Raw genomic sequence first — 144179 nt, 5'->3', positions numbered from 1 at the left:
TATCTGGACATTTGGGTTTCCAATGGTAAAAAAATTGAAAATTTGAAGGTTCTACCACGTGGCACAACATGGGGTGTCTGATTTCCAAAGAGAAAGGAAATCAACAACAACAACAACAACAACAACAAAGCTTTTTCCCACTAAGTGGGGTCGGCTAAAAAGGTCGTACCCAGTGCACAAGGCTCCCGCTTTACGCAGGGTCTGGGAGAGGTGAATGTCGGCTAGCCTTACCCCCATTTATGGAGAGGCTGCTCCCAAGTCTCGAACCCGAGACCTACCGCTCATAGGCGAAGTGCACCGGCTGTAGAAGCCTTTCCTCGTGGGGTGCTCTTGGTCGAGTGAATATCGCTTATTCTGGTGTTTATCAGTGGTGGTATACAATCGGTTTACATACTACTGAGGATCTTTATATTGGAGCTCTTTTTTTATTATTTCTTTTTGCCATATCCTTAATAGCGGGTTGGTTACACCTACAACCGAAATGGAAACCGAGCATTTCATGGATTAGTACAATTATTTTATTATTAGCATCAAATTCAAGATTTCACGGGAAACCGTACTGTACTGGGTTTTACTTTTTCAATTACTCCCGATCTTTGAAATATGAAATAGAGTAGAGTATTGTATGTTTCCTGGGAGTACATACATAAATGGAATTTCCAAATAAATGCCTAACCATCTTCTTCATACTCCACACCACAACTCAATATTTATTTTACCACAATCTCCTTATTTGTTTTTCACTTTCAAAATCCATTTGTTACAAAAAAAAATTGATTAAGAAGACAAATTGGTCAATCAGGGAAGACGTTACTTTGCTTGAGGCTTGGGTGCATGTTACTAATGGGCCAGTCATGTGGGAAGAAGATGCATGCACAAATTGTCGAGCAAATTCAAGGCACATTTCAAACCAAACTATCTATGCCGAGTAGGTAAAAAAAATCCACATAAAGATTTGAAATCTTGGCAAGAAGCCTTCACAAAAGCAGAAGCAATTTATCGAAGTGGCAATAATCTATCCAATGAAGTAATAACATTTTATTATTAATAAATTTCAAATGTAATTAACATTTATTTATGTAATTTATTATGTTGTTTCACAATTTTTTTCAGCAACTAAAAGCACAAATGTAGTTCAACTTTATAACAACAACATATCATTCACATAGCACGAGTGGTGGACCATTGTATAGCATACTCCGTAATATAAATTGTGCCATATGTTGGATGCCCTACTGCCGTGCATTGGATGCTCTAAGTATAAGTCAAGCAAGTTCTTATTATTCCTCGTCTACAAATATCCAAATTTTGATGCCTAATACCCCATAGATAGTTCGAACTGCATAGGAACAATAATCAATTTTAGCTTGAATGGTTTGTAGAGGAACTCTACCTTCTCGGATCCATTCAACACGTGCAATTTCTTTTCCGTCGATATGCCCTGCAATTTGTACTTGAATCCCTTTTGTACCTGTCTGTTCAGTTAATTCAATAGATTTTTTCATTGCTTTGCGAAATGAAACTCTATTCTTTAATTGTCCGGCTATAAATTCTGCAAGAATATTGGGGTGCCTGTAAGGATTTGCAATTCTTGTAATAGCAATGTTGAGTTTTCGGTTTACACAATTGAGTTTAAAAAATATACTTTGTGTTTAAAAAAAATATACTTTGTGTTTAAAAAAATATACTTATATTCTAACATAAGCACAACAATAACCATTCTTTATCATGAATGTGAACCACAAAACCAGTTGGGCGCAACAACATACAGTGATACAGATACAGGCCCATGTCTTTCACAAAACTTGTATTGTGAAACATAATAAACCAAAGTTATGCCAAAATCAAGAGGCTCTAATAAAAAGAAAAAAATAATAATTAATTTATAGTCATTTTTGGGTATCATTAATATTTATGGGTACCCTTAATTTATTATAAAGATTAATTTTTTTAGCTTTTTATATTGATGGCTGATTCTAAACCCAAAGCATTCTTTATGTTTTTTATTCTTTTTTCCCTTTCTCTTCCCCATCTTTTGCAGGTGAGTCATAGTTTCTCTTCGTTTTTTTTTTTTTTTTCAGTTTCCAAAATTTAAGATCTAATTCTAGGCATGAGTTACGAGTCATCGTTTGATGTTGGGTGTGTGGGTACGGGTTGTGAAGGTATGGGCTATGGGTGGCGGGCAGCGGATCGTGTGTGTTCGTGGCTAGAATTTCCGTCAGGGATGTCTCTTAGCCGACGAGCACACAGCTCCCCGAAAGGTTGGCGCCGGTTGATGCTTTCTGTTGGGCCTCTGCTTCACTGGCGGGCTTGTTAGGCAAAACTTGTTGGGCAAGGTTTGTTGGGCAAGGCTGAAAGAGAATGACAGAGTTAACTTTGAAAGGTGTCTTTGTGGGGCCTTGGGTATAGATCTTGAGGCTCACAATCAAGATTAACTTTTAAGTGCTCAAGCGTGCCACTGCCATCTTTAGCATGGCAAATGTAAAATGGATGTTGAGTTTTAGTTGTACATATACTCGAGAGGTCATGTTAATTATGACAGGTGCCTTTGTATGGCCTTAGGTGTAGGCCTTGAAGCTTCCGATCAAGAACTAACCCAGTACTCGAATATATGAGTCTGTTTTATTGTTTGCAGAAGTGTTATAACCATTATACTTCTGATTATCCGAGCCCGCATAGCAGAATGAACCCAAATAGGTGCCTTTGTAGGGCCTTAGTTATAGGCCTTAAGGCTTCCCATCAGAATTCCTTCTATACTTAAACATTTTACTACAATCATAATATAATAGAAATAAAACTAAGAGATAAATTGATTACTTGCGCCCCAAGTAACTTCGGACTTGTTGTTATCAAAGCTTGTCGTGGATGGGTTAAGTCCACATAAGGTTCTTTTTTATGCCTTGAGGCCAAGGACTTTTGAATGATCAATCTTACATGCCCGAAAGCTTAGAACTTAGATCTGGTTTGAACTGTGAAGACATATTCAAATCGGATTCAAGAACTGAGAGAATCTTTTAATCATCATCTTACTAGAAATAACTTGAATACAACTGGAAGTATATAACAAATTGCTAGGCTAATGAATGAAAAGACAAAAACAAAGAGGGTCGGGCAAGGCTGATCGTCTTGCAACTTCCTATCTTTGTGGTTTATCAAGGGGTTTGAGAGCTTTAGAAAATGAGGTAGGGAGTTGAGTTTACAGAAAGAAATCGATACTACAGCGAGCTTAGGACAAGGTATCAGAGCTATTACAAAGGCTTTTGGTGAGGGTTTATCTTGAAAGGGATGAAGGCTTGGTCTGACTACAGCTTCGTTTGAAGGTAAATATGGCTTTGAGCAGAGTTTATGCTTGTATTTGTTTATTTGTTTGAGTGTCTTTATCTCTGATTTCTCTTTCTTCTTTTATAGACACTTCGGTTTGGCCTCATGTAGCAATAATCTTGCCCGAATGCAGCTTGAAGGGTAATGACTCATCAGCTATTTACTTTTACTACCACTGTAAAGTACTTTTGGGCTGATTAGCTGGCTGGTCTATACCACTTGGTCTCTAGGCAGGTGAGCAAGTGGTGCAAATGATCTGCACCTAGTCGGGAAAGGCTTTTTCTGCCTTCTGGGCTTGGGCTGGGCTTCGGGCTTCTCTCCTCCTTTTGGGCCAACTCCCTTTTGAGCCCAAAGTTTTAGTTTTAACCCAAACAGTGCCCCCTTCAATTGATATTCATCCTGGAATTTCAAGCGCCAATATTGATTGAAAAGTTCCCCATTAAAACCCACGTCTCTCTCTGGGGATTTGCACACATTCTAAAGATAATCATCACTTTCTTGCGATCACTTCACTAACCCACGAATCCTCTGCATTCTTTAGCACGAAATCCCTCTGCAATTGAAAATTTCTTAACCTCCCAGACATTTTGCTTCTCTAAATCTTTCAGATTCTCTATTGCTCTTTACCCGATATCTTTTACCCTTGTTGTCTTCTTTGCCATTCCCCTTCCAAACCTCATCAAATGGCTTCAGGACCCAGCCAAATCCAACTATCCTATGAGTCTGGCAAAGGCATCGCCATTTTACGCCGTCTACTCAACGGGCTGCATCGCCCTCGGGCAGGTTTGTATTCTGAGCTTTTCTTTGAAGCGCATGGGGCATAATCGTTGGGTCCCGCATGGATTTCTAAGGTCCTTTCCGTGATAGAGAACAATATGCCCAGGGATAACTGGTTTTCCACAAATCCCTTTTTGGCTAAGTCGGGCATTTCTTCATCCAAGTGGTCGTCATATCGTCGAGGCTTTCCTTAGATGAACGATCCGGCTTGGGCTCAGTGGATCGATGAACTAGAGCCAACTTTTAAGAAGAAATGGATGAATAATGGTATTTATGAATTGATCATGCTTTCGAAAACTACCATTATTCCCAAGCCTGAATTGCTTGCTTCTTCTCTTCTCTTCTGGAATTCGGGCACAAACACTTTTGACTTCCGTATGGGTCCCATGTCTCTGACTATTCTTAATATGGCCCAGGTCTTCGGGCTAAGGCCATCGGGCAGGATAATGGATGTTACTCAAGACTGGGCTCCCCCCTCAATTGCTGAAAGCTCAAGGTCATCTGCCTCTTTCCTTTCCTTGGAATATAATTTTGTAACCTTCAAGAGTTACGGGACCTCCTTCAAGAGCTTCATCCCTTTTGTAAAGGAAAATTTTGGAGCAGGTTCTTCTCATGTTGATAAAGATCAAGAGCACATGTATTTCCTCCTATACTGGCTCAACAAACATGTCTTCCCCAATAAGTCTAAAGGAGTGAAGGTTGAATGGATCCCTTTGGTGGAAACTCTTCATAACTTTGATGATGTAGCTACGGGTTCGTTCATTCTTTCTCATATTTATCATCTTCTTTTTTAAATGACTCAAGGTGAGCCATTTGAGACTAACCTGAATGGGCCCATATGGATGATACAAACATGGCTTCAATGGTACTTTCCAGAGTTTCGGGCTGCCAACTTAGAGTTCCCAGAAGGTGTGGCCCCTGCTCGAATCCTAGTTGAAGCTGCTCCTACCGATCACTCCACCTTCGCCTGCTTTTACTTCTTCAAAGTTTGTAGGACTCGATCAGACTTGGAATGGGGCGCGTCGGTCTTGAGGAGATATCCTTGGTTTTCTGACCAAGCCTTTCAAGATGCTTCTGGGGAAGAGTCCACCTCATTTTGCAAGGAGAAATTTATTAGTTGTATTCAACCGAGAGACATGGCCTGGGGAGTTCGGGGCAATCGATATGATCGAGGGTTGGAGGTGTATCACCTTAACTTTTGCAGCAGGCAGTTAGGTTTTAGGCAAGCCATTCCCATCCCGTTCTTTGACTCTGTCCATTGTGGCACTTCCTTTTGATTGTCATCTCCTTCCGAGGTGACCTTTCGAGCCGCCCAACATAGTCTTGAAGTCATGGGTCAGGCTGCCCGAAAGTTCATCATCCTCAATTTTGAATGCACCTCACTCTTCTCTTCTTGGTGGGAAAATAAATGGACCAAGAAATATGGAAGGGACTTGAGAGAGACTCATGATTGCCTTTTCAGTCAACTTTCTCTCAAATCATACCCTAGTTCAGGCGAACTTGAAATTGGAAGGAGATGATCCAGGAAAAGAATCGGTTACTTCTAATAGGTAATTTTTCTTCTTATCTTGATTCTACATCCCTTCTGAAGCCTCCTAAATTTTTACCTTGCTTGATCTTGCAGCCCAAGTGGATGTTGAATCGATACCTATTGAGTCCGATGATGACTCAGCTAATGCAGCAGTTCTTCATGGAGCTGCGGCGAAGGCTGAAAGACGAGAAGCTGGAGAAGGTGGGGATGTTTCAGAAGATTCAGGGGCTGAAGAAGAAGCGTCTGAAGTCATCACCCAAGTGTCTAAGCGAAGGAAAACAGTTGTGATTGAGACCTCAGATTCTGATCCTGCATCCCCACCCAAGACTAAACGACCAATTCCTACTAGAAAGAGTAAGAGACCAAGAACCGTCCAAACTTACAAGTCTTCAGCCTCATTTGCTCCAGTTTCTAAGGCAGGTAGAAAGAAGCAAAAGTCTTCAAGTGAGTCTTGTTCTTTTTTATCAGATCGCCACCCTTCCTCTTTATCTAATTACCCTTGCTTTCCTTGAAAACAGGACCTCAAACATCTAAGAAACCAACCATTGCTTCTAAGGAGGAACCATTAGGAGTTGAAATGCACAAAAAGGTTGAAGAATTACGAAATATTACCCTTAAAGAACTTGAGGTATAGTTTATGTTTATGTCTGCATAATCTTTCCTGCTTCCACAAAAACATGAGCATGATTTACTTGAATCAGGCTGCAAGAGAGGAAAAGCTCCATCCACCCGAGGTATCTTCGCCACTTGCCCGAGAAACAAGCCTCTCTCCTCCTCGAGTTAATCCTTCAGAGGTGCATTCCCTTCTTTCTCGATCCTTGGGCAATTTTATAGTCTCTGGAGCTAATGCCTGAACCTTTCTCTTTTTCTATCTTTCTCCAGGTCGGGGTATCTGTCCCTTTGCCTAGTCAAGGTTCTCCTTTGAAGTCTTTGATTTCTCCTTCTGCCATGGAGGTAACTCCATCTTCTCAATTTGATTCATCTACCGGAGTTATGTTGCACTTTGTGGATGAGGACAGTAATTTGGTGAGTAACTATCCTTACATTGACTTTCTGTGCATTGCTTCCATATTAACTTCTATTCATATTTCTTGCAGCCTTCTTCATTATATGAAGCACCCCAACCATCAGTGGTAATATGTGATGAACCCATAGTCCCTGAGATTCCTGTGACCTCAAGGGTAGCGGTATTGCAGGTGTTTGCTTGCCCAACGGTTACCATCGATGAACCTCATTCTTCTCGGGGTCAAACTCAGGTATGGAGGTATTTTCTTCCTGTTTTCCTTTTTCAATATGCTTACTAATAATTGTTGCTATCCTTGGATATTTCTAGGGCATTGGCGAAGGTTCAGGCGCAGCTTTTTCTTCCCCTGTCAGTGGTAAAGAGTCGTCCCCTCAACCAGGAATTGGTACTCTTCCTTGTGAAGCCTCAGGGCTCAGTCAGGTATATTTCTTCTTCCCAAGGCTTCCCTTTGCTTCAAACTATATTTTTGTCTTAATCTGGTCTTCTTTGGTCTTTGCAGCAAGTTCTGGAAGAAGCCTCTCCTCATCGTTTGGTTCGTAAATCAAAGCTTCCCCGACCTCATTTAACTATTGGAAGTGCCGAGATTTCCCATCCTGGAATTGAGAAGACCGGGAAGACAGAAACTGCCCCATCAGTAATAACTACTTCATTAGAGGAAACTGGAGTGCGAAATCCTCCTCATGCTTCTTCATTTTCAAAAATTGCTAAGTTGCCCGAACTTTTTGAAGAATTCGGGCAACTCGAGACAAGGCTGAAATCTTCAAAGCATTCTGTCGTATCTTCTGGTCTTCAAAAGCAGCAAGGAGCTTTCCAAGAATGGGCTAGGAAGGACTTCTCAGCTTCGTTCAGCCTCAAGGCTCTTCATGATATAGAGAAGGTTACAATGAAGCTGCTCAAAACCGGTCAGTTATCCAAAACTCAACATGATTCATTTCTCTTTTTCTTTGAGAACCTGAGGCTCTCCGGGATTAACATAAGAGAGCTGAAAGACAAGCTAATCGTGTAAGATGTTTCCAGGAGAAAGAATCAAGTACTTCTGCTCAGGTTGAAAGGTTGATGGATGATGGTTTGCTGACAAAAGAAAGGATCGGAGTGGTGACTTCTGAAATCCAGAAGCTAGAGGAACAATTGGTTGTTCTAAAAGCTGAGCAAGCAACTCTTCTTGACACCCTCAAAAACCAAATCGAAGAAGTGAAGAAGTCAGACTCGGAATTAGAGCATACTAGGTCTCAACTTGCAAATAGCCATACTGTTTTGGCCGAACCTAGTAGGATCTTTGCCATCATGCAGACATATCATTCTCGAATATCATGCAGACATATCATTCTCGAATAATCACTATGAGTAAAGATGTAAAATTATTAGACTAGAATTTATTTGTAACCCTTCTTTTAGCATAATGAACATGTAATTTTGCTTGCTTTGCTTCTGGCTTTTGTCTGAACTTATTTCGCGCAACTCTTTGCCCCCTTATCTATTTTCTTCTTTCTTCTACTTCCCTTACTAATACCAATTTTAGGACATGACCATGATCCTTTGGTCCCCCCTCTGGTACTTTTATTTGAGCGAGGGTGCTGGGGCAACTTGGGATCCATTTTTCTCCTCTGTCGTAACAACTGATGATCCTGTCTTCCCCACCCAAATTAGATTGATCCTGTTGATAGGGGCTTCCGGGAAAGGATTGGTATCAACCATCATACTAGCTTGGGGCTTGTCAAGCAACAACTTTCCCTTCACTATAAGGTCTTGTATCCAATCTTTGAACTAGACACAATTGGTTATAGAATGGTTGAAGGTATAGTGTAACTTACAATACTTCTTCCCCCTCAGCTCTTCTAGTTTGGGCATATTTTTAGTACTGTCGGGCAAAATTACTCTTGCCCGCACCAGTTTTTCATAAATCTCGGGTGCCTTGGCCAAATCGAACGAATCACTCTGGTATTTGGAAGGTTTCATAGGGACGAAGCCTCCATCGTTCATCATAATTTTCTGGTCTTTGATGGGTTGAACTAATCCTTTCACCATCAATGGTTTGAAAGGCGTGGTCATCTCAGCAGCACACACCTCAACTTTCTCTCTGTCATGGCCATCCTCCTGTTCTGGCCCGATTTCTCCTACCTCCACACGATGAATTGCAGCTTTATTTTTGTAGAAGGGATGAGTTTTGGAAGTATGCTTCACTTGTTGCTCTTCTAGCAACAGCCTCTCATACCTTGTGGCAGCAATTACCAACTCATGTAGCTCGTTAAATTGTGTATCATAAAATCTTTTCCTCAAAGGTAATCTCAGAGCCCTTTGAGCAATTGATATGAGCTGAGCTTGGTTAACAGGGAATTGGCATCTCATCCTTGTCTTCCTGAACCTCATCATGAAGTCCTCTGTGGATTCATGTTCGTATTGTTTGACTTCAACCAGATCATTAATAGTCATTTTTTGTTCTATTCTATAAAATTGTTCGTGGAAGGCCATCTCCATCTGCCCCCAGTTGGCAATAGAGTTAGGGGGTAATAGAGAATACCACTGAGATGCTAATCCTGCCAATGAATTCCCAAACAACCTTAACTTGTAGTTTGGGTTGTCTTCATATGCCACACAATGATTGGAGAATTTGAAAATGTGGTCTTCACACTACTATCTTCACCTGTGAACGTTGGGAATGCAGACATCTTGAAGTTGAGAGGAAATGGATTTTGCTCATCAATGTATTCAGGATAAGGCTTTTGATAAGTAACCCTGAACACTGGGCGAGCCCGTGGTTAAGCATTTTGAGCTACTGTCCTCCTTAGTTCAGCCAACTCATCCCTCAGTTGTTGAGTAGCTGTATTATTATTTTGGAGGAGAAAGGCAGATTCGTTCTTCGGGCTTCGGTCATTGCCCGCGCCTGCTTCTTACTTTGACTCAGGTTTTCTCCAGTTGGTTCCTTCTCCTTTATAAGCCAATGGGGTGGCCTATAAGGAAGAGGTTTATCCGAAGCTGCAGAGCTTTCTTTTTTGCTAGAATCTCCTGTTGTTATGGGCATCCCATACTTCATCCTTTCTTGCTCGCTTTGCTTCATATTATTAAATGATAATAATGGGAAGCTAGGAAATTCCTTCTCCAGAATTGGTTCTATCACGGGTTGACTTCCTTCAGGAACTACTTTCTTTTTTCCCCTATCCTTTTCTTCTTCTAACAATGGAAATAGGGGAATAACTGGTTTACTTCTTATGGTAACCTAGCTCATCCCACTTCCCTGAGCGCCTTTTGGAGTGGAAAACTCCAGATCTAACCTTCTCTATAAATTCTCTGTTAAGGTACACAGTCTACTGACTTCCCCCTTGGTTTCCAAAGAGATTTTTTCCATACTCCTTAATATTTGTATCATAATAGCCTGTAATTCCTCATTAGTTCCTCTCCCTTCCGACTTTCCGGATGAAAATGGGCTTTCCGGGACCACATGTCTTGATGGGGAAGAAGGATTTCTTGATTGATCTGCCATTTGTAGCAAAGTTTGAGAAGAACCGTCCTTCGTATTCTTTCTGCAAAGTTTATGGCAGTCATTCTTTCTATAAATGAAATCCTACCGGGCGTGCCAAAACTATGTTCGTGGCTAGAATTTCTGTCGGGGATGTCTCTTAGCCGACGAGCACACAGCTCCCCGAAAGGTTGGCGCCGGTTGATGCTTTCTGTCGGGCTTGTCGCGCAAAGCTTGTCGGGCAAGGTTTGTCGGGCAAGGCTGAAAGAGAATGACAGAGTTAACTTTGAAAGGTGCCTTTGTGGAGCCTTAGGTATAGGCCTTGAGGCTCACAATCAAGATTAAAGTGCTCAGGCGTGCCACTGCCATCTTTAGCATGGCAGATGTAAAATGGATGTTAAGTTTTAGTTGTACATATACCCGAGAGGACATGTTAGTTACGACATGTGCCTTTGTAGGGCCTTAGGTGTAGGCCTTGAGGCTTCCGATCAAGAACTAACCCAGTACTCGAATATATGATGTCTGTTTTATTGTTTGCAGAAGTGTTATAACCATTATACTTCTGATTATCCGAGCCCGCAGAAAAGAATGAACTTAAATAGGTGCCTTTGTAGAGTCTTAGATATAGGCATTGAGGCTTCCCATCAGAATTCCTTCTATACTCAAACGTTCTACTACAATCATAATATAATAGAAATAAAACTAAGAGATAAATTGATTACTTGCGCCCCAAGTAACTTTGGACTTCTTGTTATCAAGGCTTGTCGTGGATGGGTTAAGTCCACATAAGGTTCTTTTTTATGCCTTGAGGCCAAGGACTTTTGAATGATCAATCTTACATGCCCGAAAGCTTAGAACTTAGATCTGGTTTGAACTGTGAAGACATATTCAAATCAGATTCAAGAACTGAGAGAATCTTTTAATCATCATCTTACTAGAAATAACTTGAATACAACTGGAAATATATAACATATTGCTAGGCTAATGAATGAAAAGACAAAAACAAAGAGGGTCGGGCAAGGTTTAACCTTGTTGGGCAAGGCTGATCGTCTTGCAACTTCCTATCTTTGTGGTTTATCAAGGGGTTTGAGAGCTTTAGAAAATGAGGTAGGGAGTTGAGTTTACAGAAAGAAATCAATACTACAGCGAGCTTAGGACAAGGTAGCAGAGCTATTACAAAGGCTTTTGGTGAGGGTTTATCCCGAAAGAGATGAAGGCTTGGGCTGACTACATATTCGTTTGAAGGCAAATCTGGCTTTGAGCAGAGTTTGTGCTTGTACTTGTTTGTTTGTTTGAGTGTCTTTATCTCTGATTTCTCTTTCTTCTTTGATAGACACTTCGGTTTGGCCTCCTGTAGCAATAATCTTGCCCGAATACAGCTTGAAGGGTAATGACTCATCAGCTATTTACTTGTACTGCCACTGTAAAGTACTTTTGGGTTGATTAGCTGGCTGGTCTATACCACTTGGTCTCTAGGCAGGTGAGCAAGTGGTGCAAATGATCTGCACCTAGCCGGGAAAGGCCTTTTCTGCCTTCTGGGCTTGGGCTGGGCTTCGGGCTTCTCTCCTCCTTTTGGGCCAACTCCCTTTTGAGCCCAAAGTTTAAGTTTTAACCCAAACAGTGTGGCCTCGACGGTTGCTTGCCTCATTGCCTTCTTTTGGGTGGTGGTGGTTTGACTCCTGAGCTGTCTAGGCTCCGTCACGATCGCCTACACTGCCCAACGGCTGCCTAACATCTGCCTTAGTTCCGCCTAATTGTTTGCCGATTTTCTCTCCGATTTTGACCTCCTCGGAAAGGCTGACCATCGTCCAGCGCCTAGGCGCCACCTAGGCAGCCGCATAGAGCGCAAAACATTGCTAGGTTGTAGTCCACTGAGAATTGTATTGTTTTAATATTGTACAAGGTTGTAATGTTATGCTTTACTTTGCATTTGAAAGTAAATTATTGGCGTTAAATATGGAGTTTTATTTTCAAAGAGCAAATTTGCAAAGTTTACACTTAAACACAATTATAAGGAATAAAAAAGAGAACCTATGTGATCAGTAATCGTTAGTAATCGTCATTGTTCAATGAATAAGTAAGACAAAGACAATTAATGTTTAGAGTGAATAATAAAGAACATTCAATTGTTTTACCCCTGCCACTACTGTTGCATTTTCCAAAAGAATGAACTTGCACTAAGTATAAAGTTTAGACTTCATTGACCCTAAGTAGCTTAAGGTCATGTCCAACCGATGGCTGGCCAGAAAGCTTGTTTTAGTCCTCTGGCCCTCTAAGATCCTCCAAGATATTAATATTTTAATGAACAGTACATGGTCATATTTGCCTCCGTCTCCAACCGAGGGCCAGAGGGCTTGTTTTAGCCCTGTCACAAAAAATCGTTTACAACCGAAGGCTAAAGGCCCATAAGGCCAAACATAATTTGTTATTTACAAATTACAATTTAAATTTAAATCCAATGGCTAAGTAAAATGAAACAAATTTTGTGAAATAGAAGTTATAGAAAAAAAAATTTAAATAAAATGAAACAAATTTTGTAAAATAGAAGTTATAGGAAAAAATAAAATTTAAAAAAAAATATGAAACAAATTTTGTAGAATAAAAGTTATAGGAAAAAATATAAGTTATATGAAAAATTTTGTAAATAAAAAATAATAATAAAACTGTAAAAAAAAAAATCAAATGCAACGGATAGTCAGCTAGCCGTTGCATTTGAATTTTTTCTTAAGAATTCCTGTCGGTTATAACCGATAGGAATACATTTATATTATTTAGTATAAATGTATTACTGTCGATTATAACCGACAGTGATACATTTATATTAAGTAATAGAATGTATTCCTGTTGGTTATAACCGACAGGAAATCCGACACATTTAAAAAAATTCTGGCCAGCTCGGGGCTGGCTGGCTGGCTGGAAGTGGCCAGCCCTCTAGCCCTTTGGCCCTTTCTGATTCCGAAGGGCCCTCTAAGATTTCACAGCCCTCTGGCCTTGCCTTCGGTTGAAGACAATTTTCGGGCTATTTTCGGCCCTCTAGACCCTTCGGTTGGAGATGGCCTGAAGTCTTAATCATTAAAGTATTCTTGTAGGGCTTATAGACCTTCCATTTCTCTCTTCTGTGAGAGCTCTTCCCTCTGTATGTAAGGGTATCTCTCTCATTTTGTGAGAGAATTTTAACAGTTGCAATTTCTCACCATCCCTCCCGTTTCTTCAATTTCCCCATCCGATTGCCATTTTAAGAGTTGGAGGCTTGAATTTTTTCTTTTTACTTTCTGTGTTCTTTTCATACCTTAGTCCTCATCTTGCAACCCCTTTTCCTCAACTTCATCCCTTCTATATTTCCATCACCAATATGCACATTAGTCCATTTCAACCATGTTTTTCCCCACCATTTTCCTTCTCCCTTACCCAAAAATTAGATATTAAAGTTTTAGACCCGGTCGATCTGGAATTTCGATTTCTATACTTTAAGATTTGATTTTTGCTTTAGGTATGCTTGCCATTTTTGGGTTGATTTTGCTGTGCCTTGGTCTTTGCAGACCTGCTCTAGTTTTGGATCCTTCATGGTGGTTATTCTGGTGGTTGCTGGCCAGAGACAAAAGGCGTGGGACTGTTTCTATTTGTTGGGGATAAGGTTTTTTCAGATGTTTTTACTTTTGGGGTTATTGCATTTGATGTCTTCTTGTTTTCATTTGCTGCTGGTGCCCTTCTTAGTCATTCTCACATTTGTGGATTTCACGTATGTGGTGGTGGGTCGGGCTTTTTGAGAGTTATGTTTGACTCATCTTTTGATCGCTTGAAGATGACACATGTTGCTAGTTTAGGTTGGATGCTACAATACCATCTTTTACAGATCTCCCATTGAGGCTTCAATTTCTTTTTTGGTTCATCGGTTTCCTATAGCAACAGTTGCAGGAAGATTGAAAAAGTTCTTTGTCTTTTGTTTTTTCTTGTTATGGGTTCCAATTTTTGCTTTGGCCCAGACTTCTATTTGTTCATAAGGTCTTTTCTTTTCTCCTGTGCTTGTTTTGGGGCTTCCTCTCATGTAATCTTACTTATCTAGCAAACTCCTTAAATATTGGAAAGAAGATTATCTCTCCTCTTAATACCTCTTTCCTTTTCTTCCTTCTTACTTGAACGGTTACGATTAAGTTATGCCAACATCTTATATTGATTTTTTATATAAATAATAAAACAATGAACAAATTGTTAAAAAATAGGAGTAATGGGATAAAAATAGGAGGCAAGAGAATTCCACTCCTAAATATAGGCCTTTAAAGCATCTCCAATGGGGGTTTTATCCTTCATGATGCTACCATATTTCCAGCCTTAGCGTGAAATTTCATCCCAATGAGTCAAAAAATAAGGCTAGATCCACTACTTGGACTGACAACTTCCTTTCTTAGGTAGCATAAAATCGGACTACATCTAGCCCAAAAAAAAAGTGGATCCTACAAAAAAAAAAAGGTAGCAACCTATGTGAGCAAAATTCTATCACTCTTACTCCACTTGCGAATACACTTATAATCTTCTTTTATTATTTTTTGAATTCTTTTTTCTTACTTATTTTTCTTGCAATTTGGCTAATTAATAACTGTTTTAAATTCCATAAGAATTAAAATTTTAAATTGATTTAACGTTCATGTGCATTAATGGGTGAAATTTTCAATTTTTTTTTTTCCAAAATTGTATGGTACTAATTTACCAATTGGTGCTAGGTAAATTATTTGCTAGGTAAATTATTGTGTTATACGTGAAAATCAAATTATTTCAGAGGACGAAGTGAGGATTTGTTTTTTTCAACGAATGAGTTTGAGATAACATAATCTAATCTAACAAACGATTTATAAGTAATAAAATATAACTTTATCACAATTTGAACTTTTTAGGTTGAAGGGTTTATAAAAAAAAATTTAAGATAGCACATCTAACAAACGATTTATAAGTAATGAAATCTAATTTTATCACAATTTGAACTTTTTAGGTTAAAGAGTTCATAAAAAAAATTTAAGATTAACACATCTAAAAATTAACTTAAAAAACTAACATAAAAGTTAAAAAACCATAATCGTTTAATTAAATTATTATATAAATAAATATATAAAACCCGATATAAATAGCCAGAAGAAATAACTCTCAGGAAGAGATTCTTTATTTACCACCGACATCACAACACAATAAATCATGACCCCACCTTGAATGAACCGTCTCAATCGGACCTGCAATAAAAAAATAGAAAGTATGTCCTTTTGACACTATTAGATTTGGGTCGTCTGTCCTCATCCTCCGGCACGTGTGACCGACCTCGATTAAACTACAGAAAACCCACAAAACACCAATACGTGGCTTGTGTCTGGAGCAAAGCACAAAGCCATTGTGTCGTTTGAGGTAATGGCAGAGCCCAAGGGCCTCCAGCCACTCACGCACCTGACTAACCCGACCGCACCGCTGGACTGGGCGATGTTAATCCACCTTGACACGCTTGAGGCAGAATCCGATACTTGCTTTTCTCCTGCCACGTGTCCCCTTCTTGCCATTCTATAAATGCAGCACCAACGCTCTTCAATCTAGCTCTGAAATTCTGAACTAAAACCCTTATGACTGACTACTTTTTGCAACCAACCCGATTTTTCCATCCGAGTTTTTTTTCTTCAGTTTTCAAGTTCTAGGTGTTTTTGTTGGAACCCACAAAGAAAGAAATGGGAAAAGCTTGGACCTTTCTTACCCAACTTCACACAGTTGCTGGGTACAACTTCATTTTCTTGCTTTTTTAATATTTAATTTTTGGTTCGATTTTCCTTCCAATTTGTGTGTGTGTGTGTTTTTTTTTTTTTTTTTTGTCTGGGTTGATCAGTTATCTGACCCAAAAGTTTCTTGGCAATTTATGCAGGCCAGTGCTGATGTTGCTTTACCCTTTGTAAGCATCTCTCTGTCTCTATCTCTCTTCAAGTTTATTTCTTTTGATTAATTTTATGAAACCCAATAAGGAGATGAAGTTGTACTAATTTTTGGTTTTTGTTGCAATGGGCATTTATGTTTATATGATTTGAGTGTAGATATGCATCAGTGGTAGCCATAGAGAGCACATCCAAACTAGATGATCAGCAGTGGCTTGCCTATTGGATTATTTACTCTTTCCTCACTCTCATGGAGATGGTGCTCCAACCAGCCCTTGAGTTGTAAGAACAAATTAAGAAATTTATCCATTTCATTTTCAATTTTCAATTTTTTCGTTTTCAATTTTCAATTTTGTTTTTCACTTTCTTTAAAAACTGAAATGGTTATCGAACGGGCTTTTGTTTAAGTTTATCATAATTTAAGTTTGCTAGTTTGTGATTAAGTTTGTTGGTGGTGGAATATTTGTAGGTTACCAATTTGGTACAATGTGAAGCTTGTGTTTGTGGCATGGTTGGTTCTGCCACAGTTCAAGGGGGCAGCTTTCTTGTATGAGAGATATGTGAGAGATCAAGTCAGAAAGTATGCAGGGTTTAATAACCATCCCCAATCCAGCAAAACATCATCCCCCACTGGCAAAGCAAAGAACAAGTTTGTGCAGTTCATGAACCCCAAGCATGTGAGTTGTTCTTAATTTCAAGCTTTGATAATATTTCATTTTCCAAATTCCGTTCGTTCTGCATTCATTTGTTTCTCATGCTCGATTCTCCTTTGATTTATTCAATTTAAAAGCTTATGATTCTCATTTGATTTATTCAATTTAAAAGCTCGTAAAAAAATATGGAGTGCGAAAATCGAGTTCTTATTTTAGTTCTCAAATGGGCCTTTTCTTTTCTTCTTTTACACCTTTTGAGATTGATGTTTACGATTAATTATTTTAATTAATCCTTGGTTTGGTGAATGGCAAGGAGGAGCAGGAGGCCTATTGAAAAAGGCAGAGAAAGCAATCTAATTTCCCTAGCTGACTGGTGTGGATGGGTGCACTGATTGGAAGTTCTTGAACCTTTCCTTTCTTGTCTTACACTTTCGGCCTTTCACTTTACTTGTTTTCCATGTACAACTTCTAAAGTAGATGACTTTGATGCTCCTGTGTTCCTTCATCTGTAGTGCATATGATCTCCACTGTACTCGGTGATCATTTCATTTGTGTGTAATGTTTGACTTTTATTCAGCTCTTTGTACGCTACTTGGTCGATAATAATCCACCACCGAATTTACTTTAGTCATGTGTCTCTTCCGGACCCATTCACACAAATAATTATGAAACAAGAGAAACTCATTTTCTGGGACCATGTTTCAACCGTCTACGTCAGATCCAAATCCAACTTTCAACTCGCAGATAATTATGAAACAGAAATAGTTATGAAAAGAGAAACTTATCACGATAAAAGTATTTACCGTGTTGGTGTTTCAAATTAATATTTAGTATGATACGTTGTATTTTGTCACATAACAATGTGTTTAAGTTGAAGTATCGTACTAAATGATATTTCACTGCATGAAAGTCTTGTGACACAGTAGGAAGGGATTGGAAAATTTTAAGTTTAACTTTAATACTTTGAAAATTGATATTGACACTTTAAAATAGTAATATTTTCATATATATATATATATATATATATAAAGAAATTGCAAAAAGATATTCATCGTTTTTCTGATTTTTTTTAAACACCAAATTATGTTGCTGAGAAGGGGGTGAGAAACATTTATTGGATAAGTTTTTTAGTCAAAATAATTATTGAGATTTAAAAATAATAAAATTGATTTCTGAGTTTGTCTATTATTAATTATTTTGATCATTTCATGAAAAAATTCTATTAAATAAGAATAAAATGATCAAAATACTTTTTAATTTTTGTCAAATCATTTTAGGCTATTGTTTATTAAATTAAGAGTATATTTGTCATTTAAATCATTGTTTAACATGATTTTGCATAGAAGTATCAAAATAATTGATGGTGGACAATCTCATAACCCACTTTTATTGATTTCAAATCTCCAGGACCAAAATGATGTATGCAAATCTCTATGATTATTTTAGCTAAAATGTCTATTGGATATACCAAAGTGCTAAATGGCCCAATGAACCTGCATTGGATTGTTGCATTTATGAAAGAAACAGTCTTCAAAGCTCGGGTTCTATAACGAAGAAGATATCCTTCATATAGAGGTGGCCATGATAAAGTTGGCCTATATAGGCTGATAAAGTGTTAAAATAGAATCCTTTAACTTCAATTTTTTTTTAGGGAACTTTAACGAAAATCATCCGGTATTGTTTACTTTAACAAAAAATCATATTTTTACACTAAAAAAATCAATCTTGGTACTATTTATTTTACTCTTTATTTTGTCATTATCATTAAAACTCAAAATTTTCAAACATTTTTCATTAGTTTTTTTTTTACTCCGTAAACAGTTTCTTGACGTGGTATCAGCCTAAATTAGTTCAAGGATTCGTAATTCTCTGGTATCAGCCTAAATTAGGTCTTGGGGTTTTGCAAATTTTTTGGTTTCTCTCCTCCTTGTCGTCTCCTCTCTTAGCTTTCTAGGGTTGTCTTGTCTCTTCCTGGTTTTCCACAGCTTCTCCTCTCTCTCTGGCCTCAGTACCACCTACTTCGTCAAACTTGTTGAAATCAACAATCTGGCTTTGCCAGATCAAGCATTTTCTCATTGGTCACGATCTTTCGAAATTTGAGGAGGCCTCCTAATCTCTTCCACCCTCCACCATTGATGATCCCATACACAAGGTCAAAGACAACGAACCTATCTAAGTTCACCCCAATTTCTTTCTACTACCCATTAAAAAGTTAATTTGAACTTTAATTTTTTTTTTCTATGAACACCACTTTTGTCACCAAATTGCCCTTAAGCACACCCACCAACCCACTTATTTGCAAACAGACTGATATCTCGCTAGACGAACTGTCACGCCCGATCCTAACATACGCCTAGGATCGACACGTGATGTCACTAAAACTCGTATCTCAAACTTGTTCCACCTCTGGAATATGGCAAATTACAACTCCATAGTCAAATTTCATAGTGATTTTTCGTATATCTTATGGCTGCATCTAACCTTCTCGTTAGACTGCCTACGTATCCTCAATAGGGATCAATTCATTCGTAGTTCATCATACATTACACTCGAACAATTATCACATCATTCACTTTATCTTCAACGTGATACATCATAGCATGTAACATATCAAATAACCAACGAAGCATAGTATTAATCTCAAGCTACCTTGATCAACTAAAATAATCATAATAATAACAATCATATTCAACGTCATTCCACAATCCCGTCAATTAAACAATTCATGAATTAAAGATGCATGATCTTAGCATTTAATTACGTTAATCAAACAATGTGATAACATATCATTTTATGAATCTAATTAAAGAACTCTATATAATTCCCAAATTGGATTATAAGTAATAAACATGATAAATCTAATTTATATTCACAAGGTCTAGTGCGGGTAATTCCCATTCGCTCGAATCTAGGATTCTAGACTAACCTTGTGGAAATGAGCAAGAGCAAGGATTCTGGATCACTCAACGGAATCAAAAATATCAAGCGGTTTCTCATAATCTACCCAGATCTGTCACATGTAAAGTCAATGCCTACATCATGGAAATGGTACATTGGGCCAATCAGACACTTGCATAAATTGCAAGGCTTGGGTGAGTGACAATAATACAAGTATGTGATATTTAGTAAAAACAGACCATCGATCACAATTTATAAACATTGAGCATATAATCATGCTTTATGAAATCATAATCAAGTCGTTGCAAACTCTGAAGAAGTCACCCAGACATCCAACGACTTTTCTAATTCAAACCTCAAGATTCTCAAAACCATCATTCATATGTACATAAAAAAAACTAGGGCTAGAGGGACGCAGTTCGGCCGAAGCCTACATAAATAACCAAACAAGAAGTGGCCCCCTAAAGCGGTTTAACCAAGCAAAGCCACCATGAAAAAGTAACCAAGTAGGCAGTGACCCCCCAACGTGGATTAACCAAGCAAAGTCACTCCTACAGCTGTTAGGAAGTGATCACCTAACACGGATTAACCAAGCATGATCACTCCTAAGCATACATGGCCATAAGGATCGCCCAACGGGGATTAACCAAGCGCGATCCATATATAGTATGGTCCCCCAATGCAGATTAACGAAGTAGGACCATTAGTGACCCCCCAATGCAGATTAACCAAGTAGGGTTAAGATAATCAGGTAGGTAGTGACCCCCCAACGCGAATTAACCAAGCAAAGTCACACCTATAGAACTGTTAAGTAGTGATCACCCAACACAGATTAACCAAGAGTGATCACCCAACGCATACATGGCCATAAGGATCACCTAATGCGGATTAACCAAACATGATTCATAAATAGTATTTTCCCCCAACATGGATTAACCAAGCAGGACCATCCATGTACCACTGCTACATGGTGCAGTTAGATCAACACACAAACCACTTACCCTTATCTCATCCACTATGATTTACATCGTAATCACTTGCACTATCAACTTGTCATGACCACTAACTATCTTATCATACAAGCATAAAAGTTCTACATAATACTTCTCATAAGATTCTGGGTTCACATCGTCATAAAAACAATCATACACATCATACTAATCATACATATCTAACCACATTTCATAAACATTTCCAAGCTACAGTTGAATCACAATTAATAAACATAGATCGATGCTAAAAATAAAAATACAATTCAATAGAAAGCACAATTAATAAACAAGTATAACTCAATATGGTGGCACTAATACATATATCAAGACACACGTCAATTGGAAACGACACATCATCGTGATGAGCCAACTAAGCTCCAGCAAGCCTCAACAACAAACTAGAGATAAACGACACTCTAGAATAGAGCACGTTGACTAGAAAGTCAATCATCGATAAGGTATGTCCATTAAGGTCAACAATATAAGATTATTCAATCCAGAAGATGCACACATCGGATTTCCGATCCATAAGTTCTCAAAGGTCTAACAATTGATAACTAGGGTGCTCACAAAATTGTACGACGATCCAACGATTGGATTATCATCAATCACACAAACAAGTGGTGGTCCAATTTGATCACCACACCAAACAATTGAATTTCGGGAAACCGAGCTAGATATAGGATCATTAGAAGGTATTTGGTACCTAGACAACACTCGTGGACAGTCCCACGCACCACCACATGTGGTAGTAGCCTAGGTGGAGGGTTTAGAAAACCTGAATTTTTCACATTAACTAAATGAGCTCAAATTTACGTGGTAGTTAGAGCTCATCAAGGGAAACACTTTTCACAACTAGGATGATGATAAATTCTAACCGGAAACCGTCCAAATTCATCGAAGAAAACTGGATTTTTTAGGGTTCTAAACACCCAACTCTAAAATGAATATGAAAGCACAAACCAATTATACCAACTTGAAGATTATGAAGAGTAGATGAAGTTTCATATCTCACTCGAAGGAAATGGTTGCCGGAATCACCGGAAAAGTCGTGGCTTTGTGGCTTTGAACAGCCAAGATGGAAAAGAAAATGGGAAATCTAACACTACAGAGATGTAGGCCTCGTCAAAAGCTTTCTATGGACACCAAGATCACCCAAAATAGTGCTCAGACGGAGGAGATACAAGTGGGTCAAGTTGGTGGGTTAATGGGTCCAATCTCCCCCCAAAACGGGTTAGAATTAGACCCTTCCCCTCTCTTCTTTTTTTGTTTTGTTTTTTGAAACCTTCCCCCTTTAATTTGATTGGTTTTTCTCCTTCTAACTGATTGGTCCTCTTATTTTTGCTTAAATTTGATTAGGCTTCTTCCTTGTGGAAATTTAATTGATTTAAACTCTATAATTTAGTAAAACAACTTCAAATGTCCGTAACTATACCGTTATAATCCGGACTCATAAACGGCTTTCGCCTTTATGTTCGTGGTTTCAAGATCTATTCGAAAATATAAATTGTGACCTCGAAAGGTCTATGGATTTTTAATTTCCAAACGTCAAACTTCGTAACTAGTTTAATTAAAATCTAAATTCAAACAAATTAAAATAAATTCTTGAGAAATAATATAAAATCTCAATAATACAAATACGTAAATTATAACAGTGAAATCCAGAAACGAGATTTCACACGAACAACACAACCACCACCTACGACCAACAGGGGGCAGCCGGCCGCTGGGACACATCATGCATATGCCCTCCTCTCTCGCGTACAGAGGTCTTGATTTTTACACAGTTACCTTTTAGGTTGAAATGGAAAACGTACAGTTAGTCTTTGGCTATCGAATAATTAAGTTCTTTTAGTTTTCGTGGCAGTTACTTCCCAGTCAATACGTGGTTTGCCATTTTCTGCCTTTTGATTTCCATGTTTAACAGGTTTGCTTGGAAAAACTTTCCGTTACTAAGGTGATATTTTACCACATTGTAATTGTATCTTGTTTTGCAAATTTTGTTTAGGTATCATTAGTTGCACAAAAAAGATGGCGAACTAGTGGGCATGTACGAGAGAATGTTGCTAAAAATATCGTGAATTTATATTAAACAAAAGCTTATTTGGTTTGGTTTGTAGAAGTTTTGGTTGTGAAGCACATCCCCTAGTTGCTAAACAGCTTTTGTTAGTCCAGTAATACTTCTCTTCTAGATAGATGTCTAAGATTAAATTGATCCTCCTTTAATTTTATTTCAAAACCTATGTGTTCTATCTTTTTTCTGTCGAACAATTCATTTCCATTCGGCCTTTTATTGTCCAATGCGGTGCGATTTCAATAAAACAGCAGGAATTTTATTTAAAAATTCGAAAAAAAAGAGAAAAGTTTCGTACCTATGATTTTGAGTGTGTTCTTTGTTTGAGAAGAAGATGAACACAAAAGCTTTTCTGTTTTGATTTTTTTTTTGGTCAAAGGAGATTATTATTATTATAAAAAAAACACCTTACAACGAAGGCCCAACACACACGTTAATTACAACAAAAAAAGGCCTAAAACAAAAGTAAAACAGATAAAAGGCCCAACAATAGTAAGGCCTAGAAACCAAACAGCTTCCGCCAGAAGTTTCCATAACCATCTCCACCCTCTGAAACAGGTCCATTGGCCAATTCCCATCCTTCATGCAGTAGCGCCTCCACAGATGCCACCTCCAAACCCGACTTGCTACTAGAGCACAACCATAAACAATGAATAATTGAACGGAGCCGACTATCAGTATGAAGTTCGTGGATACCACGAATGACAATGCCAGAATAATCGACAAACAACAAGGAGATAGTAGTAATGGTTGTAACAACCCAGCCGGTGTAAACATCAAAACTCTGCACACAATCTCCTCAGAAAACATGGCTAAAGATCAGATCAAAGATGAACAGGGAAGAGGTATACCTTTAGGAGTAGAGGAAATGGGGAGACCAAAGTGAAAATTGGGAAAATATAGCAGTAGAGGCATGGAGAGAAGAAGGAAAAGAGAAAAGAAAAGACACGGCAACCGACCCTGGCCGAAGCTAGGGTCGATGCCATCGGAAAATGTTAGAATGAAATTCATAAACACCAAGACTGAAACATGAACTACAACCTCAAGTGAATCAACCAATTCATGTGTGTAAGAAAACTAGGAAGAAAACATACCTGCAGCAGTGCCAGAACTCAAAGCCATATCAGCAAACTTCCAATGGTTTTCTCTTGCAGATTATCAAGGCCTCAACTTACAAATAGGTTTTAGTCCAAAAATAAGCATTACATCTATGAGAAAAGAGACCATTATATATATACATATAATCCTCACCAAAATGGATTAGGATTCCCTATCAAAATCCACATAGGAACCAAGCACTTGTTGATTCTGTGTCCTATAAAGACTGATCTAAATGCTATACAAAATTCTTTTCTGTCAAAGATCAGCATTCCTTTCACCAACAAGACTTTCTATCAAATTGAATACCTATAACAAGTCTTAAAACCTCTCCATCTCATACTCATATTCATATTCTTACATTCTTCCACTTGAGTATGAGAACAACTTTAGGTACTCGGCTTATTCAATCATACCTAGATAGAAGTGATCACTTAGTCTGTTAACAAAAGTTTTTTCAATCACAACCAATCGTATATACATTTCAAAATGTAGAACTCTGAAACTTTATCCTAATCATGATGGAAAACAGTTTTCAAGAGTTACATACATTCAATTTGTATCTTTATCATTGTGAACTCGATCAACATCATTAACCAAGCAAAGCAATTTGCTTCCACTATTTCACACCATTGACAACAAGAATTTAAGATAATTGCTCCAATCAATGCATGAATTGATAATTCAATAACAATTGCTTTAAACAGACAAACTGTTTATTCAAGCATCAAACGAACTATCTCAAATTTTATTTCTCAAAACAAAAGACCATCATAACATATCCCAATTCGAAAAACAAAACAAACTGAAAACAAGACTAGCTAAACTGATACTAGCTTTAATCAACCATAACTTTAAAATTTAAACATAAAACTTGTCTATATTGCTGCACCAACTTTCTGAACTTCACTGCAGCAATTGAACAATCACTTTGTAACAAGTCACTCCTACTGAACAAATGATTCAATAATTCCCGTGCGAGAGAGCTTTAAACACTCCAATTGGTAATGCCTTGGTCAAAGGATCTACAATCATTGCATCAGTACTCAAATGTTCTACCTGAATTACTCATTCTTTAACCTTTTCTCAAACCTTAAGAAACTTTGCATCCATCAATCTTGAAGCTGAAGTTCTCCTATTGTTCTTAGCAAAGAATACTGCAGAATTGTTATCACAATACATTTTAACAGGCATTTGCACAAAATTAACAACCTTCAAATCAGTCACAAAATTCTTTAACCATGTAGCTTGTTTCATTCATTCAAAGCAAGCTATAAACTCTGCCTCCATTGTAGATGTTGCTATTATAGTTTGTTTGGCACTTTTCCATGAAATTGCACCACCCTCAAGCATAAACACATAGCTACCTATGGATTTTCTGTCATCTACATCACCAGCTAAATCTGAATCAGTATAGCCAACTAGCTCTAGATTCTCTTCTCTGCCATAAACCAACATATACCCATTGGTTCTTTGCAAGTACCTCAGAACCTTCTTTGCAGCTACCCAATGATACTCTCATGGATTTTCTTGAAACCTACCTAACATTCCTACTATGAATGCTATATCAGGTCTTATGCAAATGTTAGTATACATCAAACTACACACCAATGAGGCATAAGGCTTGTTCTTCATTTTATCCACCTTAATTGATGTCTTGGGACACTAAGCTTTAGAGAATTTGTCTCCCTTATTCACAGGCACTTCACCATTATTACAGTTTTCCATGTTAAATCTCAGCAATATTCTTTCTATATAACCTTTTTGTGATAGTCCAAGTAGCCTTTTGGACTTGTCTCGAATGATCTCAATGCCAAACACATAGTATGCCTCTCCAAGGTCCTTCATCTCAAAATTCTTACTGAGTATGGCCTTGGTGTCATTAAGGAGCTTCATATTAGAACTTGCAAGGAGAATATCATCAACATATAGTACTAAAATGATGAAGCTTGAACCTGACCATTTGATGCATACGCAATCATCTAATTTGTTTTCCACAAAGCCATGTCTTGTAACAACTTGATCAAATTTCAAAAACCATTGCTCGATGCTTGCTTTAGTCTATAAATAGACTTATTTAGCTTGCAGACCATATATTCTTCCCCCCTTTCAACAAATCCAGGAGGCTACTTCATGTAAATGTTTTCCTGCAGTTCACTATTAAGAAAAGTAGTCTTCACATCCATTTGATGCAATTCTAAGTCAAAATGTGCAACAAGTGCCATTATGATTCTCATAGAATCCTTGGAAGAGATAGGGGAAAACGTGTCATTGTAGTCAACTTCTTCTCTTTGAGTGAAACCTTTAGCAACCAATCTGGCCTTGTACCTTTCAATCTTGCCCTAAGCATAGAGATAGGGGAAAACGTGTCATTGTAGTCAACTTCTTCTCTTTGAGTGAAACCTTTAGCAACCAATCTAGCCTTGTACCTTTCAATCTTGCCCTGAGCATCTTCTTGGTCTTATAGACCTATTTGCATCTTATAACCTTGATATGAGGATTAGAAGCCATTAATGTCCATACTTTATTCTGTGACATCAATTCTAACTCCTCTTTCATTGCAATGTTCTATAAAGCTTGTTAAGGACTGTTTATGGCCTGTGAATAGGTGAGAGGGTCATTTATATCACCGAAATCAAATTCACTTTCCTGCAATACACATAGTCATTTGACATGGTGGTCTTCCTGATTCGAGTTGACTGTCTCAACGTGACTGCTGGTTCATTAAGAACTTAAGTGCTAGGATTTAATTGTACTCCAGAATTTGAAGTTTGATCCCCTTGTGGCTATAATTGAGACCCAAAATCAACTTCCATTCTATCTACATTAGGATGAATTTCCATTTGATTTTCCTCCAAGTCAATTGCAGGTGAAAGAGTTATTAAAATCTCTTTGTAAGCATCACTGCAAGAAGGATTCTCAATTTGATCAGGTTATTCAGAAAGGAATCTGCCTTGTGACAATTTTGCAACATATTGATCTTCAAAGAATTTGGCATTGTGAGTTTCTTAAATCCTGGTGTGAGCTTGAGGACAATAAAACTTGAAACCTTTAGATTTCTCTGAGTAGCCAATGAAGTAGCATGATTCAGTCATTGAATCCAGTTTCTTCTCATTTGGATTGTAAATTTGAGTCTCAGCTTTACATCCCCAAACATGGAAATGATCAAAACTAGGCTGCCTACCATTCCAAATTTCGAAAGGTGTAGATGAAACTGCTTTGCTTGGGACTTTATTCAGTATATAAGTTGTTGTTTTCAGTGCTTCTCCCCATAGAAACCCTGGTAACTTTGATCTTGTCATCATACTCCTTACCATTCCAATCAAAGTTCTATTCCTCATCTCTGAAACCTCATTTTGTTGTCGCGTTCCAAGTGCGGTGTATTGAGCTACAATGCCTTGTTGTTCAAGATAAAGAGCAAAATGACCCTTGTGTTGTCCAGCCTCAGTGTACCTGCCAAAGTACTCTCATCCTCTATCTGATCTAACAATCTTTAGTCTTTCCCAATTGTTTTTCTACCTTAATTTTAAAAAAACTTTGAAACAATCAAGGACATATGACTTCTCACTAATTAAATAAGTGTATTTCATCAATGAAGTTGACAAAATAAGAGTTACCACAAATGGTTTTTGTTGGAAAATGACCACATATGTCAGAGATGGTTTTGCTTTTCTAGCAAATTATGAGTTCTCTTAGCATCCAATTTCCTAAAATTAGTCATTTTGCCCTTGACACAATCAACACACTCAGTTGCAGTAGCAAAATTCAATTCAGGAATCAACTTAGCTTTCGACAGCTTTAAAACTCTTTCTTTGGATATGTGTCCTAACCTTTTGTGCCAAAGAATGAAAGAATCATCAATGTAGTGCATCCTCTTAGTGATTGTGTTTAAAACATGCTAATTATTAGACTCCAGAGTATAATTCAGGCACCACAGGTTGTCACGCAAATATGCAGTTCCCAAAACACAATCTAAATGGTTCTTTTAAAAAAAATTCAAACTTTCATCATCACCTAGAAAAGCAAAACCATCTTTGACAATCCTAAAAGCAGGGATCAAATTTCTCCTCATCTTTGGCACATAAAGTACATATTTTAATTTTAATATAAAACCAGAAGATAGTCTCAAATTTACAATTCCAATTGCTTCTACTGCAACCTTGGTTAGTTATGTGTGAATTGTGAACCCTATATTTGAAGGGCACGTTGTAAGATGTACATTACATCCCCAAAAGATAAAAAAGGAGGAGAGATTTTTCTAAGTTCTGGGTATTCAAGTGGCATTCCAATATCATAATACAAGTGGAGGAAATGATATACTTTTCGTATCCCTCCACTTGTATTATTACATGTAGAGTACCATCTTGAATGCTAAACACTTTAAAAAATTAAAAAAAAAAACAAAAAAGAGAAGAAAGAAAAGGATCTTGTCAAATATTGAAGAGAAGCTCACATGTATCTAGGATATTATGGTGGCGCTTATTTCAAACTGCTTGCACACTCACATATGTTAAGTTTTCTCCTATGACAATGCTTGTGTGGTTGAGTGAAATACCACCAGTGGTATCGCCAAGCATGAACTTCTCGAAATCGACAGCGGTGAGCCAATAAAGATTTTTGACCAGCGCTTGTTGGGGTTTGTTCTATTTTTCTTAAGAAATTGGTGAAAATGATCATTTTTCAAATTTCAATTGTTGAAATGTTTAATTTTTCGGTATCATTAATAATTAATCACTATGTTCTCAACCTTTGAATATTAAGCTTCCAATATGATATATATATATATATATATATATATATATATATATATATATATATTATTGATTATTTAATTTAATCAGCTATTCAATTGAGATTTAATTTTCAATCATCTTAGCTAATTCCCAATTTTTCTTTCTTATCAATCGATGTGTTTGAAAATGTGTGTGAAAGGAATTGGCATATTAAATAAATCTGCATTTTCCCGTCATGCTAATATCGAAAGGTATTTTGGTGCGTGCTTGTACTATTCTGTACTGAATAGACGTACATATATACGTACATATGCGATGCATGTGGGCAGCCAAGAAGTAGAAAGAAACACACCCAAAAGTTCATAAAAGCTTTCGGTTCTTTAGGCACCAAAAAGTAAGAAATCCCCATCTTCATGTGTTTTTTAAGATATAAGAAAGCATTATAGCATAACTTTAAGACACCAAGGTTGGCTGTTAAAAAAATCTGAAAATTTGATATTACCCCTTGAAACTATATTTTTATTTACTAAAATCCATCACCTTTTGGTTTCTTAAGCCCATTGACTAGCCTCCAACTAAACAAATTCTATAATTAAGTTTTACTTTTCAAATTGTGTATTTTCTGAATGCCTAAACTACCCCTATTAATACTTGGATGATTTTTGGATCAGTTACTTGTTATATCCATTTAATTAATTTTATGTATTTTAAAAAATTATTCATGCCATTAATTGTATATTCAATGTATTAACTTTCAAATTGTTATATAACGTGCCGATTAAAAATAATAATACTAATTTCATAATTTTGTGCATTAAATATATAAGTTAATTTACCTACCAACACAACAATAAACCTAAAACAGCTTCAGCTAATACTCCAATCCCTAATACACAAGACAAAAATTATATGTTCCGCGCAATTTTCAAAATAGTCTAATTTACCTATTCCATCAAACCAAAATTTAAAAGGTCTAATTTACTTCCAAAATTGTCTAATTCACCTACATGATTTATGTGCATTAGATTAAAAGTTTATTTAATTACCTACAAGACATCATTCGAACATTATCTAATATCACTTTTTTTTTGGAATAGGTAAATTAATTTAAATGTAGGTAAATTAGCATAATATTTTACAAGTAGGTAAAATAATTTAATATTTTACAAGTAGGTAAATTAGTATAATATTTGTATGTAGGTAATTACTTGATTCAAAATGCAGGTAAATTAGTATAATATTTTATAAGTAGGTAAATTAATTTGTATGTAGGTAATTACATGATTCAAACAATATTATTTTTTCTGTACAAGATATGTCTTTTTTTTTTAATTTGGTAAATTAATTTATATATGTTGCTAATATTTATGATACAAGAAAGGTAAAATATTCATATGGATTTAATTGCTCATCATAATTAGGATGAGTAATAACATTTATTGACCAAATTAGGATCTTGTGGCATAAGTTGTAAATGTATTGTAATAGTTGGTCATATATTTGTCTACATGGCAGTTTATTTGAAATTTGGGTTTTATTTGAATGTTTAAATTTAGGTGGGTTTTTATTTGGAAAATAGGAGTTTCAATGGCCTATATCTAAAAAACCCCTAAAAAATGTAATCCACACATATATTTTTACTTCTCACACTCTTTTTAATTTTCGCGCGTCAAATTGAATGAATTGAAGAAAATCAATGAACAAAAATTAACAAAGGTGTGTGAAAAGTAAAAATATATGTGTGAATAAACCTATCTTAAATAAAAAACTAATGCATGTATGTTTACTCTTTTATATCATGTTGTTTGATTATTTATAATATTGAGAGAAATGGAAAAGTGGAAGGAAAGAGACGAGCTAGGGTGTTGTTTTGGATCCTCAAAGGGTTCATATCATTTATCCACCAATGTAAAACGAGATATGTGCTCAATTAACTACCCAGATTTCATATAAAATGAAACAAGATCTTCCACATACATATCTAATAAGCAGCCCTGGCGCTTTCATTACCTAAGAAAGCTATTTTCAATGACTAATTACTTGCAAAGAAAGCCATTAGTGTTGTAAAAATGCATGGTAAATATGGATGTCCACTATGTAGTGGGAGTAATATGTAAAGGTTTAATGGGTGTAGTAGGTGAAGGCATTAAGTGAGTATGTTAGGTATGGATTTAACATCTTGCCTATTCATTTTCCTATATAAGGAAGGCCAAGGTGTAAGAAGAGGAGACAACATCAAAGAGAGGAATAAGAGAGGAAGAGATGAGAGAATAAAGAAAGTTATTTTTGTACTCCTATTATTCTAGATAATGAATGAAAGCACCATTGCTACCCCGATGACGTACTCCAGTCACACTGACTGCAGAGGAACATCATAAATATTGTGTCTTATTTCATTTATTCCACTACACACATACCACCGATTTTACAACAATTAGACTTAATTAACATTTCTCACATCTCTCCACTAGAATTTTTATATTTAACCGACTACATACAATTATGTTTCTAAATATCTCATGCGTGTAGTCATCGGAGAGATGTAAGATACGTTATTGAGCAAAACTTGTGACATGGCATATTTTCTCCTCTGATGGGTTCCCTTTTTTGTTCCACTCAACAATGTCCCATCTAGTTGAGGAATTATGAGAGGGAAAAGCCAAAAAAGATCGAGGAAAAGAAGGAAATGATACAAGTATGCTTATGCTTTTTACGTGGACTACTAGTAATCCCCCTTTAATAATGTTGATGAACAAAGGGAATCTATTCCCCAAACGCCCACCCAACATGAAGTCCCGAAACTCATCCATTTGCATAATGTATGAAGCTGATTCAAGGGCCTTGTAAGTTAAACATGCAGACTCATTGCACAAATAAAACCTTAATTAAACAAGTTTTTAGCTCTTAATTTTCTTCTCGTGCGGTCAAGGTTTATTAAAAGTAAAAACCCAATAATTTGGCTGCTATTGATGTCTTTTGAATTGCATGAATTTGAGCTGACTGACTGTCTCTGATGAACCCAGAATTAGATTTCTTCAGTCCCTGGTTTTTGTGTACTGGGAGCATGTTAATCCTTATAGTTTCTATTAAAAATTTGCAAGCAAGGGAAAAGCAAAGTTAGCTTAGCCTGATAAATAAGAGTAACCAATAAACACTAATCAATCTCCCCATAACTTTTTAAAAGTCACCTTCTCCCATTTAAAGTAAAATATAAAGAGTATGATGAATCTTAATTACCAAATTAACCCCATTTCACCCACTATATAAACCAGTGTTTGCAAATGCCCTATGGTCAAGCAGATGAAAACCTCCCTCATTTTTTCTGAGATTGGCTATTGAGCTAGCTCTTCCTCATTAGACTTACCTCTTACTCCACCCTTTTTTAAGGCTGAATTTATAACCTCCAAATGGATCCAATCAAGTTACTGAAGTTCCAAGCAGTCCACAAACACAAGAAACACCATCATCCTTTGAGCAATTTCTTCCTTTATTTTTTTACTGCATTAACTTGCAGTTTATTTTGTTTTAGCCCTTTGTGGCTTCCCTCTGTATCTTCTTCCATGAAGTTCTTTGTCCTCGTTACCATCCCGAAAATCAGTTCAGTATTCTTGAGCTCCAAGTTTGTGTTCATTCTAGGGAATCTCATTGTTGTTGCCCTTATAGGAGAATCGAAAATCTTTTCGACAGGGACTTCGCCATCTAATATTGTTGACCAATACGAAAGTATGAAAAGGGTCCAAAGCCAGCAGAGCTATTCAGTCTACCAAGAGAGGGAACTCAAGACCTTGAATACTCTTTTGGATGAAGAAAGGGTAGTGCTGAAGAGGACTTGTGGAGATTTATTAGAAGCTGTAGAAGAGAAAGGACTGGTTGGAGAAAGTGAGGAAGTAATGGAGGAGGTGAAAGAGGATTTAGATGAAGATGAAGATGATGATGAGCTCAATTTACCTGATGAAGATCAGAAATTAAACCAAAGAGCTGATGATTTCATTGCAAGGGTCAATGAGAGGAGGAGGTTTGAACTGCTATTTGTAACTGATGGCCTTTAGTAGCAAAGAATAGTTGTTGGTTTTATAGTAAAGTAGATGTGCGTAGGCCAGTGGTCCGGCAGTGTGTGCTACGTCTTGCACTTGAAATATAATTTTGTTCTAGATGCGTATATTAGAGTTGTTTACATAATGTTTTGCATAAAAGAGCTGAAGAAGTACTCTTATTGTTATGCATCTGTGATCAATAAAATTGGTATGTTAAAAGTGCTGTTCTTTTGAGGCAAAGACTTTTGCCTTTTCTTCTTCTTTAATGGATATCCCTCTATTTTTCCCTCAGTAAGGTTTTACGTGAGAAGAGGCTTAATTCATCTTGTAGTTTTAATTCTATTGCAAACATTATAATGTTGTATGCAAGATCTAACCTTCATATGTCTCACTCAGTGGTACGAGTTTTTGTTAAGCTACATATTGTGAAGAAAATCAATGGCGGTTTCTATGTAATCTAGAGAGAGAAGTACAACTGAATTATCTTCTTGTATTGAATGAATAATTGTTACAACTCACAGTACAAGTATATATATGAATAAGTTTCCTTGCACACTAAGTAAACTACTATTAACCGACTTAACAAACTCATTCATATATTTGTTGACACTTGTCACCATTTGGTGGCTCTATATCTTTACATCTCCCCTCAATCATATGCTTGGAGGAGCCAAGCATAAGATTGAAGCAATGATGTTGAAACAAAGGTGCAGAAAGACCCTTGGTCAAAATATCTGCAAACTGATCTTTTGAAGACACATGAGAGACATGAAGATCTCCTCTAATGACTCTCTCCCTTGCAAAATGGTAATCGATTTCAATATGTTTCACCCTTGAGTGAAAAACAGGATTAGATGATAAAGCAATCGTAGAAATGTTGTCATAATAAATGGCTGGAGCCACTAGAATAGGTACACATATATCACATAACAACTGCCTTATCCATGCTAACTTAGCAGCGGCAATGGCTAAAGCTCGATATTTAGCCTATGTAGAGGACCAAGAGACAGTGTGTTGCTTCTTAGTGGCCCAAGATATCAGATTGGAACCAAGATAAACAATGTGACCAGAAGTAGATCATCGATCATTGGGGTCTCCTGCCTAATCCGCATCATTATAAGCCTACAATTGTAAGGATCCTGATTGAAATTGAAGCCCATAGTCCATAGTGCCACGCAGGTATCGCAAAATCTTCTTAACAGCCATAACATGAGTATCCATGGGACTATGCATGAACTGACAACACTGATTCACAGAAAAAGCAATATCAGGCTGAGTTAGGTCAAGTATTGCAAAGCTCCCACAATGCTGTGATATTGTTGTGGACTGTGATAAGGAGTGCCCTCAGTTTTAGACAACCTGTGATATGGCAAACATGGTGTTGCACAAGGCTTGGAATCTTGCAGATCAACCTTTTCAAGTAAATCTCTGATGTACTTTGACTGTGAAACAAAAAGACCATCATTCTGATATGTTATTTGTAACCCCAAGAAATAATGTAATTGCCCCAAGTCTTTCATTTCAAACTCCTGAGTTAAAGCTTGAACTACCTTGTCAATCAATTGGGATAATTACTAGTAAGGATGACATCATCCACATAAAGAAGTAATACAACAGTGCCAAGACTAGTGTGTTGCACAAAGAGAGATGGATTTGCAAGAGAAGATTTAAAACCTAAACTTTGTAAAAAAAAACTTGTAAATTTTTCATTCCAAGCTCGAGGAGCTTGTTTTAAGCCATAAAGAGACTTATGCAGCTTGCAAACATAGTGAGAAGGATGTTCTGTACTTTCAAAGCCTTGTGGTTGAGACATATACACTTCTTCATGTAAATCACCATGAAGAAATGCATTCTTCACATCCATTTGTCGTAATGACCATTTGAACTGAGCTGCTAATGCCAAAATCAATCTAACTGTTATAGGTTTCAGTACAGAACTAAAGGTCTCAGTGTAATCAATACCATCTTCTTGATTATACCCTTTAGCAACTAAGTGAACCTTATATCTTGCCACTGAACCATCAAGATTGGTTTTGACTCTATACACCCACTTGCAACCTACCAGGTTCTTATAAGGTGGTAGTGGCACTAAAGACCAAGTTTGATATGACTCAAGGCTGTGATTTCTTCTTCCATTGCAGCAATCCATTCAGGCATGTTATTGGTAGACTTAAAGGTTGTAGTTTCTGAAACCGTTGCAAGAACCTGAACTGTGGTTTAGAACACTTTCTTCTTCAATATGCCACTTTTGGATTGTGTTTGTATAGGATGCAAACTTACTGATTGTATGGGAAGGACAATGGACAGATTTTCAGTTGAAAATCCGGATCAACAGGGATTGGGGACTGTGTAGCTTATGTAATTGATTCCACAGATGTTGTAGGTGTAATAGGACTTGAATTTAAACATTCTGAAGCTCTAGTGGAATGAGATGTTGAACACTCTGAGGCACCAGGGGTAGTAGAGACTAAAAACTCTGAGGCTCGAGAGGGTATATGTGGTAGGACAGTGTTTTGGGAATCAACTAGTGAAAGGTGAACTGGTTTATGCATTGATGTTGATGTGGATGCAGAACTGGACAATGTGATGTTGGATGCAACTATAGATGAATAAGGAAAACTTGTCTCATCAAACAAAACATGTCTCAAGACAAAGATTTTGTTTGTAAGTGGATTAAGACAAAGATAAACTTTGTATTGACCTGCATACCGTATGAAAATACACTGTGAAGTCTTAGGTTGCAACTTACTAGAATTATACTGTTTTAAGAGAGGAAAGCAAGCACATCCAAACACTTTAAGATGAGATATAGAAGGAAAAGTGCCAAATAAATAGGTAAAAGGAGATGACATGTGAAGTGTTGGACATGTCATCCTATTAATAAGGTAAATAGAAATGGCACAAGCATGGAACCAAAATGTATGGGGTAATCTGGCAGTTTGCAATAAGGTAATGGTAGTTTGAAGAATGTGTCTATGATTCCTTTCAGCTAGACCATTATGTTGGGGAGTATAAGGACATGACATTCGATGAATGATTCCTTTATCTAGTAAGTAGTTTTTGAATTTGTGACTGGTGTATTGACCACCACCATCACTTTGGAAAACTTTCACAGTTGCAGAGAATTGAGTAACCAAGAAGCTGTGAAAATGTACAAAAACACCAAAAACTTCACTTTTATTCATTAAAGGGAAAATCTAGGTGAACCTAGCACATTCATCCACAAAGTTTACATAGAATTTGTAACCTTCAATTGAAATAGTAGATGAAGGACCCCAAACATCACTGTGTATTACCTCTAAGGGTTTTACAATTTTATTTGCAGGAAAGGTAAATGGAAGTTTGGCAAACTTGCCTTCCAAACAGGATTTACAAATAGAAAACACATGATCTAAAGATGTAGGAATTTTTTATTGTTTTAACATTGCAGAAGTGACAATGTTAGAATGGTGTCCTAATCTTTGGCGCCACATGTTTATTTTGACTTGACAACCAAGATAGCAGCTTTGCTGCTGAAAAGTTGCATTGTATTTATATGTTTGTGAAATGAGACGTTGTGGAATATGAAAGGGTATGGGATAGAGGCCATCTCTACACTGTCCCTGAAGAAGGATGGTCTACGTGATCTTGTCCTGGATCCAAAAATAGAATTCACCACAAATGAATCTGCATTTGTTATCTTTACACAATTTATATATAGATAACAGATGTTGTGATAACTGAGGCACATGTAAAATTTTCTTTAATTCAAAAGCATATTGAGGTGTATGCAGAGTAGAAGAGCCTATATGAGATATTGGCAAACCTGAGCCACTTGCAGTTGCGACTGAATCATTACCAAAAAATGGTGCAGCCAGATTGAGATTAGAGAGATCTAAAGTCATATGGGAAGTTGCTCCAGTATCAGCAACCCAGAATTGCTCCTGTGGTGCAGATGGTTGAAATATAGTATGCATTGTAGAAAGATTGGAAGATTGAGGCTTGCCTTGAAAATTAAAGTTGCCTTTGTGATAACACTGAGCTGCAATATGCTCAAATTTCCAGCAAATTTGGCATTGAACTTTGAATGTGGTAGAAGTTGAAGAAGAGTGTCTTTGGAAACAATATGTAGCAATATGTCCTCTTTTATTGCATATTTGACAGATAGGAACTTCATAGCCATGTTCTGGACAAGTTGAAATGTGAGGCTTAGCAGGGCTAAGAATTCCAACACTTGGATTTGGAGATCATGGATTGTACCTCGAATCGAAGTTGTTCCTGCCCCTACCACGTCCTCGAAAACTATTTGTAGTATAGGCTCCATTATAATTTGGGGAACCATCATGATACACACCACCAGGAGAACCACCATTTGTAATTGGTAGACTATGAAAAGCCACTAGAAGACCCTTCTCCGAGCATGAGAGCTTTGCCTTTGCCTTGTTTGTCTTGTGCAACCATTGCAGTAACAAAAGGCTCAGAAGTAAAATTATGCTTAACAGTTGCTTCTTCTTCCAGTAACTGGGATCGAAACTCTTTAAGAGAGATAACATTCTCCCTACCCTTTATAACTGTCTTGAAAGTATTTTACTTAGAAGTGATCCCTTTCAATGCCAAAATTACAATATCATCATCTTCAAATGTAACACCAGCTACAGAAAGATGATCTCTAACATCTTTAATTCTTTGCAGATATGTAGAGACAGAATCTGACCCTTTCTTGATGTTTTGTAACTCAGTTTTCAACTGAAAAATACTGAATTTTGTAACAGTAGAGAACCTATCCTTAAGATTAATCCACATATCATGCGAGCTCAAACATCCAATAACACACGACATAGCAGTCAGAGACAAAGTAGCAATGATAAGCTGCATTAATGCACGATCATGCATTTTCCAAATCTAATAGTCATCAGTTTTAGCACCTTCAGTATTAGCATCATCATTAAATCGTTTAGGACAGCGCCTAGTACCATCCACAAAACCTAAAATGCCATGGCTTTCAAGAAGAAATCGAATTTGATATTGTCAAACAAGATAGTTTGTGTCATCAAGCTTTACAGTAACAGAAGTAGACACATTTTTAATAAGAGTTGTGATCGGTGACAGAACTATGTGCAATTGTGCAGCCGTCACCATATTTTCTTGAAGGAATTGAGAAAATTAGGGTTTCAAAGAAAGATTTCAAGAGATTTCAGAAAAACAGATCGTAATCAACGAGAAGATTCAAATGGAGGACATAGAGACAAAGAGAAAGCTCCTATCAAACATTTCTTCAAGCAAGTAGTGAATATGCTTACAATCGATTGTGCATATCGATATCGATGTTGAAGGTAGAGCTCAAATCTAAGAAAAACAGCAGCAATATGCAACACAACACACCAAAACTTCAAGAATTGAGAGCGAAAGCAGTGAAATCCTCAAGATCGAAGAACGACCGTCGAAGATACCATGTTAAGCTAAGAACATCAATGGCGGTTTCTATGTAATCTAGAGAAAGAAGTACAACTGAATTATCTTCTTGTAGCTCACGGTACAAGTATATATATGAACAAGTTTCCTTGCACACTAATAAACTACCACTAACCGACTTAACAAACTCATTCATCTATATGTTGACACTTGTCACCATCTGGTGGCTCTATATCTTTACAGTTTTATGCAAGATCTAGCAGTTTCAAAGATCCATTATATCTCTTTATACAAAATCTAACTATGAATTTTCTGAATCACTCAATGGTACGTATCATGCAAGAAAAATTGCAAACATTTGCCTAGTTTCGATTGCTCGTAGACTTCTCAAGAACAAGTCAAGCCCATCGGATTCTCTACTTAAAGGGTGCCGAAATAAGCTCAAGTTATTTTCGAGGGAGCTTGAGCAATAATAATATGACAAAGGATTTAAATGCGATTAAAATGATAGATTAGTTAAGTTTTTTACATGTAAAAATGAGCAAAATTCTAATAATTCTAAAAGAGGACAAAGATCTTTTAACAGATACCAAAATGTCAAAAAATATTACAATATCAAAATTGCCACAATTAGCAGACACCAAAATGAAAATTAAATAGCTCTAAAAAAATGAATCAAATTCTAGGTCTCGATATAAATTTGCTATAGTTTTTACATGTTTAACTCCGGGGGTTAAAAGATTAACCATATATGGAACATTGATAGCAGTATACATGTTTTACTTTTTATTTATGAAAGTGAATTATTCACTTGTGTTAGCCCATATATTTATTGCCCTTCAAGATAATTTGCTACCCACCTGTTAGGGAGACGATTTTGCAACATATCAGAAAATTGGCATGAATGGAGGAGCCTGACGGAAGAGATGATGCCCCAAATCAGATGTTGGAGTCGAAATAATACAAGTAAAATAAAAATAAATTTTTGTGGTAACATACTCACTCTAAGGCCCCATTTGGTATTACCTTTTGCATCAGTTTAAAGTTAAGTAATAAAAAAATGTTTAGTAAAACTAAAATTTCCTTCTTATTCTAAAAAACAATGACATTCAGACAACAACTTTTATAAAAAGCAAAGTTGAGCATTTAATGAATATTTTTAATTCATGTAATACACTCGTTTGTTTTTAATAAAATGAAATTATTTATCCGTCTACCCACATTTTTTTTTCTTGGAGAACAAGGTGATCGTCACTAATTAACACTAAAGCTAGTAACCTTACACCACCATCGCTGCTAGCACAATCGTCACCACCAATGCCACCACCACCACCACAACCGCCACTATTGCCACCACAAACGCAATAACAACCACCACTACCACCATCGTCACCACCATCGTTGCCGCCACTATAACCATAATTGTCACTACCACCACCACAACTGTGCCACCACAACCACCATCATCGTTGTCACGTCCCCACCACCATTATTACATATGCACTTCAACTACCACACCATACTATTGGCACCATCACCATACAACCACCATTGTTGTTGCCATCCCCACTGCCGCCTCCACTATTATCGTCACCGCCGCCACCTACAACTGCAATCACCAACCTTACACCACTGCCACCACCACCATAATTGCCATCATTTCCGATGCCACCATTACTACCTCTACACCTCAATTGTCGTGGTCATCACCACGACAAATGCTGTACCATGGCTCTAAAAAACACTAGGCGCTAGTTGGGTGGTTGACTGGGGTCTAGCGCCTAGGCGGATGCCTAGGCAGTTTAGGAGGATTTGTAATTTTTATTTATTTAAATAAATTTATTATAACAAAAACTAGGTCTACTTAATAAGATGGGTTGTTTTCTTAACCCTTTGAAAAGTGAAAAGGATGATAAGAATATAAATGGCCCACCCCACCCCACTCTTTCTTTATTGCAACTCTTCCTATTTTATTATAAGAATGCCTCGTTTCAATCAAATCATCTAGATACCTCTCTCACTTTTATTAAAACCAGCCTCGTTTCCATCTCCCAATGCCTCGTTTCCATCGCCTTCACTCTTTTTTCAACAAAGAGAAGTTGCTTTGCTCTCCTCTCTGTTTTAGAATCAAGATGTGTCTCCCATCATCAGACCTATTCCCCCCTTCCACAAGTTACTCCAAACCCTCAACTTTCATCCCAAAATCTCGAATGATCAAACAATATCGACATGGCCCGCTGGTCAAGCAGCAGTTTGTGAAGAAATCTGAGGTGGATTCTTTGAACGATCAATGGGGTTTATATGTATCGTCGAAATTTCTAGTGCCCCTTCTCTCGTCTTGTCAGATCGCAGTGAGATGGAAAACCGCCGAGGTTCTTACGAGGCTGACTAGACCGCCGCCTACCACCGCCTAGACCGCCTAGATAACGCCTAGGCGGCCGACTAATTCCCACCTGATTTGATGAACGCTTTGGCATAAATCCCAACGGCCCTCTAGTGCTTAGCGCCTAGGCTGATTTTTAGAACACTGCTCATTACCATATCTATTTTTATCATTATATACAATTAATTATGTCACTTACATTAAATTTTACCAATACTTTTACACTATTTTTCATTCTCATAACACTTGTAAAAATACAATTTATCAAATATTCAACTGCTATATGTTACAAATATTTTTAAAGCATAACATAATCAGTTCCAATGTTTCCTATTTTCCTAGGTTTTTGGTCTAGGTATGTATAAATTTATCTAATCCATCTCTCCCAATTAAGGACGGGCAAATACCCATTGATTATGGGTAATCGCGGTTATCCGCCCATTTAAATTTCACGATTACGGTTATGGGTAACCCTTTAGATAAATAAACGGTTATGGATATACCCATTTACCCTCGAAATTTAAATGGACGGTTATGGGTATTAACCGCAGTTATAAACGGATAACCGTTTATCCATTTATTTTATATATGTAAAATTAATACAAACCATGTTCCCTATCGAACAAAACTTTGATCAATGCTATTGACTATAGTGCATGATTTCTGTAGCTAATATAATATAGTTTTCCTTAACCACTTTAAATTCCATGGTCCATTATATATATTATGTTAATACTTTACATTCCGAGTTAAATAACCCAAGAATACTGTCTTTTAACAATTTTCGTAACCAGCCACCCCTTATCAACAAGTAGGAAGTGGAAGCCAGATCCAACCAAATGAGAAGACCTCAACCATCCAAACGGCAGCGGTGCCTTCTCATGCCTTACTTAATGCTTCGCCAAGTCAACAGACATATCAATCTCAGGGAAAAATGAAAGATTTCCATCCTCACCAATCTCATTTTAGTAAAAGAAGTAAGGGACACTATCGCGATAACCAAGGGTATCGCCACGATAATGCCCGCCCCCAGGCAGTTAACACTAGACTTGGCATTCGTGTCGTGTTTTCCGTGTTCGTGTCGTTTTCGTGTCATACCCGATATCTTAACGGGTCGTGTCGTGTAACACCCGTTAAAATAAACGGGTAAAATGACCCGACCCAAAATCGACCCGATAATATTAACAGGTAATATGACCCGACCCGTTACCCGTTAAGGAAAATATATTTTAAACCAATAAATAATCAAATGAAAAACATAATACTAAATAAGTATATACATTTCATATTATCACATCCAAAACATAAAAACGCAATTTTGTTTTAAGTATATTTTCGCTTACCTAAAGTCTTTAATAGTTTTTTAATTAATGTAGAAGTGTAAAAAAATATAAAAAAAAATATATAAACACTCGTAATGACAAGCTTTATAACTTTCATGAAGAGCTTAACTTCGAAATTCGCCACTATAATCATATAAATCATAGATCAAAATTTAACCGTTGATTGTTGTTTACATTTATGCTTCATTGTTCTCATCAAATTTCGTTTTTTTAGATTTTCTTTTTTGAAAACATGATCTATTAGAGGGTGCAGGTAGATGAACGGTTTGGATCGTTGGATCGTTGATATTATATTTAGAGTTCTACGGTTAGTGAAAATATTGCTTGATGTTTATAAAGTTTCTACAAATTATATGACATTGACTCATATTTCAGTTAATCGTAAATATCGAAACGTGATATCATCTTCTTACATCCACCAGATGATCATGTTTTCAAAAAATAAAATTTTAAAAATGAAATTCAGTCAGAAGAATAAAGTGTAAATAACAATTAACGGTTAAATAATTTTAAGGTTTCACTACTACAAAATTATCTATTGCTGGCGGTCCAAAAACTTTTTTCAACGATCCAACCGTCAAACTTATTTGTACACATTCCAAGATTGCATACGTAAAAAATCTTTAAAAAACAAACATTCAGAGATTACGTAACGGAACAAAAGTTTTCGACGGTTATAAACGAAAAATCACAATTTAACGGTTATTTTAGCTCCGATCTTGATGATTTTTTACAAATACACTCCTCGACCCTATAAGAATGTAATGAATAAATTTGATCTTTAATTTAAAGTATTTACACTAGTGGATACCACAAAAACTTATTTTATACTTAATAGAAGTATAATATTAACTCCAAGTGTTTGTTTAATCTACCGTTTTGACGCAATATGCATTCTACGAACCTTTTTTCAACGATCCAACCGTCAAAATTATTTGTACACATTTCGAGATCGCATACGTAAAAAATCGTAAAAAACAAACATTTAGAGATTACGTAACGGAACAAAAGTTTTCAACGGTTATAAACGAAAAATCACAATTTAACGGTAATTTGAGCTCCGATTTTGATGATTTTTTACAAAAACACTCCTCGACCCTATAAGAATGTAATGAATAAATTTGATCTTTAATTTAAAGTATTTACACTAGTGGATACCACAAAAACTTATTTTATACTTAATAGAAGTATAATATTAACTCTAAGTGTTTGTTTAATGTACTGTTTTGACGCAATATGCATTATACAAAACTTTTTTCAACAATCCAACCGTCAAACTTATTTGTACACATTCCGAGATCGCATACGTAAAAAATCATAAAAAACAAACATTCAGAGATTAAGTAACAGAACAAAAGGTTTCGACGGTTATAAACGAAAAATCACAATTTAACGGTTATTTTAGCTCTGATTTTGATGATTTTTTACAGATACACTCCTCGACCCTATAAGAATGTAATGAATAAATTTGATCTTTAATTTAAAGTATTTACACTAGTGGATACCACAAAAACGTATTTTATACTTAATAGAAGTATAATATTAACTCTAAGTGTTTGTTTAATGTACTGTTTTGACGCAATATGCATTCTACAAAACTTTTTTCAACAATCCAACCGTCAAACTTATTTGTACACATTCCGAGATCGCATACGTAAAAAATCGTAAAAAACAAACATTCAGAGATTGCGTAATGGAACAAAAGTTTTTGACGGTTATAAACGAAAAATCACAATTTAACGGTTATTTTATCTCTGATTTTGATGATTTTTTACAGATACACTCCTCGACCCTATAAGAATATAATGAATAAATTTGATCTTTAATTTAAAGTATTTACACTAGTGGATACCACAAAAACTTATTTTATACTTAATAGAAGTATAATATTAACTCTAAGTGTTTGTTTAATGTACTGTTTTGACGCAATATGCATTCTACAAAACTTTTTTCAACGATCCAACCGTCAAACTTATTTGTACACATTCCAAGATCGCATACGTAAAAAATCATAAAAAACAAACATTCAGAGATTACGTAACGGAACAAAAGTTTTCGACGGTTATAAACGAAAAATCACAATTTAACGGTTATTTTAGCTCTGATTTTGATGATTTTTTACAAAAACACTCCTCGACCCTATAAGAATGTAATGAATAAATTTGATCTTTAATTTAAAGTATTTACACTAGTGGATACCACAAAAACTTATTTTATACTTAATAGAAGTATAATATTAACTCTAAGTGTTTGCTTAATCTACCATTTTGACGCAATATGCATTCTATGAAACTTTTTTTAACGATCCAACCGTCAAACTTATTTGTACACATTCCGAGATCGCATACGTAAAAAATCGTAAAAAACAAACATTCAGAGATTACGTAATGGAACAAAAGTTTTCGGCGGTTATAAACGAAAAATCATAATTTAACGGTTATTTTATCTCTGATTTTGATGATTTTTTACAGATACACTCCTCGACCCTATAAGAATGTAATGAATAAAATTGATCTTTAATTTAAAGTATTTACACTAGTGGATACCACAAAAACTTATTTTATACTTAATAGAAGTATAATATTAACTCTAAGTGTTTGTTTAATCTACCATTTTGATGCAATATGCATTCTACGAAGCTTTTTTCAACGATCCAACCGTCAAAATTATTTGTACACGTTCCAAGATCGCATACGTAAAAAATCGTAAAAAACAAACATTCAGAGATTACGTAATGGAACGAAAGTTTTCGACGGTTATAAATGAAAAATCACAATTTAACGGTTATTTTATCTCTGATTTTGATGATTTTTTTACAGATACACTCCTCGACCCTATAAGAATGTAATGAATAAATTTGATCTTTAATTTAAAGTATTTACACTAGTGGATACCACAAAAACTTGTTTTATACTTAATAGAAGTATAATATTAACTCTAAGTGTTTGTTTAATGTACTGTTTTGACGCAATATGCATTCTACAAAACTTTTTTCAACGATCCAACCGTCAAACTTATTTTTACACATTCCGAGATCGCATACGTAAAAAATCATAAAAAACAAACATTCAGAGATTAAGTAACGGAACAAAAGGTTTCGACGGTTATAAACGAAAAATCACAATTTAACGGTTATTTTAGCTCCGATTTTGATGATTTTTTACACTCCTCGACCCTATAAGAATGTAATGAATAAATTTGATCTTTAATTTAAAGTATTTACACTAGTGGATACCACAAAAACCTATTTTATACTTAATAGAAGTATAATATTAACTCTAAGTGTTTGCTTAATCTACCGTTTTGACGCAATATGCATTCTATGAAACTTTTTTTAACGATCCAACCGTCAAACTTATTTGTACACATTCCGAGATCACATATGTAAAAAATCGTAAAAAACAAACATTTAGAGATTACGTAATGGAACAAAAGTTTTCGGCGGTTATAAACGAAAAATCATAATTTAACGGTTATTTTATCTCTGATTTTGATGATTTTTTACAGATACACTCCTCGACCCTATAAGAATGTAATGAATAAATTTGATCTTTAATTTAAAGCATTTACATTTTTTTATATATGAGTGATTTTATATATATATTTTTACATTTTTTACACTTCTACAATAATTATTATTAATTTTATTAATTTTGCCCTCAAATAAAAAACATTATTCATGAGGGTTTGAAGGATTTAAAAAATCTAAACGATAATATAAGTGTAACAATTATCTATTCGTGGAGGAATAATGATAAATCACGAGTGTTTATATATTCTTTCACATTTTTCATACTTGTATGTATGTCTTCTTAGTTCTTGCATATACAAATACTATACCAGTATATTTTAATTTTGGACAAGAATATGTTATGTAAAATTTATCCTAGTAATGATAATAAGGAACTCTCATAATAAAAATAAATAATGACTAAATTTTTTTTTTAATTTTTTTATAATTTATATAGAACAATAATACAAAACTATATATTTAATATAGAATATATTGTATATATTAATATGACTATTGTATTTTATAATAAATCTTTTAGTAATTAAACTTTAAAATTATTAAAATAATTTTTTTCTTAACGGGTCGAAACGGGTTACCCACGTGTTACCCGCGTGTATACCTGTTAAGAACCCGTTATTAACGGGTTCTTAACGGGTCACCCGATAGTGACCCGATAAGTTATCGTGTTGACCCGAAACCCGTTATTTTCGTGTCGTTTTCGTGTCGTGTCATCGTGTCGTGTCAAAAACTGCCAAGTCTAGTTAACACAGTGGGCCAAGGACGTGTTAGGACAGGCCCTACCCCGAGGTATGAGACATACATACCTTTAAACGCCACATGTTTGGCCATTTACCCCAGCATAACACACCTGATACCGAAGCATATGCCGAGGCAGTCGGATTACAAGCCCACGAAGAACACGGGCACATTTTCCTGCTACCACTAGCATAACGGCCATGACGGCGAGAAGTGTATCATCTTTTGTGATCATATTGAAGCTTTGGCACGTGAAGGAAAAATTGATCAATTCCTCCTTCACCCTCCAAGGGGTAACCGTAACCAACGCCAGGTGAATGTGATATATTCCATAAGTGGTGGCACACCCATATCTAAATCTTCCAACAGAGCCATGAAAAATAATGAACGAGCTTTAAGGTCTGGCTACTAAGTGTTTCACGTGGAAGACATCAGGGATGGCAAGTATCAAAAGCCTAACTGGGATCCAATATGTTTCTACCCTGAGGAAGAAAGAGGTATCATCTACCCTCACAACGACTCACTGATCATGGAAGCTCACATAGCCAACTTTGAAGTACGACGAATCCTGGTAGACACGGGGGCTTCGGTCAATATCATGTTTGCTGAAGCTTTCAGGGCACTTAATGTAGCTGAACACTTGCTCAATCGCTCGATTTCTCCTTTGATAAGCTTCTCCGGTGATATCGTGCAACCTTTGCGGAGAATACACTTACCTTTCACCATTGGTACAGGCCCTTACACAGCTACCATTACCGCTAACTTCCTGGTGGTTCATTGTCCAATGGCATACAATGTCATCTTCGGACGCACATGCATTAATGATCTCAAAGCCATGGTATCTACACATATGTTGTTGATGAAATTTCCAACCCCCTATGGCAATGGTTACATCAGAGAACATCAACTTAGTGCACGATCATGTTACAACACTTCAGTCAAGCAACATCACCTGCATGTGCCCAAGAAAACCCTTTCTATACACGACCAAGTCATAAAGACCAGCCTAGACGAAGCCAACTTGGATCTTCACTATGGCAACAGTCAACCCGACGATCCTCGAGATGACTCTTTCACCTAGCAAGCACAACCCGCTGAAGAGTTGGAGAAAGTCTCTATCTCAAAAGATTATCCGGATCGCATGGTGAAGATTGGCACCACCTTGTCACCACCCATTCGGTTGGCATTGATCTTTTTTTTGTAAGAGAACACTGAGGTCTTCGCCTGGTCATACGAGGACATGCCAGGCATCTCTCCCGATATCATCTGTCATCGCTTAAGTATTGACCCCAAAACTAAGTGAGTGAGACAGAAGCGAAGATTCTATGACGCTGAACGGTACGAGGCAATGAAGGCAGAAGTTGAAAAACTCAAAAGCATAGGCTTTATCCGCGAAGTCAATTATCCAACGTGGGTAGCAAATGTTGTCCTTGTTAAGAAGAATCCGACCAAGGAAAGTCTCCTGCTCCAAAAGGTCTTGTGGAGAATGTGTATCAATTACACCGACCTAAACAAATGATGCCCAAAGGATAGCTTTCCTTTTCCTCTCATAGACAGACTTATAGACTATACAATAGGGTGTGAACTCCTGAGCTTCATGGATGCTTACTCAGAATACAACCAAATCCTCATGAACCCTCTGGACCAAAAACACATAGCCTTCACTACTGACAGGGGACTATATTGCTATAAAGTCATGCCCTTTGGCCTAAAGAATGCAGGATCAACTTATCAGAGACTGGTCAATTCAATGTTCACCGAACAGATTGGGAAGAGCATGGAAGTTTACGTTAATGATATGCTAGTCAAGAGCAAACATGCAGACCAACACATCACCAACCTATCTGAAACTTTCACCATTCTAAAGAGGTATCGAATGAGGTTGAACCCCAAAAAATGTGCCTTCGGCGTAGGCTCTGGCAAATTTTTAGGCTTTATGATAAGCCAATGAGGCATTGAGGCTAATCCCGAGAAGATCAAAGCAATCCTCGACATGAAGGAACCAGTAACTTCAAAAGACATTCAAAGCCTTACTGGCAAGGTGGCAGCCTTAACTAGGTTCATCTTTAAGGCCACAGACAGATGTGCTCATTTCTTCAAAGCACTTAAGGGAAGTAAGAAGTACGTTACATGGACTGATAAATGTGCTAAGGCATTCAAGAACGTTAAGGACTACATGAGTAAAGCCCCTTTTCTCTCCAAACCTGAGGTTGGTGACACTCTCATTATCTATATGTCGGTATCGGCTTCAACAGTAAGTTCCATTCTCATTCGAAATGATGGTAATGTCGAAAGGCCTGTCTACTACGCTAGCAAGGCCTTACAAGATGTGGAGACACGATACTCCAACATTGAGAAATTGGCTCTAGCATTGGTCATGTCTGCTCGAAAACTTCACCCTTACTTCCAAGCAGACTCCATCATCGTGCTTACCAATCATCATCTTCGACAGATACTTCAAAATCCTGACACTTCCGGGTGAATGATCAAATGGGTGATAGCATTGGGTGAGTTTGACATCTCCTACCAACCAAAGCCAGCTGAGAATGGCCAAGCAGTGGCAGACTTCATCACCGACTTCACATATCCTGATGACATTGTTTCTACGCCTAAAGAAGTGGTTTCATTACCCTCGGAAGCTTAGAAAATAGAACCAACAGCCCCAACATGGAGTTTATATGTTGATGGCTCGTCCAACCAACAGGGTTGTGGAGCAGGACTAGTCTTTACAACCCCTGACAAAGTGGCGATGGAGTATGCTCTTCGTTTCAAATTCAAAGTGTCGAACAATGAGGTCGAATATGAAGCCTTCCTAGCAGGCTTACGTTTGGCCAAACACCTTGGGGTTAAACAAATTGATATCTTCAGTGACTCCCAATTGGTGGTTAACCAGGTTACCAACAACTTTGACGCTAATGATATCTCCATGGCAGCATATCTGGCACAAACACAATTGTTTCTCAAGGACTTCCACTACCAGATCACCCAAATTCCTTGAGCGGTAAACAGTCATGTAGATGCTTTGGCTCGCCTCGCCTCAGTGGTGGAATACAAGACTGGGAGAAAAATTCAGGTCGAATTGTTTGCAGCACCAAGCACCATGGCTACGGAAGTGTGCAACTTACAACAGAGGGATAGTTGGATTACCCCGATTTATAGATTCCTTGCTCATGGCACCCTTCCAAATGACAAAGTCCAAGCTAAGCAGATTCGATACAAGGCTACCCGTTACTTGACCATTAATGATCAACTCTACAAGCGGGGTTTTAACCTACCATTCCTAAGATGCCTTACGCCTGCAGAGGTGAAAACTGTCCTTGGGGAAATACATGAAGGAGTCTGAGGGGATCATACTGGATCTCGATCCCTAGCACACAAGGCTTTTCGCCAAGGATATTATTGGCCAACACTCCACCAAGATGCCATCAGAATATCCCGCTCATGTGATAAGTGTCAAAGCTATGCAACTACTCCTTACTCCCCTTCTGAGCCACTCACTCCTATGATCAGCCATTGGCCCTTAGCCCAATAAGGACTTGATTTGATCGGCCTAATGCTTGCAGGGAAGGGCAAGGTTCGCTATGCAATCGTTGCAGTTGACTACTTTATAAAGTGGGCCGAAGTAGAACCCTTGGCAACCATTACTGAGGCAAAAATAGAAGACTTTGTATGGAAGAACATCCTTTACAGATTTGGCATTCCCAATGCAATAGTCACTGACAACAGGCGACAGTTCGACAACAATAAGTTCAGGATGTTCTGTTATAAGTTCAACATCAACTTATGTTTTGCCTCCCCAGCTCATCCCCAGTCTAATGGACAAGTTGAAGCCATTAACAAAATACTCAAGCGAACTTTGAAAACCAGCTAAGATAAGGCTAAAGGTTGTTAGCCAGGATTTGTACCCCAAGTTCTTTGTTCATATCGCACTTCGTATTGGACATCAACAGGAGAAACCCCATTATCACTTGCCTTTGGTACAGAGGCCGTTGTCCCAGTTGAGCTTGAGCAAGCAACGTTTCAAGTCCAGAACTACGTGCAAAGCGAAAATGACAAACAACTTACCCTCAACTTAGATCTAGTCGAGGAATATAGAAACCAGGCTCACTTGAGGAATGTCGCCTACAAGCAGCGTATCTCCAACTACTATGACTCAAGGGTCAAACCTCGTTCTTTCAAAGTTGGGGACTGGGTACTGAAGAAAAGATTACGCTGCGACAGAGTCTCGAGTAAAGGAACACTTAGTCCAAACTGGGATTGACCGTTTGAAGTTGTTGGCATTAGAAGCTCCAATGGCAAGACCTTTGGCCATCCATGGAACGCTAATCACTTAAAGTACTATTACAAGTAAACTCACATTATACAAGTGTTAAGCTTCAGCCGTTCAGCATCGTATGTAACGAAGACTATTTAGCATGAATTCAATAAATAGGTGATTTAGACAACTCGATCCTAATCCTCTTACATTCCTAGCAATGAAACACTCGGGTTTAAAGCTTCAACATGAATGCTTCCAACATGAAACAAAGTCTAAGTATATGTCAACAAGACTATACAAATAAACGAACAGCTTCACAATATATTCGTTCAATCATACATTCCAGCACATTCATACATAAGTCAACTGTGCTTCGAAAGGGTTCAACATACTTTGTGTCATTCAACACTTGCTACAATGTGCCTCGACATCTTGCCCTTATTCTCACCAACCAGGTGATGAAGTGTGAAGAAGGAACTCATCTTCATGCCACCAACCAGGTGGTGAAATGTACAACCTATACTCTCCTTCATGCCACCAACTAGGTGATGAAATGTACAACCCGTACTCTCCTTCATGCCACCAACCAGGTGATGAACTGTACAACCCGTACTCTAATATCATTTGGCAACTTGCCACTCACGCCACCAACCAGGTGAAGAAAGAACTCATCTTCATGCCACCAACCAGGTGATGAAATGTACAACTCGTACTCTCCTTCATGCCACTAACCAGGTGATGAAATGTACAACCCATACTCTAATATCATTTGGCAACTTGCCATTCATGCCACCAACCAGGTGATGAAATGTACAACCCGTACTCTAATATCATTTGGCAACTTGCCACTCATGCCACCAACCAAGTGAAGAAGGAACTCATCTTCATGCCACCAACCAGGTGATGAAATGTACAACCTGTACTCTCCTTCATGCCACCAACCGGGTGATGAAATGTACAACCCGTACTTTAATATCATTTAGCAACTTGCTATTCATGCCACCAACCAGGTGAAAAAGGAACTCATCCTCGTGCCACCAACCAGGTGATGAAATGTTATGAAACGTGATGAAGGAACTCATCTTCATACCACCAATCAAGTGATAAAAGCAACTCACCATTCATTTCACCTACCAGAAGACGAGTGGTACAACTTGTACATGTGAACTCTTAGCATTCACAAATAATCAAAAACCCTCAAGCTTAACAACTCAACTAAGGGAACACTTACGCCCAACAAGAGTTATAGTCAACAACAAAGTCTTATTGCAAGCCAACAACAACTTCAATGCATGGTATACGAAGATCAAACTATTCAACCCTCTTGCATCTACTTCAAACATTTCCCTTATGTAACAATGCAAACACTACAACTCGTAGAAAGCTTCACACACTCTTGATCAAGACAGTGTGAAGCAAAACCAATTTATGGTGCCAACAAGAGCTTCATCAAATGAGTTCAACCATAATTCTCAAAAGCTTCACACATTCTTAATCAAGATAGTGTGAAGCAAAACCAATTTATGGTACCAACAAGAGCTTCATCAATGGAGGGCAACCACAATTCTCAAAAGCTTCACACACTCTTGATCAAGACAGTGTGAAGCAAAACCAATTTATGGTGCCAACAAGAGCTTCATCAATGGAGGGCAACCACAATTCTCAAAAGCTTCACACACTCTTGATCAAGACAATGTGAAGCAAAACCAATTTATGGTGCTAACAAGAGCTTCATCAAAGGAGTTCAACCACAATTCTCAAAAGCTTCACACACTCTTGATCAAGATAGTGTGAAGCAAAACCAATTTATGGTGCCAACAAAAGCTTCATCAATGGAGGGCAACCATAATTCTCAAAAGGTTCACACACTCTTGATCAAGACAGTGTGAATCAAAACCAATTTATGATGCCAACAAGAGCTTCATCAATGGAGGGCAACCATAATTCTCAAAAGGTTCACACACTCTTGATCAAGACAGTGTGAAGCAAAACTAATTTATGGTGCCAACAAGATCTTCATCAAAGGAGGGCAACCACAATTCTCAAAAGCTTCACACACTCTTGATCAAGATAGTGTGAAGCAAAACCAATTTATGGTGCCAACAAAAGCTTCATCAATGAAGGGCAACTACAACTCGTAGAAAGCTTCACACACTCTTGATCAAGACTGTTCGAAGCAAATTCAATTTATGTGGTTCATTCAAACCTTCGACTACTACAAGGTGTGGCTTGCATCACAATCTCTTGCTTTAACAGTGTGGAAGCAAAATTAGTATATGTTGTCTCTCCCACATTTTCAAATTTCTAGTTTCCCAAAAAAAAAAAAAAAAAAAAAAAAAAAAGGGAAATTGGGAAATTCAACAAATTTCTAGTTTTCCCAAAAACAAAAAAAAAAGGAAATTCAACAAAGCTTCATCAATGGAGGACAACTACAAATTCTCAAAAGCTTCACACTATCTTAATCAAGATAGTGTGAAGCAAAATCAATTCATGGTACCCAACAAAAGCTTCAACTCCAAAGCTTCACCTACAAAAGTTTCAACACAAAAGCTTCACCTACAAAGCTTCAACACAAAAGTTTCACCTACAAAGCTTCACCCACAAAAGCTTCACCTACAAAAGCTTCACCCACAATAGCTTCACCCACAAAAGCTTCACCCACAAAAGCTTCACCCACAATAGCTTAACCTACAAAAGCTTCACCCACAATAGCTTCACCCACAAAAGCTTCACCCACAAAAGCTTCACCCACAAAAGCTTCACCCACAATAGCTTCACCCACAAAAGCTTCACCCACAAAAGCTTCACCCACAATAGCTTAACCTACAAAAGCTTCACCCACAATAGCTTCACCCACAAAAGCTTCACCCACCCACAAAAGCTTCACCCATAAAAGCTTCACCCACCACAAAAGCTTTACCTACAAAAGCTTCACCTACAAAGCTTCAACACAAAAGCTTCACCTACAAAAGCAAGACAGTGTGAAGCAAAATCAATTCATGGTACCCAACAAAGCTTCAACCTCAAAACTTCACCTACAAAGCTTCAACACCAAAGATTCACCTACAAAGCTTAAAATATATATATACGAAAATTCAAAAATTCAAAAATTTGAAAATTCAAAAAAAATAAAAATAAAAATAAAATTCGAAAAAAAAATTATAAAAAAAAAATTGCCTAAGCCTCCTCTTCTTTGGGCCTAACAACTTTCATAACAAATATATATGAAGAAGGAGTTTTGGGCTACCACTTAGAAAGGAAATGCCTCATTTGTCAACTCCCTCAACCGGAGACTTAGAGGACTCCTACCATATGCTACTGCACCTTGATACTCAGAAGTCTCACGACCACTCAGTGACTTGGATTTTTCAAGTCTCCAACCGAGAAGTTTTCCTCACTCGGGAAATTAAGGGAGCACTACCTCAACATACATGCTTCACTCACAAAGCTTCAACATACAAGCTTCAACAAAAGAAAAAGTTCAAAGAACTTAGTGAATAAGGTATTGGTGTATTTAACACAATACGTTGAAATGAAGCAAAGCTTGTTTATTGATATCTCTGATAAGTTACAAATATGTACATATACATGAATCAAAATAAACAAACAAGAGGGAACCTTCACAAAGGTTGCTCAAGAGAAGTCTCAGCAATCGGCAGAGCCCCAAAAAGAGGAGGCACCGGAGGGTGATTATTCGGAGCCTCAGTACTAGGAAGAACCCCAGAAGGAGGAGGCACCGAAGGTTGATCATTCGGAGCTTTATTACGCGGTACAGCCCTAGAAGACGAAGGCAATAAATGTCTTTGGAACAAACCCACAAACCTCTGATGATCAAGTAAAATCTGACCATCAAATTCCTACAACTGGTCGAGTTTCCTCTTCATATTTGTAGCATAGTCATGTGCGAACCTGTGCAACTGTTTATTCTCATGCTTGAGCCCTCTGATCTCCTGTTTGAGACTTATCACTTCAGCTGCCAATGATTCAACTTGGCGGGTTCGAGCAAATAGGCGCTGGGCCATATTAGAGACAGAACTTGCACACTGAACACTGAGAGCTAGAGAATCCTTAACAGTTAACTCATCAAATCGTTTGGAAAGTAGTCTGTTATCTTTGGGAGTGAGAAGGTTCCTGGCCACCACCGCAGCGGTCATATCATTCTTCATCACAGAGTCCCCAACAGTAAGAGGACCAGCAGGGGATAAGAAGGATGGGCACCATATGTTGTCTTGAGAAGGCCTGGCTGCTTCTTCATCAAAGTTCAAGTCAAAACGACGGTCGAATAAGCCAGACATTTTCAGAAATGATGAAGGAGAAATGAGGTACAATAAATCTCTAAAGTACAAAAATAAGGAGAAAAATCCTACAAGCAATGACTCTCTAAATGTACTTCTTGCACACAATTGGTGCCCTTATAAAAGAAAGGGCTACATGGCCGTTGGTTCAAAAATCGAAGATGCACCATTTTCCACACCCAACATCAGCTCATCGGGTACCACAAATAACTTTGCTAAAGATCTCTGACAAAGTTTAGACACATAAATTTTGAAGGTCTAGTTACCCTACTATTACCCATTAGGGTAAAGGAACATCACCACTGTTTGATAACTGGAAAGTCCCTATGTGTGTCAACCTTCGTGCTCCGTGCTCCGTGGCAAGGCAGACTAGCAAAAATGCCCAACCTTTACTCACATTCGAGAAAACACTCCCAACAAGATTGCTTGCTCAAAAATTGAAGAGGCACCGCCCTCGGAATCTCGAGAGCCAGACTCCCAACAGGATTACTTGCTCAAAAATCAAAGAGGCACATCTCTCCAAATCTCGAGAGCCAAACTCCCAACAGGATTACTTGCTCAAAAATCGAAGAGGCGCCGCTCTCCGAATCTCAAGAGCCAAACTCCCAACAGGATTGCTTTCTCAAAAATCGAAGAGGCACCGTTCTTCGAATCTCGAGAGCCAGATCCCCGACAAGATTGCTTGTTCGAAAATCGAAAAGGCACCGCTCTCCGAACTTCGAGAGCTAGATTTCCTTGGAAAAAGCTTGTCTATAATCTTCACACGCAACATCAGCTTTCCAAATACCACAGACCACTTTTTCAAAATGCTCTGACAAAGTTAAAACACGTAAATCTTGCAGCTACCACTACATTGCTATGATCGAGAAGGGTAAATGAACAGCGTTATCACTCGCTATTGGGACAATTCTTATATATGTCGACCATCATCCTCCACAGCCAGGCAGACCTGCAAATAAAAAAAATGCTCAACTTTTCTTCATATCTGAGAGGGCACTCTCAGCAGAGTCTCTCGAAATACTCAGCTTCTTTTCCCCGATAATACCTATGCAAACAAGCCACACCAGAGCAAGACTATCTTATATCATCAGGGTTAAAAGTAAGAGTATCTCATATCATGCTTTTCCCCTATCTTTTCCTTTGGCCTTGTTCTTACCTGCAAGACAAGGAGAAAGAGAGCAATCAGTCAGCACTTAGAATCAAGCTTCCAATCAGAAACTAACTGCCTGGAACCCCTTGCTTGATTACTTACCTGGCATTGCTCTCGAGTACTCATCTTCAACATCTTATGCTTCCAGAGAAGATACCACATCTGCTTGAGGAACAGATAGGGCAAGTGAGAATGATATAAGGAAGCATGTGGAGACAAGCGTAACTGAACACGTGCCGATACATCCACTACTTTGTCAACAGTAAAAGTATCCCATATCATCAGGGTCGAACGTACTCTAGATTTGATGGACTTGTTTTGACCCTCAAATTCTTGAGTCGGCCTTATACTCTGGAGGAAACCAAAAAACCCTTCAGCCCAGTTCAAGAATAAGCTCATGGAAAGTTACTTCTTCAAAAGCAAAAGTATCTCATATCATCTCTTCTCCATTTGTTTCTCCTTATCCTTGTTGCTGTTTACGACATAAGGAGACGGAGAACAATCAACCGGAAGCCGAAGTCGAACCTCTGATCCAGGTTGCTTGCTTGGAAGTCTGATTGCTTACCTTGTCTGTTACCTCATTCGGCAAATCTCCTAGCTCGGCGACTTGGGGGACTCCTACTATAGGGTTTGTATTGCACTTGACCAAGCCCGAAACTACAAGTAAGCTTCAAGTGAAATTAATACATTACCTTGTGCATCTTCATCGGTTAAAGATACCACCCCTGGATGGAGGAAAAGTACTTCCAGAGAAGATGCCACATCTACATATGAGACAGATAAGGCAAGTGAAAATGATACCACACTTCGGTACTTAGAAATTTCGTGATTACTCAATGGCTTGGATCTTGCAAGTCCCCAACTGATGAGCTTCCCTCACTCGGGAACTTAGGGGAGCACTGTTTGTACCATACTTGACCAATCCCAAAACTACTGAGCACCGATCAACGTTATACCATCAAGGACCCAGAAGAGTTTCCCTCCAACCAGGAGGCCAATCACAACGCGACACGTGTCGACATCAGAAGCCAATCGTAGCGCGACACGTGTCAACATCAAAAGCCAATCACAACACGACACGTGTCAATGTCAGAATGAAACTAGAAACTCTCTTCTATAAATAGAGATCATTCTCTCACAATATTTCCTAATGTCATTTGTACTAAATCATTCACTAGTACTCACTAAAGGAGAGCTTGAACCTATATACTTGTGTAAATCCTTCACAATTAATGAGAACTCCTCTACTCCATGGACGTAGCCAATCTGGGTGAACCACGTACATCTTGTGTTTGCTTCCCAATCCCTATCCATTTACATATTTATCCACACTAGTGACCTGAACAATCTAGCGAAGGTCACAAACATAACACTTTCTGTTGTACCAAAGTCTTCACTGATTTTGTGCATCAACATCTCTCTTAAAATTTACTGAATAGCATTCTCATGTCACTTTGATATCCAAAACCGTTGCAGTTTCATCTTCTAACCGTAATGCATGTCTTTTTCATATAAGTCCGGTATTGAATGCCTATATAATAAAACAATAGAATTTAGTGCATTTAACTCATTCATATATACAAAATCCAAAGGAGATATATGATAAAATATATGAAAATTTGACCACATCAGTAGCTTAGCCGAAGTTCTCCTCCTCTTAGTTATATATCGTTGTACAAAAAAAAAATGCCTATGTCAAAACTTTCCTAGTTTCTATTTTCATTTTCATACCTAAAAACTTGTTCGATAAAAAGACATTGAATTCATAAAAGGTTGTCTAATAACACAGCTGGATGAGAGAGTCAATGGGTTTTCCCAAACAAATTCTAATGGCGATCTGTCTTTATTCTTATCCTTCTGTTCTTTTCAATTCTACACTAATGACAACGTGGATGGAGAGATTAAAACCAAAATAAAAAGATTGAGAGATTTTTCAATATAATCCGAACATAGCGTGTCATTATACAAATGGTGAAATATATATATTAAAAAGTTAATAACTTAAAAAATACAATTTTCCACCACTTATATAAAACACGTAATTTACCACTCGTGTTCCAATCACAATGAAAAATTTCTCAAAGAGATGCGGCAAAATTTGGGAGCATCTAGACAAATAATACGGTCACACAAGGAAATGTCTGTACACGTGTCCTAGTCTTGCCACGTGCCCTGTTGCTGCCATTGCACCGCCACCTCCTCCTTCTTCTTCTCCTCCTTCTAACACTTCATATATTCATAAACCCCAAACCAAATTAATAGAAAGCTTCTATCTTCAAGATTTCATCATCTCAGAAACATATTCCTGTGTTATCATCAGACAGGTAGCAAATCTAAGCAAAGCCATGTTGGGTCTTATTCACACGTTCTTGAATCTTGTAGCTCCTCCTTTCACCTTCTTCTCCCTCTGCGTTTTCCTGCCACCCTTTTATCTCTTCAAGTCCTTCTCCTATGTCCTGAGCTCCATTTTCAGTGAAAATCTCAAAGGAAAGGTCGTCGTCATAACCGGGGCCTCCTCTGGTATTGGAGAGGTAATCAATATTACTAACACTAAAGAACAAATAGCGCACACTACAAACTTTTAATCAAAATAGAACCGAATCATGGTAAATATGAACAACAATTTATTGTTTGCTTAAATTTGAAACCGGTTCTATTTGTGCATGTTTTCTCAAATACTGTAGTTAGTTATGGCACATGACGTATTATTTTTTAGTTAGTACACTTTATGTTTGTGTTGTTTGATTTTGTAGCACTTGGCTTATGAGTATGCGAAGAGAGGGGCACGGTTAGCCCTTGTTGGGAGGAGTGAAAACGCACTCAGAGAAGTTGTTGATCGAGCAAGTGACTTTGGCTCTCCAGATGTTCTCATGATACGTGCAGATGTTTCCAAGGTTGAGGACTGCAAGAGAATAGTTGATGACACCATGAACCACTATGGAAGGCGTAAGTACAATTTATATGTGTACAAATAAACTTTTATCATGTTTTTGGCATGAGGAAATATGAATTTAAATTAGCTAGTGAATTATATTAGGACTCCAACAAAGAGACGTGATCTTGTACTAATTCAGTACTTTGTGATATGTTGTCATCCCATAACAAACAATAATGAAGAAAGATAAAGATATTTTTAGAGTAACATTAACATGTAAATTCTTATTTAATGGTATGATTGATTATTTGATGGGATGTGTGATGTATGCAGTAGACCATCTGGTGAACAATGCTGGGATCACTTTACTTAGCATATTGGAAGACGCAACTGATATCACCAACTTCAGAACCATCATGGTAACTGCTCTGATTTCATTTATGTGGTTAATTGGTAAATGCATGTCCAATTATCAAAACATCAATATATTTTGCATGAATTTTGAAGTAAGCCAACCCAAGTAATGTCCCTATCTGTTCTATTTTTTTTTTTTTTTTCCAAATAGATGAGTGAAAGTTGACAACTTGTCGTTGCAGGACACAAACTTCTGGGGCTCGGTTTATACCACTCATTTTGCACTTCCACACCTGAAAAGCAGCAAAGGTAAAATCGTGGTACTTTCGTCGTCTGCTTCATGGCTACCTACACCAAGACAAAGCATTTATAATGTAAGTGATCTTTATGAAGATTGTTTATATTAGAGATATTATCATCTTATACTTCATTGATTAATTGTTCACGTATATCTAATTTAGGCAAGTAAAGCAGCTCTACTAAGCATGTACGAGACACTGAGGATTGAATTTGGGCCAGACATCCAAATTACAATCGTGACTCCTGGATTCATAGAGTCTGAGCTGACCCAAGGCAAGTTCTTAATGAGTGAAGGCAAAATGACGGTTGATCAAGATTTGAGAGATGTAAGTTTGTTAAATTCTTATATGCACTTAATTTATTAGTGAATCTAGTGTGCATATTAGAAACATGTTATGTTGTTAAATATCCATTCATAGTATGCTGTTAGACTGTTAATATTGATCATCGCTTTAGATTCACAGTATGTTGCTGAAACTGTCAATATTCATTCACAGTTTGAATAGCGTAATTTTGTGCAGGCCCAAGTAAGTGCAACTCCAGTTGCTAAAGTGGAAGGATGTGCCAAATCAATCGTGAACAGCGCTTGTCGTGGGGATAGGTGCTTGACGGAGCCGGCATGGTTCAGGGTGACATACTTATGGAAGGTGTTTTGCCCTGAGCTACTTGAGTGGGGTTACAGACTGATTTATATGAATAGGGCGGGCTCATCTGCCAGAGATGCACCTAGCGAGAAGATCTTGGATTACACAGGAGCCAAGAATGTGCTTTACCCTGAGAGCCTCCATACTCCTGAAGTCAAAACAGACTGATCAAAACTAGTACTTCGGATTTAAGGATGTGAAATGGTTACCAAGTTATATACATATATATATATATATATATATATGTGTGTGTGTGTGTGTGTGGGGGAGGGGGGGGCGCCGGGGCTGGGGCGGGCGCGCGAGAGTTGGGAAGGTTTGTAATTTGGGTGGTGGTTAAAATTTGGGGGGTTTCTGAGTTGTCAACGTATGTAGATGTAAATAAGCAATAAAGGTGTGGTGTGTTGTAATGTATAAGTTAGTTATTAATATATCGGGGTTTCCTCAAGCTCTCACGTGACCGCTGACCACCTCTGGAATTTTTTACCAAACTTTATGTGACTGCACGTGAGGACTGTACAGAAACCAAGCTGGTTCAGATACCAAAAGTGTATCGGTGTACAATCATTTTAGGTTCTAATTAGCAAGGTAGTGAGGTGATTGACATCAATCCAATTGATTATATTTAATTCAATCACTTAGTGAATTAAAACTTCCTTTTAATTCACCTTCTTCTTTGATGACTACATTTAATCATCTAGAAGAACTCACAAGCTATGAGTGACATCTAACCATATATCATAGCTACCCAAGCTAATGTAGAAGTTGTTCGGAGAACCTATTCAGTTGGAATTACAATGTAATTTGATCCTTCTCTAAAACAATACTCTCAATCATATTACTAGGGTATGGATATATTATGTCAAACCCCTAATGTGATTATTCCTTCTTATATGATTCAATTGAGTCGCATAGGAACGCTTTCCTTTATTACGCTCGATACTTCGGCCGAAGATTCCCGAATCATATCTTAGAGTATTCTTCCTCTCTTATCGAGGATTAGAGATTCCTTGTTGCGCATTCACTTGCCTTCATGACTAAGTGGCTTAACCCCAATTATGCCGTGGACACCCGCGAATGGGGTGACTTTGACATAATCAAAGATTAAGTACTTAGCCACAAGACAACAACGATGCCTCAAGTCAAAGGACTACTTACATTATTCCAACTATTAGAGTTACTTGCTTGACATGTGAGTAGACCTCCATGCAAGTACTCTCGTTCAATTGTGTTCAGTGAACTCATTCCCTTAATGAGCACCTACATACTTGTCTTAGTGTCACCACACGAATGGGATGAGACTTTCCATCCTTCCATTTGAAGCAGACACAGTATGTACCGGTCTAAGCATTGTCAGTATCCTTCCGACAATCCAATGACCAGGAACCTTTTTGGACATTATGGTTATGTGAAGAAGGTCTCTGTAGTCTAACATCATTAGATTACTTTTTCAATCGATCCATTGTCCATGGATTCACTATTTAGGACATATATCGTTTATTGAGATAGTCCTAATTAGTATCTTTGCCATTTGATGTATAAGAATCATCTATACATCCATTCATTTGTCCTGAAAGGTTTCTTCGAAAAATTGACTTTCAGGGCATATTTCCAACAGTGCAAGAAAAGCGAGAGCAAGAGGAGATGGTCTTAGCACGACAAGAGAAGATCATCCTAGCACCACAAATTGGTTAAGGGATAATGAATAAAGTACTTTTTGTAATCGGAGCCCATAATTTTCCAATCACTTTGGGTTGTAATTTCTTATTTATTGAATAGAGTACTTTATGTTGTTTCCAATTTATTGATTTTAGTACTTTATTTAAACTAAGAGTATATTTATTTAATTTGGTAATTTATTTATACTAAGAGAATCTTTATTCAAAAGACATTTAAACACACCAAATAAAATTACATAAACATACCAAATAATAAAAAAAAACTCACTAAATGAACTAAAAAAAACACACCAAATAAAATTAAATAAACACACCAAAAAAAAAAACAAACACACTAAATGAACTTAAGCATCTTAAGCTTGTTTCAATTCCCACTGGTACTCTATCAAATCAATTTGTCGGGCATTGTGCATATATGGCTTTTGAAGTGCAGTATATCGTTTAATGATCAATTCATTGTAACGTCCATCACTTTCTAATGGCTCATGTTGCACAGGTTCTTCGATGGCGTCATGAGCACAGTATATACGTGTTCTTGAATTGTTCATCGTGTCTGGCTCATATTCATCAACGACATCATAATCGTACTCATCTTCCACAATCATGTTGTGAAGAATAATGCACATCATCATGATGGATCGAAGCGACTCTACATCAAACAATCTGGCAACACCTTTGACGATTGCCCAACGAGCTTGGAGGATACCAAAACAATGCTCCACATCTTTCCTGCACCCATTTTGACAGCTTGCAAAGTGTTTTTCCTTTGCACTTCGCGGACGTGGCACTGTTTTGACAAATGTTGACCACCTTGGGTAAATGCCATCTGCTAGGTAGTATGGCTCGTCGTACATACATCCATTGACGCAGTACGTGACTTTTGGTGCCTTTCCTTGCAGGACATCGTTGAACACTGAGGATTTGGCAAAGAAGTTAAGGTCATTTTGAGCTCCCATAACCCTTAAAAAGGCGTGCCAAATCCATGTATCAAAAGATGCCACCACCCATTCTCGTTATCTCATCCACTTGGTCTGCAGATGCTTCATATGCAAGTATCCGTAAGGCAGCAGTAATTTTTTACTGATGAATGAAACCCATAACACCAAAAACATCATTCTTTTGCACAAAGTAAGAATCATGGTTGCAACCAGCAATCATGATTTTGTTGAACAAATGTCGTTCCATTCTAAAACAACGTCTAAAGTACGTATCAGGGAATGCACTATTACGGACAAAATAATTGTCCAAGAGTTCCGTACCTCGTCGTTGCCTACTTCTATCAAGGTTTCCAGAACGGCTGGGCCTGCAGATCTGACCCACAACTTGGATGACTTAACGGGAATGTGAGGCTCTGCCCATTCTTGCTTCGTCATCTTTCCTTCTACGTTCCTCATCCTCTTCCCTTTCATTTTGGGCCACCTGGAGATTGAACATTCCTTCTGATTGGTTAAACAATTATTCCTCTTGCTAATCGATTTCCCACATCGTCCTTAAAGAAGAAGACATTGTAAAAATGCAGCAGAAACTATGAATAATGATAGAGATCTTGAGAAAATTGGTGTGAGATTTGTGAGGATGGATGGTGGATTATATGGATGATTCATAAAGGATTAGGTTGTAGATAATGCCACGTGGCATGCCATCATTCATTAAAAATTTGATGGAAATATATATCCTCAAAGATTGTGACACGTGGCGCGACGTGATTGGTTAATAATCTAATCGGAAATCCATCACCAATAATTGTATTTTTGGATAATGACACATGGCACAACGAGTACGATTAAAAATCTTATCGGAAATTCATCACCAATAATTGTCTTTTCAGATTTTATGACACGTGGCACAACGAGAACGATTAAAAATCTTATCCGAAATTACAAATAAAATTATTTTGTATTATTTTATAACTTTTCAGATAATGCCACGTGGCGCAACGAGAACGATTAAAAAACTTATTTGAAATTACAAATAAAATTATTTTGTATTATTTTATAAATAAAAATAATAATAATATTTTATTGCATATTGCCAGGGCTATTGAAGTGCAACGGTTGAGATGCAAAAGGTTATTACTGTTCATTAAGGGCAGTTACTGGTCACTAGGTGGATAATATAGTGTATTGCCTAGGGGGGTTCCCACGTTGGAACTGCTTTTACACTAGGCTCCAGTCGATCAATAAAAAATAAATAAAAGAATATTGAGAGAATGGACGGACTTGGATTCGTCATCGCCGGTGCTGGAAGGGTTTTAGCCACTTACCTCCCGACGGACCTACTCCCGATACCTTCGAACATGTCATTATCTGCCCAACTGCCCTTATTAAAGCAGTTCCACGGTGGGAAAGGTCCCCCAGGGCTATCCACTATTTAATCCACCTAGTGAACAGTAATTGTCTTTAATGAACAGTAATTGCCATTTGCATATCCACCCCTACACTTAAATAGCCCTAGCAATAGGTAAATAAAATAATAGTATTTTTTGCAACTTGCTCACGTCACTCCCTCTCTTTCCACTCATCTTTCTCACTTCTCTCCATTTTTCTGAAGTTCCTTTCCTCTCTAAGCTCTCGACACTCTCACACTCTCTAGAGCTCCGAGAGCTCTCACCCACTTTCCTCTTCGAAAATTAAATAAATCAAACTCCAAAACCATGAAACCTTAATCTCTGGGACTAAATGATCCTAGCTATACCGTTACATGCATCATCAGACCATCACGATGTAAACCACCATTGAAGCTGAAAGCTTCAACATCTGAAACTCGAACCCAGGTGAGGTTCTCTATGCAAATCTTGTTTCATTATGTCTTAATGTTGTTTGGGACAAGATTTGTGGTGATTTTCCAGTTCGAAACTAGAGGTTTAACCCCCTGCAATTTCTCTGAAACCTTGCCCAGTTTTTTGTCACCTTATCGGAGCAAACTCCGCCAAGTTTGTGGGTTCTGGAGCTTTTGCTCAATTCGGAAATTTGAGCTAACTTCATCCTCTGCAGAGTAGTGGTACTCATACGCGAGCTTGAGGAACTCAAACCGCCGCAGAAGTAGGAGAATGAAGTTGCGGTCTTGGCGGTTACGTGATCCATTCTCCAAGGCGGCGGTGGTCACGAGGCGGAGGCATTGAGGATAGTCGTCGTCGCCACCGCCCATCCATCGTGAGACGATGTCATTCAAGAACCATGAAGGTTGACAGAGAGAAAAGGAAGTCCTACTACGTGGTTGACGTCGTTGTCACTCTGACGTCAGCCCATGTCAGACTACCTTTGGGCGCTCGAGCCGACACAAATCGACAGGCCTGGCGCTCGGGCCTGCTCAGGTTGTCTCACCAGCCAATGCTAGGCTTCCTCCCTCAGACAATCAAGCCCTATTCCACAACATGTCCTTCGAGCACGAGCTTCCGCTAGAGCTGCTCTCAAGATGCTCGGCCACTGTACGTTAGAAAAAAATAATATCATTGAAATTATGCAATTCATAGTTTTTGGTTTTGTTTGAATTTAGAACGTATGTAATTTATTGATGGATATGTTGAAATGTAAATTGTTTTCCTGGTCTTCACCAAAAAATAATTGTTTTCTTGGTTGCTTTTTAAATTAAGTAAAAACAATAAATGTAAGGTTTGGATTCATTCCTACCATGAATGACTCATATGTCCTAGATGTTAGACAAATGTCATGTCTTTATAGATGGAAAAGGCTCATCTCTGGATCCACTTTGTGGGGATCCTAGGGAGCCCCACATCCTAGCCGTTCATCATACATCGTGCGGTTATTTTTTGTTAGATATTATTTGTGTTTAATTTTAAATAATAAAAATCAAATGATTTCTGACCGCACAATATACGATGAACGGCTAAGATGTGAGAATCCTTAGGATCCCCACAAAGTGGATCCGAATGGGATCTAATTCCCTTAGAGATGACCTAAGATGTAAGGCCTAGGTTGTTTTACAGGTCAGGTATATATATGGAATGTTAGCTGATGTGCTTTGCTATTGATATTGTGTGCCTCATTTTTTTGCATAATGGGGCTTTATCTTCTATAAAGCTACTACATTTATAGCTTTAGTGAGAAATTTCATCCTCAATGAGCAGGAAAATAGTACTAGACCCACCATTTGGGAATTAGGCTACATCTAGTCTAAAAAAACAGTGAGTCCCACGAAAAAAGTATCAGTCTATGTACGCCAAATTCTAACACCTCTCCCCACTTGTGAATATAGTTGTACTCACCTTTTCTTTTTCTTTTTTTTGGTTCTTTTTTTACATGTTTTTTGTTCCAAAGGTCCTTCTCCATTTTATTTGTATGGTTACGCTTAAGACTTAAAATGATATAAGATGTTCTACTACTTACTTTTATTAATTTCCAAATAAAACCACACAATGAAATTGAAAGTTTAGAGACATTAACTGAAAATATAAACAAACAACATACTTAAATTGCAAAGGCATTACAACTTAATTATAAGATGAAATTTTATCTTGTCTTATTTCAGAGAAACAAACCAACCCATTCACATCCCCGTCAGAGCTTTGAAGCTTTGAGCTCGCGTGGGCCGTGGCTGTGATGATGAATCTGATACAAAGCGCGCGTGAAGGGTAATGTGTTAAGAGTAGTGAAACATTTTGAATTTTTTTGCTCACCGATGCAAGTGGAAACGTTGGCTGTTAAAGATTAAAGTGTCCTTAAAAAAATACATATATATGTGGCGCAAGGAAATACATACATACATATATGTAGGGCATGCCCTACCAATATTGTAACGCCAAGTGGCCAACCCAATTTATCCAAGACCACACAAATTCTCTCTCTCTCTCTCTCTCTCTCTCTCTCTCTCTCTCTCTCTCTCTCTCTGTAGGTAAAACCGTAGAAAGTAGACTTGCTAGGTAGAGAAGAGAAGCCACAGGATTCGATTCACAAAGTGTTGAACGTAGTCGTCCCTCTAGTAACATTCATTGGATCCCTATTCTTTCTTCCATATTTTCTCGTTTACAAGCTTATTAGTTTCATATATCGATCGAAATCCACTGAAAACATAGTCGAAAAAGTGATCCTCATTGTTAAGATAGCTACAATGGCAAAATTAAGAGAGAGAAAGAGATCGAGATGATAGAGAGAGAAACGTATATCAGTGAAATCCTTTCTTCATTAGTTTGTAATGTTTATAATGATCAACCTATATAGGTGTTTCAATGTCAAGCTTGCAGAGCAAGTATCTTCTTTTAACTACCTACCAACTAACTATATCTCTAACCACCAATATTCTAACTATCATAACAACCTATTTAATCTTTTGACAAGTGGCTTTATTTTAGCCATTGATATCCTTCTCACTTGGATCACTGTTTTGTACTTCATTCTTCTTACATCCCCCTCAATCTGATGTTCGAAGGCATTAAGCATTAGATTGTCGCAATGTTGTTGAAACAAAGGTGTAGACAAGCCCTTTGTAAGTATGTCAGCTGACTAATTTGTTGAAGACACATGTTGAACTTGAAGATCTCCTCAAGTGACTCTCTTCCGCATAAAATGATAGTCTATTTCAATATGTTTGGACTTAGCATGAAACACAGGATTTGTAGATAGTGCCATAGCTGAAACATTATCACAGTATATCATTGGAGATGAATGTAAAGATATATGCATATCATATAATAGATGTCGAATCCATGCAAGTTCAACAGCAGTAATTGCTAAAGCTCGATACTCGGCTTCTGTGGATGAGCGAGACACCATGTGTTGTTTCTTAGACGCCCAAGAAATAGGATTTGACCCAAGGAATACCATAAAACCTAAAGTTGATCTCCTATCATTTGGATCACCTGCCCAATCTACATCACTATATGCTTGCAGATGCATTGGTCTTGGTTTGAAATGAATCTCATAAGCAGATGTTCCTTTGAGTTATAAAATGATTCTCTTGACTGCAATGACATGAGAGACCATAGTATTATGCATGAACTGACAAGCTTGATTGACTGCAAAGGTTATGTCAGGCCTTGTAAAAGTAAGGTACTGAAGTGCACTAACCACACTCATATATTGTTCAGGACTTTAATAAAGCTTCCCATCATCCTTGAGTAACCTATGATAAGGTAGACATGGTGTGTTACACGGTTTAGAGTCCTGTAAATCCACTTTATCGACTAACTCATTAATATACTTTGTCTGTGATACAAACAAGCTATCTGATGTATAACTGATCTGCAATCCCAAAAAGAAATGCAACTATCCCAAATATTTCATTTCAAACTCTTCAATAAGAGCTTGTATAACCTGGTTAATCAATTGTGAACTGTTACCTGTGAGAATCACATCATCCACATGCAATAGCAATAACACAGTCCCTTTTGAAGACTGTTGCACAAACAAGGAAGGATTAGCTTGAGAAACTTGAAACCCCAAACTCGACAAGAAACTGGTGAATCTTTCATTCCAAGCTCTAAGAGCCTGTTTTAACCCATATAATGATTTCTAAAGTTTGCACACATAGTTCGAGGGATGTGTTGCACTCTCAAATCCTGGAGGTTGTGCCATATAGACTTTTTCTTGAAGTATGCCATGTAGAAAGGCATTTTTAACATCTAGCTGCCTAAGAGACCACCTGAATTAAGCAGCTAAAGCAAAGATGAGTCTTAGTTGTAGGTTTTACAATCGGACTAAACGTTTCCAGATAATCAACACCCTCTTCTTGGCTATACCCTTGTGTCACAAGTCATGCCTTATACCTTACCACAGACCCATCTGCATTCTTCTTTATTTTGTAGATCCATTTACATCCAACTAAATTCTTATTAGGTGGTAATGGAACTAAAGACCAAGTCTTTTGAGAGTGAAGAGCATCTATTTCATCTTTCATTGCAACCTGCCATTCTGAAACTTGAGATGCAGTTTTGAATGTCTTGGGTTCTGAAGTAACAGTAGCAGTGAAAGCTTTCTTTTTGAACACCCCATTTTTAGATCTGGTTTGCATAGGATGTACATTCATTGGTATTGGTAGAACAACATTTAGTCGCTCATGTTGAAAGTCAGGATCCATAGGGATAGGGTGTTGTGTGATGAAGCTAGTTTAAGGCAACTGATGCATTTCAGAATCACAAGATTGGTATGTCCATTCCATAGAAACACACAAGTTGCAGTTTTAGGATGAAGTTAGAAGTATTGTAGAGTTTTAATAAGGGAAAACATGCACACCCAAACACCCTTAGATGTTTAATCTCTAAAACTGTGTTGTATAACTTTTGAAATGGTGACTGCATATGTAAAGAAGCACAGGGCATCCTATTAATCAAATAAAAAGTAGTTGCACATGCATGAAACCAGAATTGATTAGACAATTTTGCAATTTGGAAGTGTAATTGTTGTTTCTACAAGGTGTCTATGTTTTCTTTTTGCCAAACCATTTTGTTCAGGTGTGTAGGGGCATGATTTCTGATGTAAAATTCCAAGTTGTGATAGATATTGTTGAAACTTAGTACTTGTAATTCCCCACCACCATCAGATTGGAATATTCCAACTATAGCAGAAAACTGAATACATAGATAAGCATGAAACTGAACAAAGGTTGCAAACACTTCTGATTTTATTTCTTAACGGAAAGATCCATGTGTATTGAGCACAATCGTCTATGAAGGTTACATAATACCTAAACCCTTCATATAATAGTAAGGGGGCATGTCCCTATACATCACTGTGTATTTTCTCTAAAGGTATTACAGATTTGGTTACAGAAAAACAAATGGTAATTTTGTAAACTTTCCCTCTAAACATGGAGTACATATTGATGAACATGGATCTATTGATGTAGGAACTTGAGATTGATGTAGAATTGCAGAAGTGATTGCATTTGATGTGTGCCCTAGTCTTTTGTGCCATATGCTCGAATGAACTGGTTTTGCAAGGAAGCAAGAATGCAATGCAGGTAGTGTGGGTGACTTCTTTTGTGAAATGTTGAATGGTATAAGGTAATAACTAGCTCTACACAGCCTCTTGAGTAGTATCTTCCCTGTGGATTTGTCCTGAACCCAGAAAGAAACATCATCACAAATAAATCTGCACCTATTGTCTTTGCAGAGTTGATAAATGGATAATAGATGCTGTGAAAGTTTTGGAACATGTAATACATTCTTAAGTGTGAGAGACTGATGTGGAACTACCAATTTAGAAGTACTAATATTGGAAATATGCAAAGCTGCATCGCTTGCAGTGGTAATAGTATATGTTCCCTGATATGGTTTAGACAGATCCAAATTTGCCAACTTAGATGTCATGTGTGCTATATCACCAGTGTCTGCAATCCAAAACTGATCAGATGGTGCTGATGGTTAGTAATTGGCATGCATAGCAGTGAGATTGACAGTTAGAGGCCTCCCTTGACAAGCAAAGTTACTTCTGTGGTAGCATTGGAGGGTTGAATGTCCATATTTCCAACATGTTTGACATTGAGTAAATGAGCTCAAAGCTGTGTTGTTATGTCTCTGAAAGCAATTTGTAGCAACATGACCTTTCTTATTGCAAATTTGACAAATAGGAATCTCAAAATGATGATCTAGGCAGTTCGACTGTTATGGTTTTGGAGTACCAAGAATACCAGGATTACCATTTGAAAATCTTTGACCAGAATTGTATTGAAACCTTCTTCTACCTTTACCCCTGAAATTGTTACCTTTATAGCTCTCATAGTTATGATAACCCCCATTGAAACTGTTATGAGACCCATTTACAAGATTAGGATTTGTAGAACTTGATTCTCCATTATGCTTAAAAGAATGATCAGAGGAAGATCTTGGTTGATCATGATCAATAACAAGTGCTTTCCCTTTGTCAGATTGAATTCCAGCAACCATGGCACTGCCAAAAGATAGTCCAAAAGAAATGTCAAAGGATTACTCAATAATGGCTTCCTCTGCCAATAGCTGAGATCTGAAATCTTTGGGGGATATTCCATTCTCCCTTCCTCTGATCACACATCGAAAAGTGTTAAATTTTGCAGGTAATCCTTTCAATGCAAGTATGATAATATCATCATCATCAAAGAGTACTCCAGTTGCAGCAAGATGGTCTCTTGCATCTTTGATCTTCTGGAGATAAACCGAAATTGATTATGATCTTTTATTATATTCTACAGCTCTGTCTTCATCTGAAAGATTATGGCTTTTGTTACTGCATAGAATCTTTCAATGAGATTCACCCACATCTTAGAAGAACTCTTGCTCCCAATGATGCAAAAAATGGCAATCGAGGACAATGTGGCAATGAGTAACTGCATCAATGCACGATCATGCATTTCCAGACCAAGTAGTCATCATTTTCAACCCCTTCAGTGTTAGAATCATTGTTGAATCTTGGCGGACACTTTCTTGAACCATCGACAAAACCCATAATTCCATGGCTTTCCAAAAGAAACGGACTTGAAAGCTCCAAGTGAGATAGTTTGAATCACCAAGCTTTACTATAACAGAAGTGGAGACAATGAAGAGAAGATTGGTGATCAATGACTGAACAATTTGCAGCTGAGCAGCCGTAACCATTTTGCAAAATTTATGAAGAATCTTTGACTGAGACTTTTGATCGAACAGTTGGTGGGCAGACGAGAAGAAACCAACTTTCTAAGCGACTGGTATGTTTTCCAATGCCAAAAATCACAGAGAGATGCAAACTAGAGGGTAGATAAGAGAAATAAATGCTTTAGATGTTGAGCGGAAGCACCGCATCGGTCGGCGATGATACCATGTTAAGATAGCTACAATGGCAGAATTAAGAGAGAGAAAGAGATTGAGATGAGAAAGAAAGAAAAGTATATCAGTGAAATGCTTTCTTCATTAGTTTGTAATGTTTACAATGATCAATCTATATAGGTGTTTCGATGTCAAGCTTGCAAAGCAAGTATCTTCTTTTAACTACCTCCTTATACCAACTAACTATATCTCTAACCACCAATATTCTAACTATCATAACAACCTATTTAATCTCTTGACAAATGGCTTTATTTTAGCCATTGATATCATTCTCACTTGGATCACTATTTTGTACTTCATTCTTCTTACACTCATTACCGGACCGTCTTCAGGAATTGGAGAGATAACGAATTAAGCACATGCATTACATATTTTATAATGCAGCCATGTGTATCATGTATTGTTTAATTTATATTTTATTTTATTTTATTTTATTGGATATAATTCTATCTTGTTCATTATTTTTCTTAAAGGTCATTTTGGTTTCGGTCCCTAATCAATCTAGTTGTTAGAATGAAATCGTATTTGTTTGAAAAGTTTGATCAATGTCTCTAGCATCATTTAAGGGATTTAACTCATGCATTTATGCATTCAATATCCCATAAATTATGAAATTTAAACAAATCCAAATAATATTGTTACAAATATAACAAGGGAACTGTTATTAGCAGTCCAAAAATCTCATTCTACACTCCCTCACAAGTGTATTTCCCTTTCCAATCACAAAAAGTTTGGAGTGCAAAATGAATTTTTGGAGTACCAATAGCAATTTCCATATAACAATTACTTAAAAATCAATAATAGAGTAATTTGTTCTTCACATAGTTCTAGCAAAAAAATAAAAAAAATTAAATAAATGTACCCACGTAATTATTAATATAGTGCAAGAAATAACCATTGATGTATTCTAAAACATAAAATGAACACATATAATTACCATGGGTACGTTCATAAAACAAAATATTGGTACGAATTAAATTTAAAATATGGGTACATATTAAAATTCAAAATTATGGGTACAAATTAAATTGAAAATATGGGTCCATATTAAAATTCAAAATTATGGGTACAAATTAAAACTAAAAAGAATATTGGTATAAATTAAAAAAAAAGGATACAAATTACAAATAGAAATATATGAAAAAAAAAATACTAAAAAGATTATATTTGAAAATGATTAATAATTTTTCATTAATCATTTTCAAATTGACATATACTGACTTGTAAAGGGACCTTAATCAAAAATGAAAAAGGAATAAGGTTTCAATTAATGAGAAGTAGAAATGAGGGATGAGAACCTAATTTATCATTTTCTTAAACCATTTGAAGCATTTGGCGTATGAGTAAGCTAAGAGAGGAGCCCATCTAGCATTTGCAGCCAGAAGGGAGGACCGTCTTCGTGCCGTGGCGGATAAAGCTCGACGGATAGGCTCCTCGTATGTCATTGTGCTTCCAGCTGATGTCTCAAAACTTGAACATTGCAATCGAGTTGTTAATGAAACAGTCAATCACTTTGGCCAATGTAAGACTCACATCAGCATATAGCTTTTCAGTTTAATTAGTTTCTCGTAAAATTAATTTAATCGTATTAGATGAATAAGAAATTAACCTTTCTAATCAACTTGGTATTAGTTGTTAATTGATGAATGCTTTTTCTAATGAAATAGTGGACCATTTGGTGAACAATGCTGGGGTTCTGCAAGTTGGCTTGTTTGAAGATTGCAACCAATTCTCTACGATGGTTTCAATTATGGTATAATTTAATCAGCTAATCATGTACTTAGGCCCTTCATATATATACTTAAGCTAATTTAATTATGAATATGATATTGCAGGACATAAATTTCTGGGGTTCTGTTTATTGCACACATTTCTCAGTTCCACACCTCAGAAAAAGCAAAGGGAAAATTGTTGTAATTTCCTTGAGTGCATCTTGGTTTTCTACACCAAAGTTGAGTTTCGACATTGTAATAATTTAAATATGACTATATATTACCCACGCACACGCGTTAAAAATGTTTGATTAGTGTCTCTCTCTATCTAATATATATATATATATGGGACGGATCCAAAATAATTCCAGATGGTACTTCGATTATGTTTTTTTAAAGAGTAAATTGTACAAATGGTCCCTCAACTTTAATCAAATTGGAGCAATGGTCTCTCAACTAAAAATCCATTACCATTGGTCCCTCAACTTATCAAAATGTGTAGCTATAGTCCTTTTTATCAATTTTGTCAAAATTTTGTCAAAATAAGCTATGTTGGAATGACCATTTATATAATTAGGGTTCATTAACTCATCAAAGTGTATAATTATGGTTCTTTTTGTCAACTATGTCAAAAAATTTGTTAAAACGAGTTATATTGGAAGGACCATTGCTACAAGTGGGTTAAAGTTAAAGGACCATTTCTCCACTTGAATTAAAGTTCAGGGACCAATGGTAATGGATTTTTAGTTGAGGGACCATAGCTGCACGTTTTGATAAGTTGAGGGACCAAAGGTAATGGATTTTTAGTTGAGGGACCATTGCTCCAATTTGATTAAAGTTGAGGGACCATTTGTACAATTTACTCTTTTTTAAACATTGACTCATAGAAAACCTGTGACTAGAAGAAGTGTTAGAAGAAAAATAAATCCAAGACTGACCGACTTCATTTGCCCGAGCTAAAGAGAGATTTTTTAGTGTGAGCGGAATACGGGATAGTACATCATATGTCATTATACAAATGGTGAAATATGTATGTTATAAGTTAATAGCTTGAATATTAAAATTTCTCATCACTTACATAAAAACACGTGATGTACCATCCGTGTACTGAAAAATTTCTCCGAAAGTAGGAACTTGCCCAGAAAATCTAGTGGGCCCAGTGACCTACAAGAATGCTGAAGGGTATGAAATTAGTCATTCAAAGAAGCTGACTGGGTGAAAATGTGAACTTCTTATGACAAGATGATATCTTGCGAGAGTGTAGTACCTCAGCTAACACTGCATTGTCACCCCCACCCTCAGCACTAGACACCAACTGGCTCCTTTGCCTTGTTTTTGGTGGAGAAGATCTGGTCTTCTTACTCTCTAGTAGTTCTGAGTCAGAACTCAGCAGTGAGATACAGAAATTAATAAATTTGAAGAAAAATAGAATAAAAGCTCATCAAAGGCTTACTGGTTGACATATATATATAATGATGGTACACTATTTGGTTGTATTCTTCAGGCAAGCAAAGCAGCCCTGACATGCTTCTTTGAGTCATTGAGGGCTGAGTTGGGATCTGAGATTGGGATAACAATTGTGAGTCCTGGAGTGATTGAGTCGGAGATAACAGGAAGCCGCCAATTTGTATCGCAGGTAATTACAGAGTTTTGAGCCCAAAGTTGGTTAGGTTAACCCATACAAGTAGCTAGCTAGAGTAACAATTTGTTGAAAAATAAATGCAATGAAGGGCTATGGCATTGCAGGGTGGGTGTAGATATCTTTAAAAGCCAAGGAAATATGCATTTGCTAGCATGGAAACATAGAAGTTAAAATTTTATTTTAATATGATTCTTTTTTGTACCATATTATACAATTACTGTTAAGAACAAGATGCAATTAAAGTTAAATCTAAAATTTATCTATACACCCTACCTATATCAAGAGTGTCCAAACCCTCAGGCCATCTTGTTTACTCATGTTCCATATACTTTGCTAAAACTCTCATCAAATCTTCAAGAAAATCTCTTAATATAGGAAAAATGTTTGCGCCAAAAGAAAAAGATATTAAATTTTCCGAATTGATAGTGATCCAAATTATTTTTGCATCCAAGCAATTCAGTGGTTAACAATTGTGCAGAATTGATGATATAAATAGGCAATTAGACATCGTTGTCACACCCTTCTTCATCACACCACTTCCAAAAAAGGACTATATCTGAAGATTTTGATTACATTTAGAACAATATTGCAGATGCTCTACTAACTTGAAGACCTGAGGTATGCTTAATGTGACCTCAACACAATGGTAAACAAATCGCATTACCTTTTACACATGTCTAAGTAGCCTCCACTACACAACCAATATCGTAATATGATGCTTAGTTATAATTCACGCTATAGTACAAAACTCATAATTCCATGTCTCAACTTTGAAGATTGCATAATCTTGTAGGATATATAATGTCATAGAATCTATGTTCTTTCTTTCTCCAAGTCGTGTGTGGCATACGAATAAATTGTATGAGAACTCTATTCCAACTCTAAACTTCTCATGATTTGTTGTGTATGTGATGATATGTTGTTTTAGCTTCGTTCGAAGTTGACGCCCAGTGAGTCCACAGAAAAATGTACAAAGGCAATTGTGGACAGTGTTTGCCGTGGAGACAGGCATCTGACAGAGCCATCGTGGGTCAGGTTCGGATTTTGGTTGAGGGTTTTGTATCCCGAGCTACTCGAGAAGCTTTTCCATCTAATAGTTGAAACCAAGAAGATGCCAGCCACTCCAAATAAGGATGATTAATTAGGATAAACGTTCATTTTAGTTTCGGATTCTGCAGTATACTATGTTTCATTAAATATTGGTCACATGTTTTTATGTTTAATTTAATTTTTAATAGGCAAGATCCGACATGCAAGGACGGATCCACGTAGGGACCTGGGAGGCCCCAGGACCCGTTGGCGATCCTAAATCGCTGCTAGAAATTTTCCAAGGACCCCTCGTACTCGAGCATGAGGTCTATGCAGGTTGTAGGTTGCAAGTTGCAGTGGCTGTCTTCTTCTCGGAGAAGATGACCGCGCACGGAGAAGAAAGAAAATAGGGACCCTTCCAGCCTCTCTCTCCTTGCTTCTGCCATGGTCTCATCCATCGATGCCACCCACTTCTCCTCCAACCTTTCTCTGTCGTTTGGTGTGCAGTACATAAGCCCAAATTTCCCCAAATTATTTCAACCACCTTAGTAATTTTTCTTATGGGTGAAATTTCCTACATGAGGTTAGTAAGATGGATATGATCTGTCATGGGTTGGTGAAATTTGGGGGTGGAGCTGCCATGGCTTCGGGAGAATGGGGAGGGAGGCGGTTGGTGGAGGTATGGCAGCTGTGTTCTTAGTGAGAGAGAAAGTGGATGTTTGGAAACTAGTAAAAGAGAAAAATGGTGTGTTTGGTTAGAAAGATAGTGGGAGTTTGGGGAGAGTTTTATTTGACCGGTGTTTTAAATTTAGTGGTCCATATTAGATAATCAATAACTTAGGTACTCCCTAGTAACTTATAAAACCTCGTAATGGATGCTTGAATTATGATTTTATAATTTGTAATATTGTTTTGCATATGATTTTTGAATGAAATGTATTATATTTAAATTTTCAATGTTGTTTTTGTCTATAAATTTTTTGACCTTTATTATTGAGACCCCTCGAGTTTAAAATCCTGGATCCACCACTGCCGATACGTCTCGAATGTATGTACGGTAATATATCATTTTGAACAAAAAAATAATGGACTATGAAATATTTATATTATGTCTGATTCTCTTAAATAAACGGTATGAAGACGGGGATGGAAACTGTTTTATACACCAAATTGAGTTTGGGAATGAAGAACATGTTTCCAACAGAAATTTTCCCCGTACCCACTCATATTAGGTTTGTTTTTAAAATGGGTACTTCAGTTAATTGCAAACTCATAAAAAGCAATAGTTAACGTGTTTTCCACGGTACCTTTCGTATACTATATAAAGTAGCTACCCAACTGCATACACTAGTTTCTAGTTGATCAATAAGAAAAAAGAAAAGAATATTGAGAGAATGGACGGACATGGATTCATCGTGGCCGGTACCGGAGGGGGTTTTAGCCACCCGCCTCCCGACGGACCTACTCGCGATACTTCTGAACAGGTCATCATCTGCCCAATCGCCCTTCTCATGATGCTCGACCACTTTAATAATATCGTTGAAATTATGCAATTTATAGTTGTTGGTTTGTTATGAATTTTGAAAGTATGGAATTTAGTGATCGGTCTGTTGGAATGTAAATTGTTTTCCTGGTTGTTTTTCGAATTAAGTTAAAAAGACAAGTGTAAGGTTTGGATTCATTCCAACCATGAGTGACTCATACGTCCTAGATGTTAGACAAATGTCCTGTCCTTATAGATGACCTAAGATGTAAGGCCTGGTTGTTTTAAAGGTCAGGTGCATATATACATGGAATGTTAGCTGCTGTGCTCTGCAATGTTTAGTGCAGCAGCTTTCCTTGCACAGAAATACAAATATCAGGGCCTCATTCTTTGCATCTTCAATGGGGGCTTTATCCTCCATGAAGTTACCACATTTGAAGTTCTAGTGACAAAATTTCATCCCCAATTGAGCTAGTAAAGAACTTTTAGCTATTTCATCGCCAAATGTTAATTGTTTGTTTTTGTTTCTCTATGCTTTATTTGGGAAAATTAAACTCCGCTTGTGTAAGTTTATCTCACATTGCCGGTCCCAAGCCCGGATAAAGGAGGAGGGGGAGGGCGTCAGGTAGTCGACAGCCGGCACTCCATGGTTACGTCGAATCCTTATGAAAATGAATCCAGAACGAAATCGCGCTAAAGCTAGGGCGTCACCCGTAAGTGGCGCGCTGTGTGGCCCGAGCACAGTGATAAATGAGCAAGGGTCGTTGTATAAAAATCTGCACTCGACGAAGCTTCAGAAATCGAAGAAGCGCCTGCTCAGAAATCGAAGAGGCGTTTGCTTTCTCAAAAGCTGGGCTGCTCAAAGACCACGAAGGCCGATCTCAGAAATCGAAGAGGCGCTTGCTTTTTCAAAAGCTGGGCTGCTCAGAGACCACGAGGGCCGATCTCAGAAATCGAAGAGGCACCTACTTTTTCAGCCTTGTCAGCACCTGTCACACGCACACTCAGCTTTGCGGAAATTACGGGCATTCTGTCGAAGATTTCTGGTGAAGTAGAAAGCATATGAATCTTACTGTTCAATCACCCACTTTCCACACGCAACATTAGCTCATGGGTACCACAGATAACTTTGCCAAAGTTCTCTGACAAAGTTGAGACACGTGAAGCTTGCAGCTCCCACTACATCACTCTGACCAAGAAGGGTAAAAGAATAGCAAAGAAACAACACTAACAAAGTTTAGACACATAAATTTTGAAGGTCTAGTTACCATATTATTACCCACAAGGGTAAAGGAACAGTACCACTGCTGGATAATTGGAAAGTCCCTGTGTGTCAACCTCTGTGCTCCGTGGCAAGGTAGACTAGCAAACATGCCCAACCTTTACTCACATTCGAGAAAACACTCCCAACAAGATTGCTTGCTCCAAAATCGAAGAGGCACTGCCCTCCGAATCTCGAGAGCCAGACTCCCAACATGATTACTTTCTCAAAAATCGAAGAGACACCGCTCTCCGAATCTCGAGAGCCAGACCCCCAGCAGGATTGCTTTCTCAAAAATCGAAGAGGCATCGTTCTTCGAATCTCGAGAGCCAGATCCCCAACAAGATTGCTTGTTCGAAAACCGAAGAGGCACCACTTTCTCAACTTCGAAAGCCAGACCTCCTTGGATAAAGCTTGTCTGTAATCTTCACACGCAACATCAGCTTTCCAGATACCACAGACCACTTTTTCAAAGTGCTCTGACAGAGTTAAAACATGTGAAGCTAACAGCTTCCACTACCGTGCTATGACCAAGCAGGGTAAAGGAATAGCATTACTACTTGTTGTTAGAGAGACTCCTATATATGTCGACCTCCATCCCCAACGGACAGGCAGACCTGCAAAAATGCTCAACCCTTCCTCATATCTGAGAGGGCACTCACAACGAAGCCTTTTGAAATATTCAGTTTTCTTTCCCCCTGATAATACCTCTGCAAATAAGCTATACTAGAGCAAGAATATCTCATATCATCAGGGTTAAAAGCAAGAGTATCCCATATCATGTTTTTTCCCTGTCTTTTCCTTTGGCCTTGTTTTTACCTGCAAGACAAGGAGAAAGAGAGCAATCAGTCAGCACTTGGAATCAAGCTTCCAGTCAGGAACTGACTGCCTGGAACCCCTTACCTGATTACTTACCTGGCATTGCTCTTGAGTACTCATCTTCAACATCTTATGCTTCCAGGGAAGATACCGCATCTGCCTGAGGAACAGATAGGGCAAGTGAGAAGGATACAAGGAAGCATGTGGAGACAAGCGTAACAGCACACGTGCCGATACATCCACTACTTTGTCAAAAGCAAAAGTATCACATATCAGCAGGGTCGAACGTACTCTAGATTTGATGGACTTGTTTTGACCCTCAAATTCTTCAGTCGGCCTTATACTCTGGAGGAAACCAGAAAACCCTCCAGCCCAGTTCAAGAATAAGCCTGTGGAAAGTTACTTCTTCAAAAGCAAAAGTATCTCATATCATCTCTTCTCATTTTTCTTCTTTTTATCCTTCATGCTGCCTGCAAGATAGGGAGAATGAGAACAATCAGCCGGAACTCGAAATCAAACTTCTGATCTGGGACTGATTGCTTGGAGATCTAATTGCTTACCTTGTCTGTCACCTCTTTCAGCAGATCCCCTAGCTCGGCGACTTGGGGGACTCCTACTACATGGTTTGTATCGCGCTTAACCAAGCCTGAAACTACAAGTAAGCTTCAAGTGAAATTGATACATTACCTTGTGTATCTCCACCAGTTAAAGATACCACCCCTGGATGGAGGAAGAGTACTTCCAGAGAAGATGCCACATCTACCTATGAGACAGATAAGGCAAGTGAAGACGATACCACACTTCGGTACTTAGAAGTTTCGTGATTATGATATCATTCTCCCACAATATTTCCTAATGTCATTTGTACTAAATCATTCACTTGTACTTACTAAAGGAGAGCTTGAACCTATGTACTTGTGTAAACCCTTCACAATTAATGAAAACTCTTATATTCCGTGGACGTAGCCAATCTGGGTGAACCACGTACATCTTGTGTTTGCTTTCCTGTCTCTATCCATTTATATACTTATCCACACTAATGACCGGAGCAATCTAGCCAAGATCACAAAAAGCGACCGTTTTCGCTACCTAGGATCTATCTTGCAAAAGAACGGAGAATTAGATGGAGATCTCAACCATAGAATACAAGCTGGATGGATGAAGTGGAAGAGTGCATCCGGCGTGTTGTGGGACCGTCGTAGGCCACTGAAACTCAAGGGAAAATTTTATAGGACGGCAATAAGGCCAGCGATGCTGTATGGCACAGAATGTTGGGCGGTGAAGCATCAACACGTACACAAAATGGGTGTAGCAGAGATGAGGATGCTTCGTGGGATATGTGGGCACACGAGAAAGGATAAGATTGGGAATGAGGATATCCGAGGTAAAGTAGGAGTAGCCGAAATTAAAGGAAAGATGAGAGAAAATCGGTTACGGTGGTTTGGACATGTGCAAAGAAGGCCTACTGACGCTCTGGTTCGAAGATGTGACTACGGGACAGAGGTTCAGGGCCGAAGGGGTAGAGGAAGACCTAGGAAAACTTTGGAAGAGATCCTAAGAAAAGACTTAGAGTACTTGGATCTAACGGAGGACATGACACAAAACCGAGCGCAATGGCGTTCTAGGATTCATATTGCCGACCCCACTTAGTGGGAAAAGGCTTTGTTGTTGTTGTTGTTGTTATGCTTTATTTGGGAAAATTAGCAAAAACCCTTTTAAGACTTCGACCTTTAGTGAAAAGAACTCCTTAGATGGAGGACTGATCGATAAAATATTGAGCGCTCGTTGCTAAAAGCCTTGACAAATAGAGTAAACAGAAGTTCGAGAATCTGATACAAAACTTATGTGTCTAAATTTGTCAGAGCCTTGAAGCTTTGAACTCGCGGGCGCGGTGGCTGTGGTGATGAATCGGATAAAAAGCGTGAAGGGTAAGGGGGTTATTATCGATGCCTTCCACCTTATCAATCCACAAACTCTGATGATTGGCCAAGAACCAAGGCAAACCTTCAGGCATTGATCCACAGGTTGAACAGACATCACTACTCCTTAGCAGTCAACTTCAGGATGAAATAACTGGAAGAGAAAATGCTGCTCAACCTTCGCAGGAAGAATTGGACTGCCGGGCTTAACTCAGACCATTTGATCATCGATCTGAAACAAATCTACAGGCTGTTCAGGTAAGATGAGCGTTCACTATGCATTGGTTTGGTGGTCAATTATGCCGAAATGAGATTCTTTTCACTTGGGTTTTGCAGGAAATGCTTAACATAGCTGCCGAATACAAGAAAGCTGAGAAAGATGAATTGCCACCTGTGAAGCTTGCTACTGCAAAGGTGGGAAAGCAAGCCGCCAACAAGCACCTCGAACAGCTTGCCTCCAACTTTAAGTCGTCGGACATCGGCTGGACATTTGGAACATGCTAGATACCGTTGTGTTGAGTTTCGTTGATAATAGTACTTAATAAGACTAGTTCTAGCCATACTGGAAAATGTAATTGACCATAATCATTTACATATCTTGCCAATGAAACTTCGTCTTTCAATTTACGTACTATCAAACTAGATTTGCTAATCTGAAAAGGGTTTATCTTGCATCATTGTTCTTTAACATGAGGGTCTCGAACCGTCTCTGGATACAGATGCTGCTTCAGGCCAGATAGGTACAGGAGCTTCTTACTCAGCGTATCCCTCTCGTCATTGCCCGCTTTACTTATAAGAAGCGTACGGTTACACCACTCCAGTATCTCAGGGAAAAACACCTTCCAGTAAAATGACTGCCAAATCCAAGCTGGTACTGTCAAATAATTTTCTCCTCGGCATGCGCTGTCCACGATTGATTTAGCGGCCTCCTTCACCGGCAAGATCGGTATTATGCTTACTTCAAGCTAAAACCAACGAAACCAGCAAAAGATGATACATGGTGGTCCAAATAAAAAGCATTATAAAACCTGAATTAATCACTAACAATAACCAAAAGTATATATATAACTAGGCAGGCTTACATCTCTCAATTCTTGATCTAATACCACTTGGCCTTCCTTGGATAAGAATTTTCCTTGCGAAATTTCCGATTCAATCATTCCCGGAGTCACGATTGTTATTCCAACTTCCCTCCCAATTTCAACTTTCAACGTCTCGTAAAAGGCTATCGCTGCTGCTTTTGTAGCCTAATTAGCCAAAGTGAAATTCAATCACTGATGATTCACAGCTACATACAGCAAAAATAAATACATTTCACTAGGGAATTAGCATGTTCATGAGGTCAATTGTTCACTTTACTTACACCATACATGCTTAATCGTGGTGCACGCAACCATCCGGCAGAGGAAGTGATCGCTACGATCCTCCCTCCGCTCCTTTTAAGGTGTGGAATGGCAAAGTAGGTGCCATATACTGAGCCCCAAAAGTTTATGTCCTAGCAAATAAAGAATGGAATCACTAGTTAATCATAACAATAGTTAACCTAGGTATAGCTAGTATTAATTAACGAAGGCTTTGTAAATTTTAATTACTTAATTACCATGGCGGGCGCTAAGTTAGTGACATCAGTGGTTTCTTCAAACAAGCAGACAGGAACAATCCCAGCATTGTTCACTAGGTGATCCACTGTAAGCATCATTATTTAGAGTTAATCCAATATAAACAGACCATATGAATTAATTTGATCATGAACTGAGAAAATTAATTACAATTAAACAATATTTATAATCACTTAATTAATTAAGTGCACTTACAACGTCCAAAATGATTCACTGTTACATCAACAAAGCGCTTACAATCTTCAACCCTTGAAACATCTGCAGTGATTGCGAGAACATCTGGGGAACCAAAGCAAATGGCTGTGTTGGCAACGTCACGGAGTCGGTTTTCTCTTCTGGCAACAAGAGCTAGACAAGCTCCTCTTCTAGCATACTCATATGCCAGATGCTTCAAAACCCATCAAACACAACCTAAATATCACTTAAAACAAAAATTTATTTGGACACACAAAATCAACCCATCTTTATCATCCTAAAATCGTATAGACTCACCTATGTTTACGAGAGTATGTCGACAAGTATTTTAGTTGTGTGTCCAAATAACATTACCATCAATAAAATATAACATAACTCAAGCGCTAATCAATAAGTTAGTAAGCTAATACGGTGCCAGATGACACTCTCGTTTGACCCCGTTCCCAATTTAACCCATGAATTGAAGGGTTAATATGAGACATGTAGCAAGAGAATATAACACAAATCAAATATAAAAATGTATACCTTTAATTTCTATGTACCTCTCCTATGCCGGAGGAAGCTCCGGTAATGAGTATGACTTTTCCGCCCACATCTTCACTAAAAACATGTCGTGCGGCGGAGAGGAGAAGCTTGAAGAAGAGATAGGTTGGCAGAACGAAGAGCAACCAGGCGAGGGACATGGGAGGAATTGTAACGTTGAGCACCTTGTTAATAATATCCATGATTATGGTTAAAGGCTGGCTAGCTTCTTGATTAATAATTTTACACAGTTGTGATTATCTAGATATATATAACTGATCAAGCAGTGTCGCAGTTGTGATTTTCTACATATATTATATATAACTGAAATCAAGGGTCAGGACTTTGCAACGTAGCAAGGTTGCATGAAAAGAAAGCAGCACGTAGCCTCGGTGAGTTATTGCCACCAGCTTATCAAACAACCAAAAATTGACCTAAAACTTTTTTTTTTTTTTTTTGGGTCGAGGAGATTTTATTAAACAACAACAACAAAATACAAGCAAATAAGGCCCAAGACTAAAGATGGGCAAATACCCATTGGTTATGAATAACAACGGTTATCCGTCTATTTAAATTTCACAGTTACAGTTATGGGTAACCGTTTAAATAAATAAACGGTTATGGGTATAACCGTTTACCCGTGAAATTTAAATGGACGGTTATTGGTATTACCCGCTGTTATAAATGGGTACCTATTTAACCGTTTATTTTAATATATGTAAAACTAAGAAAAAAAATAGTTTCTAGCTAAGTTTAGTATCCCGAAGAAATTGGGGTGCTCCACGGTATGCGGGTTGCCCCGGGGGTGTGTCTATCTCACATCTATTTTTTACGGATGATTCGGTGATTTTTTGTCGAGCTTCGGTATAGGAGATTCGGGGAGTATGCGGATGGTTTTGAGCAATTTATTAATTGGGTGAAAAGCTCCTTATTTTTTGAAGCTAATTGTTCTACATGGCAAAGGAAGACAATTGGGCAATGTACTAATATTCTAGATAGGGATGGTTTTGGGAAGTACTTGGGATTGCTTGCGGATTTTGGGCATTCCAAGCATGCAGTGTTTGAAGAAGTCCGGAAGGGTATGGATGCACAGTTTAATGGATGGGCAAAGCAATATTTGTTGCAAATGGGTAAGGAGGTGTTAATTAAGGCAGTTGCAATGGCTATGCCAAACTAGCGATGTCTTGTTTTAAGCTTTCGGTGACTACGTGCAAAGAGATGGTGGAGCTAGAAATAGCGAGATTATGGTGGAGGGGAAATAAAAAAAAATCGGAATGCCTTGGATTGCATGGGAAAAATTGAAGAAGAGTAAGGCGGGGGGCTAATTGAGGGGTTCAAGGACTTACAATGTTTCAACTTTGCGTTCTTGGCTAAAATTGGGTACTTACATATATATATATACACACACACACACAAACACACACAAGAATATTAATTAACCTACAATCATGCATGATTCTTGTAATAGATTGACCGTCAAATAATTGGGAGACATCGCATATATTCATAAATAATATTGCTGTTAATATAAAAATACATGTTAAATGTACTTATAATGGTATTTAATTGTTAGAAAAAGAAAATTATGACAAATTTCTTTTTAATTTTCAAGTTGTTAAAAAAATGGGTAGCCAAGTAAAAAAAGAGTAAACGGGTTAAAAACGGATAAACGGGTACGCGGTTATGGTTAAATGGGTATGCGGTTATGAGTAAATGGGTATGCGGTTATGGGTATGGTTAACCATTTATAAACGGTTATGGGTATAGGTATACCCGTTTATGTAAATACCCAACGGGTAAACGGTTATGCGGGTAAGAGCTTAAACGGTTATGGGTAAATAACCGTGGTTACCCACCCACCATAACCGTTACCCATCCCTACCCAAGACACCCTATTAACAAACAAACAAACAAACAAACAAAAAAGGGTCCAAGACTAAAAAAAAAACAAATAGAGAAAAGCCCACATAAACATTAAAGCCCAAAAAACTGCACTACAGTCGAGAAACCGAGAAGCTTCCACTGCCATTCCACCATCAGCATTCCAGTCTATCCAAGCAAAACCCAGTCCACTGCCGCCAAGCAATACCTCACCAAACGTCGTCTCTGAGCCCGAAAAGTTACTTGAGCATATCCATAAGCAGGGGATAGTTGACAACAAAGTGAGAGAAGCCAACTACCCGAGTGAAGCTTGTGGAAACCCACTAGCGACACTTCCGAAACCAGCAAATAACAAAGAGAAAGTGGTGGTGTTGGAAACACCCGAGCCGGAGTAAACCCCAAAACTCTACACACGATCTCAATAGGAAACATGACTGAAGATTGGACCATGGGATAGCCGGGATAAGGAATACCTTTGGGGATAAAAGAATTGGACAGATCGGATTTAAGGAGAAATAACAGTAAAAGCAAAGAAAGAAGAAGGAAATGGGACAGAAGAGGACACAACAACCGACCCCAGCCGAAGCTAGGGTCGGTGCCTCTAGAGAAACTTAAGTTTAAAAGTCTCACACAAACAGTGAGAATGACTCTCAGTGTGGAGAGAAAATCTCCCACCCCAGAGAGAAAAATTCCAAAGAGTCAGCCCTTGGTCGATGAATCCAATATTTCCTTGGCCCAAAAACTTCTCACTGAAGAAATACCTAATAAAGAAAAGAGGAATGAGGATCTTGGGGATCCTCAAATTGTGTCCGTTTATCATATATCGTGTAGTTAGTTTTTGTTTGGTACTGTTCATGTTTAATTTTAAATAAAATTATTTAAAATGATTTCTGGCTGCATAATGCACAATGAATGAACATGATTTGAGGATCCCCAAGATCCTCACAAAGAGGATCCGGAGAGTAATGCTATGAAGACTAAATTTGTAGATAAAAATTGTAAACTAAATGATGTGTCACCAATAGAAAATAGCATGTTTAGCAACGTTTAAGTAATAATACAATCATCAACTTATATGTCATTTAGTTTTCAAAATTTAATCTACAAATTTAGTCTCTCTAACTTACCCCAAAGAAAAAGATAATTGAAAGTGAGTTTATGTGCACGAGGAGAGCTTGATTCTTTAAGATTATGAAGAGTTCCCCTTTAATAGATTTTGTGATTATTTCACGAAATATTCCATATATAATGAGAGCATTGTTCTAAAAATCTCCGTCTAGCGTTGCCTAGGCCCCTCCTAGGCGCTAGGTGGCTGGCTACCGCCACGATTAATGCCTAGGCGTTTGAAAATTAAGAAAGTGCTCCTAAACCTATTAAAGCGCCCGCTTAGGCACCTGCCTAGCCCACCCAAACCCGTCTAGCCACCCGCCTAGGTTGCGACTCACTTAGACAGAAAATAGATTAACTTTTATTTTGCATTTTATTTTATTTTTGAAATAAATTGTAAGAGACTTGTTGCATACTTAAATGAACGCACATTATATTCTTGTTCCCCATGTTTCATTATGTTTCAATACTTCATAATATATTTGTCATTCTACTTTGTAGTTTATTATGAAATTTTATATATATATATAAGCAAGCATTTATTTACATGAAATATAATAGATTTACTTAAATCTGCCTAGGCATGGCCTAACCGCTTAGGCGTTAGGCCCCAGGCCGCCGCCTGACTAACTCCTAACATCTTTTAGAATCTTAAATGAGAGCTGCTTGTATTATAAATTTCTCTACGAAAATGATCTCTACAAAATTAATTAAATTAAATAGTTTAATAAATTAATTGTAATCGACAAATAGATGGTTCATAATGCTTTTAGCATTTTTTACGTTTTTTTTGTCTCTCATTCAATGATTCAACGAACTCATATTTTATTATTTTATTTTTTTTGCAGAGATCATATTTAATCTTTACAGAGTAATTTACAATAGGAATTTTTTTTGAAATGTCATATGAACTCATATGCCTTTTCAATTTGTTATATAAACTAAAATATTATAAGCAACCTGTTATACCAACTTTTTCAAATCATTAATTTGTCATTCACTTTGATTTTGTCAAGTTTTCCATCCAAAATAAGTTATGTGCAAGGCATGTAACTTGTGTTCAAGGTTATTTCATACATTTCAACATCTTACTCCTAAAAAGTTGTCTTACACAAAAGAGGAACGACTAGCTCGCTTGTATGTGTTTTGAAGTGATGATAACTACAAAGTATACTCATTGCGGATCCTCCAAATCTGTGGTTAAAGTTGATAGATATTCTTTATGTTGAAGTGTACAAAATAACTTTAAATACAAGTGATGTGAAGCATGTAACTTATTTTGGATTAAAAATTAACGGAGTTAAGGTAAGATGACAAATTAGTGATTTTAGAAGTTGATATGACAAATCGATTAAAATTTTAGTTCATATGACTTGAAAAGGGTGTATAAGTTCATATGACATTTCAAAACTCTCATTATAATACGAAGAATTTCTATCACAAGCATGAAGTTCCATGAAAAATAATTTATGATATAAACAATTTCGATCATAAGCACGAAGTTTTATGAACTCAATAACATGAGATTTTGAGGAGGAACGCCTCATTCATTGAGGAGCCAAGTTAATTCCTTTAGACACATTGCTTATACGGTGAAGCAAACAGATGTGAATAGCATGGAAGTAGCCAAATTAGATTTTGGAAAGTTAATTTTCTCGTATATTAATTTTCTCTTTTTGCACACCTTTTTTCTATTTATGCTCTCTTATTTTCTTTGATTTATTAAGGAAGACGGAAATAAATTTGAAAACTCTGCCTTCATTCGAGGTTTTGAATTCGATTATCCGCTAATCACTCGCTATTGCATGTTTGAAAAAATGACATTGTCTGATTTTAGTCAAGTTTTTGGAGCACATGTGAGCTGTTAGGATTAGCTAATCCTATTCGAATTTCCTTCCCAAGTATCACTTGCAATCTTCACTCACTCACTCACTCTCTCACAATCTGCCGCCGAAGCATCCGCTAGTTCTAACGTGCAACTCCGTTTCATCTCTTTCGATCACCCTCATATTTCAGTAAGAGGAACTTCAACTGTAATAATTTGACTCCGCTATCGTTCATCGAGGCTTGTGTTCTTCAACTTGGAGATCTTTTAGACCATGAATCCGCCTTCGAACAATTCCTTCTCCCAACTTCTTTCTCTGGACGCCATAACCGCAATTCTTGCAAGCAAGAGCTTCATCGAACTAGGGAGTTTTTCCACGATGTAGCATTCCCATTGAGAACAAGGCCACACATAAACCATGAAATAGAGTAAATCCAGAACTAGGGGGATATCTCAATGGGGTACGACTGCGAGGAGAGATGTTGTGACGCTCGACCAGGAGGGGAAGCATGCCGTGATGTTGGAGCGGCAGCGGAGGCATGCTGTGATGTCCGAGCTGGAGAGGAAGCCTTTAGTCTCCTCAAAAGCAACCACGCATCAGATTCAGCACAACCCTGCGTCATCTCAATGGCAATTGGAAGATCATGCAATCTCATCTCTATAAGCATTATGCCCTGAAAACATAGAGGTCCATGATGCTGAAGGGATTCAATAGTAAAAATGACCTTTAAACGGTAAAAACTACAAATTGATTAGGTATTACCTCGAAATTCGTTAAGAATTTTTGAAACTGCCTCATTTTTGCCTTCATATTCCGAACTTCTGTATTGTCTGGAGAAGAAAGAGCAGCTCTGGCTTCCGCAGGAGAATGACCTATCGCATTCTGTACAACCTAAGGAGCATACAGCTAGTCAACATATCAAACTCCGATGAGTATGTTCATCATGGATAAAAAACTCAGCTCAAACTTACTTTGTGATCAATGAGAATTTCAGAAATGAGAGTCCCATCATCAACATACGCTCCAAGCTCGTACATGTCACCTATGTATTGGAACTTATTCACACCAGTCAAAACACACTGCAAAATTTGTTCACGTTTCAGTAATATGGTTATTATAAATCTATCATCTGATGGAAACAAATAACAGAATAGTGTGTTCACCTTAACCTTCCCCTGAATAGAACGAATGTTCATTGTAACCAACTTGGTTGACAAACTAGATAGGTAATCAAAAGGACGTTCGCGGTCTCCAGATAGTATTTCTGGGCGGTCGAATTCATTAACAACATCGGTGTCCTCATCATTCAAAACAGCGTCTGAGGATGCGCAAGCCCTATGAGTTTCATTCTCATCAATCATAGTGATATCCTCATCATTCAAAATTGAATCTCTGGTATGATTTTCTCCCCCAAAATGAACAGCATCCATTTCAATATCTTCAACAGCATCCTCAAAGGATGGGTTAGGAATGGCATTTTCCGGTACTCGACTTTCCCTACTATGACGAACACTAGACCGAATTGTATTTAAATGGAGATTCTCAACACCAAAATCATCCGATAATGGGTTAGGAATAGCATTTCTTCTGCTATAGGGAGTGGTATCCATAGGCATCTCGTCGACACCACAGCCACCAGTAGATGATGGGTTAACAACAGAATGTTGTCCACTGAGAGGAACAGTAGACTCTTCAGCAGTCACTGGGCTGCTATTTCTAGAACATACAGAGCTGGTAGTTCTACCAGATACAGAGATGGTGTTTCTAGAAGATACGGAGCTGGTATTTCTAGCAGATACAGAGAAAGTAGCACCTACATATAAAAAATGGATGCAACAAAACTTAGAATAGAATGGAAAGACATGGGCTGGTTTGGTATTGCTGTGCTTTGAAAAAAAGCTGCTGTAAGAATAAGCGGCTGTGCTGTGAGAATAAGTGGCTGTGAAATAAATCAGCAGAGTGTTTGGTAAACTTTTTTGTAAAAGTGCTTTTGGAAAAAAAAGCAGTCTGATAGTGGGTCTTTTCATTAAAGGAGCACTGTAGTTCTGTGTGCTTTGAAAAAAAGCTAGTTTTCCAAAGCTACAAATGGCAGCTTCAGCTTTTTCCTTTGATTTCAGCTTATTCTCACAGCAGCTTCCAAAATAAGCCCTTTTTTTTTAGTTTACCAAACACCAAAAACACTCCCAGCTTTTTTTCATAGGAGCTTTTTTTAAAATCACCCCAACCCCAAACTGGGGCATAATATCATAAGCTATACTTGTCAACAACTTCACAAGTAATGACAGGAACTAACTGCCATAGAAAGCGAGACAAGGAATTGAAAGAAACTAGACATGAGTTGCTTATGCTCTACAAAGCCCCACAACCACACGCAAATGGAGTCATTGATATACCTTGGTTGGGTGCTTGAACGGAGGTCGGGGCTTCCATTGTTGAATTATTGGTGTGTCCAGCAGCATTAACAGTATTGGGAGGCCATGCAGCAAGAGCTAACCTAGTCGATAGAGGAGGAACTACTCCATTCCTGGTCCTGCATAACAATAACACATATTATCAAGTTCATCAGTTAAGTTAGTTAGCTTGTATAAAGTGTGTAAACTGTAATAAATGGTAATGTAATGACCTCCTGTAGTCCAGTATTCCCTTACTAAAAGAAATTATGAACCCGAAGAAAATTGGAAAAAATAACAACGAAGATTGACCAGCATATTTCTGAGCTTAAAACCTTAAACTGCAAGAAGAATAAATTTTTGCACTCCAATTCGACGATCAAACTATTTTGATAAGTTAATCATCACCTAAGAAAAAAATCCATCTTGCAGTCCACCAACCATGCAGTCTGTTATCAGTTATCCAATATCATCCACCAAGTTAACTTAAACCCTGTTTATCCAATACCACTATAAACTTATATTTTGCTAGAGCTTTTAAAGGCAGCAGTGTTTTTTATTTCTTTTTATTTCCATCTATAATAAGCTAAGGCAAAGTTAAATTCAAAGGCATATCTAGTCATGGTAAAATTTATAGCTTATACGTCTGAAAATGAATGGTCCGACATGAAAATCAGTAAGTTGTAAATCCTCAGCACTGACTAGTATATCTTAGATACTTTATAGTTACCTGTTTCCTCTTGGGGGCTTATTTACTTCTTCAACAAGCCGTTGACACGCAGCATCGAGTTCCTCAACTAATCCTCCTAGAACTTCAATACATTCGGGGACCAGCATAAGAAGCCCGTGGCGTATATGCACATTACATATAGCAACCTAGAGTTTAAGAGGATAATCTATGTTTGAGTCAGAAGAGCAAAATAAGCCTTACAGTGCAACGAAAAGGGTTGAACGACCCATCATTTTCCATTCAATAAGATAGCCAGAGAAAAACAAACCTTCAACCCAGCAGGAGCCAAAGCTTCTAGGGCCTGAATAGGCCTGTATTCCATAGCAATGACGCATTGAACACCGTCTGTCAACGACAATTTGAGGCACCTCTTGAGCCCAACAGCAGTTTTCTGATACCTATTCTTCAGAGGATTGCTGATGTTAACAATCTCATCAACCTGCGAAAAGCTTCAAGCTTTATGCATAAGCATTACCAAATCAAATTCATTTCGAATGGTTTTGTTTAATTTGTGCAAAAGGTTCAATCTTTACCTGCAAAACATAGGGTCCAGGAAGATCAACGAGATGAAGAGAAGCTACATTTTCCGGAAGCACGCCGCCGCCAGTTCGATTCATATCCGAAACCAGAAACTGCTCGAAGCAGAGCTTCGCCTTCGTCTCCACATCGAAGTTTTGAAATCCCGGCACGGATTGCCGGAGTCCATGGACGCAAGCATCGAGCCACTCCCTCTTTAGCCTTAGCCCTAACCTCTGGAGATGTTCGCTTATTGGGCAGCCGTCGTATCTCTGTGGAGGTGGCCAATTTTGGGGTTCCGGTGCCTGAGCCATGGGAGGAGAATGTGACCGGGTAACAGGTTCAGGTGCCGGAGCCAGCGGAGGAGAATATTGCCTAGTATCGGGTTCGAGTACCGGAGCCGGCGGAGGTGACGGCGACGACAGATTGTCGGAGACATCGATGAATTCTTCTTCGGAGGAGGAGGAGGTGACTGGGAGTGGATCGGAGGGGTAAGGGCATGGCGTGTCTAGGGTAACGGGCGGGTGAGTGACAGTATGCGATTGTGGCCCAGGTTCTTCACTTTGCTGATGTTGTGATGGCGGCGGTGGCGGTTGTTCTTCTTCGTCGGAAGAGTAGCTGAGGCGGAGGCGCCGTCTGAGCGTACTCATTTGGTGGCAAAATAATTTGGGGATTTTGGTGGGGTTTTAGAGAAGACGGTTTGTTTTTGCAGGGAAAGTCAGTTTGAACTTTTCAGTTTTGTTGGGCGGTAAAGAAACCGATTGGGCCGAACTCACCGGCCCAGCCCATCAAAGGCCCAATCCAGACTAAATGTGCCTTCTGGTTTAACTTCCCTACATCTAGAATCCCCGGGGCAATATTACGGTGGCAGTATCGCAAACCAACCATACACTGCAGTTTGAAAAAGATAAAATGCATGACAGTATGTAATTAGCTTAAGATACTTGTCACTGTTTAACCACCGGCTCGCACTATCGTTAACCCGAAAGCATAAACGGACTCGACAATCATTCTGGAAACACCACAGAAGAAGCAAGATACAGGATTTGCATGGAACGTTGGAACATAAGCATGTGAAGAAACGATAAGATCCCAATTGTACAAAGTTGTTCTGTTCCTCAACCCTAATCTGCTAACCAGCCTAACCTCATCAGCAAGAATTAGAAATCGCCTAAAGATACAAAGGAAACACATCCTGCTCTAATCTACTCTACTCTACTCTACAATTAACAATACAACAAGCGTTTCAAGATTTCATAGCGGGATGACCCCTCCATCTAGGTACACTGGAGTCGAATGTTCTTTGCAAGACATTAATCCGCTCTTGTACGAGAAAATCTTCTGCGTCTTCAATTTGAGCGTGTTCCTTCTTCATGATTTGCTCCAGATCTTTGACGTAATCCAGTTTGAAGTGCAGCTTTTTCATCTACGTAAACATTCATGACAAAAAGGGAAAAGGGATAGGTGTATACACAGCAAGAATTGCAGCAACTGGGAAGAATGAAAAAGGAAGGGAACCCAAAATAGAAGAAAACAAAACTACTATATACCTGTGTCCCAATTATGGTTGCCATTAGATATTCAATCTGTCTATCCTCCTGATCAGCCAATAATTTTGAGTGAGCGGCAGCTGCTCCGAGAGTTGTTCCAATGGCAGCTTTAATTTGCAAAGTTGGAGGTATGTCATCTTTTCTGAAGAGTGCATCCTGACTCTCTGAGAAATATAAAAACGCAAATTCAAATAGAGATGGTTAGGACTGAAATCATACAATAACTAATTAGCCAGCAAAATAATGAAGCAACTAAGTGAATACAGAAAGCTGTAATAGAAACCAACCACCAAAAAAGAGGAGTGAAACAACAATCACCAAATACTAACTTTAGTTTTACAAACATCTCCATTATCATGTATTCCAATTGATTGTAGTAAACTGTAACAATCGTGTCTTGTAAATGGCTTTACTGCAAATACCTGATCCGGTTGGCTTTTCCTTCATTTCCAAATCCCCGTCTTGGACTCTGAAATTGATAACAAACAAGACATTTCAGAACTTTAATACCAAACATAATACAACAACAAAAAGATCTATATCTGAAGCATCAGTTGGAAAAGCATATTCCAGTGGATAAATAACCTCTCTGTCTCATAGTTTTTAGCAGGAGACCACACGCCATTAGTAAGAGAATCGTCATCAGTATCAAATATCTCCCTTGAACATGAGGTTTCCTCACAAATCACATTAACGGCCGCATCAGCTGCGGCAGCTGTGATTTGTGGACCAACCATGGTTGATATGGCAGCTACCTAAAGATGAAACAACATTAATATTTTGTAACAGAATAAAAGGCCATAGTTAGAATATGATAGCATGAAAAATAGTTATGAAAAACGTAAAGGAAGCAAAATAATGAAATCAATCTCCACATTTTTCTTTCCTCATTCATGTGTGAATGTACAAGTATGTTTCCAGCCTAGATATGTTGAAGCATTAGCAACTTAACTGGTGCCCTCATAACCATTTAGCCTAAACTTTATAGGGTTGGGAAGTTAGGTACCTGTTCAATCAGAGATGTACTAGCATCCGAAAGAGAAGCAATGCGCTGTCTTTTCAAAGGTGGACCTTCACTCAAAGTGTCTCCGTTCTGCTTGCCATCATCTGTCTGCTCATGCAACTGACCCTTGGTTATGAAAGTCTCTTGACACCCTGTTGAAGATAACTGAACTTGCTTCGTAGAGTCCAAATTAGCACTAAAGCCATTAGAATTGTCTTTTGTGTAAGCAGAACCCAATACAAGCTCCCCAAAAGGCAGATCAATGAGCTTAGCAATACAATCAAATTTGGTCTTGGTCTGAACATTTTGAGCAACAAGCTCCCAATCATCCCCATACTTGAAAACAGATTCTAAAAGTAATAGGGTTTCTGATTCAGTCCATTCAACTCCATTAATCCTGCTATTTTCAACTGCCTCGTTGAACTTGAAATCATCCCTTAATTTGTTCTCCCCATAGTTTCCACTTTCAAAACACTTTACGCAAATCAGAAAATCACCCTGCCAATATAGTAGTTCAAACAGATACAGAAGTTACAAGTTTCATAACAAAAAGCTAGCGAAAAATTTATTACAGATAAATTGAACAAAAAATACCTTGCTATACTTGTAGTGTCCAGAATCGCAATGTCCACCACAGTTTCCACAAACCAACCCCTCCTTCTTCAAATCACCAAAAATATTAGAGTACGATGCCAACGGAGGAAACCCAACTCTACTCACACCTCCACCACCCCCAACCTCCCCAACTTTAGGTTGACCCGAAACCTGCGAAATGGGTTTAATGGAATTCGGCATTGCAGCCACCCGGATCCCATTGGGAACTCCATCCTCAACCTTAACCTTACACCTCTCATCACCCCCAGCAACAAAACCCCCTCCACCACCTGAATTCGCACCGAAATTAATCAACCCCCACTTCTCCAAGAAATTAAACACCTTATGAAGCAAAGTAACATCACCCACAAGCGACTTTCTAACCTCAGTGAATGTAAGCTTCCTAGAAGGATCTTCCCTGTACTTATTAATGATAAAATCCCTGTATTCCTTGTACGTTTTCGGCGTTCTCGATATCGAGCTCCCATCAAAATACTCTTTCAACGCAATTCTCTCAGTTTCATGAATCTCATCCCACAGAAACCAGCCTAAGAACAAACAAAACCAAAAAGCTCATACCTTTTTCTCAATCACACACTTTAACCAACAATTCAATCAAAAATTAACGGACCCAGTTGACAATTTGGGATGATTGCTTCATGGGGAGGAGCAATTAGGGTTTTGAAATGGGGATAATGTTAGGGTTTTTGAAAAGATGAAAAAAAAAGAGAAAGGGGGTGAGGATGCGGAAACTTACTAGAGTGGCGTGGGATTGAGTAGAGTTCGAGCTCTGGTTCGTCGGGTCGGAGCGGATTAGAACCCGGGTTGTGTGGAGCGAGTTCCATAACTTCGGACCAGGTAATTGAGCCGAGTCGTGTCGTTGAGTTGGGTCCGAATGAATTCTCTCTCGCTCGCTCTCTAATCTCAATAGTTTGTGCTTCGATCAATGGCTTGATCAGATACGGACCAATCGGATGTATATCCTGCCGCGGAGGTGTAGGCTATGTTGTGTAGGAATTATATGGGATCGAGCCTTTAGAGTCCACATGAGTTTCACGTAACAAAATGAAAAAATTATCCAAATTGCATATTAATAAAATTTTATTTGTTAATCAAAACTCCAGTAAATTACTACTTTAATTCTCTCATCAGAACTGAATAAAAATTAAAAAAATGTGGACAATTTAGTAATTATGCTTAACACAAGTTTCAATGTTTTTTTTTATACTAACATCACAACCATGTAAGTATATCATATTCTATTTAAAAATTAAAAAATAAGTAATTAAACCCTAATTTTCTCCTCCTTTTCCTCTCCTACATTTTCTTTCCTTATGATTATGCTAAATAAGAAAATTGATTTTTTTTCCTTAAATATTATGCAAACATGGTACTTTACACTAGGCCTGTAAACGGGTCGGATTTATTAGGTTCGGGTTGGGTTCAATTCGACCCGTTAATTTAACGAGTCATCCAAACTTAACCCGTTAAGCTAACGGATCACCCAAACCTAACCCGTTAAGCTAACAGGTCTTAATGGGTCACCCGTTTCACCGTTTCTTTTTTTTTTTTTTTTTTTTTTTGTATATAGACAGAACAAAATAGGTAAAGTTATAGAAGCTCATAGTGAATGCTCTCCTGGTTCCTCGACGCTCATGTCACTCTCCCTTTTCATTCATCATTCATTACTAACAATAATGGCCTACCAAGAAAACAAAACTCGAAACAAGCAAACATATAGACTTCTGAAGGAGACCCGTTGACCCAAAGATTCTTTCTTCAGGGCAATCTTGTCTGCAGATTCATTTTTGCATCAGACTACTATAAATTTCACTGCGTTTAGGTGCGAGGCAGCGAGACGAATGGATACTTTTGTTTCCAGGAAGAACGAAGAAGAAGAAGAAATTTCACTACGTTTTGGTGCGAGGCTGCGAGAGAGAGTTAGGAACATGAGGGTTTTGGATTAGGGCTGAAATTACACAAAATTCCTTGCAAACAGGTGTTAACAGGTGGTTAACAGGTTTCGCAGGTTCACCCAAACCGACCCGTTATTTAACGGATGATTAACGGGTTGACCCGTTAACCACCCACCAGAATACTAATTTTAACGGGTCGGGTTAACGGGTTGGGTTGAAAATGCCAAGCCTACTTTACAATAGTGACAAAAAAAAAATCCTAATGCGGTTTGATCTCCACTGATTCTTCTACCTCCTAACAACGAAATAATTAACCTATTAACGGTATCGTTCTACGCAAAAACAAGACACTGTGTTGTCTTTGGTGGAATAACTTTAATTTGTTTTTCAGCCAATATTTCCTTGTTTTTGATCTATTCAACAATTTCAACTCATGAGTTTCATATGGAGAAGTGAACATTCATCGTCTCTCCAAGTGAAAACTGAAAACAATGTGCCGACTTTCTTTTAAGATAAGTACATGACCAATTGGTCAAAACGCGGCCTAATTTCCACTTGATTGTAAGCATTTTTGGTGAATTCAATGTTATAGCACAAAGTGGAGTGTAGGCTGATTAACCGGCATCTTACTATCATTGTACTCTAAACTTAAAGGTGGTTTGTTAAGATGGTTTGCTTAATTTACAAAGTTAAATCAGTGTAACCAGGTTAGGGGACACACTATGAGCTCGTTTGAAAAAGGCTTTTAAATGAGTTAAAACACTGCACTTCAAGTGCTTTTTTTCTCCCCGGGTTCTTTCTCGCCCGTTACGAGAGAGTGATCTGGATGAGGATCTTCTCACATAACACCAACTTTGGATGCAAAAGGCTCAAAAGCAGACAAACATTGTGGTAATGGATGGAGAACATGAAGATAAGAGAAATATAGATGCTACAAATGTTCTAACAAAAAGCATATCCACACTCTAACCAGAGTGATATAAAGTTGAACTCGATTTGTAAGTGATTATACGGGGAACAGATTAGTCTCGAAAGGAAAATACAAAAGCAAGTAAAGAGCACCCTCGATGGACGACACTCTTAATTCAACCTCTGCGCAGCTTCCTTGGCTAAGAGCTTCTCCTTCGCCTTGGTCTTGGCCTGTGATTTGGCGCCCATGATACCGCCTCCCCACTTCTTTCTTAACTCTTCGTACTTATCATTGAAGTTGGCCTAAATCACATACAAGTAACGATGAGGAGCGGTAAATCAAGTGTTTACAATCTGACGGGTAAAATTGTCAAGCAAAGTAAAAAAAAAAATCAATCTTTCAACATACCTTGATAGCCTCCAGAATTTTGCTGAACTCAAGCTTATCCTCATTCTTAACAGTTGTCAAACAAAGTGCAGCAGCTGTTTTCTTGTGGAGAAGCTGTCAGTGAGGCAAAAGATACATTAATACCTTCCAAAAGACGTAGAATCCATTGTTTGATTAAAAATAACAGACAAAATTACAGATCTATACCGCTCCAAGACGGGATTTCCCCTTCACAATGCAGTATGGGATCTCCATCTTCCTGCACAAGGCAGGAAGCCATACAACCAACTCGATAGGGTCCACATCATGAGCAATAACAACAAGCTGAGCCTTGTTCTGTGAGGAAGGCAACATCTTACTAGTTAGCATAACTTACGACGTATGTCAAGGTTCATTCATTGAAACCTAGAAGGAACAAATCGATATGATGTATTACCAACCTGCTCAATCAGGTAGGTGACATGGTTAAGTCCATATTTCAGAACAATAGGCTTCTTTGTCTCAACGGTTTTTCCTTCAGATTCCTCTTGAGCTCGTTTCAGAAGACGTTCCCTCTTTGCAGCTTTGTCTTCGGGTCTGTACTTCAGAAGCAACTTGAAGAGACTTGTTGCTGCAAGTAGTGTTAGAAATATTATAATTGTTTGTGGGAGTAAAAATAATTTAATACTTCAGACCTCCTCTAAAACGACTCCACCTTCAATGTTTCATAAAATCAGACCATATAAGAACATGAATGGAATAGTCATTAACCACTCAAATCAGTAATTTTAAAGCTACAGATCCTAGAATCAACTATCAATACTATTATGTGACTATCCAATCAGATACAGGATGGGATGTTCATCAAGAAACACGACAAAGGGCGTAGAGGTAGAAATCCAAAAGTGTTGGAAAACTTTTCCTTTCCCAGACTAGTAAGCAGTAGGTAGTGAACGTATGCTCATCTAACCAACGATAAATTTTTTGTGATGGTAAGAATTTACATATCCTTTTTCAAACAATTAACTTCAAATGATCCTAAACAATCACATTACTCAAGCAGCAAGAAATCACAATGGTCGGTTTCATACCAAGATTCTTGTCCAGAGTCTTGGTGAACTGGTTAAGTGCTGGTGGGACCTTCAAACGTTGCTTAAGGATCCTCTTTTTCCTCTGGATACGGACAACCTTGGGCCACTTCACAAACCGGTGCAGATCTCTCTTAGGAGGCAAAGCCCCGCCAATACCAAACTGCTTGGTACGCTTCTCAAATAGTGGGTTCACAACCTTCTCCTGAAACATTAATTAAAGAAATATTCAATAATTGACAAGTTTAAAAAACATTTATAAGATAACAATCCATAAACAAATGCAATAGATCATACAGTTTTCTTCTTAGCAGGTGCTGCCGGTTTCACACCTCTCTTGGGAGCCTGCAAGACAAAAGAATATGGGAAAATTAAAACAAATGAAACCAATCAAAAGGCAACCACGATTCCGATCACGTCCCAAAGTTAATTGGCGTTAAAACTCAATCACATTTAACAAATGATATAACACCAGTGCCATCCAAAGCGTGCTTTTCATGCATGATTGAAAGCATTACATTTACTGAATAGAAACCTCTGTAAACATTCAAATTCTGCTTAATTGGATAAACAAATGAAATAAAATTCACAGTTCAAAAATCCCCGAAAACAGGGTGCACATAATGGTCTCCAAATCTATCCCATCCCCAGCTGACAATTCGAAGTCTTCCGCCTCTCGGAAAACAAATTCTCAGAGACTAATCATACCATTACATATACATACATGCATTCATCAAAAGTAAGCATCAAAGGTGATAAAGCTTAATCAGTACCAATTAACACAAACAAACACCTCGATTGTACTAATTAATCAGATTTCAAGCCCACAGATTAACTGATAATCTACATTTCACACCAACGGATGAAAAAAATCAGAAAACACAGGCATGCGTACATACAAGTGAAAATTATTCGAATATAGCATAAGGTTCGAGCATATGCGAGAAGAAGGGGATGAAACTAGGGTTTGGAGCATACCATTTCCGGGTGGCTGAGATCTTCACTGACCTTCTGGGGTTTACAGCGAATGAAACCCTAAAGCTAAGCTGAAGCCCTCGGGTGGCGCTAAGTGTGAACTATATATAGGTGGCCCTATTGCGGAATTTGGGTTTTTATCCGATTCGTTGGTTCGGGTCGGATCTGCCTGGGACTGTTCGGCTTGAGTTTGTGTTGCTTTTATGGCGGGCCGCAATCATGGGCCGTATTTTCCATTTTTGAGTTGGGCTTCAGTTTATGTTGATTCAATCTGCCTGGGACAAGCATGAAAAATGAGGCTTGAACGGTACAATCTCTTTGTCACCGCATGATGAAAGGACCGATCTCGTAGTTCTTGGTTTTGGAAGAGATGTTGTTAGATGATTTGTTTTATTTTCTCATTGAATCTGAACCTAAACTTGTGCTTGACAGATAGACGTCCATACACTGATGAAAGGACGTATGGATTCAATTATTACCAAATCACTTGTTTTCTCTTTGGAAGATTCACTGTGTATGTCAACGTCTTCTGAAGAAATGGCTCAGCCATAGGAAGTTTCTTCAACCCAAATTACAACAAAGTTATAGCTTTAAACATGTCTATTTAATGTTTGTAAAAATAATAAAAAATGCAAAATTACCTTAACCTCATCAATGCCGGGTTTCTTCCAGGTCGGAGTTGCTTAAAAACATTTACTCATGCATCCGAGATCCGATGTTGTTCTTCAAGGAGCACAAAATTGAAATCAAGATAAAAGAATGAGGAATTCCCACCCAACAATTACCAAAACGACAACATTACAATGGACACGTGGCAACCACCCGCTGAAATTCTTTGGTGCGTAGTGAGGAGCTCACTAGTAGTAGTAAAAAGACAGAGAAGCCCGCTCTCTCAAAATTTTATGGCGTGAAATTTTGAAACCCTCCCTCCCTTTACAATTCCACAGCCCGCCCAATCTCCCCAAAAATTCCGAAATTAAAACCCCAGAGATTTCAATTCCCCCCAAATTCCGAAATCCCCAATTTGCTAAATTCCACCTCCCGTCCCTCTCTCAGATTCAGATTCACGTAGCCCTCGTAGCTCCCCCTCCAGCTCTGTGATTCCTAGGGTTTCCATTTCCCAAACCCACAAATCTAGGGTTTTAACAGTTCTCCGTCCAATCCTCGATCCTTGCTTTGCTGCTCGGTTCCCATGGCGTCCGAAGCCCTAGAGGAGAAGAAACCGGAGGACGAAGCTCCGGTGGAGGAGAAGCCGGAGGCTGAGGCCGAGGAGAAGCCGAAAGAGAAGGCCAAGGAAGAGGAGCAAGAGAAAGATGAAGAGAAGGAGAAGGAGAATGAGAAAGTTCCGGAGGTTTCCGAGAAGGTGACTGAGAACGAGGAGGAGAAGGTTGTTGAAGAAGGCAAAGAGGAGAAGGAGAAAGAGAGTGAGGAAACTCCGAAGAAGGCTAAGAGAGGTCGGAAGTCTAGCTTGAAGAAGGAGGACAGCGACCAGACTGGGTCGAAAAAGAGGGGGCGAGACTTGGCTGCGAAGAAGAGTAAAGAAGTTGAGGCGGAGAAGAAAGAGAAGGAGCCGGTGACGCCGGTGATTGAGAGGCCCACAAGGGAGAGGAAGCTAGTTGAGCGCTACTCAGCTCCGGATAGCGGAAGGTCTTCCGGGACTAAAGCCTTGAGCATTGAGAAGGTATGGTGGTGGGAAAGGATGCCTTTTTTATTTGTTATTTGTTGGCCTTTTGTGGTCTAATTTGAATTATGCTTGTTTTCTGTGATTTCAGGGCCGCGGTACAGAGCTTAAGAATATACCAAATGGTATGTTTTCTTAATTTTTGAAAGCTTTGATCTTGTTAAATTGTTTGTTGATATGGTATAATTGCTGTAATCCTTTGATAACTTGACATACCATGTTGATCTGTTGTTGCATTCAGTGATAGTGATACTGGATGTTGTCCTGCTAATTGGCTTAGATTTAGATTTTCGGCAGAAAATTTACATGCACATGTTATGTGGTGGCTGCTTTAAGTTCACTAGTTTAAGTTAGATCCTTCCCTCATTAACTAGAAAATCTAAAAAAGAGGTTATAATTCCCTGTAGGCTAGTAGTTCATGTGTTATTTCACCTGGTGTACACAGGACAGTGGCTCTGTTTTAGCTTCAGTTTCACATTTGAATGAACTAGTCACTGGTATATACATTTTATCTTCCAGTTGTAAACCACATATAAGCTTTCCTTTTTGATGGTCGGTCCTTCACTGTTGTCCGTGTATTTTTCTATTCCACTGCATCATTATTGACAAGCTAAGCAGTGGTACAAAAATTTGTTTTGATGATTTTAACTGATTTGGATCTATAAGGTGTAGTGGCTTTCTTTGAGTTGAACTTGTGTCGGATGGAAAATTGAAGTGTATACAACCAAATGAATCATGTTCATCTAGCTGCTATGTAACAATGAAAATAAATAAGTGGAAACAAGAAACAAAATTGTTGTGAAATGAATTTCATTGTGCTGTTCCTCTGGTTAGAGTTGTCATAAGCAATGCCTAATATCCTTGTTAAAACAAAGGACCTGGGCATATATTCAGAAATTAGATTCTAGTTCTAATTAGAGGTTGTGTACAATGGAGGATTACATTCAAATTTACCCAAATAATAGAGCACCCCTGGTGCATTTGATCTTATTTACATTGTCCTTTAAGTCAATAAAAGAAGAGCACTGTGAAGTTGGATTGATTTAATGGCAGTTATTGTGTCAATTAGTTGATTTTGACATAGTTCATCAGTAATTTTCTTTTATTTGATTTCTTATAAACTTTCGCATGTCCAAGGGTACCTGCATGTACTCTTAAATGAAAGGGATACCTGCGTGTTGTGGGGTGGAATTTTCTCATGTTGTATGTGGGAAAATAATATAGTTTGCATTTACATTGTTATTCACTTATCTTTAAATTTCTTGTTACCGCAGCTTGGCCTACTTTTGTCTGATATTTGAACTATTTCAGTGGCTTTCAAGATGTCAAAGAGAAAAGCAGATGACAACCTGCAATTACTTCACACAATTCTTTTTGGAAAAAAAGCTAAGGTGAACTTTTGTGTGTCTGTTTTTTTTTTTGGCTTAGTGATTTTAGGTGCTTTGTCTTCATACTATCTGTGGCAGTTTTTATTATCTTTTGATGTCTTTTATTTGTTGATGTTCTTGTGCAGGCTCATAGTTTAAAGAAAAATATAAGTCAGTTTTCAGGTTATGTGTGGGTGGAGAATGAGGTATTATATGTTTTATGCTCACCTTTATCAATTTTGCATATTCTGCAAGGTCTTCTTGGATATTCACGCAGTCCAACATTATTCTTAATGCTCACTCTTATCATTCTTATTTTTCTGTTTGCAGCAGGAAAAACAGAGGGCAAGGGTCAAGGAAAAGATCGATAAGTGTGTTAAAGAAAAGCTGATGGATTTTTGTGACTTGCTTAATATTCCGGTTAAGGGCACTACAAAGAAGGTAAATATCGGAAGAAATGTTTTTATATTGCTTGAAAAGTTTTTTATACTGCTTGAAAAGTTGATGGGTGATCTTATCTGACATGCTGTGGTTACAGGAAGATCTTTCTGTCAAGTTATTGGAGTTCTTGGAATCTCCACATGCTACAACTGATGTTTTGCTTGCTGAAAAGGAACAGGTTTGGTTTTTTTTCCCACTATTTTTTACTTGTTCTCTGTGCACTTTCACATTGGTTGTTAAACCATGGTTCATCTCTGAGTTTCAGAAAGGGCAAAAGCGGAGAAGGAAGGCTACACCGAGTAAGGCTGCAGGTTCTGGAGAAGCATCACCAGAACCATCAGCCAAGGTGTGCATTCATTACTCAATATTAAATTATGAATTTCTCACCAACGCCATTGATGTAGAAGGAATATTGTTTCCTGATGCCTTAGTTACTTGATCCATTTTTCTCTTATTTTCATTGATCCCTGTGTTATGTGCATAGTTGTCATCCGTGTTGTAATATGGGTTTACACCTAAGGATTCTCCCCAGATGAAAATAAAGGCGACAAATTGTTTACTTCTGGTTTGACTTTAGTGTGCTGATTAGATTGATTTACTTGTTGAACCTTGTATTCTCATCGATAATTTTTTTAACTCTGATTATGATACTTTGGCAATGCACTTTGCATTTGATGATGTTTTGCAATGCGCATGTCCTTCCCACTTGGTCATGCATTTTCTTCTTGTGTCAATACTTTGTAGTCTAACTTTGTGCCTTCTTTCTTGATAGAAACGAAAAGAAACACCCAATTCTGACAAAAAGCAGGAGTCATCCAAAGCTGACGAAGAGGAGGATGATGACAAAGTTGAATCTTCAGATGTGAAGGATGATTCTGGTGAAGATGATGATCACAATATGGTTAATGAAGAAAGTGACCATGAAGAAAAATCCGATGAAGAGCAAAAAGAACCAAAGGACCAGGTTTCGAGTCCAAAAAGTTCATCCAAAAAGACTGTAAAAGAGGGCTCAAAGGCTAAAGCTGGTAGCAAAACAACACCTTCTAAGAAGAAGACCCCAGCAAAATCTGCCAAAACTCCTACAGAATCTGCAAAGAAATCTAATTCTACTTCGAAAAGAGGTGCAACTGATGCTGAAGGAACTTCTGGCTCAACAACTAAAGCAAAGAGATCAGCAAAAAAACAGAAGACTGAGAAGGAAAAGCCAAAGGATACCAAGGAAAAAGCCACTGGCAAGAAACAGTCGAGCAAGTCCCCAGCCAAGGATCAAGGTGATTTTCTTTGTGTTTATTTTCTGTGGATACTTCAATATTAGCTAGGGTATCGTTCCATGAAGTGTCTGTCTTCAAAATTTTAGGAGTTTCTCTTTTGATTGTATCAAATTCGTGCATGAACTAGGAAAAGGAAAAGCTAGCAAGAAACTGAAGCCAGAGCCCACTAGAGATGATATGCATGCCGTAATTGTTGATATTCTGAAGGAAGTGGACTTCAATACTGTAAGTTTCATCATTGTAACTTGACATTGAGTGGATGGTTGAAGTTGTGTTAGTTCTATTATTAAACCTTCCACATTTACGTTGTGCAGGCAACTTTATCAGACATTCTCAGGCAACTTGGTAGGGTTCCTTTCTGTGTGCTTCAGTTTATTTATATTTTTTCTTTTCTTTACCAACTCTTTTATTTAGCTAACTGTAAAACCGTGATTTACTCCTCAGGTATCCACTTCAGTGTTGATTTGATGCATAGAAAAGCAGAGGTGAAGGCAATAATTACAGATGTAATTAACAACATGACTGACGAGGAAGATGAAGGGGATGAAGAAGCAGAGGAGAATGCCGAAGCTGGTGATGCCTCAGACAAGGATGAAGAAAAGGATGGTGATGATAAGGACGACGATGATGCTTAAATCATAGTTGGCCAGAGCTTATACTTGACCGTCTCTGGTTGTGCATTAACCAAGTAATTCGTAGTTTTCTTCAGAGGTGTGCCATCAGCAGTTTTTAAGAATCGATACCTTTGGATGTCCGGGGTCCTGTACCATATTATTTAACTTCTTTGTAGTGTTGAGCTGACCTCAGATTCATATGTTAGGTTGGTTTGTTTTCTTTTCTAAGTTAAAACCCCTTCCTATGAGAGTTGTTTAGCTGTAGCCGTGACTTAATTTTCATTATAATAGAGTAGTAAGTGGGTTTTTTTTTTTAAATCTTAATCTCTTTTTTTCCTCTTTTTGTCTCTTAACTTCAATATTTGAGATGATATCGGCGTTTGGAGTCTTCAATGCTATACAACTCCTTCCATATTGACCCCGAGAAGCTCGAAAATCTCAACAATCAAAAAATGGCCATGAAAGATGGGGTTCTTGAGAACTGCATTACATTTAAAGCACTCTCCTCCATTGTTTGGAGAGCCTGAACTGAGGCCTTGAGAATGAAACCAGTTCAGAAAACGACGCTTCTTTTAGCTGTTGACGGGCGCTCAAAACTTAAGCCGCCGATACCAGAAGGGTTACACTTTGGACTACAACTTGGTCTGGGTTACGGTCATCTCCAACCGAAGGGTTCATAGGGCCGAAAAATGCTCTGAAAATTATCTCCAATTGAGGGCTAAGCCAGAAAAAGGCTCGTGTGCCCTACGGAATCTGAAAGGGCCAAAGGGCCAACCGGCTGACTACTTTCAGCCAGTTCGCTAGCTAGCCCAAATCCAATTTTTTATTTTTTTTTGTTCTTTTCCATTAGCCCAACCTTTTTTTTTATATTTTTGTTCTTTTTCATTGCCCAGCCCACCACTTTTTGTTTTTATGCTCAGTAGCCTTTTTTTTGGACCTTTTTTTTAAATTTCTAATTTTTTCCTACATCATTTCTCACATATTTTTCACTATTCTATATTATCTTACCTCATTTTATTTTAATTCTTCACATTCCATACTATCGCCCTTTAGCCTTTGGTTGGAGACGGTTTTTAGTGACAGGGCTAAAACGAGCCATATGGTCCTCGGTTGGAGATAGTAAGAAATATGGCCTTGCACTGTTCATTAAAATATTAATTTCTTGGAGGGCCAGATGGCTAAAACAAGCCCTCTGGCCAGCCTTTGGTTGGAGATGGCCTAAGTATGCACACAATTGACTTCGGTTGGGGAGAGCTTGTGTTTTCAGGGCTAGTGAATTTTCCTGAGAAAGAAGTTTGTTTGTTCCTTTCTCATGGGGAAGATAGGAAAGTCATATATGTGCTATTAAGGCCATCTCCAACCGAAGGCTGGCCAGATGGCTCGTTTTAGCCATCTAGCCCTCCAAGATATTAATATTTTAATTAACATTACATGGTCATATTTGCCTCCATCTCCAACTGAGGGCCAAGGGGCTTGTTTTAGCCCTGTCACAAAAAATCATCTCTAATTGAGGGTCAAAGGGCTATAGTATGGAATGTGAATAATTGAAATAAATTAAGGTAAGACAGTATGGAATGGTGAAAAGTTTGTGAGAAATGGTGTTGGAAAAAATTAGAAATTAAAAAAAAAATCCAAAAAAAAAAAGAACAAAGTGGGCTATTAAAAAAAACTGGACTGGGCAAGTGGAAAAGAAAAAAAAAAGGGCTAGCCAGCCGGTTGGCCTTCTGGCCTGTTTTTGTCCCGTGGGGCTCATGAGCCCTTTGGCCTAACCCTCGGTTGGAGATGGTTTTTGGGCTATTTTCGGCTCTCTGGCCCTTTAGACCCTTTGGTTGGAGATGGTTTGAGTTTGCCAGCTTTTGTTATGAAGATCTTTGAAGATTTGTGGAGGCACATCTAAAGGGGAAGAACTTACATACGCTTGGTGACCAATAATACAATGTCATATGTTTCAACTATTTGTTATGTTATATTTGTTTGTACCATACTTAGGGCCTCCGTATTTAGATCTCGTATAAATACTCTAGGGACTTAGATGTAATTATGTAATAAAAGAAGGGAGGTCAACTCTTAGGCCTGAAGCCTCCTCACCCTCTCACATCCCCTCTCACATTACAGAGGTTCTCTCCCTCACAATCCTCTCAGAGAAATACAATATCAGTTTGGATGTAGCCCAAACGTTTGGGTGAACCACAATACATCTTGTGTTATTTTACTTTCTTGAAAATTCACGGTCGGATTTACGTTGTTCCAAGACTCCTCTGGTTTTGTGCATCAACATTTGGCGCCGTCTATGGGAATCGATACGAAAAGTTGTGTCGGTTCTCTTTCATTTTTTCACCTCCACAGTGAATCTGCAAAATGACAAAAACCAAGAACACCTTTCTCTCTCAAAATCCTAAGATTTTCTCTCTAAATACCCAGAAAAGCCCATCTCTCTGTTCAAACAAGATAATCGACTACACTCTCATCATTTATTGTGCTTTACGATCTCCCTCAGTTCTTCACTTTCCAAAACCACCCTATAACACACCGGTAATTACCAAGGAAGCCACTCCAGCAAAACCTAAAACGCCATCCGATGGATTTCACGCTCCATTCGCAGTCGTACCTAAAAAACTCGAAGATCTCGGAGACACTGTCTATGTTTTAGCCATGGCTCCAGCATCACTGTTTGCTAACGGCGGTGCTGCCGCTGCCGTCGAGGCAGTTCCTACTCTAGTCACTGGCTGAGTCACCTCCGTCTATAGCAAGGTCCAGGCTAGTCGTATCGACCGTGCGCTTCTTCTCCCTTCGGTGCTCTAAAAGCCCTTCAAGATCGTCGACAGTCCCGCCAGCTCTGCCGCCGGCAATTTAGAGGAGGAAAGTGCAGTGGATAAATCTCCATATGTTGTGGAATTGCTAGTGGAGATCTCTCGAGAAAGTGCAGTAGTACCGTGCCAACACTTAACACTTTCGAGAAAGTGCAGAAATTTGACATCTGAAAAGCCCAAGGCGGAGGAAACAAATTGAAATGGATGAAAGGGGTGAGGAAGTGGTGCAGGAATCAAAAGGAGGGAACTTTGGGGAGGCGATGGAAGGAGTGGCCTCAATAGCCTTTTTACCGTGTAGGTCCCTCTCTGGCCACTTCATCCACCACCAGGACTCCGTTAACGTCTGCTTCGGCCTTCAGGGAACTGTTCTTGGACCTGGTCGACCCGTCCGAGTCATGCGATGTGTGCTTGTACGAGTTCGAGAACGAGGACGAGATACGACAGCTCACGAACTGTTGTCACGTCTTCCACAAAGGGAGGTGGTAGATCAGGACATCATCAACACCATGTCATCATGAGCTGCAGTAGTTGAGGCTCGAGCAATATCTGCCATTTCTCTGTGTGTGTTTGACCCATCGATGAACTAAGTGATCCAGAAAATGTTGGCAGTGTTCGACAAGTCAGTCGCCAAATGCTCGAAGGCGCTGCAGAGCCCTCAGTCTGGATCAGCCTCCGCCCTGAAAGATGGGTTTTCTGGCGTAGCAGTTTGCTTCTGTGCATCAGTCCTCCGTCACTGTCAATCTTGGCGCTTCTGGTCTAATCGAGTTTTAGCTAGGCAACTGGGTTTGCCTCTTCATAAGAACCTACAAGGTTTTTAGCAGATGCTATTTGTTGATGCTAGTAGTCGACGGTGGGTGTTGCTTTGCTCCGAGCTCAACCTCGCCGTGCTCAAAGAGGTGTTGGTACAATTCTGGGCCCTCAAAAGGTGCAAATTGGAGGGTCTGACAAAGTAGTAAAAGATAGTGTGCACATGCATGACAGCAAAGCAGAGACAGAAAGCAGAAAAAGGAAAAGAGGAAGAGTGAAAGTAGAAAATAAAAAGAAGAAATAGAGACAAAAACAAAAGAGCAAAAAGCAAAAGGGAGGCTTTCCTCTGCAAGAGCACATGGGAGAGCACATGGGGACACTGCAAAAGCAAGGAATAAACATCCCACCAGAATGATGTAATTTATTTTCCTTATCTTTCGGAAACATCTGTATAAACCCCATCAGAGGGTAATAAATAAATAAAAATAAAATAAAAAAATAAACCGGCAAGCCCAAAATAAATGGGCTGGAATGTTGTCTCGAGGCCCACAAGCCCAAAATAGCACCAATCAGGTGACCAAAAGTACGTTCAGTACTACAAAAAATTATTCGGCACCCTGCCGCTATTAGCACCAACCAAGTGACCAAAAGTACGTCCAGTACTACAAAAATTATTCGGCAGCCTGCCGCTATTATCACCCACTAGGTGATCAAAAGTACGCCCAGTACTCCAAAATTATTCAGCAACTTGCCGTTATTATCACCCACTAGGTGATCAAAAGTACGCTCAGTACTTCAAAATTATACATGAGCATCACTCATGTCATTCATACATAAACATTCATGAGCATCACTCATGTCAATCATACATAAACATTCATGACCATCATTCATGTCAACATTCATGAGCATCACTCATGTCAACATTTATGAGCATCACTCATGTCAATCAACATAAACATTCATGAGCATCACTCATGTCAATCAACATAAACATTCATGAGCATCACTCATGTCAATCAACATAAACATTCATGAGCATTACTCATGTCAATCAGCTTCAAAAGTTTCATTTACAGAGCTCTAGCTTCAAAAGCTTCATTTACAGAGCTTTAGCTTCGAAAGCTTCATTTACAAAAACTTCATTTACAGAGCTCTAGCTTCAAAAGCTTCATCTACAAAGCTCTAGCTTCGAAAGCTTCATTTACAAAAGCTCTAACTTCAAAAACTTCATTTACAAAAGCTCTAGCTTCAAAAGCTTCATTTACAAAGCTCCAGCTTCACTTGCAAAGCTTCACCTACAAAGCTTCAGTGCAGGGTATACAAATACCGCCTCCGAACAACCACCACTTCGGCCCATACATGGATTCAATTTGAAGTCTCCAGCCAACAGACTCTATTGACTGAAGACTTGGAGGACTACATTAGGTACCATATATTGGGCCTCGTGAAAAATACTTGGGGGACTCAGCCCATTATTTATGTATTGAGGACCGATCTCTTATTCTATAAAAGAGACTCCCTCACTTTCATTAGAGAGCACCCATTATTTATGTATTGAGGAACGATCCTTTATTCTATAAAAGGGACTCCCTCACTTTCATTAGAGAGCACCCATGATTCATGTACTGAGGAGCGAGCCCTTATTCTATAAAAGGGACTCCCTCACCATTATTAGAGAGCATCGCCGCCTGCTGAGCAACCGCCTCGCCGCGAGCATCAACTCTTAGCCCATCACTTATGTATTGAGGAGCGAGCCCTTATTCTATAAAAGGGACTCCCTCACCATCAACGCCATAAGCCGAGCCAATCAAGGCAACATAAGCCACAAGCAGAGCAGCCTCGCAATATGTGCTACTTCTAGTTGAGCATCATTTCACTTTAAGTATCGCCTCATATCAAGTATCAGTTCAAGACGACATTTAGTTACTTCGGCCCACACATGGACTGAATTTCAAGTCTCCAGCCAAATGACTCTCTTGACTGAAGACTTGGGGGACTACTGTTTGTACCATACTTAGGGCATCCGTATTTAGATCTCATATAAATACTTGAGGGACTTAGATGTAATTATGTAATAAAATGAGGGAGGCCAACTCTTAGGCCTAAAGCCCCCTCACCCTCTCACACCTAAAGCCCCCTCACCCTCTCACATCCCCTCTCACATTACAGAGGTTCTCTCCTTCACAATCTTCTCAAAGAAATACAATATCAATGTGGACATAGCCCAAACCTTTGGGTGAACCACGATACATCTTGTGTTATTTTACTTTCTTGCAAATTCACGGTCGGATTTACGTTGTTCCAAGAACCCTCCGGTTTTGTGCATCAACAATATTATTTGCCTGGTACACCATAGCGGCATTCCAATGTGCATATGTAAGAGCCTCTCTAGATATTAGGAGGTGGAGAACCAATAGTATTCAAGACCCGAATTTAATTCAATATGTGACGAAAGAAATCTTGGGAATAAAAAGGTTGTAGCAGGCAACTTAGTACCATGATCTGGTGGTATTCCTCTTCACTTGGAAGTGAGAGGTCTTAGGTTCGAATATCGTGAATGGCGAATTTGATACCAAATTAGGTTGCCTATTGTGTAGCTTCGCCGAACTCTCTCTCCCCATAGTGTAAAAATATTGATATACTAAAGAAAGAAATTGTTGTAGAAATAAAAAATAAACAAAGCCTTATCCTAATAAGTTGGATTGGCTGTATGAATCCTAAAACCTCAAGGTTCTTTCTTTTGCGCCAAACCTTTCATTAGCTCCAATTTCCAAGTGCTTCATGTCTTTTCTTAAGTCACTTTCAAAGTTTTCCTAGCTCTTTCTCTACCATTTTTGCTCTGAGCCTTTGTCTCATAATTGTATTGTAACCGGAGCATCTATAAGTCTTAGGTTCACATGTAAAAACCATGTTAACTAATTTTCTATCATCTTATCTTCAATTGTGGCTACTCCTACTTTACCTATGTTATTCTCGTTCTTAATTTTGTTATTTCTCATGTGCCCGCACATCTACCGAAGCATTCTCATCTCTGCTATACTCATTTTTTTCATGTGTTGGTACTTGAACGCCCAATAATCCGTGTCATAAAGCATTAATGGCATTATCGCCGTTATTATTATCATTTGTATGATCATATCTTTTTTTATATATTTCATTTTATTGCTTATGGTTTTTGTGTGGGAAAAGGATCCTCTTCGGTTCCCTTTCCACCAAATCCACCTAGTCAGGGATCCGGGCCATTGGATTTTGATCTAACGACTACAATTATTATAACTTTTAAAAGGGCCCCCTGTTTGTAGCCGTTAGATCAAAATACAAAGACTCGGATCCTAAACTAGATGGGTTTGGTGGAAAGGGATTCAGAGATGATCCTTTTCTAGAGGGTTACATTATGTTCAAAAATGTCGGAGCATAGGTCTACGATTTTTTTGTTCAATATAAGCCTCTACCATTTCTTTGAGTATAAAACAAAAAAAGGAAAAATGTGTTTTAGACACAAAATTGATTATAGCTTGTATCATTACTCCATAACCAAAACCTAATTCCATTGACCATTTGTATTATTTACAGCTCGAAACATAATTAGATTGATTTTTTTTCTTCTAAGAATTGGTTTTATTTTCAACTAAAGTTTGATTGTAACTATCTTTGTTTTGTGATCAACAAGAAGAGAATTCAAACCCGGGACCTCTTCAAATATGGTTAAAATGAGAAACCATTACACTAAGAACTAGTTGGTCTTAATGTTTTTTTGGTTATTAGTTTTTTTTTGTTTTAAATAAAAATAAAAATTGTGATAGGCTTAAGTTAGAATCATTATTTTTGAAGAGATAAATGAAGAATATATGACTTGGGGATATTTTTTTTCTTCTTTTCCCCAATGATTTAATTTTGTCAAATATATTTTTCTTTTGATATCAATAGTTGCGTGCGTCTTGTTTTCTCTTTCATTGTCTCCTTATGAAGGCTTTCTTATTAGGTTATAGCTTCAGTGGTAGAACAATGAAGGCTTTCTTGAATTTGATGCAAAATTCAAAGGCTTAGAATTCCTCTGTCCCACATCTATCAGAAGGTTTGAGAACAAGCCTTTTAAATAGAATTATCTCACTCTAACTAACATCGATGCCTTTTGTATTAAAACTCCACACCTGACAGATTGGTCAGGTGGCCAAGTGGGAATAATATCGGTGTTGTTGGAGTGGGCCCATGGTCCGTCTACTTAAAATTTAAGATGGTATTAGAGCCAGGGGACGGGCTCATACTGCCACGTGAATGGGTGGGTCCCCTTTGACCCCGTAAGAATGGGTGAGCCCCGACTTGGCTCCACGTGATTGCTGATGTGTTGAACTTCACGTGTGAATTCCTTTGTCCCACATCGGCCAGAAGGCTTGAGAACAAGGCCTTTAAATAGATTACCCCACTCTAACTAACATCGAGATCTTTTGTATTAAAACCCCATACCTAACGGATTTAGCAAGTAGCCAAGTAGGGACAGCATCGATGTTGTTGGAGTGGGCTCATGGCCCGTCTACCTGAAATTTAAGACATATGGTTACAATTCATAAAAATAAAAAGGACGGCCTAAGCCAACAAGGCTTCATCATAAAACCAATTGGCAATAGCTCGACCCTTTATTATAAGCATATGTAAAGTCCTGCAAGATTCCCACTCTCAAAGTAATTCTTTTATAAGAAAGTTCCCAACCCAAATCTAATTGAAACTTCTAGTTTCTAACTGAGTGATTGGTTGAAACTTGTAAGCAAGCCATTATCTGTTCAAATTCCAATCAAGAAGGTTTATAATTAATCATATATACGGCAAATGAGTTCATATAATTTGACTCTAATTATGCTCTAGGAGAGATCTTGGGTTTTACTGTTAATAGCAAGTGCACCAAGCAACCTAATGCAACTTCTAGATGCCCACCACACCAACCCTAACCCCTTAAACTCCATTGCCGGTATGCGTTCCAGTCACTGTAAATTTGCACTGCCTAACACCGCACAATCTACAGAGAAAGATCACACCGATGTCCAAAATACTTAGATAGACTTCAAACTTTATGAGTTAGCAATAAAAGAAAATGGTTTCTTGAATTCATTCTTTTTCCCAAGAGAGGGGCTATTCCACTAAAAGTGTTTTGTGTATGAGCCCCCACCATTTCCTTTTCGTGCTGCATAACTTTGGTTAACCAAAACAGTCAATGGCGTCGTAGCAAGTAGCAAACTCATAAACTAGTGAATTGAAAATTATTGCATTTTGTGAATGGTATATTCATCATGAGACAATCAGGTACAAGAGATAGCAAATATATATGTGCTAGAGGGAAGAAAACAAGACTACCTATCCCTCCTTGATTTACGTCTAAAGCTAACAAAAAAAGAACAAACAAGACACATCCCTTGAATTAAGGGTATTGACAACAAGACAAATAAGACACATCCCTTGAATTAAGGGAATTGACAACAAGAGACACATCCCTTGAATTAAGGGAATTGACAACACTATCTATCACCCTAAATCCTTTGTACGGTGAACATGCAACCAAACCTAACCCTAGTTGCCATTCTTTCTTTCAATACTCCCCATCAAGCTGGATCAAAGGGATTAATTGATCCAAGCTTGAACAAAAGACGCTGAAAATTAGCAGAGGTTAATCCTTTTGGGAAAATATCCGCAAGTTGATCATGACTGCGCGTGTAGTGAGTATCGATCACCTTGGATTGAACTTGATTTCTGACGTAGTGACAATCAACTTCAATATGTTTAGTTTGCTCATAGAATACAGGATTCGATGAAATGTGCATCGCGGCCTGATTATCACAGTGTAAGGATATAGGTTGTTGATGAGGAAAACCTAAAGCCAACAGAAGGCTTTTGAGCCAAATAAGTTCACAAGCAGTCGATGCCATAGCACGATACTCTGCCTTTGCACTAGAGCGTGCAACAACACTTTGTTTCTTGCTTTTCTAGGTAACTAAGTTGCCTCCCACAAACGTACAAAACCCAGTGGTAGACTTGCGATCGAGATAATTACCTGCCCAGTCAGCATCGGTATAGCCTGAAATCTTAGTGTGACTATTGTTGCGCATAAGAATTCCTCTACCAATGGAACCCTTAAGATAACGTAGCACACGATGAACAATCTTCAAATGATCCATGCTTGGAGAGTGCATAAACTGGCTAACAATGCTGACGACATATGATATATCAGGACGTGTGATAGTCAGATAAATGAGTTTGCCAACCATTATTTGATAGTAACTTAAATTGGGAACTGGATCACCGTGAGTTTTTAGCTTCAAGTTGCTATCCAATGGGGTACGAGCAGGCTTGCAATCTGTCATTTTTGCTTCGTGAAGAAGATCCATGACATACTTGCGTTGGTTGAGGAAGAAACCCTTGTGAGAGTGTGCCATCTTGATGCCCATAAAGTATTTGAGAGTGCCAAGATCCTTGATAGCAAACTTGTTGTTGAGATACTGTTTAAGAGCATTAATCTCTGACATATTATCACCTGTCACAATTAGATCATCAACATAAATGAGCACAACTAGTTTACCCACTGAGCTGGAACGAACAAATAGGGAAGAATCCGCAATACTTCGACAAAAATCAACCCTTTCTAGAACATGACTGAGCTTGGCATACCATGCACGTGGACTTTGCTTGAGACCATAAATGGATTTATGGAGTTTGCACACCATTTCTAGATTGTTTGATTGAGGATGACCTAGGGGTAACTTCATGTAACCCTCTTCTTCAAGTTCACCATGCAGGAAAACATTTTTAACATCCATTTGAAAGAGAGGCCATGCATTGTTAATTGCAACCGACAACAATACTCTAACAATGTTCATTTTTTCCACCGGAGCAAATGTCTCTTTATAATCGACGCCATAGGTTTGTGTAAAACCTCGAGCAACCAAGCGAGCCTTATTCCTTTCGATTGTGCCATCTGAATGAAACTTAGTTTTGTACACCCAACGACTCCCCACTGCCTTCTTTCCTTTTGGAAGTTTCACTATAGTCCATGTGTTATTTTCATGGAGGGCTTGAATCTCCTCTGCCATAGCATTTCTCCACTCACTATGAAGATTGGCTTCTTGAAAACTTTGAGGTTCTCGAGCTTCATTAATGGCACTTAGGAATGTAGCAAAAGAAGATGAGACTTTGCTATAGTCAATAACATCAGTCACGGGATACCTGGCAGTGTAGGTCACATAATCATGCAACTTGGATGAAAGTTTCCTCTCTCGTGCAGGATTGCGACGAACTGTAGGAGATTGAACTACAGGTATTTGAACAACATCATGGTTGGAAGGATCACTGGAAGGTGCAGTGTGAATCTCCGATGAGGAAGGGGTTTCATCTTCAAGATGTTCCATCGAGTGAAGATTAACATCATCCGGCACATGATCACTAGGAGTGCATGTTGCATCTTCTTCGTTTGGATATGGTAAAGGAAATAAGTCCATTAAATGCTCCCCCTGTCTAGAGTAATCCAGTGATTGTGAGAAGTAAGGAACATGTTCTTCAAATTTAACATCCCTTGAAACAACCATTTTTCTAGTTGTTGAATTATAGCACTTGTAACCTTTTTGGGTAGATGAATAACCTAGAAAGACACATTTGGCAGCCCTTGGGTCTAGCTTGTCACGATTTTGAGCTTGAATGTGAACAAAGCATGTACACCCGAAGACTCTCAAATGGGAAAAATTGATCTTTCTATTTTTCAAGACCTCATAAGGTGATTGAAAATTCAACACTTTACTAGGCAATCTATTGATGAGATATGCCGCAATAAGAACTCCTTGAGACCAAAACTTCTTAGGCACATTCATGTGAAACATAAGAGCTTTAGTCTTCTCAAGTAGATCTCTATTCTTCCTCTCGGCCACCCCATTTTGTTGAGGTGTTCCAACACAGCTTGTTTGGTGTAATATACCATGTGTGCTCAAGTAGTGTGACATGTTATGAGACATATATTCTGTGCTGTTATCTGATCGTAAAATATGAATTTTTGAAGTAAATTGGCCACAAGTCTATGAAAATCTTGAAAAACTTCCATCACTTCACTTTTAAATTTCAAAAGATACAACCAAGTAATCCTTGTGAAATCATCCACAAAAGTTACAAAATATTTGTATCCATCAAAAGACTCTAGAATTGGTCCCCAAACATCGGAATGCATGATTTCAAAAGGATTACTAGCCCTAGACAAAGAGGAAGTAAATGGTAATCTAGTAAACTTAGAAAAATGACAAACATCACAAGGACTTGCAACTTTGCACATGTTTGGGAACAAGGTGGATAGAACTTTTTCAGAAGGATGTGCTAGACGTTGGTGCCAAAGTTGTTGTTCTTGAGCTAAGCTTGAAGTGACTTGAAAAACCTTGGGAACTTGAATATCCTTGGAAAGATAGTAGAGACCATTTAAGAAAAATCTTTCACCTATCGTCTTCTTGGTGACTACATCCTGAACGATCACATTTTTGGGAGAGAAAATGGCAAGACAATTTAATGAGTTTGTGATCTTGCCAATAGATAAAAGTTGAAAAGGGAATGAGGAACATAAAGAGCCTCAGACTCGACATCACTTGAGATCAAATGTATTTTTCCTTTTCCCACAACCATAGCATTTTTTCCATTGGCAACTGACACTTGAGATGGAATAGAAAATTTTTCAAATTTATGCAAGTTTGTAGACTTGTTAGTCATATGATCAGTGGCTCCAGAATCTATAATCCAATAATCATGCACATTACCAATGTTGAGAGCAGTTGAGAAGGAGTGTAAGATACCTGGGATGTCCCTTTGTACCACGCCTTCATTTCCAGCTAGGAAGCCAGCAAACTGTCCTAGTAGTGCAGTTTGATTGTTGTCACACTGATTTAGTGGTCCTTCACTATCTCCAAGACCTTGTTTCTTGTGAAGAAACATAGCAAACTCTTTGATCAGTGCAACTGGATTAGTGGTGAACTTCAGTGCTCTCTCAAAAGAAGTTGTGGCAACATGATTTGCCTTGTAAAAAGGGTTGTACGAGATTTTCGAGACACCTTTGTTATCCTTAGGAAATTTTGGTTTTAACTCTAGATGAAGAATCCAGCATCGGTCTCTTAAGTGCCCACCAGCATCACAATGGCTACATTTTAAGCCAGTTTTCTGTCATTTGTATCCTCTCTCCTCACCAAGTTTTTGGTTAAAGAAGTAAGCCCTAGCTTTTGGTATATTTGCCTTTATGTCCAAGGTCATGACTTTCCTTCGAACCTCTTCTCTTTGAATTGTGGCACACACACTTGAAAAAGAGGGTAGGTCGGGATTCATGAGGATATGGCTTCGAAGATCTTTGAATTCAGGGCTCAGGCTTGCTAGAAGTTGGAATATTTTGTCTTCCTCGGCTCTTTTAGTTAGCACAGCAGCATCGATGGTGTGTGGTCGATACACATTCAGCTCGTTCCACATAGTGGTTAGCTTTCCAAGATGTTGCACAAATGGCTTCCCTTCATGTTGCAAACCAGCAATGTCCTTCTTTAACTGAAACACACGAGCCGCATTGTTCTGATTTCCATACATTTCCTTGAGATTTTTCCAAAGAGTCATGGAGGATTCAGCATAGCTAAAAATTTCTGCAATCTTACGATCCATGGAATTGATTAGCCATGACATGACCAACTGATCTTTGCATAGCCAAGCATCATACTCCGGTGAGGTAGTCTTAGGCATTGGAATAGCACCATTAACATAACCAAGCTTTGATCGTCCTCCCAGAGCAAGAGAAACTGCTCTCTCTCATGGAAGATAGTTAAACTCATTTAGCAAGACATAACTAAGACGTTGATTTGGGTTGATATCAATATCTGAGTGTGGTGATGGTGGAGTAGCATGAAAGCCGTCTCCTTCCAAATTTACTGAGCTTTCTTCAGCCATGATTGAAGGACAAGAAGAAGCTCACAAATCTCTCAAGAGAACACCACAGAGACAAGCCGGTTAGGTCACTGCTCTGATACCATATTGTATTTTGTGAATGGTATATTCATCATGAGACAATCAGGTACAAGAGATAGCAAATATATATGTGCTAGAGGGAAGAAAACAAGACTACCTATTCCTCCTTGATTTACATCTAAAGCTAACAAAAAAAGAACAAATAAGACACATCCCTTGAATTAAGGGAATTGACAACACTATCTATCACCCTAAAATCCTTTGTACGGTGAACATGCAACCTAACCTAACCCTAGTTGCCATTCTTTCTTCCAATAAAAATACAGAAGATATATGACCACAGAGCTGCAGCTGCAGGAGCATTTAGCATGCAGCCCCATTTGCTCCCTATATAATTAAACTACAACCCCATCTGAGAAGGACTGCAAATCCGAGTTTTCATCATAACCATTCATCTCCCCTTGATATCTTACATCCAAGCATTGCAGGTACATTTCAATTTGTAGTTCTTATTTCCCTTTTGGGTATTTTTTTTTCCTTTTAAAGCTAAGTTCTTGGTTACATATACATATTTGCAGTTATTCTCTGGACAGGACGTCTGTTTTTCTTAACGAGTGAACACATTTTTCTTACTTTTCTAGATTGTACAGGGGTTTTTTGAGTGATGGGGGATATCAGTGACCAAGTCTTTGAGCTTATTGTAAAGAAAGAAGAACCAACTTTGGTGCCTCCTGAATCCGAAACGGAGAAGGGTCTGTACTACCTGTCGAACCTGGACCAGAACATTGCGGTCGTAGTCCGAACCATGTACTGCTTCAAATCGGATTCAAAAGGGAACTACGAAGCCGCTAAAGTCATAAAGAGTGCACTGTCAAAAATTCTTGTTCACTACTACCCTTTTGCAGGAAAGTTAACTATCAGCACAGAAGGGAAGCTGATTGTGGATTGCACAGGAGATGGTGCTGTGTTTGTGGAAGCTGAAGCCAACTGTGAAATGGAAAAGATAGGTGACACAACAAAGCCTGATCCTAAAACTCTTGGAAATCTGGTTCATGATATTCCTGGCGCCAACATACTTGAGATTCCTCTCTTGACAGTACAGGTTTGAGTTTCCAAACTAATTTTTCCCTTTGAGAGAGCAATTTTGCTCACCCGCCATTGATGTAACATCAGCGTCTCGCTCAACATAGTCACACTTTACCTAGGATGAGTATTGAGTAGGGTTAATGCCACACCACACGGTCATACTCTCTTTAATTTTCTAGAAATATATCCGCTCCTAAAAGGATGTCTAGTGCTTCAAAATATATCACACGGTTTAGACTCAAAGTTTATGCATAATACTATTAAGCCTTTTCGGATTGAATGTTTCGTAATTTTTGTTCAGATTGAACGTTTTGTGTTTTTCAATTGTTAAAATCTAGCATAAATAATTTTACTAGCAGGTAGAGTACTTATTTTATGTCAACTGTTAAGGTGATTGTTTAAATAATTTCAGGTGACTAAGTTCACATGCGGAGAGTTTGCTCTGGGGCTATGCATCAACCATTGTACGTCGGATGGGATTGCTGTAATGGAATTTATCAACTCGTGGAGTGATACGGCAAGAGGCTTGCCGCTCAAGGTTCTGCCATTTCTCGACAGAAACATACTCAAACCGAGTAACCCACCAAAGATAGAGTTTCCTCACGACGAATTCATTCAGATCGAAGACATATCCGAAAACTCCAAGCTCTATGAAGAAGAACTGCTATACAGCGCCTTCTGTTTCGACCCCAAGAAGCTTGAAAAGCTCAAGAAAATGGCCATGGAAGATGGGGTTCTTGAGAAGTGCACAACATTTAAAGCACTCTCTGCCTTTGTCTGGAGAGCTAGAACTGAGGCCTTGAGAATGAGGCCGGATAAAAAAACGAAGCTCCTTTTCGCCGTTGATGGGCGCTCAAAACTTGAGCCGCCAGTACCAGAAGGGTTCTTCGGGAATGCAATTTTGTTGACACATGCACTGTGCACTGCTGGGGAGTTAATGGAGAATCCAATTTCGTTCGTGGTTGGATTAGTTGAAAAGGCGTGGTCGACTACTTTGAAGTGACAAGAGCTAGGCCTTCTTTGGCAGCAACCCTTTTGATAACAACTTGGTCCAAGCTAAGTTTCCACACAACTGACTTTGGCTGGGGAGAGCCTGTGTTTTCAGGGCCAGTGGGTTTGCCTGAGAAGGAAGTTTGTTTGTTTCTATCTCATGGAGAAGATAGGAAAAGCATAAATGTGCTTTTGGGCTTGCCAGCTTCTGCTATGAAGATATTTGAAGATTTGATGAGGCAGATTTAAGGGGGAAGAACTTTTAATAACAACACACACCCTATATATGACATTCCAGACTAATAATACAACGTCATAGATGTTTCAATTATATTCCACGTGAAATTGTATCATTAGTCCAAAACACCACATGGCACTCCCGAGTATAAGTCTATCTCGATTTCAGGAGGAAGTGATGAAAGAAATCTTGGGAATAAAAGGGTGGTAGTAGAAAGAAATTGCCGGTTTATTATGAATATTTGTAACTTCATCTGTATTTTCTGTATCTCATGTTAATGGGGAGTTTTATATTATGTTCAGCAACTCATGAACATGATCAAGTCAACATCTGAATTAATCAGGTTTTGTTTCAACATCTGAATTAATCAGGTTTTGTTGTGTTTTGTATGCTTATTAGTTATTACAACTTGTACACTTTCTTTTCAATAATAACTACCAATTGCTTGTACTCATCACATCCATACCACAAATAACTAAGAAAGCTTTCATGTAAACAAGTGGGAGGTGTGTGTAGGGTATGATCATAATAACAAGAGAAAACAATCCCGGATTTTGCTATGATCACTCGACTACATGCATTCATACGATTTATGACAATTGATCGCATGTAATGTTACGATGACAGTGACTTGACTTGAGTAACATCACAATTCGTGTAAAAGTAAAATAAACTTGTAAAAATCGTGGACATAATGTTGATCCCAAAGACGGGTCCTACTCGTATCATATATAGCTATATGACCTAACCAAATAAAGGGTGGTAGAGAGACTGGAGACCCTTTACCAGGTCTTCTGCAACTTGTAGATGGTCACCTCCAATCGCCAATAAGTTATGTCTACCTTTCTGTCTATATTTGTATAATTCTAAATATGAACAGAGAGGTAGTTGTGATAGAACTCAAAAAGCCATCCAGCAAACATGTTCATTTTGTTATTTTTGGTGTGAGATTAGAAGATCAAAACACTTTAGGCATTTTGAATTCGGAATGCGCAATAGAGGTGTAAACACGAAATTCCGAAATTTCTACAAGAGGGTTAGCTAGGGTTCATGGCTAGTCCTTTACTGCAACTAATTGGCCCAAGACCTCTTTTTTTCACCTACTAGAACATCATTCTTTCAGAATCCAACATAGCAAAAAAAAAAAAAAAAAAATCTAGAATACACTAATGTATGACTTACGTTGTTGAATTTCACGGGTAAATGTAATCCACTACAAAGACTGAGGAGAAAACAATCATGGCAGCTTGATCACCAAATTTATCTGCTCACTTTGTGTCGTTAAAGATTGGACATGAGTATTTTATGAAATACACTCTACCTAAACAAAACAATCACATTTATTGTACCACACAGGAAATGAATATTAAATGTTACTTCAGCTCGTTTTTTTTTTCTCTCTCGTGAAATGTTTATAAATGGTGATGAAAAATTGCAGCTTTGCTAGTTGTATATTCATCAAATTATTCGAAAGTCCTTAAACAATAGATAATTAGATTTTTTATTTGGATGATGTAATGTTTTTTCGTCCTACTTGCTATTTATTCATTAGTAAATTAAGATATTGGAGTGGAGGAAACTAACAAACTTGAAACCACAAACCATTTCAGGTAACCATCCAAAAATAAAAAAATAAAAAAACCTTCTTGGAATCTCATCGTATAAAACTAACACTATATTTGGATGAGAGAAATAAACTTGGAATTTTGATAAAAATCATAATTTATAAATTTCCATGCACCAATTCCTTTGTTTGAATTCATAAACATCGAAATTTGGAATTTCTGCGTAGAAAAGAACTTGGATTGGGACCTCCAATTCCCAAGTTTAAATTTCATGTAAATATGTGTCATTTCTCAATTTCTATGATTGAGAGTTTAAAAATAATAAATTCCTTATTCAATTATATTATTCTTTTAGGTTAACCAAATAAGAAAATTCACAAATTCTAGAAAATAAAATCCTGTCATTTCAATTTCAGTTATTTTAAAATTTCTTAGTAATCTTAAATTTCTTTATCCAAACATAGTGTAAAGGTTTGAAAGCTATTGAAAATCAAGTGAAAAGACTAAAATCATGTTAGATTGTAGATCGTATTCATCATATTATATGAGATGCGAGAATTTGTATTCATGGTTGAGCATTAAATAAGTAAGATGTCTACCACGAAAATAAGTTGTATGTTAGTCCATCGAAATCTATGCATATGCTTTTTTATGTTTATAACAAATCGTTTTTAAATTTTAATTTTAATTTTTGCAAATGATAATTTGAGGATTGTTGTTATTTCCAATAAGAGTGAGGGACTTCAAGATTTAGAGTTTAAAATTAATCGTGAATGAAAACGAATGGCAGATAGATGTTGGCTTTTGAATCACCTAAAGTTTAAGGAGGTGGATTGTCTGTCATTCCATTTTCATACTTTTTTCATGCCCTCCTATTTTGTGTGGCCACGGTTAAGTCACGTTAACATTTTATATTCTTATTACTTTTTGTTTTCTTTTTATAAAAAATTAATATAAAATATTGACGTGACTTAATCGTAATCACACAAACAGAAAAGGATGTGAAGAATATGAAAATGGGAGGCAGACAATCCACCTCCAAAGTTTAATCTCAACTTTTCATTACGATTAAGAGTATTGTTGTCCTATGAATCTAAGATTCTTATTTTGTTTTGGGCCTCCATAATCAAATACAAAATCTAATAAAAGACGGACTTTTATATTGCCTAAAGGCCCAATCTTATTAAACTTCTACACCGAAATGCCGAATTAATTTAAGTATTAGTTATCGGTAGATAAGTAATTTTTTTTATTTAATAAATAAATTTTAAAATTTAAACTGATTTAACAATAATATTTAATGGGTGCTAATACTCATTGTCAATTTGTAGTGATGATTCTACGATTTGGTTTGAAAAACTCCTGATGATATAAGGAATGCGTTTTACTAAAATTTGTGTTCCGGTTGAATATTCTTTATAAATAAAGTTATCGTTTTTCTTAAGAAAAAAATTAGGATTTAATTGATCTGGTAATTGAGATTTCGACAAGTCGAAGAAACAAGTTGTAACTAATGGCATATGATGTACAACAAAAAAAAAAAAACACTAAAGGCAATATTGAATATAAACCGTTTGATCGATCGAAAGGCTATTAGAGAGCCCCGCAACTAACTCCCGCCTTATAAACCCCGTCGTTATATTAGCCGCGGCGTCGATAAAGGTTGATGGGGGAGAAGAGGAGCTCCACAGTTCTTATTTCTGGGGCGAGATTCATGGTTCCAAAACCAGATCACCCAAGTCCAAATTTTCACCTCAAAGTCCGACCCATGGTCTAATATCCGATAAATTTCATATCCACAAACTCCCCCTGTGTTTCCAACCAAATGTTGTATCAAACGGCTTCACTGTGGCATTTCAACAAACACCATATGTGCGTGTAGCTACATTGCTTCCCTTTTTTAAAACAATATGTTTGTGAGACGATACTGGTCCGGTGAGTGGTGGTCAATGAACCAGAAGCGGTTCATGACCACCAGCAAGAGGGTGCAAGACAGAAGCAAATTGAAGAGGATTCATGATCTCGAGATTGTGACTGAGAAATGGAAGATAGCATCCAAAGTGTTGTTCTTGATGGAAATTCTGAAAAAAGAGCCCGAAATGATCATTCCCGTCAGGCAATTGGATCAGTACCGTAGCCAGATTAGTCTCCCGAAGCCCCACAGGGTGTCTGATTTTATTCGAAAATCGCCGAAACTGTTTGAATTGTACAAGGATCACAGAGGGATCTTATGGTGTGGGATGACCAAGCAAGGTGAGGAATTGGTACAAGAGGAGAACAGAATGCTTGAGGAGCATCAAGATACCGCGGCCGAATTTGTGACACGCTTTCTTATGATGTCTGTCGATAAAAGGCTGGCATTGGACAAGATTGTCCATTTCAGGAGGGATTTTGCTCTGCCAGTTGATTTCAGGACTAATTGGGTTCACAAATATCCCCAATATTTCAAGGTGGTTAAAGATAATGAGGATGTTGAGCATTTGGAACTTGTTAATTGGAATCATGCGTGGGCTATAACCGAGCTGGAGAAGAAGACAATGGGGATCACTGAGGCCAGTGATGATCATGTCCCGGGCTTGCTTTCGCTCTCTTTTCCGTTGAAGTTCCCCCCAAATTATAAAAAGGCGTACAAGTACAAAGGAGCCATCGATCATTTTCAGAAAAGGTCTTATTTATCTCCATACGCGGATGCCAGGGGACTCAAAGCCGGCTCTAAAGAATTTGACAAGAGGGCAGTTGCTATTATGCATGAGTTGCTTAGTTTTACTGTGGAGAAGAGATTGGTTACTGATCACCTTACTCATTTTCGACGCGAACTTGTGATGCCACAGAAGCTTATGAGGCTTCTGCTGAAGCATTTTGGCATCTTCTATGTTTCTGAGAGGGGGAAGAGGTTTAGCGTGTTCTTGAAGGAAGCTTACAAAGGTTCGGAGCTGATTGAGAAATGCCCTTTGGTGGTTTGGAAGGAAAAAGTCCAGAGCCTTATCGGTTATAGGGGAAAGAAGAAAATTGAAGCTTTCAGTGACATGGAAGACATGGAAGAGAATGGTTTCTATGAGAGCAGTTCAGAAAGTGAGGACACCATTGACTTGCAGCTTGAGCAAGAGGAGAAGGTGGGTGAGTTGGAGGATGATTCATTTGCGGTTTATTCTGAAATGGACATTGAAGAGATTTGCAGGGCATATGAGGATACAAAAAGATGTTAATGCCTACAGGGGGCATATACCTCCACTCATATTAAGGGATTTCTTTTTTTCTTTTTTTTTATAAAAAGGAATTGTTATTAGCACTTCAAAAATTTCATTCTACACTTCAAACTTTATATATTTGGAAAGTAAAATACACTTGTGAGAAGTGGAGAATGAAACTTTTGGAATGCCAATAACACTTCCCTTGTAAAATTGGGAATTAATTGTGGAACCCACACCACATCGAATTTTAACGATTTGAACCGTTTATTAAGTTGTACCTCATAGATCATCCTTGCAAAATATTGGCCAAATTAGAAATATCTAGTTTATCCAAAAAAAAAAATTAGAAATATCTAAGGCATCTAATTTAGTTGAAAGGAATTGACGAAAACTTTGTTTTACAAAAAACATTGAAATTTAATCGTGATAATTAAATAGGCAAATAATTTCAGATAGCATTGAATTTTTGCAAAGATGATCTATAAATCAAGACTTACAAAATAGACGGTTCAGATAGTTGAAGTTCAATGTAATCTAGGTCCCACAACTAATCTTCATTTAAAAAAAAAAAGGTGAGATCACTCCCCTTAAAAAGACTGATTGCATATAGATATAATCATATAACACCCAACATTTCTCTCAATTTGAACCCTTCTTTGGCTGTTCTATACAGGTTAAATTTGCTATACAACAGTAAGTAGTTAACCTGTAAATGATGTAACAATTTCACATTTTTGGTTAGAATTTAAAACATTTTTTATTTATTGCTTTCTTAAAAATTAATTATTTATTTATTTTCAGATATATATTCAACTGAAAATTTTCTTGGGCCCGACTACAAATCACTGTATCCATATTTCATGTCATGTTTTTAGGTTTGGACTGTCTGTTTGGATTGTTCATGGCCATGTTATGGTACCGTGGTGAGGAACTACGTATGACACTCAAGAAACTGTCCATATATGATGTTCCGCTAACCATTGGAAATGAGTATTTCATGAAATACAGCCACCTAACAATCACATGTATTCTACAAATAGTGTCATTTCTCTTCATCAAATGTATATAGTTGAGATGAAAATTTATAGTGTAAATGTTCATTCGTTTAATGTATATCTATTTTGGTGAGTTGATTAAGATATTGGAGGAAATTAAAAAAAAATGATTTGTTTACTCTACCCTTTTCTTTGTGCGACTGTGTCACCGATGAATAAGGTTTTTAGACCTAAAGAAATAATGCCAGGAGAAAGGGGAGGTGTAAGCATGTCAAAACTCCTTTTAAGGATCGAAAAAGTGTTTGAAATAATGGAAAGCCATAGCACTAGGAAGGTAAAAATAGGGTCTAATTGCTATATTAAATCACATAGAAAATTAAGAAATAATTCATGCATTATATATCAAAATTAATGCATGCACATGAGTAATTAACCAATGTTAAATGAACATGAGATAATGGATTAGAAAAACTTAGAAATATGGTCGAGGTAAGTGTTGGACACTTTGTCCTTAACACGGTGCTTATTACGATGCTCATAGTTGATCAGCGCTTGTCTCCTAAGATACAACGACCACGTCCTTGTGATTTGAAGCGACCACATCCTTGTGATAGTAGCGCTTCAAATCACAAGGCTCATGAACCACGATTGTGTTGAAAACCCTCTCATATCCTCTCATATGGACTCAATGAGACTCTCTAATATTTAGTGCACTCTATGTATGATTATGTAAAACAATGAAAAGCTATTAAGTGATTACAGGGCTTCCCTATTTATAGAATGTGAGACACCTTTTGGAAACATGAGACTATTCATGAAGAGTCAAAAGTTGAAACTCTTCATTTGAACAAACACATCTTTCTACCAAAAAGCTCCACTACTAATTTCTATTCAATTAATAAATGTAATATAATAATAACAATATTAAATTTTACAACAGTAGGTTCATTGAAGCTATCACAACGGTATGCAATTGGCTTCTGGATGGCTACATGAAATAGAGTTTGTAGATGCATATAAGTCATTCATGCAATGGGATGCTGGATTTGTGGATGCAAATTTCTTTCTCCTTGATCTTGGACAATTTTGCACCTACAAAACAATTAACATCTTAAGTTAAGGCCAAGAGCCTCACGCGCCCACGATGAATGGGGGGGCTTTAGCCGAAGAACCTCCGATGGCAAAGTTAGAATTTAGAGAGAAATAGTGTTTAGAGAATTTTGGGATTTTTGCCAAAGTGTTGGAATAAGTGTTTGGTGAAAATGGGAGCCTATTTATAGGGTTAGGCCGGTCCACTTAAGAGAGAAAGTGGCCGGCCAACTTGTGGATTTTTTGTTGAATTTGTGGTTTAATTAGCCAATTTATTGGCTAATTAAATATGAAAGAAACAAATGGGGGGGGTTATCAAATTGGATGACTAACTTTATTTGGGTAATAAAGTGGAGAAAATAAGAAAGGTAAGGAGCAAAGGGAGGTGGCCGGTTTTGACTAGCTTTTGGGATTAATTTGGGTGACTTATTTGATATAATGGGTGATTAAATTGGTGATTAATGGATTAATTAGGAATTAATCCATTAATAATCTCTATTTATATGAAATAATTTATAGGTTATGAAGTAATTACCTAAGATGAGGATGGATGATATAACTTTGAATTTGTTACCTTTTTTGGGCACTTTTGACTTGGTTTAGGGATGATTGCCCGCTGCTCGCATGCAGGAATCCCAGTATGCCTCAAGGGTATTTTTGTCCTCTTTTACCCAAGAATCCACGTGTCGCCTTGTGATTATTTTTGGCTCCACAAATGTCCCCACACATGTTGGGCTGCTCGCAGGAAAGGGCAACAGGTGTAGAGATTTTCTCGCTTTAGGAAACTCTAAATTGCTTCCTATTTTGTTGTTGATTATCTCTTTTATTAGGAAATTAGATCTTTCCAGGAAAGGGAAAATAAATTTCTCTCAAACCCTATTTAAGTCCACCTTAAGTGGGTTATTAAATCAACTTTGGAGAGCGATTTATTCTACCCTACAAGAGAGAGAAAGCTTAGAGGATATTTGTTCCCCCTCCTCTAGCAATCTTCTACATCTTACCCGTGCAAATGTTCGTCTTTCATTGATTTCTTCGTCTTCTCTGTGCCGCACCGATGTAAGAAAATTTTAATTTTTCTTGTCTTCTTTTTGGATAGTGCTGTAGCGGGGGAGCTGTCAAGGTGATGCAACACGTCGGCTGGTAGGGGCCAAGAGTCGGTTCGGCATGGGCCGATGAGGTGTTGTGGCAAGGGCCACTACTTGGGTTGCTTGGCTTGGCTAGAGCCAAGGGCAGCTTGAGCAGTTTGGGCCGCGAACTGAGGCGCTAGGGCGCAGTGCTAGGGTAGTCACATGGCTCATATCCTTTAGGCCCTTGGACCTGATGCGGGCTAAGCTGGTGATTGAGAGAAATGAGAAGGTCGTGGGCTTTATGGGTTGCTGGAATGTTGGGTATGCAGACGTCCTGCCTGCTAGAATGCTGGGTTGAGCTCCTCTGCTGAGTATCGCAAATGGCGTTAGCTGCTTAGTCTTCTTTGTTGGGAGAAAAATAGGCTGCTCCCTAGAGAAAAGGTAAAGAGGATCAAAGCGGATGCATTGGCTTGTCTGAACGTTGTTGTGTAGCCTATTATGAATGAAGGTGGAAAGAAGAGATATTTCTGCCTGCTCAAGAGATGCCAGTTGAGAAAAACTGAAGACTTCCTCTGCTGCTTGTGAGGGTCCGCCTGCTGCTGAGAGGCCTGTGATGGACATGACTTCTTCCAATGGGAAGAAAAATGAGGTTGCTAGATCTGAGCATGTGGCGTCTGCCATGCCGAGAATGGCTTGTACAATTGCTGATAGAATTGCTCAACGTAAAGGTCATTTCATGCCCCTAGTGCCGAAGCATGTACCAAGACGCTCGTTGGGAGCCAAGTCTGGTTCACCTTTGGAGAAGCTTGCTATTATAAAGAGCAATAAGGTGGACTCTGTTGCTAAAGTAGCACCAAGGCCCACTTCTTCTACTATCGAGACTGATTCGCCCACTGGGAAGGGAGAGACTGCTAGTATGGGCAGCTGTGAGAAATCCATTAAGCCTGATTCTAAGGAGGCTGATGAGATCTGTGTGCTCTTGAAACCATATCTGCTTGAAGACACGGACGATTGTGCCAAGTTTGTTGATGACGTTAGAAAGGTTTGCTTGCCCAAGTTCCTTTGCAAAACATACACAATATAGAATGACTGATCTGTTTGCTTTGATGTAGATATAACAAGGCTGCTAAGGAGGGTGGCGAAGACTATGGAAGCTGAAGCTTATTCCTCAACCAAGGAGATAAAAGAGGTCGGATTCTGAGCTCGTTGCTTTGAAAGGGTCTAATATTTCTGCCCCCCTTTTCTGCAGCTTGAGACCGCTCGTCAAAAGATCGTTGTCTTAAAGACTAGGCTTGACGCAATCCAAGTTAAGTATGAAAGTGCAAAGAAGGAGATTGGATGTTACATACTTCAGATTTAAGATCTTGAGTTTGCAATTTCTGAGCTTCGTTTCACTGCTTTTGCAAATGATGAAAAGTTGATTGCTGCTTATAATCAAATGATCCACTTCAAGAGAATCGTCGATAAGCTTGAACCCCAAGTGTTGGAACTTCAAGATGTACTGAAGATCAACAAAAGTTTGAAGAAGGAAATGGATGAGCTACAACGCGTCCGTGTTGGTCTGCTTTAGGAGAATGAGCAGCTGAAGGGTGAGAAGGATGAGCTCGAGGTTTCGAGACCTTCTCTATTTCTTCGAAAGACTTGCTTGCTTTTACTTTTGAGGCTTCCATTGGTGAAGTAGTTGGAGAAGTTGGTGCCCAAGTTGGGGCAGCCGGGGGTGAATCACTGGATGATGACGTTGCTAAGAGCGTCGCGGCTGCTGAAGATGTGGCGACCGAATAGTCATGGGATGTCCAAGCTGCTAAAGTGTAGTTATCTAGGTAGCCTTTAGGATTTTATTTGTTTTTCCTTGTAACTCTTGTTTTGCTTGAACTCCTTCGACTTTTGCTAATTGTTTATAAACATGTTTCCTTCGTTTTTTTTCATCTTCGCTTCTTTTGTTGATGCCCTAACCTTTAAACTTTATAGTCCAGTGGCAGGCGTGCTACTTTTTTATAAGCAGACAGATCCGCGTAGCTTATGTAGCCGTAGGTGTTGGTGTAGAGCTTTGCAAAGTTGTTAGCCATAGGGTTGGTAGCCAGATGCCTTACTTACAGAAATAGACAAGTCCACATAACCATTAGGTTGTTAACCTTGGCTTTCTCTAATTCCGTATGTTGCGTAGCAAGTATCACAACACTTTAGGACTTGGTGCAGATTGTTCTGCGCTTGGTAGAGGTGAAGTTTATCGACCACGTAGCATGTCGGCAGTGGATAAAACTTCGTATATACACGCTAGCTTGTTTAACCTTTCACAAGAATGTGCGGCCATATAAGTCTAGCGTGGTGTTACTACTCGATGGGCAAGCCGTAAACAGTCTTTCGGAAACCGTAGGCTACCTTACTGCACTCAGTAGCAGCTTTAGGGTTCCAGGGCATCCGTCTGTAGGGCGTACTGCGTAATGTGCCCTCTCCATCTCTAGGGCCTGGTTCCCCACAGAGTAGGCTAAGAGACCAAAAATCCTTTAGTTAGCTAAGCCTTGAAAAAGACCATTGTGGCTACTTCTAGGAATCCTCACGCAAGCCATCATGCATCTAGTTATACTAGGGCAGCCTGGCTCATCCACGTCTGGATATTCGGAGTGTAAATTTTATCCTCCCGTCTTAAAGAGCTGACCCATGTGGGTGTCAGGGAATTGGTTTACCCTCTCGCACTAGAGAGCATGGTTGATCCCTCGGGGGGCGCAATTCCTACGATGAATCCTTAAGAAGGGCACAGTCTTCTTTTGAAGTGCATGAGTGATCAGTTGTTGTAAGCATACAGCTAAGCCAAGTTATGATTGTTTTGAATTCTTCATTGAAAAACGAGTGAAACGAATGATAACTTAGCTGTAAGGTAAGAACTGCATAATAACTAGATAGTCATCGGCTTGTGAGGTAGTGCCCGTCGAGTTGTTTGAGTCTTTAGGCTTTGATGTAGCGGGAGGTCACACATGGTACTTCATCAGATTGTAGGCGTTCCACTGCTTTTTGATCTTTTTGTCGTTTCATGGTGAATTACTTTTACCGCCTACTCTGCTGATCTTGTATGGACCTTCCCAGATGAGACCCATCTTTTTGGATCCTTCTCTGCGGGCAATGATGAAGGCTTTTCTTAGGACTAGATATTTGGGTTGGAATTGCCGGATCTTGGCCTTTTTGTTTTAGTTAGTGAGGAGCTGCTGCTGGTAGGCTGTAATGCGAGTGCTGGTCTGCTCGCACTTCTCCTATGCCAGATCTAAGCTTGTGACCATCTCCTTACTATTCTACTCAATGCTTGGTAGTAGAGCGGTGATACTTGGCTTGATGACATTGGGATGAATGATTGCTTCCGAACCAAATGCCAAAGAGAAAGGAGTCTCACCGGTTACTCATCGTTTGGTGGTGCGATATACCCATAAACATCCGGGGAGTTCGTCTGGTCATTTTTCCTTCTTGTTGGTGAAGGATTTCTTAAGGCAGTCGAGGATCATTTTGTTGGATGCTTCGACATGCCCATTGCTTTGAGGATGTCTCAGCATGGACATGTGTTGCTTGATGCCATATTCTTGGAAGAACTTCTCCAAATCTCTGCCTATGAATTGCAGGCCGTTGTTGGTGACGATGGACTGAAGGATGCCAAATTGGCAAATGATGTTCCTTTATATGAAGTGCTCTATGTCCGTTTAAATTTTGATCATCATGGGTTCTGCTTCTTTCCATTTGGTGAAATAGTCGGTTGCCATAATCATCATGCCTCTGCCCCCAATAGCAGGCGGCATAAGTTCTACCAGGTTGATTGCCCATTACATGAATAGCTAAGGACTCGTTTGCGGGTGTAGCTCGCTGGCAGGCAATGCTAGAATCGGCTTATAGCGTTGGCAGCAATTACACTTTTGTACTAACTCCTTAGCATCTTAGTGCATGATAGGCCAATAGTAGCTTGTGGCAAGAGCTTTTTGTGCTAAAGATTGACCTCTGGAGTGGTTTCCACAAACGCTTTTGTGGATTGAGCTTATAACCTTTAAGTTATCGGGAGACACTAAGCAGCGGAGATGTGGTCCGGTGCAGGATCTTCGGATAAGAATGCCATTCCACATGTAGTAGCGTGCCGCATTGATTTGGAGTTTCCCAGACTCCAATCTTTCGGTGGGGAGTATGTCGTTGACCAGGTAGTCTATAATAGAACTTTGCCAGGTAGGAGTTACACTAACCTATGACACTTTGGCTGCCAGCTCCGTCTCTATGGTTGGTTTGTCTAGATATTCCACCGGAATAGAGCGTTTGAATTGGTGGTTAAGAATGAAGTCCTAAGCCGGCTAGCACATCTGCATGGTCATTGTCTGCCAGGGGAACTTGAGTGAGAGTGTAAGTCTAAAATGCCTCAAGCTGCTTGCGTACTTTCTTTAGGTATTGCACCATCCTCGGATGTTTTACCGTGCACTCCCTAGTAGTCTGGCTGGTGATTAGCTGGGAATTAAAGTGAAATGTGAGATTCTTTACCGCCAAGTCTTTTGTCATTCGGAAGCCTGCCAGTAGGGCCTCATACTCTGCTTCATTGTTAGATGCTTTGAAGCTTAAAGTGATTGCCTACTCGAGCATTGAGTCGTCTGGGGTGACAAGAACCACGATTCCTTGCGAGCCTTTATAGTTGGATACGACGTCGACATGCAAATGCTAGAAATCTCTATTGAGGGAGCAGGTGCAGCTTAAGTGTGCTCAGCTAACTTCGGGGCGTCATTGGGCCGCTCTATTACGTTGTTAAGGCTAGGTGTGAAGGCGTGGCAGGGAGCCGTGGAGCTGGGGCCATGTTACATGTAGCAGGAGATGCTCAACTTTTGGTATTGGGCCACTCTAGAGCTGAATAATGGAGCAAGGGTCGGCTAGAGCCGTGTGACACGTAGCAGAAGGTAGTGCTCAACTGCCGATACATGTTACTCTTATGTAGAATCTTCTAGGGCGACAAGGATAAAACTTGCTTCTAAGTGTTCCTTCCAGTGTTCTTCTGCCCTTGGCGTGTCTTTTGGGCCGAGTTATTGCGTTCGTCAGAAAACTTTGCATCCGCCAAGGTTTACGCCATTATTGTCGCTAGGGGTGGGTTCAAAAAACCGAAAACCGAACCGAACCGAAACCGAAAAAACTGAACCGAACAAAAAAAAGAACCAAATTGAAAAAACCGAACCGAACTGAATTCTTTTGGTTCGGTTCGGTTGTAGTGATATAGAAACCGAACCGAACCGAATTAATAAATTAAAATTTTTATTTAATTATTTGTTTTGGGTATTATTTTCTAAACCCAATTTGTAAGTTAAAATGTGCTAAACCCAATGTGTTGCCAAACTTTAAGCTCAAAATATTAAAAAAAGGCCTATAAAAGAATCCAACACACACTAAATAAATCCACCCACGCATTACTTTTACTAATCAAGTTGTCAACATGCAGTTACAAGCAAAACAACCCTGATCTTTGAACAACATCATACAATTTAACTTTTCTAAGTCATTTGTACGATTTTTGTGTTGTGAGGTTGTTAGTTTGGACTTTGGAAGACTTGATTGATGATTTTAGTTCAACTTTAAATGTTTATTTTCATTGTCTTTGATTCTAGTTAGAATGCTTATGTTATGATTGTGTAGGATATGTTAAAATTTAAAATTTCAATGTTTTTCATTTTTTGAAAAAAACAAAAAACAAAAAATTGAAACCGAACCGAAAAAAAAATGAACTGAACCGAACCGAACCGAAACTTCGGTTTGGCTTCGGTTTTGGCAAAAAACCGAACCGATTTAAACCGAACCCACCCTTAATTGTCGCGTGTCTGGATTCGGCGGAATAGTGCGTCATGATGATGACTGCGTGCGTTTGAAGGTAAAACTTAAGCTTTCAGGTTACAACAACTATTGCCAAAGTTAACTTTTGAATTTTTAATAGCATCGATGCTTTTGAACTGTAGAACACAGTGTAGAATACAGGTAGTCGGGCCCCCAGCTTTTCTCACATGATGATAGAGCTTATTGCTGCTCTAGATACTGTCAAACATGCGAATAAGTCCTCCGCTATTTCCGGCTTGGATAGTAGGGAGGTGACGTCGCGTACTTCTTCAAGTCTTTGAATGTGCATTGGCGAGCCTCGTCCTAAAGTGCATGCTTCTTTGCCAGAGCGAAAGAGTCTGCCAGAGTTAGATCTTCTTTCATGATCAATTTTCCGAATAGTGGGTGGTCTGCTAGAAGTCTTTTTTGGAAGGCTGCTAGCTATCGAGTCGTTGCATCCGACTATCCTTGCCTTCTCTGCTTTGAACCTCCTCACATAGTCGCGAAGCGACTCCTTTGGGTTCTTCTTGACGTCGAACAAATGGTCAGACTTCTTTTTGATCGAGCGATCGGATGAATATTCTTTGGTGAAAACCAAAGAAAATTCGTCGAAATTTTGGATGGATTGTGGCGGCAATGTGTAGAACCAATCTTGCGTCTTGCCTTGTAAAGTGGTGACGAATATCTTGCACATGAGATCATCGTCGTTTCAATAGAGGATCATTGAGAGGATCATTGCGCTTTGGTAGTGCTTTGAGTGTCTTTCCAGGTCTTCATCCCCTTTGAAAGATGTGAAATGTGGCATGCTGAACTCGTGTGGAGGCTTTGCCTGTTCGATCTCGTCCGTGAAAGGTGACCTTCTTATGTTGGTCATGTTCCGTTGTAGTGCCTTATCGGTGACCTCATTGCGTTGGAAATTATGCAATCGCTTGGTCAAGAGTCTCTCTACTTCTTCCAGAATTTGTCTTCGTTGGGGTAGCGGAGCTCTCGGCTGCCCCCAACCGTGACTTGTTGGTCTAGGCTGCTCTTCCATGTGTTTGGCTCGTCTATGCCGCGGATACGGTGCATGTAGCGCGTTCCTAGCAGGCGAGTGAGTTCTTCGCAGGCTACCGTGACTAATTTCAACGATTTAGCCGATAAACTTGTTTCTATATGCTTCGAGATCAAATCAGCAAAAAATCGCAAAAAACAAACATTCAGAAATCAAGTAACGGGACGAAACTTTACGACGGTTTTAAAACAAAAAATCACGATTTAACGGTTATTTTAACTCCGATTTTGATGATTTTTTTTACAGCTACACAAGTTGACCCTATATGAATACAATAAATGAATTCGATTTTCAATTTAAAATATTTACACTAGTGGATACCACAAAATATTATGTTATACTTAACGAAAGTATAAATAAACTCTAAGTGTTAGTGAATCTATCGTTTTGATGAGATACGAATTCTATGAAACTAATTTCAACGATTCAACAAACAAACTTGTTTGTATATGCTTTGAGATCGTATACGCCAAAAAACACAAAAAACAAACATTCAGAGATCAAGTAATGAGACAAAAAATTTCGACGGTTATAAAACAAAAAATCACGATTTAACGGTTATTTTAACTCCGATTTTAATGATTTTTTACAACTACACTCCTTGACCCTATATAAATACAATGAATGAATTCGATTTTCAATTCAAAATAATTACACTAGTGGATACTACAAAATCTTATATTATACTTAATGAAATTATAAATAAACTCTAAGTGTTAGTCAATATAGTTTTGATGGGATACGAATTCTATGAAACTAATTTCAACGATCCGACCATCAAACTTGTATGTATATGTTTCGAGATCGTATAAACCAAAAATCACAACAAACGAACATTCAGAGATCAAGTAATGAGCCAAAACTTTTCGACGGTTATAAAACAAAACATCACGATTTAACGGTTATTTTAACTCCGATTTTGATGATTTTTTACAACTACACTCCTTGACCCTATATAAATACAGTGAATGAAATCGATTTTCAATTTAAAATAATTACACTAGTGGATACCACAAAATATTATATTATACTAAATGAAAGTATAAATAAACTCTAAGTGTTTGTGAATATTATTTTGATGGGATACGAATTCTATGAAACTAATTTCAACGATCCGACCATCAAACTTCTTTGTATATGTTTCGAGATCGCATAAACCAAAAATCACAAAAAAAAAAAACATTCAGAGATCAAGTAATGAGACAAAACTTTTGGACGGTTATAAAACAAAACATCACGATTTAACGTTTATTTTAACTACGATTTTGATGATTTTTTACAACTACACTCCTTGACCCAATATGAAAACAATGAAAGAATTCGATTTTCAATTTAAAATACTTACACTAGTGGATACCACAAAATCTTATGTTATACTTAATGAAAATATAAATAAACTCTAAGTGTTAGTGAATATCGTTTTGATAGGATATGAATTCTAAGAAACTAATTTTAACGATCCAATCGTCAAACTTGTTTGTATATGCTTCGAGATCGCATCTGTCAAAAATCCCAAAAAACAAGCATTTAGAGATCAAGTAATTAGACAAAACTTTTCGACGGTTATAAAAACAAAAAATCATGTTTAAAGGTTATTTTAACTCCAATTTTGATGATATTTTACAACAACACTCCTTCACCCTATACAAATACAATGAAGGAATTTGATAGTCAATTTAAAATATTTACACAAGTGGATACCACAAAATCTTATGTTATACTTAATGAAAGTATAAATAAACAATAAGTGTTAGTGAATCTATCGTTTTGATGGGATACGAATTCTATGAAACTAATTTTAACGATGCAATCATCAAACTTGTTTTTATATGCTTCGAGATCTTATACGTCAAAAATCACAAAAAACAAATATTCAGAGATCAAGTAATTAGACAAATTTTTCGAAGGTTATAAAACAAAAAATCACGATTTAACGGTTCTTTTAACTCTGTTTTTGATGATTTTTTACAACTACACTTCTTGACCCTATACGATACAATGAATGAATTTGATCGTCAATTTAAAATATTTACACAAGTGAATACCACAAAATCTTATGTTATAGTTAATGAAAGTATAAATAAACTCCAAGTGTTAGTGAATCTATCGTTTTGATGGGATACGAATTCTATGAAACTAATTTTAACGATCGAACCGTCAAACTTGTTTGTATATGCTTCGAGATCGCATACGCCAAAAATCACAAAAAAACAAACATTCAGAGATCAAATAATTAGACAAAACTCTTGAACGGTTATAAAACAAAAAAATCACGATTTAACGGTTATTTTAATTCGATTTTGATGATTTTTTACAACTACACTCCTTGATCCTATACGAATACAATGAATGAATTTGATCGTCAATTTATAATTTTTACACAAGTGGATACCACAAAATCTTATTTATAGTTAATGAAAGTACAAATAAACCCCAAGTGTCACTCGAATCTATCGTTTTGATGGGATACGAATTCTATAAAACTAATTTTAACGATCTAACCGTCAAACTTGTTTGTATAAGCTTCGAGATCGCATAAACCAAAAATAAAAATAAACAAACATTCAGAGATCAAGTAATGTGGCAAAACATTTCGACAGTTATAATACAAAAAATCACGATTGAACGGTTATTTTAACTTCGATTTTGATGATTTTTTACAACTACACTCCTTGACCCTATACGAATACAATGAAGGAATTTGATCGTCAATTTAAAATATTTACACAAGGGGATACCACAAAATCTCATGTTATACTTAATGAAAGTATAAATAAACTGTAAGTGTTAGTGAATCTATCGTTTTGATGGGATACAAATTCTATGAAACTAATTTTAACGATCCAGCCGTAAAACTTATTTGTATATGCTTCGAGATCGCATACGCCAAAAATCACAAAAGACAAACATTCAGAGATTAAGTAATAAGAAAAAACTCTTTGATGGTTATAAAACAAAAAATCATGATTTAACGGTTATTTTAACTCCGATTTTGATGATTTTTTACAACTACACTCCTTCACCCTATACAAATACAATGAATGAATTTGATCGTCAATTTAAAATATTTACACAGGTGGATACCACAAAATCTTATGTTATAGTTAATGAAAGTACAGATAAACACCAAGTGTTAGTGAATGTATCGTTTCGATGAGATACGAATTCTATGAAACTAATTTTAACGATCTAACCGTCAAACTTGTTTGTATATGCTTCGAGATCGCATACGCCAAAAATAAAAAATAAACAAATATTCAGAGATCAAGTAATGAGACAAAAAATTTCGACGGTTATAGAACAAAAATTCACGATTTGACGGTTATTTTAACTCCGATTTTGATGATTTTTTACAACTACACTGCTTGACCCTATACGAATACAATGAATGAATTTGATTGTCAATTTAAAATATCTACACAAGTGGATACTACAAAATTGTCTAACTTAATGAAAGTATAAATAAACAATAAGTGTTAGTGAATCTATCGGTTTGATGGGATACGAATTCTATGAAACTAATTTTAACGATCCAATCGTCAAACTTCTTTGTATATGCTTCAAGATCGAATACGTCAAAAATCACTAAAAACAAACATTCAGAGATCAAGTAAGTAGACAAAACTTTTCGAAGGTTATAAAACAAAAAATCATGATTTAACAGTTATTTTAACTCTGCTTTTGATGATTTTTTACAACTACCCTCCTTGACCCTATACGATACAATGAATGAATTTGATCGTCAAATTAAAATATTTACACAAGTGGATACCACAAAATCTTATGTTATACTTAATGACAGTATAAATAAACTCCATGTGGTAGTGAATCCATCGTTTTGATGGGATACGAATTCTATGAAACTAATTTTAATGATCAAACCGTCAAACTTGTTTGTATATGCTTCGAGATCGCATACGCCAAAAATCACAAAAAAAACAAACATTTAGAGATCAAGTAATTTGACAAAAGTCTTCGACGGTTATAAAACAAAAAAATCACGATTTAACTGTTATTTTAATTTCGATTTTGATGATTTTTTACAACTACACTCGTTGATCCTATACGAATACAACGAATGAATTTGATTGTCAATTTAAAATATTTACACAAGTGGATACCACAAAATCTTATGTTATAGTTAATGAAAGTACAAATAAACACCAGGTGTTGGTGAATCTATCGTTTTGATGAGATACGAATTCTATGAAACTAATTTTAACGATCTAACCGTCAAACTTGTTTGTATAAGCTTCGAGATCGCATACACCAAAAATAAAAAATAAACAAACATTCATATTTAAAGTAGTTAGACAAAAAATTTTGACGGTTATAAAACAAAAAATCACGATTGAACGGTTATTTTAACTCCGATTTTGATGATTTTTTACAACTACACTCCTTGATCCTATACGAATACAGTGAATGAATTTGATCGTCAATTGAAAATGTTTACCCAAGTGGATGCCACAAAATTTTATGTTATACTTAATGAAAGTAAAAATAAACTGTAAGTGTTAGTGAATCTATCGTTTTGATGTGATACAAATTCGATGATACTAATTTTAACGATCTAACAGTCACACTTGTTTGTATATGCTTCGAGATCGCATACACCAAAAATAAAAAATAAATAAACATTCAGAGATCAAGTAAGTAGACAAAAATTTTCGATGGTTATAAAACAAAAAATCACGATTGAACGGTCATTTTAACTTCGATTTTGATGATTTTTTACAACTACACTCCTTGATCCTATACGAATACAATGAATGAATTTGATCGTCAATTTAAAATATTTGCACAAGTGGATACCACAAAATCTTATGTTATAGTTAATGAAAGTACAAATAAACACCAAGTGTTAGTGAATCTATCGTTTTGATGAGATACGAATTCTATGAAACTAATTTTAACGATCTAACCGTCAAACTTGTTTGTATAAGCTTCGAGATCGCATACGCCAAAAATAAAAATAAACAAACATTCATTGATCAAGTAATTAGACAAAAAATTTCGACGGTTATAAAATAAAAAATCACGATTGAATGGTTATTTTAACTCTGATTTTGATGATTTTTTACAACTACACTCCTTGACCCTATACGAATACAATGAATGAATTTGATCGTCAATTTAAAATATTTACACAAGTGGATACCACAAAATCTCATGTTATACTTAATGAAAGTATAAATAAACTGTAAGTGTTAGTGAATCTATCGTTTTGATGTGAGACAAATTCTATGAAACTAATTTTAACGATCCAACCGTCAAAATTAATTGTATATGCTTCGAGATCGCATACGCCGAAAATTACAAAAAACAAACATTCAGAGATTAAGTAATGAGGCAAAACTTTTCGACGGTTATAAAACAAAAAATCACAATTTAACGGTTATTTTAACTCCGATTTTGATGATTTTTTACAACTACACTCCTTGACCTTATACGAATACAATGAATGAATTTGATCGTCAATGTAAAATATTTACACAGTGGATACCGCAAAATTGTTTGTTATACTTAAAGAAAGTATAAATAAACTCCAAGTGTTAATTAATCTACCGTTTTGATGGGATATGAATTCTATGAAACTAATTTTAACGATCCAACCGTCAAACTTGTTTGTTTATGCTTCGAGATCGCATACGCCAAAAATCACAAAAAACAAACATTCAGAGATCAAGTAATTAGACAAAACTTTTCGACGGTTATAAAACAAAAAATCACGACTTAACGGTTATTTTAATTCAAATTTTGATGATTTTTTACAACTACGCTTCTTCACCCTATACAAATACAATGAATGAATTTGATCGTCAATTTAAAATATTTACACAAGTGGATACCACAAAATCTTATGTTATACTTAATGTAAGTATAAATAAACTCTATGTGTTAGTGAATCTATCGTTTTGATGGGATACGAATTCTATGAATCTAATTTTAACGATCCAATCATCAAACTTGTTTGTATATGCTTCGAGATCGCATACGCCAAAAATCACAAAAAAAAACAAACATTCAGAGATCAAGTAATTAGACAAAACTCTTCGACGGTTATAAAACAAAAAATCACGATTTAACGGTTATTTTAACTTCGATTTTGATGATTTTTTACAACTACACTCATTGACCCTATACGAATACAATGAATGAATTTGATCGTGAATTTAAAATATTTACACAAGTGGATACCACAAAATCTTATGTTATAGTTAATGAAAGCACAAATGAACACCAAGTGTTTGTGAATTTATTGTTTTGATGAGATACGAATTCTATGAAACTAATTTTAACGATCGAACCGTGAAACTTGTTTGTATATGCTTCGAGATCGCATACGCCAAAAATCACCAAAAAAAACAAACATTCAGAGATCAAGTAATTAGACAAAACTCTTCGACGGTTATAAAACAAAAAATCACGATTTAACGGTTTTTTTAACTTCGATTTTGATGATTTTTTACAACTACACTCATTGACCCTATACGAATACAATGAATGAATTTGATCGTGAATTTAAAATATTTACACAAGTGGATACCACAAAATCTTATGTTATAGTTAATGAAAGCACAAATGAACACCAAGTGTTTGTGAATTTATTGTTTTGATGGGATACGAATTCTATGAAACTAATTTTAACGATCTAACCGTCAAACTTGTTTGTATATGCTTCGAGATCGCATACGCCAAAAATAAAAATAAACAAACATTCAGAGATCAAGTAATTTGACAAAACATTTCGACGGTTATAAAACAAAAAATCACGATTGAACGGTTATTTTAACTTCGATTCTGATGATTTTTTACAACTACACTCCTTGACCCTATACGAATACAATGAATGAATTTGGTCGTCAATTTAAAATATTTACACAAGGGGATAGTACAAAATCTCATGGTATACTTAATGAAAGTATAAATAAACTGTAAGTGTTAGTGAATCTATCGTTTTGATGGGATACAAATTCTATGAAACTAATTTTAACGATCTAACCGTCAAACTTGTTTGTATATGCTTCGAGATCGCATACGCCAAAAATAAAAAATAAACAAACATTCAGAGATCAAGTAATTAGGCAAAAAATTTCGACGGTTATAAAACAAAAAATCACGATTTAACAGTTATTTTAACTCCGATTTTGATGATTTTTTACAACTACACTCCTTGTCCCTATACGAATACAATGAATTAATTTGATCGTCAATTTAAAATATTTACACAAGTGGATACCACAAAATCTTATGTTATAGTTAATGAAGGTATAAATAAACTCTTAGTGTTAGTGAATCTATCGTTTTGATGGGATACGAGTTCTACGAAACTAATATTAACGATCCAACCTTCAAACTTGTTTGTATATGCTTCGAGATCGCATACGTGAAAAATCACAAAAAAAAACATTTAGAGATCAAGTAATTAGGCAAAACTTTTCGACGGTTAGAAAACAAAAAATCATGATTTAACGGTTATTTTAACTCCAATTTTGATGATATTTTACAGCTACACTCCTTGACCTTATACAAATACAATGAATGAATTTGATAGTCAATTTAAAATATTTACACAAACGGATACCACAAAATCTTTTGTTATACTTAATGAAAGTATAAATAAACACTAAGTGTTAGTGAATCTATCGTTTTGATGGGATACGAATTCTATGAAACTAATTTTAACGATCCAATCGTCAAACTTGTTTGTATATGCTTCGAGATCGCATACGTCAAAAATCACAAAAAACAAACATTCATAGATCAAGTAATTAGACAAAACTTTTCGAAGGTTATAAAACAAAAAATCACGATTTAACGGTTATTTTAACTCTGATTTTGATGATTTTTTACAACTACACTCCCTGACCCTATACGATACAATGAATGAATTTGATCGTCAATTTAAAATATTTACACAAGTGGATATCACAAAATCTTATGTTATACTTAATGAAAGTAGAAATAAACTCCAAGTGTTAGTGAATCTAACGTTTTGATGG

General features: G+C 37.8%; 8 protein-coding genes and 3 pseudogenes across 12 annotated transcripts; 7 read left to right on the top strand and 4 right to left on the bottom strand.

The window, feature by feature from the left end:
• The first annotated feature begins 15478 nt into the window (after nt 1-15478).
• Nucleotides 15479-17284, top strand: LOC126599570 (HVA22-like protein e). 2 transcript variants are annotated; one of them, XM_050265964.1, is made up of 5 exons: nt 15479-15853; nt 15998-16024; nt 16164-16286; nt 16474-16681; nt 16980-17284. In XM_050265964.1, exons 1-5 carry the CDS (start codon nt 15807-15809, stop codon nt 16989-16991), a joined length of 417 nt encoding a protein of 138 aa, XP_050121921.1. In that variant the 5' UTR covers nt 15479-15806; the 3' UTR covers nt 16992-17284. The 2 variants fall into 2 exon arrangements, with proteins under 2 accessions (XP_050121921.1, XP_050121920.1); XM_050265963.1 differs by having other exon boundaries at nt 16971-17284.
• A 40537-nt stretch (nt 17285-57821) lies between these two features.
• Nucleotides 57822-59998, top strand: LOC126599569 (11-beta-hydroxysteroid dehydrogenase A-like). Its single transcript, XM_050265961.1, has 6 exons — nt 57822-58107; nt 58330-58522; nt 58785-58870; nt 59048-59179; nt 59267-59431; nt 59627-59998. Exons 1-6 carry the CDS (start codon nt 57922-57924, stop codon nt 59915-59917), a joined length of 1053 nt encoding a protein of 350 aa, XP_050121918.1. The 5' UTR covers nt 57822-57921; the 3' UTR covers nt 59918-59998.
• Nucleotides 59999-64601: 4603 nt separating this feature from the next.
• Nucleotides 64602-75650, top strand: LOC126599121 (11-beta-hydroxysteroid dehydrogenase-like 4A; annotated as a pseudogene).
• Nucleotides 75651-80783: 5133 nt separating this feature from the next.
• LOC126599120 (26S proteasome non-ATPase regulatory subunit 14 homolog) lies at nt 80784-81562 on the top strand (annotated as a pseudogene).
• Nucleotides 81563-81571: 9 nt separating this feature from the next.
• Nucleotides 81572-83522, bottom strand: LOC126600920 (11-beta-hydroxysteroid dehydrogenase A-like). Its single transcript, XM_050267625.1, has 6 exons — nt 83377-83522; nt 82835-83027; nt 82621-82706; nt 82384-82515; nt 82103-82267; nt 81572-81985 (listed from the first exon to the last, which is right to left on the bottom strand). Exons 1-6 carry the CDS (start codon nt 83515-83517, stop codon nt 81695-81697), a joined length of 1008 nt encoding a protein of 335 aa, XP_050123582.1. The 5' UTR covers nt 83518-83522; the 3' UTR covers nt 81572-81694.
• A 4560-nt stretch (nt 83523-88082) lies between these two features.
• Nucleotides 88083-92737, bottom strand: LOC126599996 (recQ-mediated genome instability protein 1). 3 transcript variants are annotated; one of them, XM_050266491.1, is made up of 8 exons: nt 91824-92737; nt 91559-91729; nt 91291-91436; nt 90564-90700; nt 89334-89983; nt 89142-89249; nt 88933-89061; nt 88083-88867 (listed from the first exon to the last, which is right to left on the bottom strand). In XM_050266491.1, the coding sequence occupies exons 1-8, from the start codon at nt 92454-92456 to the stop codon at nt 88610-88612; spliced, it is 2232 nt and encodes a 743-aa protein (XP_050122448.1). In that variant the 5' UTR covers nt 92457-92737; the 3' UTR covers nt 88083-88609. The 3 variants fall into 3 exon arrangements, with proteins under 3 accessions (XP_050122448.1, XP_050122450.1, XP_050122449.1); XM_050266493.1 differs by having other exon boundaries at nt 88083-88843; XM_050266492.1 differs by having other exon boundaries at nt 88933-89052.
• A 114-nt stretch (nt 92738-92851) lies between these two features.
• On the bottom strand, nt 92852-95913 carry LOC126599997 (SWI/SNF complex subunit SWI3A-like). Its single transcript, XM_050266495.1, has 7 exons — nt 95711-95913; nt 94954-95501; nt 94363-94857; nt 93942-94111; nt 93779-93825; nt 93357-93520; nt 92852-93232 (listed from the first exon to the last, which is right to left on the bottom strand). The coding sequence occupies exons 1-7, from the start codon at nt 95796-95798 to the stop codon at nt 93053-93055; spliced, it is 1692 nt and encodes a 563-aa protein (XP_050122452.1). The 5' UTR covers nt 95799-95913; the 3' UTR covers nt 92852-93052.
• Nucleotides 95914-97755: 1842 nt separating this feature from the next.
• LOC126600291 (60S ribosomal protein L7a-2-like) lies at nt 97756-100373 on the bottom strand. Its single transcript, XM_050266878.1, has 7 exons — nt 100212-100373; nt 99531-99578; nt 99237-99438; nt 98607-98776; nt 98374-98502; nt 98188-98280; nt 97756-98081 (listed from the first exon to the last, which is right to left on the bottom strand). Exons 1-7 carry the CDS (start codon nt 100212-100214, stop codon nt 97950-97952), a joined length of 777 nt encoding a protein of 258 aa, XP_050122835.1. The 5' UTR covers nt 100215-100373; the 3' UTR covers nt 97756-97949.
• A 728-nt stretch (nt 100374-101101) lies between these two features.
• Nucleotides 101102-105900, top strand: LOC126599981 (DEK domain-containing chromatin-associated protein 1). 2 transcript variants are annotated; one of them, XM_050266473.1, is made up of 11 exons: nt 101102-101889; nt 101981-102014; nt 103201-103280; nt 103403-103462; nt 103590-103697; nt 103795-103875; nt 103963-104043; nt 104470-104968; nt 105096-105193; nt 105283-105313; nt 105413-105900. In XM_050266473.1, the coding sequence occupies exons 1-11, from the start codon at nt 101401-101403 to the stop codon at nt 105601-105603; spliced, it is 1752 nt and encodes a 583-aa protein (XP_050122430.1). In that variant the 5' UTR covers nt 101102-101400; the 3' UTR covers nt 105604-105900. The 2 variants fall into 2 exon arrangements, with proteins under 2 accessions (XP_050122430.1, XP_050122429.1); XM_050266472.1 differs by having other exon boundaries at nt 103587-103697.
• Nucleotides 105901-119640: 13740 nt separating this feature from the next.
• Nucleotides 119641-121774, top strand: LOC126600309 (omega-hydroxypalmitate O-feruloyl transferase-like; annotated as a pseudogene).
• Nucleotides 121775-124617: 2843 nt separating this feature from the next.
• LOC126598565 (protein WHAT'S THIS FACTOR 1 homolog, chloroplastic) lies at nt 124618-126434 on the top strand. Its single transcript, XM_050264932.1, has one exon. It carries the CDS (start codon nt 124883-124885, stop codon nt 126176-126178), a length of 1296 nt encoding a protein of 431 aa, XP_050120889.1. The 5' UTR covers nt 124618-124882; the 3' UTR covers nt 126179-126434.
• Nucleotides 126435-144179: the final 17745 nt, after the last annotated feature.

This window comes from Malus sylvestris, chromosome 14 (assembly GCF_916048215.2).
Source record: "Malus sylvestris chromosome 14, drMalSylv7.2, whole genome shotgun sequence".
Classification (NCBI taxonomy): Eukaryota; Viridiplantae; Streptophyta; class Magnoliopsida; order Rosales; family Rosaceae; genus Malus; species Malus sylvestris.
Note: the sequence above shows the minus strand (reverse complement) of the source record. Positions and strands in the feature narration are given on the sequence as shown.

Bases quoted from the DNA above. Each gene is read 5' to 3' on its own strand.
- LOC126599570 (XM_050265963.1), top strand. From the start codon at position 15,807: ATGGGAAAAGCTTGGACCTTTCTTACCCAACTTCACACAGTTGCTGG. The intron at 15,854-15,997 runs GTACAACTTCAT...CAATTTATGCAG, and splicing joins CAACTTCACACAGTTGCTGG to GCCAGTGCTGATGTTGCTTT. The intron at 16,287-16,473 runs GTAAGAACAAAT...GAATATTTGTAG, and splicing joins CTCCAACCAGCCCTTGAGTT to GTTACCAATTTGGTACAATG.
- LOC126599569 (XM_050265961.1), top strand. From the start codon at position 57,922: ATGTTGGGTCTTATTCACACGTTCTTGAATCTTGTAGCTCCTCCTTTC. The intron at 58,108-58,329 runs GTAATCAATATT...TTGATTTTGTAG, and splicing joins CCTCCTCTGGTATTGGAGAG to CACTTGGCTTATGAGTATGC. The intron at 59,432-59,626 runs GTAAGTTTGTTA...AATTTTGTGCAG, and splicing joins TTGATCAAGATTTGAGAGAT to GCCCAAGTAAGTGCAACTCC.
- LOC126600920 (XM_050267625.1), bottom strand. From the start codon at position 83,517: ATGTCCCTCGCCTGGTTGCTCTTCGTTCTGCCAACCTATCTCTTCTTC. The intron at 83,028-83,376 runs GTACATAGAAAT...TGGGTTTTGAAG, and splicing joins CTTCCTCCGGCATAGGAGAG to CATCTGGCATATGAGTATGC. The intron at 81,986-82,102 runs GTAAGCCTGCCT...CGTTGGTTTTAG, and splicing joins TAGATCAAGAATTGAGAGAT to CTTGAAGTAAGCATAATACC.
- LOC126599996 (XM_050266491.1), bottom strand. From the start codon at position 92,456: ATGAGTACGCTCAGACGGCGCCTCCGCCTCAGCTACTCTTCCGACGAA. The intron at 89,250-89,333 runs GTGAACACACTA...CAAATTTTGCAG, and splicing joins CTATTCAGGGGAAGGTTAAG to TGTGTTTTGACTGGTGTGAA. The intron at 89,062-89,141 runs GTAAGTTTGAGC...TATGCTCCTTAG, and splicing joins AAATTCTCATTGATCACAAA to GTTGTACAGAATGCGATAGG.
- LOC126599997 (XM_050266495.1), bottom strand. From the start codon at position 95,798: ATGGAACTCGCTCCACACAACCCGGGTTCTAATCCGCTCCGACCCGAC. The intron at 95,502-95,710 runs GTAAGTTTCCGC...GTTTGTTCTTAG, and splicing joins CTCAATCCCACGCCACTCTA to GCTGGTTTCTGTGGGATGAG. The intron at 93,826-93,941 runs GTTATTTATCCA...TATCAATTTCAG, and splicing joins AAAAACTATGAGACAGAGAG to AGTCCAAGACGGGGATTTGG.
- LOC126600291 (XM_050266878.1), bottom strand. The intron at 98,503-98,606 runs GTTGGTAATACA...CCTTCCTCACAG, and splicing joins TCACCTACCTGATTGAGCAG to AACAAGGCTCAGCTTGTTGT. The intron at 98,082-98,187 runs GTATGTTGAAAG...TATGTGATTTAG, and splicing joins AAATTCTGGAGGCTATCAAG to GCCAACTTCAATGATAAGTA.
- LOC126599981 (XM_050266472.1), top strand. From the start codon at position 101,401: ATGGCGTCCGAAGCCCTAGAGGAGAAGAAACCGGAGGACGAAGCTCCG. The intron at 102,015-103,200 runs GTATGTTTTCTT...GAACTATTTCAG, and splicing joins GCTTAAGAATATACCAAATG to TGGCTTTCAAGATGTCAAAG. The intron at 105,194-105,282 runs GTAAGTTTCATC...TACGTTGTGCAG, and splicing joins AGGAAGTGGACTTCAATACT to GCAACTTTATCAGACATTCT.
- LOC126598565 (XM_050264932.1), top strand. From the start codon at position 124,883: ATGTTTGTGAGACGATACTGGTCCGGTGAGTGGTGGTCAATGAACCAG.